General features: G+C 40.7%; 2 long non-coding RNA genes across 2 annotated transcripts; both read left to right on the forward strand.

Moving 5' to 3' along the window:
- Window positions 1-23,865: 23,865 nt before the first annotated feature.
- Window positions 23,866-63,120, forward strand: LOC132521752 (uncharacterized). Its single transcript, XR_009540951.1, has 3 exons — window positions 23,866-23,892; window positions 25,697-25,793; window positions 63,018-63,120. It is a non-coding gene; the product is annotated as an uncharacterized LOC132521752 (long non-coding RNA).
- A 39,299-nt stretch (window positions 63,121-102,419) lies between these two features.
- LOC132521753 (uncharacterized) lies at window positions 102,420-105,525 on the forward strand. The gene is made up of 3 exons (XR_009540952.1): window positions 102,420-102,595; window positions 103,136-103,224; window positions 105,403-105,525. It is a non-coding gene; the product is annotated as an uncharacterized LOC132521753 (long non-coding RNA).
- The last annotated feature ends 38,654 nt before the right edge of the window (window positions 105,526-144,179 follow it).

Genomic DNA, 144,179 nt, shown 5'->3' on the forward strand with positions numbered 1-144,179 from the left:
GAGCAGGGATGTGAGAGGGTGTTCAAGGATGTGAGAGGGACAGAAATGAGCCAAGATGTTTTCAGGAAATGACAGGAAGTGGGGACGTCAGGAGAATGGAAGAAGCACTGTCCAATTGTGGAAGGCCCAGTTTGCTACACGATTGGTTCTACATCTTACAAAGATATTGCTCTCGGCAATGTGGGTGAATGGAGAGACAAATAGTCCTGGGGGGAGATAACAATGGCCTGAATGGAGGCTGTAGCAGAGGGAATGGAAAGGAGGGGCTGGGTTTGAGACACTGTGGAGGTGGAATCAACAAGACAGAAAGACCTGTTGAGTTAGGGAGAGGTTGGAACACAAGACTCTCTTCAGAGTTCTCATTCTCTTTAACCTTTCTTTCCCCCATGACACTGTTCACTACTTCTTGAAGCTCTCTTCTGTTTTATTTAATGAGGGAGCACTACCTTGCTTCTTCTTCTGGTCATGAGCAAAAACTTAATAAATGACCTTTTGTAAGACATTCGGCTCTTCATTCCAACACTCATCTCTCTAAAAGATTAAGTGATTTATGTGACTCGGGTCAAGTTGGAGTTAAGTGGTAGATCTGAGACCCTAAGACTTATCTACCAGACTGAGTTCCATCCCCCGGGGAGGAGAAAAGGGGAAGAGGTTTGGTTGCAGGTGTGTACAGATGTAAGCCTAGAGAATTGAAATGTTCCTAGGACTCTCTTGGCTGGGGAACTTAATGCTTCATACTGGCAGGCAAAAACAGTTTAAAGTTCATTCCCAAGATAGTGAGTTTTAAATAGATATATGATTTGGAATAGTCGACATATAAATCTTCTTCCCAGGCTTCAGCATGAAGCTCAAGTTTGATCCAACAGACAGCAACGAGTCTTTAAGAGCTGTAATGGCCCATCATGTCAGAGGATATTTATGGGTTTACAGGGTCTTCAGATATCTGGATATTGTGCAAGCAAGATAAAAAACCCTCTGAATTTTTTTTCAGAAATAAATGAGTGCTTAGCTAGCTGTGTTTCTTAAATTAAATGACTCAGCCATTGTTCACTTGTAAAATACCCAAGGGTCCTTGTCTACATTTTGGAGGAATGTGCTGCTACATTTCTGTTGGAAGAAAAAAGCAGTTTGGGGGCTGTAGGAGATCACTAACTTCTATTTTTGTTTTTCACACTGCTAACTTAATAAGAAATATGTTGCTGTGTACAAGTTTTCATGACAGGCATTTCTTAGGTCATATCTCCAGTGACAAACAGGGGTGACAGGAACAAAACAGTCCTGTATTAAAAAAACTGATTTGGGACATAGGTCAATAATCTTAGGAACCATTTTGCTAGACTCTTAACTGATTGGATCTACAGGCTAATGTTTGTGCAAATGGAATTCCTGCGGTCAAATCATTGAGTTCTCCCATTCCTAGCAAGTAGTTGAAGAACTTTTTTTACTATTTCACAAGCCCTTTTCTTGGATAAGGAGAAAAATTAATGTTATTCTCTGTTTCTTTATGAAATTCTTGCCATGATATGGAATTAAAGTACTCCCTTTCATTCAATGTTTGAAACAAAACATTTTATAAATAAAGCTTTTCAATAAGTAGCTGGTACTAAAACAGTCAGCTCTGTCAGAGGACATTCAGACTCCCAAGGTCTTCTTTTTTTTGTTAACAGTGAACATCTTTATTTATTTATTTATTTTTATTGGGGTATAGTTGTTTTACAATGTTGTGTTATGTTAGTTTCTACTGTACAGCGAAGTCCCAGAGTCTTCTGTGTACCAGAAGCCAAGGCGCTTTGGCTTACTCAAAGCCAGGGACCAAAGTTTTCCTGATTTGTGTCAGGCAGGTAAATCTGGTCCCACGTGGATCATTTCTTTTTAAAAATGCTTTACCAATCTATACTTTTTGTGAGATCAATATTGAGGAAGGGCTGGATATAATGTTTCCCTCTTGGTTTGGGGTATTGAAATGGGAACATATCATACGATGACCCTGTCTGGAACAAAGTCAGAGGGCCTGAGGAAGACTGCTACAACCATCATCTCTGCTGTAGCCCTCCAGGAAATCTCCTAAATCCGCAGGAGGGAGGCAGAGTTCTCCAGTTTGTTGATGTGGGGACTTAGGGGATTGAAAAACATGCGGGAAAGAACAGGTACTTTCTACCTCTGCCAAAGTGACCTGTCTTGCCTTTGAGTCAAGTCCTCCTGGATTTGAAGGAGTTGTTGCTTTACTTATCAAAGAAAAACTGAGTTTTTCTGAAGAAGAGCAAACTCAACTTCTATTTATACATGATTTAAGTGACTATTCAGAGAACACTAAAAAGCCATATGTAATGAAGTCTCCCCTAGGAATTACATAGAATTCCAACCAGATATACAAGCACACATTTAAAGAAAAGTAGATGGCTGGACATTAGAGGCACTGGGGCAGCAGAGATGAAGATTTGGTTCCAAGGGGAGAAAGGAATCAATTTTAAAAGCTGAGTCCCAAGTCCTTTATAGTGGATCTTCAGGGAGACTCCAAAATCAACGTTAGGGACTAAACAGCTTTTCAGGTGTATGAAGCTATAAACATTTCCTTGGTTGTGAAAACATTTAATCTTCAGGCAAGGGGAGAAATTCATGTGTGTCTCCCCTTAAGATTTCTCTAATCCAGATCACTGGGTGAACACTTAGAGGAAGTGATAAAAAGTCTTCCTTGAGTTTTTCAACCTCTCGCTAGCGCTGTCGTCTGGTGCAAGACCACCAACTCCACCTGGGAGCCAAGGCTTAAGGGATTGGCAATGGATAGGTCTAAGGCGTTATCCTTTGGTTTTGGCCACGAGACTTACCTGGGTAAGCAATGCACACCAGCAAAGACCATTGAGCAGAGAAGGGGCATGACTGGAACTCTGTTCTAGAAAGATCATTCCTGCAGCACTATGGAGGAATGAATTAGAGCAGGAAGAGAATGATGGTAGGGAGCAGAGTCATAGCTTTTCATACCCTTCAAGTGAGAGATGATGAAAGTTTGAAGGAGGACAGAGGCAATTACATTGACCCACCTGTGACTACAGTTATTGCTGTCAAGAGAAACCATGGGCCTAACAAACCTCCACATGACCCCAGACCATGTCAGGCGTACCTTAATGGCCTCAGGCCTATGCCTACTTTCTCCCATGCAATCTTCCACACCTTCCTCAGACATGAGTGTACATGTCATAAGCATGCCTGCCTCTAATAGGTTTTAATGGGCATTTTTTACCATAAGAGACTTGTGGCAAATTTATGGTTTTGGCACAGGGCCATTTCCTCATCCTGCTCATAACTAAACCCAGAAGGATCTCCTTTGCCTCTATCATATTTAACTTCTGATCACAAAGACAGGCGAGGCAGGGATGGGCAAATGATGACAGCCCAATAAACGGCCTCTCTCTCTCAGGATGAGCAAGGTCAGGAGGGTACTCTAAAGCTGAGATCAGCGTGGACTCACAGACTAATAATAAACAAATGATTATTACAGCTTTGTACTGAGCAGTTGCTTTGTACCAGACTCTGGGTAGTTAGTATTCCTATTAAACAAAGAGAAAAACCAAGGCTCATGTAAAATTTAAGAAACCTTAAATACACATTAAACTTGTACATTGTTATATGTCAATTATATCTCAATAGTACTGGGACAAAAATACACAGTCTATGACACACACACCAAAAAAGAAAGCTTAAAATTTCATAGGTAGTAGGTGGCAGAGCATGGGATCAAATCCAAGTCTGTCTTATTCCTGAGCTCAAGCTCCATGACCTTGTGCCAAGAAGACACTGGCACCTCGCCATCGCCTGCACAGATGCTAATCTATTTCTGTACAACCCCATAGTGTAAGGTCAAACTAAACCAAACAGCAGGCATTTCTTCCAGTCTAATTCAATATAGGAAGAAGAGTCTGTCCCAAGTCATGAGAGACTCTCTTAGATTTAATCCAGTACTTGGAACCTTGTCCTTGGCAGAAGGACATTTATCAAAGGATCCAGACCAGATGAAACCTCAGACCCACTACAGCTTGGGTCCAATCTTTCCTATGAGAAAGGAACAGAATGTATCCAGCACCCACCATGTCCTTCCTTCCAGGGCTGGTCATTAGACTCATCTCAGTCACCTTGCAGGAACTTATTAGCATGGACTCAATTCATAAAACTTATAAACCAGTAGACAGTCTTGGCAGACTTACAAAAAGGCTCAGGTGAGGTTTTGTACCTGGGCACTGATGATTTGTAACCTCAATGAGCACTAGGTTGCCGTATCTGCCAAGGGAAGTGGGTCTATCAGCCAGGTCTCCAAGATCAAGCCTTCACCTGCCACTGTGAATTGTCAGCTAAAAAAGTCACTCGGTCCCAAATGGAGAAGCTGCTCCTGGCCATCACTTAAGAGTGCATTACAAAGAACCTCTAAAAAGTCTGATGGCATAGAAAAAGTAAACAGAAGATGAATATCCAACATTTATATACAAGCAATACATCATTAATGATCATTATGGAGAACTTGCTTAGTTCAAATGAGGTTCCAGAAGACTGGAAGCATTTCACTGTAGCACCAGTATTTGTAATAGCCACCCTGGGGAACAGCAGGCCCATCAACTTGACAGAACTAATATGCAAGGTAATGGAAATAAGCAGAGGTGAAACGGAGCCACACGGACACTGAATTATCTTGGGAGCCAAACTCCATGCAAATAGAGACTGCCCTGTTTATTAGCAGAGTGGAGAGGACATTCCTGAGACACCTTAGGTCACACTTGAACTTACCATTTGAAACTGGCACATCAAGTCACCCTGCTGCTTAAAAATCACAGCAAAGAACATTTTGGGGAAATCTGAGGACGGAGTTTGTCCATGGGGTTCGGGAAGAAGCATGCTGTTGGAGAAGAGGGTTGTCTCCCAAGAAACTCACTGTGCAGCATTTTCCAATTCACTTAACCTACCCTCTTATTACTTTCCTCAACTATAAAATGTGGATAGTATTGCCCAGCCTCCTGTCTTACAGTTTGTGCAAAACAAAATAGAAGAGCCTCTTTGAAAGTGCTTGGTAGTGTGTAAGACAGGAGAGGGAAATGCAAATGGCTCAGTGGATGACAGGAGGGCACAGCGGGGATTTCGCAAACAGGTGATACACGCCCCTGGAAAGGGCCCTTCAGCTCTTGCCTAGGGTTGCCTTGCAGGATGCAGTCCCCATGTCACAGTTCCTCCTATGTTAAAGCAAAGTTGGAAATACTTTTTGTGCATGTGAGAAATCTCCCAATTTTCAAATGCAGCAACTAAAACAAAAATTTCTAAAAGTCTATTCATGCAGACGGCATCCTATTCATGGGCTATTAGTTTGCAACCTCTCCCTAATGGATCATCTAGCATAAGAGCAACTGGGAATTTTATTAGTTGATAATAATAGCTAACATTTACAGAATACTTACTAAGCACTAGGTACTCTTCTAAAAATTATATGAAGTAGTCCCAAGAAGCCCACAAGACAGGTAATTTCATAATCCCCATTTTACACACGTGGAAACTGGGTGAGATTATCACTGGCTAAAGTTATCTGAATTTTATGGAAGCTTTGATTTTTTTTTAATTCAGCAGTGTGTAATGTAGAATTCCCCTGCTCTCAACTTTTCTTAACAAAACCCTTCTCTGTGATTGTTCCTAGGAAATATTTTCTTAAAGCATGATTAATTGTATATATTGCCTATAAATAAAGACAGAGAATTTGTCCACATTTCCTCTTATACTTTTCTTTAGCTTACCCTGACTTGTGGAGTTAGTAAACAAAATAAAACTAACAATTCATTTTTATTTTGTCAAACAATAATCAATATTGAGGCTGCAAAGAAAAAAGAGCTTTATTTGGGGGTCTTAAGAACTGCAATTCAGAAGACACAGATTCAGGTAAAACTGAAAGAGTATTCTGGGAAAGAGAAAAAGTCTTTAACAAGGTTGTTAAAGTTGCCAGGCGAGAATTGTGATTGACTCTGATGTAGGTTGGGAGATACTTGTCCTTTAAGGAATCACAAGTTATTTTAGGGTAAGGGTTTGATAAGTAGATAGGCTGTCACGTTATTTTAGGGTAAGGATCCAATAGGTATCTTGAGTAGGACAATGAGTGATCAAAACGTCAGATTTTGTGCACGCTGAGACGTGCAGAAGTCCCACTTCCTCGATGGCCACCCGGCTCCATGTTAGAGAGCTCTCTTAGCAACATCGACTTGATTGTGATTGTCCTTTCAGTTTACCTGGGCAAGTGGCCAGGGGAGGCAGTGTTTAGCCTGACTTAGCTACTAGAGCTGAACATGGAGTGGAAGAGGTGAGCTGCACAGTGTCCGTCTTGTGTCAACTTGCAACACAAGGGCACTGAGTCCAGAGGTGGCACAACAATGTTTCATCTTCTTGTTATTGTGAATTAAAGACTCCAGCATAAGTCCTTCATCTGGAAAATAATATCTCGAGGGGGTCTTCAAGTTCAAGAAAGGTATTTCCAAGAAGATGTAGGAATAGAGAGGACGCGGACTGCAGAGGAGAGGTCTCTGTTTCTGTGTGAGCAGTCAAGGGGTCAGGTGGGTATCGGAATGATGCCACTCCCTCATCCGGTCTCCTACTGCCTTGGTCGGCCTTTGTCAATATCTTCACTGATTAGCATGACTGCCAGAGAGTACATGGAAGAACACTTGAAAAGCAATGTTCCTTGTGGGACAATTAGTAGAAAATGATCATTTGTTGTGATTGTTTGCAAAGGGCTAACGGTGAAAGACATTTCCTGATGACCTAAAATCCCGAAGTATGCAGGAGCCGATTGTTTTTCAGTCTGAGTTGGTATTCCTCCCCTCCTAGCACTCCCATTTTCCATACTTCAGTTTTCTCGGCCCAGCCATTGCCAGCATTCTCTTGCAGCACGGGCGTGAAGGACTCCCAGATTGTAGAAGGCTGTTAGAAAGATAAGGAGCTGGCCAAGGAAGGTCACAGTGAAGGGAAGTAAGAAATGGAATCTTACCAAGGGTCAGTGGGTGGCACTCGGAAGATTCCGGTGCACATGAGTGATGGACTTGGGCAAAAGAGAAGACCAAGTGGGCAGCACAGACGCAGAGGAGCCTCAGCTCTGTCCGTGGGGCTCCGGGCCTGCACCCCTCCTCTTCCCGTCCGTCACAGGCTGAGTGCTTCCCCAAGGAACGGGGGAATTAGAACAGGATGTGTGTAACCCCCAAGGGAATCTGATACAAAAGCAAAACAAAAAAGAAACTTCCTTTCATGTGCCCTTCACCAAAAGGGCATTCATTCTGAGAGGCAGAGAGAGTTCTTTTAAAATGGCGTTTCCTTGGCCTGTGAGAGGGAACTAGTCAGTGAATTCTCAGAAGCAACGATAAAGGTAGTCTGGGGATTATGACAACTTGTAGGTATCCTTGATATTAATCATGAAAGGAAATATCAACCATTAGAACCTTCCCAAGAATAGGTTATACTGGGACAGAGGGCAGAACACTACAAATTTTTTTTTAAAGGAGCCACACGCCTCCCCCTGCACCACCACCAAAATGCAGCCTGTGCAACACATTCAACTGTGTCTGCATTTACAGAGCTTTGGTACATGCCTAGGACTGTGCTAGGTGTTTCTTTGTATAGCCATTAAGAGAAGACTTTTTTCATTAAGCAAAGACATCACACTGGGGATGGAGCTAGTGGGGTCAGGAGTGGTTTTCATGCTCCTCAAGCTTAAAGGGCAATTTATGTCCCGGTCCTTGATTTGAGGAGGGAGAACTGTCTTCTGCACATTCCACAAGTGGGCATCTCAGAAGGTCAGGGCATCACGGGTATGGAAGAAGTCATGGAGCTTTCAGACAACCTGCAGCCCACTGCAGGCCCAAACCTAATGCTCTGTGGAGAACTAGACCCCGTTAATCTGGGGGACTGCTTTGCAAGTGCCAAGTTTCCTGCAACTTGCGATGATTTGGAATGAGGAGTAGAGGCAGGCCCAGAGCAAAATGAGCTGAGCCGGGAAAGGGGAAAATAGATTCAGAATGTAAAAGCAGGGTTCTTTGATGGGCTGAGGAACTGACACATGGAAAAGGTAATGCGTTATTGACAAACATGTATGCTGGCTGCAAAAATAATTAACACAAGCAGAAAAGAAATAGGAATGAAATGGAGCAGAAAGACTTTGAAAGATTGTGAAGTGGCCGCTGAAATTGCCAAGCTGATGTCAGAGAGATGATTAAAATTTTCCAATAGAACAGGTGACTAGGTAGTAGGAAAGTGGGCTGTAAACCGAGAGAGAGTGGATCGTTCTGTGAATCTACACTGAGGTACTAATCAGCATTTCATGTGAAACTTTTCAGTGCACATTTTAGCAGATGGAGGAAGGTCTTAAAAGCTGATAGTTAAACCGAGTCTGGCTGCCTTTCTGTTCCATAATAACCGTCCTTGGAATGGGTACTTGCTCCTGTGAGCACTGCAGGACCACTTCTTCGAATAGAATTCCAGACATATAGATATGCTCACAAAGGCAAGATATCTGCAAAACTCCAGGACCAAGGGAGAGGAAGGGGAAGCCATGAGAGGTTTCAGTCTTCCTAAGTAAAGGTGCCTGGATGAACAGGCTCTAAACAGGTAAGCTGAAGGCTCAGTAATCAGAACTCAAAATGAAGATCGAGTAGCAACAAGGAGAGATTCATCTGCAGGCCAGACTACATGCGTGCACGCAGGCACGCACATACACATTCTTGTAGAAACTGTATTGCTGCCATAACAAAAACGATTAGATGGTGGATTGTGGGTATGTTAAAAGGGAATAATTGTTCATGATCAGAATGACTTTTTCGCTCATTCAACAGAAAAAGACTCTTATTTTTTATTTGTTGGCAAAGCCAAATTAGAAAAAATATATATCTTTATGACCATAGGAGACAAATGAGTGATACCAAATACCACTTAAAATGCTATTAATCTACAGTGATATAAAATTACCATCTCAGCACAAAGAAAGCCTATATAATCTGAATTTTTCTAGCATCATAAAAACGAATGAGAAGCGAAATTGAGAGTAAGTAGGCTTTTGAGATGCCATTAAGAGTTACATGCATTGTTAACAAATGTGGCTAGACAGACTGGTGATTTACCTTGAGAAACAAATCTATAGAGACACAGAAAACTTCCAGATGAGACCAACTCACTGCCCTTCTCGTTGGTTGATGACACCTTTGAGGGTGTTATTCTCCTTTTTTAGATATTTAAGTGTGGCTGACTAGCCATTGACTTCAGGGATTATTTCCCTCTGTTTTCATTTGCTCATTTTCTGCACATTTCAGAAGCCAGAAGTAGTTTGGGGTGGGGTGAGGGTGTGGCAAGGAAGGGAATACAGGTCAGGGGTTTCTGCCTCTGTCACCTTAAAAAAATTGAATGCCAGCATCAAATACCATTTACATTCATTCAGAACCTTTTATTCTCTCCTCTTCCTCAATGTCACCCATTTCCTGCAAGCACAAAACCTTTCCACTTGCATCACCTTCATCTGCATGTTGAGACTGCAGGTCCTATGGTCTCTAAGGACCTTCTAACAGCATTGCCAATAACCCTGTGAGACAGTCTGGAGTTGTCCTCACTTTGGTTTCCTTCCTAACAGCCAACAGTTAGCCTCAGGAGTCATCTCCCCCTTTCTCCTGCCTTTATACCCACATGTACAATGATAGCTATGGCCCAATTCTTACCACATCCAACAACTACTGGGTAAGTTGCCATATAATTATTATTGTCGACGAGCCAGCTTCTAGCATAGTTTCTGATTTACTCTCCCACATCCACCACTTTCCTCTATTTATCCCAAAGGATTCCCATTCCTTGGATAAGGCTCCTTAGTGATAAGGAGCCCTGCAACATCAGATGGAGAGGGAGTCCAATGTAATTCTGTTCCTCACCACCTGCATGTCCTCTACCCCACTATGCCATCCTCCAAGTCTTTTTTTCTCTTATGTGCCTTCCGATGCTTTTCTATAGCACCCCAAAGAAAGCCTCATTTCCGTCTCCTCTCTACACCTCTGATTCATTTCTCCTTGTCTACAGAGTTATTATTTGTAAGAATAGCTAAAAATTGTTGAGCTCTTACTGTGAGCCAGGCAATGGACTTTGCATTTTATTTGGATTATCTCGTTTATTCTTCATTATGGTTTTATGAGGAAAGTACTACTATTTTCATGTCCACTTTATAGAGTGGAGAACTGAGGCTTTTAGATGAAATAACTTGCCCAAGTTTACAGAGCTAGGAAACAACAGCAGCAGGCATGGGACCACGCATTCCTGTTGTGTCTGTTGTGCTGGAAGGCCTTGCACTGTGAAGCCGGGGGCGACTCACTGACTGCTGGTGCAGCAGCGCAGGACAGAGATGCTGACATCTTGCCTCCAGTCCACTAAGTCCCAACCAACCTCCCTGGCAGAGCACCTAGTGATGGCTGCCATGGAAATGACCTTTCTCCGCACCTGCTCAGGCGACTTCCAACTGCGAGGTGGGGGGAAGGGGCTCCCTGCAACCTTGTCTGATTCTAGTCTGATCCCTTCTTCAGCTAACCTGCCTCAGGACAGGGGACACACCAAGGAGCGTTAGGCAGCAAGCAGCCACCTGTGGTCCAACTTGCCCTTGGAGAAACAACATTGAAACAGACTTAACATACTTCCTAACAAGACCTGCCTTTTCTTTCACACTTTTCTCTCACAGCCTCCTAGAAATGTACAACTATCCACATCATCCCCCTTGATGCAACCCTTGCCTGCAACTTATTAACTGGACTGCTTATCAAGAACTGATGAAAAATCTGAATACAGTAAAAATTGAATCCAGACACAAGAGAGATTCCCTGCAAATTCTTTCCTGTCATCTGTTCCTGCCCTTTGCTTAAATAGGCTATATTCTTAAATGCATTACTTTTATTTCCCCAAATGAAATTTTCAAAATCAACTGAAGTATTTGAAAGTGAATAAAACATCATGTATTATTGCTATCATCATGATCAGTTCTGCATTTGATGTAACGAGCTAAATATCAGATTGGTTTTAGCCCCAGCTCAGCTGTTGAACTTCAAAATTTAGGATGTTTCCCCCCTGTAAACCTCAATTGCCACCACCAACCCCGCCACCTATCAGAAGGGTTTTGAAGAGCAAAGGTTACTAGATTCTGATTTTTTTTTTCAAGTATTACAATCCTGATTTTAAAACAACTTCACTGATGATGTGCTCAGAAATTCTTGAAATTTATATAGGGCTTTAGAAGCTAAAGTTTTTCTATATGTCTTACAATTTTTCCACCAACTTAATTGTGTCACTGGCATAGTCTTCCTTAATAGAATTCAGCACCTAAAACCATGCTAGCCTGGAGATTTAGCACCACTGCTTTTGTGTTTTCAAGGCCATTGTTCTCTCACCACTTTTCATTTGAAGTACAATTACCTGGGCATCCAGTGTCACCATGTGCTTTCCCTACATCATAGTAAGTAGGAACGGGACAGAGATGGCTAACTGAGGAAGCAGGGGGGACCAGGGAAGAGCACATCTGGGCATTTGGGGGTGGCGTGTTAGAACCCGTGGCTTAGGAGGAGGGGGCTGAGTGGATGAAAGGAATCAGCAGGTCTGAAGCAAGTGATGGTGGAGGGAAGACAGGAGCCCGACAACACTCTCGCGGTTTGCCTGTCCCCAGAGAACAGGATCTGGTCTCTCCTCTCCGCCAGCTGGGCCTACTGAGTTTCTCCTTTTGGTTCTCTTTCTTCCCCTGGTAATCAGTTCCCTGCCTCACTCTCTCCTGCTGTGGCTGCACTAAGTCTCTCCTGCTCTTTTCCTTTCTCCCAGACCTTGCCTTCGGCTGTGCCAGTGGTGTCCTTTTGTCCCTGCTGCTGGCTCCAGGGCCCCAAGCATTCCTGTTGCCAAAATCTACTGGCTTTGGGGGCTGTGACTGCACTTTTTTGTTGAGGAGGGACCAGGAGGTTTGTGTGTCTCTAGTGGGCTGGAGCTTAAAATGTGAACTCCTGGGCTACCTTCTAGGTGCTGCTCCCCATTTACTACACATGCAAACGATGTGGTTAGTGCCCTGGGTCACTAGGTCGCCCTTTAGCATAGACAGTATATGCAACAGAGGGTTTACCTTGTAATAGTGCCCTGGAAAGTTGATCTGGACACATTGGTTTGTGGAGCAGATGGGAAGGAGTCGAGTGTGAGCCCTGCACGAACCTTGTGGATCCTGGGCACCTTCCATGCCCAGCCTCAGCTCCAGGCTTGGGCCTTGCCACTCAATTAGAAGCTACAGGACAGGAAGGAATGAATGAATGAATGGGTGAAGGGTTGAATAATGCTATCTGGAAACAAAGAAAGACTGGAACGTGGAAGTCAAGGGATCGTACAGGCAGTGAAGGGCACTAGTTTCTGGGCCCCTGCAGCTCATGCCCAGCACTCAGGGAAGCCACACTGCCAGTGGCAGCTCTGAGGAGCTAGGACACTGCACAGAAGGCAGAGAAGCATATAAACAGGCTGCACTGCTCCACGGCTTAAGATTAATATTCCTACTTAATACTGGTTCTAGGGTATGAATTTTTAGACTATAATTCTTTAAAATTTATTATAGTTTTAAACTTAATTGGGTGAAAATATTTCTTGGTGGAGGAGGGGATGCAATTACCCAATTATCAAAGCTAGAATGAATCCTAGGAGGGGCACTAAAACTACCTTTAAGTACTGAGAGGATTTTATTACAGCAACTCTTAAAACAATAATGAATGTACGTGTTCCTCAGTATTTTTTGTTTTTACAATAGAAAAGGAACGCACAATTTTCAAACAGAAAACAGATTTGCATTTGTGGAGAAGAAATAAGAAAGGGCTATGGGCCAGTGAATTCTCCTTGCAAACCCTCACCACCTAAAATTGTTTTTTCTTTGACGTTAAGGAAAAGGGGGTGGGGTGTGGAGGGGAACTCTAGTGCGGTGACAGACAATGAAATGGAGATGTGGGAACTAGCATTAAAAATACGCTGGCATTTTCCCAAACAGGGAGTGCTGACAAGTATAATCCTATTACTAAAATCACATCAGCAATGAGATAAATGAAATAAAAACAGGATCCCCTGAGACCAGAGTGGCTACTTGTCCACAAAATCTTAGTGCGTTGTATCAATCTGTCCCCACAAAAATAGTATGTAGTTGAAAACAATGTTAAGGAGGATTTTAAAACACATCATTGAGATTACAGCACCTTTTAAAATAAACAGCGCTGAATACCAACACAGGTAAAATGTCATTGTGAGATGGGGATCTGATATTCGACGGCATGCTTTATGGCTTTCCAGCGTGTGATAAAATCTGTTCACCAGATGTACTATTTGTCTTCTGTGTAGCATACTTGAGCATCCTGTAGGCCTGAGGCCCATTTATTTCATGTAATTGCCTTTCCTGTGCACACCTTAGGGCACCCTAATTCTCCATTATATTTCAGGCACTGTACAGGGTACCACCTGGTAGTTTAAAACTCATTCCGTTTTATTGCACTACCACAGTGGCTGTATTCAGCCATACTGCAGGCTTTCAGGTGGGGAAGGACTTCTTACTACCAGCTATTTATTTGTGCCTGAAATAAAGTCGCCTTGAACTATCAACATGCAGGATTCACACGTTGATCATCACTGGTCCATACAAGCTTGACAGAAGTTCCCGGGCAACCTGCAGACTCAAAGCAGTTTTGAACTGCTTCACGCACAGCTGTTAACTTATGGAATTGGGATTCTAAATTCTTCGCCTACTTCTGCACGTAATCATATCTTTTTAGTATCTCATTTGTATTACTTCAGTTCAGATGAGCACAAAAATAAATGTATTCCATCACATCTGGAAAAGTACCTCAGAGAAATCGCTTAATATACAAAGCTGCACACCTCATTACGAGGTTCGTCACTCATTTCCAACCCAGCCTTACCTCTGTTCCTCATCAACGTGGCTTTTGTTTCACTGTTGTTTTCATTAAATTGTTAAATCATTTTTCAAGGGAATTTGCAAGATTTTGAAAAGGCGAGTTTGGAAATAATATACTTGGCAGAAGGAAAATAAATCTCAGGACCTCGAAGCTTTTCTGCAGCGGATCCCGGATGAGAGCGCCTTCCCCCAACTTGTGCACAAATTAGATAGGAAGTAACTCCGCTCTCCTGAGAATTCATCTCCCCCTCCACATCAACCCTCACACGGATGCGCCCACACAGCTGGGCAAGCCACTTTAACAAAGGGTCCCTGATATGCAAATAACACACACCCAGCTGCACGTTTCCAAATGAGTCATTGTTCACCTGCTGGTTCCTGCCTCACCAAATCCCTCTTGCTGCCTATGCTCTATATTCCCCCTTCTCTCCCTTCCCTCCCAGTCCAACAGCCAAGGTCTGTCGGCTTCTGGAATGGCAATGAAAAGGCTGCAGCAAGAGCAGGCCAGGCGGGGCGGTAGGGCAAAGTGAGTGATGAGTTGGCTTACCAGCCACTGCTGCCTCTTGACGTGTGTTATCTCGGCATTGCCCAGGGAGATTACCAGTCTTTGGCCAGAGACACAGAAAGACTTCCAGTGTACAATCTGCTAGCTGGCACCAGTGACCTGTGTAAATCAACAAACCAGTCAGGAGATGCTGCTGTTACCACAGGCACCTTGGCCCTTCCTTCTGGTGTTGGGTGACCACGGCTCAACCAGAGTTGGGGATGGAAGGATATTTAAGGTGGAAAAGGGCTGGCTAGAGACCCTTTTGCAGCAGATTCTTTACATGTTTTGCATTCGTGGCAATGACAAATGTAGCTAAATGCACCTGGTTGTAGCTGTCTGCTGCGATCTAAAGCCTGTTTGAGTGAAAAGAATAACTCCCTCTGTTATTTATTGTTGGAAGCAGAGTTTACTTTGCTGTCTTTAACCTCAGCAGAAATCAGCAATGCCAGCTTGAGAGCAAACTGATGAGTTCTACGCAACGGAGCAAAGAGTCGTTGGCTGGAGTCTTGTAAATCAGCAGAAGACCAGTGACCGAATAGATTCGTATTTATTTTCCTGGAGTTACCCCCTTCTTTGACTCTCAGGTAATCTCATTCTATAAAAATGTTAATGCTGGTCCGAATATGAAGGGTGATTTTCCCCCCACAGCTCTGTCAAACATATCTTCCCAATAATTAAATGTGCATCCTTGGGCTCTAAGAGCAGTCTTGTTGAACAAAGCAACCGCAAATCCAACTAACCTTTGAAGAATGAGGGTGTCAGAGTATAAGCAGATGTTTTAATTTGCACAATGCTGAGAATTTTTGGATGCCAAATGTTCCTGAAATAGTTATTGTATCTCAACAGAGGAAGAAAGACACACTCGGAAATAACCTACAAACCTCTCAGTTACAGCGACACTTTCTCATTCAGCAGAAGTGATATCGGAAGTGTTATTAAGAAAGCTATATATTAATCAGCATCTAACAAGAAAGTAAGATAACTTTATAATTATAAAACAAGAGGGCATAGCAAAATTTTATATGCACACACACATACACACAGTCTCTATAAAGTCCATAGCCAGGTTAAAAACAGATTTAAAAGAAAACACTCATGCTATCCCTTGTGTATGCATTAAAGATTTCTAAAATGATTTAGGGGATGTATGCTATTTTTTAAAAAAGGAGGATACATACACTAGCCATGAAATTATAGCATCATGTTGTCTGGCTAGTTGAACTTGCATTGCTTTGGGGAAATGTTAGCACACGTTTTTCACAAGTGGATGAGTGCAGGAAAGATTTATATTACACATAAGGAAAAATGTCCTGACTTTCAGAAGAGTTGTGAGAAGTCCAAATAGTTTACCCAAGAAGGCTGTGGAATTTACCTCCTGGAGATTTTTAGCAGCAGACAAGAGACCCATATGTTTGGGTTTATTTCAGACTAGTTTGAAATGAATAGAATGGGCTCATCAAGAGTTTCCCAGTCTTTCTCATTTTGTCACATGCCTAGGAACAGCCTAAAGTCCAGCTGCCATCCACCAAGCCAGGCCTCTATACAGCCTTCCTCTGAAGCCATCTTCCGTCAGGTCCTAGTCATCGCTTACTAGACCCTCCTGATAGAAAAGGTTAAGCTAAGGAATTCTCATGTGGTGTTGGTGGGTTGGGGAAGGGGGGACTGTAAATTGGTGCAGTCTCCATGGTGGATAGTTTTTCAAAATCCACCAAAATTAAAGTGTATATCTCTCTGTTCCTACAATTACATTTCCAGGACTTTATCTTACAGATCTAGTCACATGTTTCAAAAGGACCTAAGAATTAGTGATTTACTGCAGCAGTGTTTGTAATAGCAAATAATGGGGAACAACTTAAATTTCCATCCAAAGAAGACTGATTAGGGCTTCCCTGGTGGCGCAGTGGTTGAGAGTCCACCTGCCGATGCAGGGAACACGGGTTCGTGCCCCGGTCCGGGAGGATCCCACATGCCGCGGAGTGGCTGGGCCCGTGAGCCATGGCCACTGAGCCTGCGCGTCTGGAGCCTGTGCTCCGCAACGGGAGAGGCCACACAGTGAGAGGCCCGCGTACTGCAAAAAAAAAAAAAAAAAAGAAGACGACTGATTAAATGAGTTAAGGCACATATGTGTTAAAAGAAAGAGGCAGCTCTATACGTCCCTGTAAAAAGGATCTCAAAGATACTAATAAATGAAAAGATTAGAATATCATGTATAATATGCTCCTGTTGGTTTTAAGAAGTAGAAAAGAGACTTTTCACAGTATAAAAAATAACTCTTGAACTATTATACCTTTTGGATTTGCACTGTATACTTACTAAATTAAATAAACCAAAATAAATGACTAGGGAAATAAGAAAACCTTTTTTCCAAGCTAAAATCCCCCAAATAAAGTAGGAGATTTATTCTGTGTCATTTCTGTTCTCCCTCCATCTTTGTCAGGAAGCCCCTAGTATAAGGTGGCATCCAGTGAGGACAGGCCTGTTTGACTCTGTTTTCTCTTCTCCTTCCTGCAGCTTTAAATTTCAGAAGAGAGAAAAGAGGAAGAAAGTGGCAGAGCCTGGTGAGAGGACACTAGAGAACATGTCCTTGCTTCACAATTTGGTTGCCATATAAACGTGAATTGAGTAGAGCTTCCTGAGGTTGCACAGAGGGCTAAACTTCTGCTAGGACCATGGGAAAAGCCTAGAGGGGCCAATGGCCAAGGGATGACCACTTCCATAGAGGAAACACTCTGACCAGGCCCCACTAGGCACAAGGTGAGTGTTCAGCCCAACCATTGGGGTTCCCTTTATTAAGGTCTGTGTCAATAAAGCCCGGTAGAAATGTAACTCAGCAACATTAATTCTGGAAAGTCTCAGCTAGAACTCTCTGAAAATTATTTGAAAACACAGTTGTGGAATCACTTGAAGGAAGAATCAAGCATCTGTACTTAACACTACAATTGAGTGCAGCAGTTGGAATATGGTAGTTAGCAGGTATGGGCCTACCTCTGAGAGATGAGAGATGAAAGTGTGCAACCATTCTAGGCTGTTTCATCATAAGGGATATATATCTACCTTACTGAATTAATACGAGGGCTCTTTGTTATAATCTAATCAAGAGTCTGCCACAGTGCTGAGCACAGAGACTGGATCAAAAGACCATGGCCAGTGGGTTCTCTGCCAAAATACTTGCCACCTAAGCCACTCTGACTCTTTCCCAGCTGGTTCCTACATGGATGAGGCAGAGACCCTCTAGTGGGGTCACGAGAGAGACCCTCATCCCATTGCGGACACTAGGCTGGTAAGTTAGCGATACTTCTCAACCAAATCTAAAAAGTCAAGACACCAGTCCACAAAAGACCAGAATCACTGTGCAGGCAACTGTTTAACGTGGTAGAGATAATATTTCTCCGCCTAAAAATATCGTACTTAAAAGAAAGGAGGGCTTCCCTGGTGGCGCAGTGGTTGAGAGTCCGCCTGCCGATGCAGGGAACACGGGTTCGTGCCCCGGTCCGGGAGGATCCCACATGCCATGGAGCGGCTGGGCCCGTGAGCCATGGCTGCTGAGCTTGCGGGTCTGGAGCCTGTGCTCCACAACGGGAGAGGCCACAACAGTGAGAGGCCCGCGTACCGCAAAAAAAAAAAAAGGAGACCTCAGTTCCAGGCTCCTACTCTTGAGGGTTTTATTTAAAGTATACCCCATCTTTACTTGCAGCTGAGAGGCTGAAGATTAAAAATTAGCCACTGTACAGTAGCTGAGCAGTAACAATTTTTCATAAAGGTTTTTACTACACATTTGGGATTATAATTTCAATATTATGCAAATGCATTTTATGGATCTGTAATACGGAATGTGTACTGGCGTTAATGTGCATTAGTGGGTGAGCACAGAAAGGCTCCAAATGAGCCATTTTGGTGTCTGCTTTCAATGTGTATTATGAACAATAAGTAAAATGTTCTGGTTTAGAACAAATAATATAAAATCTGAATTCCTCTTGATATTCATCAGTGATGAACAGCCCTACGCAACTCCCAAGGAATTCTTCCATTGGACACAATTAAAAACTGGCTCTTAACCAATATATTCCTGTTTATGGCTTCTCTTCTTGGATGCGATGTGAAAGTAAAACAGATACATTTAATAGGGAAAGGGGTAGTTTCCCCCTGTTGATCAGAATCAGGCATTAATCAGATGCATGCATTAGGAAGGGCGTGACCCCTTACTTGTCAAGGTAGTGGCCCAGGCTACTTCTGTTTTCAGAGGTTCTAAGTATTACGAAGTGAAGAAACATCTAAACAGGGTTACAAAGCTTGTGACGTATATTTTCAATTAATAAACAGATTTCATGCCTTTACCACAAAATATTTCAGACAAGATAACTGTTGTTCTAAACGTATTTAAATAACATGTAAATAATATTCCTTAATAGTTGTTGCAAGCCTTGTGATCCAACATGGGGACCCAGGTTGAATTTTGTCTGACATGTGTTTTCTTTAACTCTGTCAGTGTGTCTTTGTGGGTGGTTACAGATTAGAAAAGACGTTCAAAGACTAACTGAAGGCTCTTCCTGAATGCAGAGGCCTGAGCCAAACTGCTCTCCAGGCTTCTCTGAGATAAAACTTAAAAAATGTTTCTTTCCTTTTTAATTTCTTTAATATTTCCACATTCTAATCTTGCATGATGGCAAAGAAAGCAAGACTAAGCAATGTCACATGTACTGAAGGTGGTAGCTGAGTATATTCAACAAGTAATGCAAAATTTCTATTTGCATTGATTTATTTAGGACCTTGGGGTCTATTGATCTTTTTTCTTCCACGTGTGTTTAACACCTGCCTCCTTCTCTGGCAGTCTGGAGGAAGGCAAGGTTGCACTGTCTAACAATTATAGGCTGGGCATTCAGTTGAGTAAGAGTAATGTAAAAATCTTCTCTATCAAACAGGCATCCTTAACTTAATGTATTTCAAAATGCCACAGATTCCATGACTTATCTTCAAAATGGTAATAAAAATATCCATGCATTGAGTTCTTACTGTGTTAAGTGTTTTATGTGCATTGTCTCAATTAAGTCACAAAGTAATCTCCCAAAGTAGGTTTTACAATCCCTATGAAATGGCTGAAGAATCTGGGGTTTAAAAAGATTAGGTAATTTGTACAGTCACACAGCTCTGTAGGCCTGTCTAATTTTTCAACCCAAATTCTTGATCACTGTATAGCCCTGGGTCTACTATTAATATGGTGGCCAGTAGTCTTGGCTTCCTTTACCATGTAAATTACAGCAGTGGTGTTTGGTCCTTCAATCTGACACGGACACTACAATTAATATTAAAGTCTGATTCAATTTCAACCGGTCATTACATCACTGTTGTCTACCTTGCTGCAGTTGCTAACTGCTTTCCATTTCCCCCTGACATTTCTCCATTCTAGATAAAAGTCTGTGGAAGGAAAGATGGATACAGCAAGAAGGTCTATCCAAGAACTTAGTAAATAGGTGCTGAACAAATAATTCAGATTTTTAAGTTCTCCCATCAAATTCAACAAAAAGTCTTTGACTACCTGCAGAGTGTAAGCTATGATTTCTGTTCCTGAGTCGTTAAAATTTCAAAAATCCCAAATGAAAGCTTATTGGTAGTAGGGCAGCCCTTCCAAGTATTAATTTACAATCAGTTTTGAAAGGAGCTGAGTATATTGTGTCCAAATTTGAAGATGAGCTATGGGCTCTATGCCAATAAGCAGATAAGGCTCCTACCCCAACAGGTAAAATATGAGATGCTGAATAGTAAAGCCTGAAGTACAGTAGAGCAGGCCTGAGCAAACAAGTAGCACATCCTCTTGAAATATTCCCAGCACCATTTGCTGAGCCTTTTCTGGGCACTAGCCCTCTCTTAATCGTCACAGCACACTGTAATGTAAATAATATTGTCTTCATTTTGCAGATGAGGAAATTGAGGCTCAGGTAAAGTAAACCATCTAGCATCACATTGTTAATAAGTTGTTGAATGAGGATTTAATTCCTGGTCTGCTTGATTTCAGAGAACATGAGAGAGAAACAAAGAGAAGATAATGATTTTTTATTTTTAATAGTCACTATCCTCTTTTTTTATTGTGGTATAAGATACATAACATAAAATTTACCATTTTAACCAGTTTTGAGTATGCAATTCAGTGGCATCAAATACTTCACAATGTTGTACAACCATCATCACTATCTATTTCCAGAACTTTCTCATCATGACAAACAGAAACTCTGTACCCATTAAACAACCTGAACTGGGTTTTAAAGGAGGAGTGGGAAAGAAAATGTAGTGGGTCAGAATGGCATTGCAGACACAGGGGACACACAGAGTGTTATGTGTGTAGGAACTACAAGCAGCTGATTGCTGATTTTTGTTTTAAATAGACCCCCTTCTCCAGTGCTGTGTGGAGGTTGGATTTGAAGAAGAGAAAGCTGGGAGCAAGAAACCAGTAGAGCTGTTGCCGTGGTACAGGTGAGCTACGATGGCGTAAACCTGGTGGTGTTAGTAGCCATGAAGAGAGGGTAGAATCAATCAACTCATACAAATAACATCAATCTTTAGTGACTGACTGAATAGATGGGATGGAGGAGGAGGATTTTTAATAGTCACATAATGATTTTTAAAGAATGAATCTCACTATTCTGAAACCCTGTAGCAAGTTTTGCCTTTACTGTGGTCCTTATCAAATTCTGCTTTGTTGTTTCTGATCTTCTTATATCACCCTTACTTAATTATAAGCTACTCTATTTGGGAGAGGGGAGCACGTGCAGACCATTTGTTACATCCTTCACAGGCCTTGTTAAGTGCCTGAGGCAAAGTAGATATTCAATAGGTATTTCATTTATTCCTCATATATTTACCGCGTGTGTACTCTGTGGCCAAGTCCAGTAAAGAGGACAAGCCATGCCCTCCAGGAGCTTCCAGCCCAGTGGAGAAGGTGGTTAAAGAAGCAAGGCTCTCACCTGCGTGTGGATGTGCTCTAATAGGGGAAGCAGGGGCAGACGTCTAGCTGGAGGGCTCAGCAGAGGTTTCCCAGAGATGTCATCTGAACCCACTCCTGGAGCGTAAGAGCCAGGCAGAGTAGGGAGGACATCACAAGCAGAGGGAACACACAGGGATGTACAAAGGCCCCCCCAGTCAGAGATAAGCTGTGGATGGCCTGTTCCAAGAATTCCAAGTCATCTGGAGCTTACTGTTCACATGTAGGGTGAGGGGGCTGCTGTGGGAGGGGAAGGCAGGGGCAGAGGGGGACCAGCAGGAGGGGTGGTGTAGAGGTTCAAGGGACCAAGTGCCCCACGCTAAAGCGCTTGTCCTTTGTCCTGGCCATTCCGGGGATGGTTTTTAACAGGGGAGAGGGAGGATCTTGCCTTCAGGAGAAGAGAAGGCCATCTTGTATGTAATTTGGAAGGACACACATATTTTATCGTTGTTCTTAGAGCCCCCCACATCTGTTTTCTCTCTTCATTAATCTGTGGGAGCCACCTGGACTAAAATACTGAAGGAATCTTCATTTGGAATATCCTTGTGTTTAGGCATCAGAGTTTAGTGCTCAGAGATTTAATTAGAGCTGCATTGAGGCACTTTTTATCTTAACAATCTCTCTGTAGGCAGAGGCAACAGAATAACAGGAATCAATATAAACAACCTAAGTGGAATACCTCGGAAAGAAAGAAATATTATTTTTGCTGATGCACAAGTTTTATTCTGAAAAATCATGAAGGTCTCCATTAGGAAATCATTCTTCCTTGGCATTGTGTTGCATGCTCAACAAATAGAAGGTAAATATGCTAAAATTCGTGTCTTTTTCATGAAAATAGCACATAACTATAAAGCTCTTTGTTTTCACCCAACTGCTGAAAACATTTGTGTAGGCAATTTCAGTAAACATTTGGAGAATTGGAAGTGCTCTCTCCTACACATGTGGTTCTTTATGAAGAGGTAATTTTTATCTATGTTCTACTCAATTGAATATTTATAAGTCTGTTTGGCCTCAAAGGTGCCTGATCTCCCCCCAAAATACAATCGCCCTGTACAGCTAAAGTGAGATTTATTCAGTTACCCTTTAAGAACTTTGTGAGTTATTTTCATTTTCTCCCCATGAATTTATTCCCAGTACAATCCTAAATTTGTCTAATTTGCTGTGTTATTGCAATTAGTCAACTCTCCCTTAGTTACACAAATAATAGCCTTATAAGTTTGAGGCTGTAAATCACTCATCCATTAAAAATGCCATTTCCTTGTACTGCAAATTCGATTCATTTAGAAGAGAAAAAACCATGGCATGGAACAGAATTATGCAATGTCATGGACACATTAACATTTGGATCAAAATTTTACATTGTGTCAGCCAGTAAACAGTATAAATGGTCCAGATTTGCAATAAATAATTGTCTATTAATACTCTGGCATGCTGTAGCAAATTACAGTCGCACTTCAGTAAACACAGCTGTAGGTAGGCTCCAGGGCTGAGGGAAGCAAGTGCCACAATTGGTTTGAGTGGAAAGAGCCTGTCTTTCAGGGATGCAGGGCCACATTTCTCCAGCAACTAGGAGCATGGCTGTGGGTTAAAGGCCCCTTTTTGTAAACGCAGGAGGAAGACCCACTGGGCCCTTACTGTAGCTGGAACATGGGACACCGGGACGCAGCCCCTTGCCGTAAAACCTACAGGAAGCGTAGATGCTGAACTCAACAAGGGCATCCCTCATGTTTTCTAAAGGTGAAAGGGATGGCAGCACATTTTATTAACTAGAAAACTCTTCCTGGTGCACGGGACCGACCTGGAGGGGAAATAGGCTTATGGCTGAAACAGCCACAATATTGGGTGTTGATTATGGAGCCACTAAAGGACCGCCCCGAAGCCAGGCTCTCCCGAGAGTCTGCCTTATGTGTAGCCAGATTTAGGCCCTCCTTCCATCTCTCCCCTCCAGAATCTTCCTCATTAGCCAATTGAAGAAACTAAAATTAATACTATTTTCATTGTTTGGCTTAAGGCTTTTAAGCCCTGACAAAATGCAAACAAGGTGTCAGGAATGGCTGGTAAATAGATACATTCACATTCATTAACATCTTGGCCTGCAGCAGATTATCAAGTAACCAAAATCAGGGTACTGAGTAGGATGAGCTGGAACTCAGGACAAGTAACCTTTCCTATGGGTGAGGGGAGAATGAAGTGTTGCCCAGAAGACATCATGAGGGCACAGGGCGTGACAGGGCGCAGGGAGCACACAGAAGGGATCAGGGAAAGATTCAGAAAAGTGGCTAACATTTGTATAGTTTATCTGTGAAAGTACTGCCACTACTATTATCATCCCCATTTCCCAGATGAGAAAACAGAGACCCAGAGATGTTACAGAACCTGCTCATCAAGAGTATCCAGCCAGTGTGACAATTTATACGGAAGAATCAGGTATCTCCAAAAGCTAATTTATATTAGTCCATAATTTAGCCCAAGGCTTTCTAGGAATAATAGAATTTACTGATCTTAAGGCCATGTAGTTCAATTAATTGAAATTGTGTCCCTTAGCAAATACCAAAGTTTTATGGAATTCTCTGTAATACAGATTCTAGGGACTTCCCTGGCGGTCCAGTGGTTAAGACTTCGCCTTCCAATGAAGCAGGTATGGGTTCGATCCCTGGTCGGGGAGCTAAGATCCCACATGCCTCAGGGTCCAAAAACCAAAACAGAAAACAGAAGCAATAGTGTAACAAATTCAATAAAGACTTTAAAAATGGTCCACATCAAAAAAAATCTTAAAAAAAAATAGATTCTAGATTCAATTCAAAACGTTAAATTTATTTTTTTCTACTACTATCCTACTCAGTGTCACTCAGCTCATAAAGAAAAAAATGTTCTCTATTTGCCTCCAAATTTAGTATTCATTTTCTCTACATCTGTACATTTAAAATACATAGAAAAGTTAAAGCAGCTTTATAAGTCATATTTTAACAAAAGTGTCGATATCTTAAAAAGCTGGCCATCTAGAGATATATGATTTTTCTTGATTGAATTGGATACTATTTTCATCAAAATTATAAGAAAAATTTATTGAGCACTTATTAAGTATAGGGTATTGTCCCGGATTTTAGATGATTGCCTAATTTTGCTTTTAATGTCTTCTGAAAGCGGAGCTTAATTTGGAGTTATTTCTCGAGAATGGGGAGCAGCTGTGACTGATTTATTTAAATACTTTAGAACACTTGAAAATTGTTTTTCTAATTCACCAGAGAATTATTAAATCCTTGTGATTGTATACCCTCTTGAGCAGTATTAGTTTCTCTCTCATGTTTGGACAATTGCTGTGGTCTCATAGCTGTGACTTTGCCAACTATAGCTACTTATTCTTGAGTACCACTGGGCTAATCCCCATAAAGGTCATTTTTATGACATCATTCTCCTACTCAAAACTTTCAGTGGTTCCTCACATTCTTCCAAACAAACTCTCAAGCTTGCATTCAAGGACTCTGTCATTTGGGTACTGCCTACTGTTCAGTACACATTTCCTATTGCTTCCTTTTGCAAACCCTCTGTGGCTGCCACATCCTCTGACCCCCAGGATGCTGCACCCTCCATCCAGCATCTTCCATTCCATCAGCCTCCAGCGTCTCTACCATTCTCTCCAGACCCCCTCCCATGCACTCCCCACATCTTCTTTGAAATCTTTTTTTGATTATCTAAGCTCCTTTCCTCTCTAAAATCCACAATTTAACATTTACCACAGAAGTTGAAAAGTTTTAGAATGGGCAGGGACATGACTGGGGTCATTTATTATCCTTTTACGCAGCTCCTCTCAATCTTGATTCAGTGAAATTGTACTGGATTAAGGATGAGAAGACCTGACTCTACCATCTTCTCCACAGCTGACCTTGGGCCAGCCATATGAGCTCTGTGAGACTCAGTTACCACATCTGTAAAATGGAGATACCTTGCCTACCTGCTCCACAAGTTTGTTTTGAACATCAAATGTGATCATTCATAAGAAAGTGATTCATAAATTCTAAAGCACTAAGTGCTGTTACCATGTCAGATGTCCTTGTACACAGCACAGCCCTCCTGTCTCCCCCACCCCATCCATGCAGTGCTAAAGAACATGGTAGTAGGATGGAGCCAATGAGGACTTAGCAAATACTCTAAAAAAGATGTTCCACAATTCAAGGGTATATCTCTCTGTATTTAAGAGAATTTGACAGATTGTTCATTGTATCCCCCTCAGATGGCTTTCTGGGTTGTGGAAATTTCTGCCACCTCCTGCTACCATATTGGAACTGGCAGGATTTCTGGAATTATCAGGTTCCACCCGGTGCTTAGAGGTACGACCTAAATCTTTAGCTGTCTTTCTCCCATAGAAAATGGTAAACAAATCCTTGTTGGCAAAATGAAGGAATATTTCTTTCTTTTTTTTTTTTTTTGCCTCTCACTGTTGTGGCCTCTCCTGTTGCGGAGCACAGGCTCCGGACACACGCGCAGGCTCAGCGCCATGGATCACGGGCCCAGCCGCTCTGCGGCATATGGGATCTTCCCGGACCAGGGAATGAACCCATGTCCCCTGCATCGGCAGGCGGACTCAACCACTGCGCCACCAGGGAAGCCCGAATATTTATTTCTTATCTTTCAATGAGAATATAATAAATTTTGGTTATTTATATTTACACTTACAAGCACATCTGCTCATGTTATTTCAACCACATTCCTCAAATACACCTTTCTTCAGTGCTAACTGCTCCAAACATCTAAATATCAGCATAGGTACAGAAACCGTTGACTGTTAATACTTTTCACATTTCCTTGCTGAATGTATGCTTTAGAGAAACTTAAGATGATCTGTCTGATCGAGAGGCCCCTTGGTCCTCGAAATGTTCTCAGCTTTTAGCGTTGAAACAACAATAATGATTTGCGTCATTTGTGCACTACACACCAATGACACGAGCTAATTGTGTATCTACTATGAAATAATGTCTATTATTACATGCATAACTACACATTAACTCCATTGGAAACACTGGTAATTACACAGTATGTTACATTAATGCACCTGTGTTATCATCTGATTGCCATATCGTTAATTCAAGTGACCTCTATAAATCTGTTTCCACCATCATTTCCTCATTCTGGGCCTCTTTACAGCACTTTACAGACTGTTAGGAAAACAATCAATTAATCACTTGAACTGCACAGTTAAAACTATTTTTAGAAAAGAGGATCTGAAGTGTGATCTATTGCATTTTTTGTCTGTTTTTCATCACTTCTCCTTTGCTTGATATATGCAAACAACTTTAGATAGAGCTACATTCCATTTCCTTTTGTGTGAAATTAGAACTATTTTCACTTTGGAGAGAATCGCAGCAAGTTTTTGATTAAAAAAAATTTTTAACCTGTCTGGTTCACAAACAGAATCACAGCCTAGACAGGTCTAAGTTCACGCTAAAAAATGTCGATCAAATGTTCACACCAACACATTTAACAAAGGCAAGTTCACGTTTGCTGCTAAAACCTGAGTTGACTCCCAGTCAATTTGCATATCTATCTGGTTACACCAAACTGGACTTTTCTACTATCAATATGGTCCGCACCATCCCCTGTCCTTACAAGTCCCTCATTCAACTGCAAAGCGACTCCAGCCCAAAAGATGAAAACCCCATCAGCATTTTCATAGTTAACGACAGGGCTACAAAACAGAAAGTAACAGCAGGAATCTGAAGCCAGTGCTTTTATTGGACTAACGAACGATATAAATAAAATGGTCCCTGACTGAGCTTCAGAGAATCACTGTCTCTTTATCAGGCCATAGAAAACAGATCCAGGAGGGCAATAAATACGGCACATAACAGAGTGGAATTAAATGATTAGGCCTGAATTAACACCCTTTTTCTGAGCCTCACTTAGTGTTCCATGGCCCCAATGAAACACTGCAATTCACAAACGCTCAAGGCCCATTTAATTTTTATTTCAAGCTAGTTCAGAAGAAGGGATTACCTATAACTCCCCCCATTCCACTGTATAACTCTTGAAGTAACAACACTGATCCTGTCTAGATAACTGTGAGGAAAATAGGCTGTGCCAAAGGACTCACAGATTCTATCCAGAATCTGGCGTCTAAGAAGTCACATTAATTAAAAGGGCCCAAATCCCTGCCCTGTGAAAGTGACAAGGCTGCCCTCGATGGGAAATTAATGAATTAATTAAATCAACTTGATTGGTTCCCATGGTACTGAGAACATAACTCAGCAAATGTTGGTCCACATTTTTTACTTTTTGAAGTGTGACTTTACTATGACAAAGATCCTAAGTCCTAACTGCAAAATGGAATTTAATATCGCCTTGGAGGATAATACATGGTGGCCCCATTCCCCATTATGCTATATGCAATATAAGGTGAGTTAAACTTAAACCGTATTAGAAGGAAATTAATATTGTTCTACCCTTTTCCATTTATACAACGACTCTAGACGTTAGAGGACTTCACTATACCAGTGAAGTACTTAGAAATTTCAGATGAAATATGCAGCCAGATGAAACTGAGGCATAAAATCCACTTTGAATACCTGTGACGTGAAATGATGTATGAGATGGAGGGATATTTATAAGGCAAGGTAGTTGAGAGTCAAATGGTAAGGGGGCTTGCAGTTTTGAGCAACTACTAGATGCTTAGTTTTGGGCTGTTTGCTCATTTAATCCTCACAACGTCCTGTAAAGTAGTTATGATCATTTCCATTTTACAAATAAGGAAACTCAGGCTCAAGGAGTAGTGTATATCTGCCCAAGTTCACACAGAAAGTGTGACATTCAAATTCAGTTCTAGCTGACTCTGAAGCTATACCTTTCCATCAATACTATGGTATCCCTTGCTTAAGAGTGTTAGCGTCACTAGAGCTTTGACTTAGAATTTTCTAGAATAACCAAAGAAGCCAGCCATCATGTAGAAGAGGAGTGAGATTGATTCAATATAGTACCAAGAGGTAGAGAAAGAACCAAAGGGTTTTGGCTCTCTGTGAGAACATTTTTTATAAAGTCCCAGGAGATCCAGACATTTAACCAATTGAGGAACTCCCCTGGAAAGTAGATGAACCAGACTATCCAAGTTTGCTTCGGGTTGTGAGTTATGGCCTGAGTGGAGTCCAGAATTTATCTGTTATTGTCACCTCAAGAAGCATCATGAGCCCTGACTGGAATAGAGCAGGAGGATCCTTCCACATTCTCAAGAATATGGAGCCTGACCATACCCAAGGTTTCCCTAACAGCTCATTATAGCACGTAGTTGTGTACATGACAGTTCGGGAGGGACGCCTATTAGATCAAACCTTCTCTCCCTTGTTACTTTGGACAACAAAATTACTGTAATCCTAACTCAAGTGTATGCTTGAGTACCTTCAGTGAAACATACAGTGACACACACATAAGTTTCTCATGGACTGGCACAGGCATTGAAGACTACATTGTGGAGAAGTTACAATAACGATTTTTTTTCTTTAAAGATAGGGCTTCCCTGGTGGCGCAGTGGTTGAGAGTCCGCCTGCCGATGCAGGGGACACGGGTTCATGCCCCGGTCCGGAAGGATCCCACATGCCGCGGAGCGTCTGGGCCCGTGAGCCATGGCCGCTGAGCCTGCGCGTCCGGAGCCTGTGCTCCGCAACGGGAGAGGCCACAGCAGTGAGAGGCCCGCATACCACAAAAAAAGAAATATTCACTTCAGCTTAAGAATGTCGAACTGTGTCTATCTGTTAAATTATGATTAGACATTTAATAGGCAGAAAAGCATCTAATTGCATGTTCTATGCAGTATCCTTATACATTATTAGTACCCAATAAATTAATTAAAATGCTTTTGACAATTGATGTTACATGGTAATAATTATATCTATTCCTTTATGAGTGATGAATCCCTTGAAATTTTGTTCTGAGAAAAGATCTTTGTTCACTAAAAAGAGATACTAATATGATTTCAGTGAGTTTACTGATTTTTCATTCCTTGGCCAGCGGTTCCTAAGAAGCAAAGGTCTAGATTATAATTGCTCACATCTGAGTCTCAGCTTTAGCGATTGTTCTTGGCTATGGTTTTTAAAAATAACAAGACCCCTGATATCTTCTGGCCTAGACTTAGACACAATCCCAGGCTTTCCTTTGACCTTCACTTTTCAGTAGTAATTTAAGTGAAGTGAAATCTGTCTCCACTGTGTCAGCAATAAGAGCCAAACTACATCTTTGAACTTAAATCCATGATGCTAAACTACAAAGCTACTTCTAGAAGTAGCTGCCTGACCATCTTGGTTTCTTCAAGGTCTAAACCCTTTCATTTGAGTTTGACAATATATTTTTATTTTGAGCTAGATTGTTGTTGTTTTTTTTTTAAAGAAAATGTTGGGGGTAGGAGTTTATTAATTAATTTATTTTTGCTGTGTTGGGTCTTCGTTTCTGTGCGAGGGCTTTCTCTAGTTGTGGCAAGCGGGGCCCACTCTTCATCACGGTGCGCGGGCCTCTTACTATCGCGGCCTCTCTTGTTGCGGAGCACAGGCTCCAGATGCGCAGGCTCAGTAGTTGTGGCTCACGGGCCCAGTCGCTCCGCGGCATGCGGGATCCTCCCAGACCAGGGCTCGAACCCGTGTCCCCTGCATTAGCAGGCAGATTCTCAACCGCTGCACCACCAGGGAAGCCCTTGAGCTAGATTTTGAAGAAGCAAAACTGTCCAGGAAATTATTTTGTCAGATCTTCTACTTTTCTGATTTGACATTACAGAAGCTATCTTCTTGGGTGAATATAGAAATTCTCTGCACCCCAGGCCAAGTCTCAGCTCAAAGTTCCTCTTTATTATATGGGACTTACTGTTATTGTGATTTGAAACCATTCTGTTCACCTATAGTATTTATTTACCTGTTTATTATCCATCTCCTTTCTCTGATATGTCTGTTCCAGAAGAGACGAGGCAGTGCTTGTCTTTTTCGCCACAGTCCTCTAGGCCTAGAATACTTCCTGGAACATAGTAGAAGCCCAATAAATTGTTTACTGACCAGATGAATTGCTATAAATAGAAAAGGTCACAGTCGATATCACTAAAGCATTTAGGTCTCAATACCATTTTTCCCTTCCCCAAATAAAAACTTTACACTTTTCTAATTTCCTACAATAAAAATTTCACTAGCTAAGTCCTTAGCAATATTAATTCCTCACTTCTGTCACTGTCTTTCTCAGGGCCCGAGGCTGAGCCAAACATGACTGAGGTTTTCAAAAGATATATTTTTAATACAATGTTAAAATATACTCACTAGGGGAAGGCTCATAAAATTCAGCTTCAGCCACAAACTGGACTATGGGCTGCCAAGTGTTGCATAAATAAATCATCAAGTCATTTTGGCATCCTGTGGGCCAGAAGGAATATCTCTCTCAGTAGATTTAAAGAGACATGATTCTGAAAGAAACAGGAGCAAAGTGAGTGATTAAACGTGTCCTCTCATATTATTCTTCTAGAGTTTGGACAGGTTCCTTGAAGTGGTAATTGTCCATTTTACCAAGGGCAGATTCTCTTTTATCTCTTTAATTGAAATCCCTTGTGGAGTTGAAAGAACCCATTCCAATATGCACAGCAAATGCCCCCATCCACTTTGCAACTATTGGTACACTTGAAAGAGGAAAATGCAACCCAGCAGTCGGAAGAGCAGGTTACAAGGACAGTTTGTGGCCATGTACGTGTAGCATGGATTCAGATAAGTCAAAGGCCAAGCAAAAGAAATCATGGACGACAGTGGAAAGTGGTCTGTGCTATGAAGGAATCTGGGGTGGATGCACTGCTTGATGGGTAGATTCTGCATCAGTCGCCCAGGGAGGGTGTCCAGACTAGAGCTCACCTATGCTTATTCCACACACACACGTACACACACAAACACTGCGACCGTCTGCTTCCCTGGTCAAGTCTCCCTGGCTTATCCAATCCAGCTTGCTCAACTGCTGAATGCAGTGGCCTTTGGAAACTTACCAGAATGAAGAACACAATAAAAACGATGTGATGTATCCCATTTCCTGTGGATTCAGAAGCCAGGCCGGGAATCTGAATCCTTTCCATGACCTCAAAAAAAAAAAAAAAAAAAAAAGGAAAAGCAACTCTGAGGTTTGCAGAAAACTCTTTTTCAACACTGTTTATAAAAAGAGACTATGTAACCATCAGGGCCAGTGGGGGCAGAACTGCAGCATCTCTTTTCAGAACAGTTGATTAAAACATGGTACCACTGATGTACGAATGTACAAACTCCAACTCATCCGGAGTAACGCCTCAAGATCTGATGTATGCGGTACCTGTGGGAACACACATTCAGACACAGAAACATCAGGCAGGTCCACTTGTACCCCCAGATCTGAATGCGTACACATACGCAGACCCGTGCACACACACACATATGCAGCGATCCCCTTCTTGACAAACATCCCTTTTTTGCTGCCTTGTCTTACATGTAACCATGGCCCAAAATTAAAAATTGTGCTTTGTATTTACTAAAATCCAGGCCAGTTCAGTTTTTACTCTCAGGAAGAAATTTCTTACCTGGCTGCTATCTGTATCTGTCTTAGTCAGTAGCTGATAGGCCCTCCTTGGGTTATTAACCAGTTAGTTTCTCCCAAAAAGGAGACGATTCGCTTCTAACATTACTCAGGGTGTCAAGACATGCAGGTACCAGATCCTCTCATCCTAGTTTATCTTTCATTTAATCTCTAGATTTCTCAGCTCCAGCTGTCAGCTGGCTTCCACTTAATAGCACATTTTTATCTGTTGTTATTGGTGATGGTGGGTTTTTTTTGGGGGGGGGGGTCAGTAACAACTCAATCACCAATATAATGATGACAGAGTTGACAAATTCTGCATTAATGGATTTCCTTCCTGCACCTAGGCTCCAAGCTGCCAAAAGCCAGAAATGGTAAAATAGATTCCAGGCAGTTACAGGTTAAGGATCATTTGCATAAATTAGCAAATTTTGCAAATGAATTCATCTAGTGAGAAGTAAGACACGGGACACTGCATTTTAATAATTGACATTCCACATGAAATGCCTTGTTCTTGAGGAGGAAATTGAGCTCCAGGTTGCTATTAGAACCAGCGGAGCAGCACAAGTGGAAAGAAATGCCATCCCCCATTACGTGAGTTACTGCTCTTGCATAACAACTACCCGCCTTCTGGTGGACTTCTTTTAATAAAAGTACTAGTGCGTGCTCACCGAGAGGGAGAATCGCGAGGAATCTACTCATCAGCAGCATCGAACAGGAAATGAAAATAAAGAGTTCTCTAGGATGCGGCCAGTAACTCTTTACATTCTCTTTCCAAAGTCATCTTTCATTTTCCATTGGGTTTGTCAGCCGGTCACCCCACCCCCTTCCTTTCCAGGTTTATGAAACACTCAGGAGATTATTTAAAACATACAGAGTGTGGGTAAATATTTTTAATTATCCAATTTGGAGGTTGTCTCTCATCCTGTTGCTTAAATTACAAATAAAGATAAGTGGGCTGTGTTGCTGCCTCCTTCTGGCCTAATTTGTTTAAGAACACGCCACGTCGCAGATATTGGTGGGAATGCCAAATTAACGCCTTTCCTAAGGTGTTAGCCAGCCAGTCAAAGTCAGGGTATCCAGAATGTCGGAAGTACAAACTGCTCACATGTACAGTCCAAGAGCTGGGAACAAGTCTACCCTTAATAGTGTTTCCTGGCATAATTTATAATTAACATAAAGTGAATTAAATCACTCACTCGATAGACTTTTTTCCAAGTTCATGTAGAGTAAGCGTGTCATATCGATTAATTCTCAGTGAACTGCAGCAGCCAATAAAATTTCTCCCAGACACTGATAATAATCCAAGATATTGATGGAAGAGGTATCATCATTAATATGGGTATAAGCCTCAAATCATGTACAGAGAACAGGCAGACACAGTTCCTTCCTTGGAAAAGGAACACGATTATTGCTAGCTGCCTATTGTTCTTTCCAATTTGTTAAGCTTTCTGTCTGTTCTCACTTTTCACACTGATAGCCTTTTAATTTTGCCTGCACAACTAAATTCCCCTAGTGGAGCTGTCTGTTTTCACAGGATATCTAATCTGAAAAAGTTAATACACATGAACAAATTAAACGGATTCAAATAGAAAGGACGGATTATATTGACCATATAATTGAGATATTTTCAGTGGCCTTTTTACATGTTCAAAACCACAAATAATTGATATATTAAAAAATTAATGCAACCAGATCTTCTGTCTGTATAATTCAAACAGGCATCTTAACTGATATTTGGGGGGAGGTTTTTTTTTTTTTCTGAATTAACCAGTTGATTTTGGTACTATGTAGGCAAAGCTCCAAAGCCCTACATGTCTTTGTTGATAATATGTGACTATAAAAGAAAGGAACCGACGGCCATTTGATTTATCACTTCTGAGCTTGTGTTAAATGACACGTCACTGATTCACCAAGCTTTTCCTAAACAATAACACCTGTTAGCCATAAATGTTTATGATTTTATATGCATCTTTCTTTCACCTAGGGAATACTAGTTGCTCTCGGGTTAAATAAGTTTGATAGTTTGAGAGGACAATCTTTTGTCTGTGTCTTCCTCGGCATGCTCATGGCAATATCGAATGAGGGAATCCTGACAAGCCTGTTGGCTTGTGAGATGAGCTGCCGTGGCTCTTCTCCCAATAAAGGGTGTGTTCAGACTTGGCTTATGTATAGACCAATAAAGAGAAATTTCCACTGTTCTCTTCAGCAGGCTGAGGATAAATAGCTCTTCCGTTTCTAACATTTAATGTTCACAGACACAAAAACAACTGCTCTGAATATTAAGCCAACATTTGTATTTTTTTTTCCTATGAAGGGGAGAAATCCTTGACTATGAAACAATGGAGGGTCCAGATATAATCTTTCCCATTTTAGAACTGTTTTATTGCATTTTGTTTTCCTTAACAAAGAGGCACTCTAGCCTTAATCTGGTTACTGGATGAAGCATCAACTCACGTGCTTCAACAATTTTCTCTGCAACCTGAGAGCTTAGGACTCCACGGAATGAAATCTCATTCCTGAAGGCAGTGCAGCCATAGCACCGAATGCCCTCTGACAAGGCTGTTACTGCTGGGTTGAGTGCAGCAAATGCTTTCTGTTTTCACATTCTAGAGCAAGGAATAGCATAAATTATCCCTAACTCTTGATTCTGTGATGAAGTAGCCGTCTGGTCTGATAGTACAGTGACAGTGATATAGGAGTGAACACTCTATGCTTGGTCTACTGCACAGAAAAGGACAATAGGACATATTTTAAAATGTCAGGATCCATCAGAACCATATTCAGGAAAGTTCTCATTTGTGAAAATAGATAGTATTGAAGATACATTATGATGCAAATCTAATCATGGCTGCTGGGCTGCTGAATTAAATTAAGGACAAATCTGAATGTCTCCAATTAAAAATGTGTTACTCCTTTTCCTGCCGTGTTTGCCATCTCTGTAAAAAGATGCTTTATTATACTTCTTTCAGGAGGTTGTGTCACAAAGGCTGTTGACCTACCTACTCCTCTCCTTTCATACGTGTATGTGGAACTCTTAGGCTGTAGATGTAGGATGAGTTTAACTATTTCCAGTCAGTTATTAGTGAAAATTGTGTTCACCACTATATGTGTGTTAAGATATATGCATCACTGGTATGGGGGCTATTGAGAAATCACAAGTGTGTGACCACAAGGTGTGTCAACAGACTAGTAAGAGGTATATTTTTCTGATAGCCCCCCTTTGAATTTATTCATCATCCATTCAGTCACTCAGTATTAAATGAGTACTTTTCATATACCAATCACTGAATTTGGGGTGTCTGTGAAGTTTGGGGGAGGAGAACAATAATTTATTTTGATAGTCCTAGTGTGGTTGATGAACATTACATTAGTATGAGTGATTTGCAGCTACACAGTGATCACCTAGGAATGCCCAGAGGCAGTGTCTGTATCATTGCTATAAGAAGACAGTCAGATGATGCCATCCATTAGCAGAGAGGCTGCCTAAAATCATAATAAGGCCACAGACACCCCAAAATGCACCACCAGACGTGGACCTGCCCACCAGAAAGACAAGATCCAACCTCATCCACCAGAACACAGGCACCAGTCCCCTCCACCAGGAAGCCTACACAACCCACTGAACCAACCTTAGCCACTGGGGACAGACACTAAAAACAATGAGAATTACGAACCTGCAGCCTGCGAAAAGGAGACCCCAAACACAGTAAGTTAAGCAAAATGAGAAGACAAAGAAACACACAACAGATGAAGGAGCAAGGCAAAAACCCACCAGACCTAACAAATGAAGAGGAAATAGGCAGTCTACCTGAAAAAGAATTGAGAATAATGACAGTAAAGATGATCCAAAATCTTGGAAATAGAATGGAGAGAATACAAGAAATGTTTAACAAGGACCTAGAAGAACTAAAGAGCAAACAAACAGTGATGAACAACACAATAAATGAAATTAAAAATTCTCTAGAAGGGATCAATAGCAGAATAACTGAGGCAGAAGAACAGATAAGTGACCTGGAAGATAAAATAGTGGAAATAACTACTGCAGAGCAGAATAAAGAAAAAAGAATGAAGAGAATTGAGGGCAGTCTCAGAGACCTCTGGAACAACATTAAACGCACCAACATTCGAATTATAGGGGTCCCAGAAGAAGAAGAGAAAAAGAAAGGGACTGAGAAAATATTTGAAGAGATTATAGTTGAAAACTTCCCTAATATGGGAAAGGAAACAGTTAATCAAGTCCAGAAAGCACAGAGAGTCACAAACAGGATAAATCCAAGGAGAAACACACCAAGACACATATTAATCAAGCTATCAAAAATTTAATACAAAGAAAAAATATTAAAAGCTGCAAGGGAAAAACAACAAATAACACACAAGGGAATCCCCATAAGGTTAACAGCTGATCTTTCAACAGAAACTCTGCAAGCCAGAAGAGACTGGCAGGACATATTTAAAGTGATTAAGGAGAAAAACCTACAACCAAGATTACTTTACCCAGCAAGGATCTCATTCAGATTTGATGGAGAAATTAAAACCTTTACAGACAAGCAAAAGCTAAGAGAATTCAGCACCACCAACCCAGCTTTACAACAAATGCTAAAGGAAATACTCTAGGCAGGGAACACAAGAGAAGGAAAAGACCTACAGTAACAAACCCAAAACAATTAAGAAAATGGTAATAGGAACATACATATTGATAATTACCTTAAATGTAAGTGGATTAAATGTGCCAACCAAAAGACGTAGACTGGCTGAATGGATACAAAAACAAGACCCATATATATGCTGTCTACAAGAGGCCCACCTCAGACCTAGGGACACATACAGACTGAAAGTGAGGGGATGGAAAAAGATATTCCATGCAAATGGAAATCAAAAGAAAGCTGGAGTAGCAATTCTCATATCAGACAAAATAGACTTTAAAACAAAGACTATTACAAGAGGCAAAGAAGGACACTACATAATGATAAAGGGATCAATCCAAGAAGAAGAGATAACAATTGTAAATATTTATGCACCCAACACAGAAGCACCCCAATAGAGAAGGCAAATGCTAACAGCCATGAAAGGGGAAATCAACAGTAACACAATAATAGTAGGGGATTTTAACACCCCACTTTCACCAATGGTCAGATCAACCAAAATGAAAAAAAATAAGGAAACACAAGCTTTAAATAATACATTAAACAAGATGGACTTAATTGATATTTATAGGACATTCCATCCAAAAACAACAGAATACACATTTTTCTCAAGTGCTCATGGAACATTCTTCAGGATACATCATATCTTGGGTCACAAATCAAGCCTTGGTAAATTTAAGAAAATTGAAATCATATCAAGTATCTTTTCCGACCACCATGCTATGAGACTAGATATCAATTACAGGAAAAGATCTGTAAAAAATACAAATACATGGAAGCTAAACAATACACTACTAAATAACCAAGAGATCACTGAAGAAATCAAAGAGGAAATCAAAAACTACCTAGAAACAAATGACAATGAAAACATGATGACCCAAAACCTATGGGATGCAGCAAAAGCAGTTCTAAGAGGGAAGTTTGTAGCAATACAATCCTACCTTAAGAAACAAGAAACATCTCAATTAAACAACCTAACTTTACACCTAAAGCAATTAGAGAAAGAAGAACAAAAAAACCCCGAAGTTAGCAGAAGGAAAGAAATCATAAAGATCAGAGCAGAAATAAATGAAAAAATAAAAATGAAGGAAACAATAGCAAAGATCAATAAAACTAAAAGCTGGTTCTTTGAGAAGATAAAGAAAATTGATAAACCATTAGCCAGACTCATCAAGGAAAAAAGGAAGAGGACTCAAATCAATAGAATTAGAAATGAAAAAGGAGAAGTAACAACTGACACTGCAGAAATACAAAGGATCATGAGAGATTACTACAAGCAACTATATGCCAATAAAATGTACAGCCTGGAAGAAATGGATAAATTCTTAGAAATGCATAACCTTCCAAGACTGAACCAGGAAGAAATAAGAAATATAAACAGACCAATCACAAGCACTGAAATTGAAACTGTGATTAAAAATCTTCCAACAAACAAAAGCCCAGGAACAGATGGCTTCACAGGTGAATTCTATCAAACATTTAGAGAAGAGCTAACTCCTATCCTCCTCAAACTCTTCCAGAATATAGCAGAGGGAGGAACACTGCCAAACTCATTCTATGAGGCCACCATCACCCTGATACCAAAACCAGGCAAAGATGTCACAAAGAAAGAAAACTACAGGCCAATATCACTGATTAACATAGATGCAAAAATCCTCAACAAAATATTAGCAAACAGAATCCAACAGCACATTAAAAGGATCATACCCCATGATCAAGAGGGGTTTATCCCAGGAATGCAAGGATTCTTCAATATATGCAAATCAATCAATGTGATACACCATATTAACAAATTGAAGGAGAAAAACCATATGATCATCTCAATAGATGCAGAGAAAGCTTTCAACAAAATTCAACACACATTTATGATAAAAACTCTCCAGAAAGTAGGCATAGAGGGAACTTTCCTCAACATAATAAAGGCCATATATGACAAACCCACAGCCAACATCGTCCTCAATGGTGAAAAACTGAAAGCATTCCCACTAAGATCAGGAACACGACAAGGTTGCCCACTCTCACCACTGTTATTCAACATAGTTTTGGAAGTTTTAGCCAAAGCAATCAGAGAAGAAGAAGGAATTCAAATCGGAAAAGAAGTAAAGCTGTCACTGTTTGCAGATGCCATGATACTATACATAGAGAATCCTAAAGATGCTACCAGAAAACTATTAGAGCTAAGCAATGAAATTGGTAAAGTAGCAGGATACAAAATTAATGCACAGAAACCTCTTGTATTCCTATACACTAGTGATGAAAAATCTGAAAGTGAAATTAAGAAAAGACTCCCATTTACCATTGCAACAAAAAGAATAAAATACCTAGGAATAAACCTACCTAAAGATACAAAAGACCTGTATGCAGAAAATTATAAGACACTGATGAAAGAAATTAAAGATGATACAAATAGATGGAGAGATATTCCATGTTCTTGGATTGGAAGAATCAACATTGTGAAAATGACTATACTACCCAAAGCAATCTACAGATTCAATCCTTATCAAACTACCACTGGCATTTTTCACAGAACTAGAACAAAAAATTTAATAATTTGTATGGAAACAAAAACGACCCCAAGGGCTTCCCTGGTGGCTCAGTGGTTGAGAGTCCGCCTGCCGATGCAGGGGACACGGGTTCGTGACCTGGTCCAGGAAGATCCCACATGCCGCGGAGCGGCTGGGCCCGTGAGCCACGGCCGCTGAGCCTGCGCATCCGGAGCCTGTGCTCCGCAACGGGAGAGGCCACAACAGTGAGAGGCCCGCGTACCGCAAAAAAACAAAAACAAACAAACAAAAAAAATCTACAAACAATAAATGCTGGAGAGGGTGTGGAGAAAAGGGAACCCTCTTGCACTGTTGGTGGGAATGTAAATTGATACAGCCACTATGGAGAACAGTATGGAGGTTCCTTAAAAAACTAAAAATAGAACTACCATATGACCCAGCAATCCCACTACTGGGCATATACCCTGAGAAAACCATAATTCAAAGAGTCATGTACCAAAATGTTCATTGCAGCTCTATTTACAACAGCCAGGACATGGAAGCAACCTAAGTGTCCATCAACAGTGAATGGATAAAGAAGATGTGGCACATATATACAATGGAATATTACTCAGCCATAAAAAGAAATGAAATTGAGTTATTTGTAATGAGGTGGATGGACCTAGAGTCTGTCATACAGAGTGAAATAAGTCAGAAGGAGAAAAACAAATACTGTATGCTAACACATATATATGGACTCTAAAAAAAAAAAATGGTCATGAAGAACCTAGGGGCAAGACGGGAATAGAGACACAGACCTATTAGAGAATGGACTTGAGGATGCGGGGAGAGGGAAGGGTAAGCTATGACAAAGTGAGAGAGAGGCATGGACATATATACACTACCAACCGTAAAATAGATAGCTAGTGGGAAGCAGCCGCATAGCAAGGGAAATCAGCTCAGTGCTTTGTGCCCACCTAGAGGGGTGGGATAGGGAGGGTGGGAGGGAGGGAGACGCAAGAGGGAAGAGATATGGGGACATATGTATATGTATAACTGATTCACTTTGTTATAAAGCAGAAACTAACACACCATTGTAAAGCAATTATACTCCAATAAAGATGTTTAAAAAAAATTGATCCTTTATTATCTCAATTCTAATAGATACACTGTTTCTGTGTGGGGCCCAGATATTGGGAAATAGTCAGTGCTTTTCTTTTTGAAGGAGTAAGGAATTCACATATTTAGTAGTTATTGAGTGCCTGTTCTATGCCACAAATAGCTCAAATTCACCATGCACAGAACAGCCCCATTGCCTCCTCCACACTCAGCCTTCTCTTGCTCCCTCCCAGGGAATATGGCTCCATTATCACCATCTCCCAAGCCTGAAACCTGGAAGTCATCACCATTCACTTACAACTCTCTACCCAACTATCAGTAGCTCACCAAGTACTGTAGAGCCTATCGCCAAGTATTTGATCACTTTCCTCACCACTGCCATAATTCCCAAATCATCATCTCTGGACTGCAATTGCTTCCCAGGTGAGGTCTCTAAGATGAAAATCTAATAATGTATTGTCCTGAAATGAATCCCACGATGACTCTACATTGCTTCTGGAAGCAAATCTAAGATCTGGCCACTGTCCATTTCCCCAGCCTCATCTCCCACTCCTCCTACCCCCTGAAGTATCATTACAGCCAGGCTCAACCACTTGCACGCTGCCTTTGTCTTCCAGAGTATAGCCTTCCACTGGGGGGTCTTCCCATTTCCTTTATTCCAATCTCCATCTAAATTAACAAGATTTTCTGCTTCCTTTCTAAAAGTTGTCTCAAAGGTAAACCAGGCCCTTGTCTAGGAGCATTGCTCCCCAGGCCTTAGTCTGGTTGTTGTCCTTCCTCCCCACACGAGGGATTATCTCTTGATAGTCTCACCCACTTCGAGAAGAGAATTCTGCTGCCTCCCTGAGCAAAATGCCTCTCAACCCTGGATTCCCTTTGGAAGGGAGAGGTTTGCTTCTTCTTCAGAATATTCCTAGAATCTTATGCTTGGCACCATGAAAAGCCTCTTACTCAAGTGAAACCCTACTTCCTGCCTCCATGTGGTGTGTCTTTGACCTTTATCACCCAAACAGTAAAACAATATCTTTACCAAAAAGTAATCTTAATATTCATACAACAAGAATAACTTATAAGAAATGAGGGAGAAGGAATTATCTTATGAGTTATATTCTGCTTTTATATGTCTAATCATAAGCATGGATGTTATATATACATTTAAATATGTCCCATTAAACAGGAGCTTTTAAAAAAAAATAATAACATTGAAAGAGGCTGTATTTTCACAGAATCAGATGGAATAAGTTTGCAGCACTCCCTCAGAATGCTGAAAACTCCCTGAATCAGGCAGGTGCTGTTCACTGAATATCCATGTGTTCCCATCCTGTGTGATTGTATCTGGGCAATGGGCCATGAACAAGAGGCACTCCTGGGCTGAAGCATTCAGGAATCAGTGTGCAATGCTCTGACTCTCTTTTCTCCTGCCATTATACAAAGAAGGGCATGTACTGAGATGGAGGATCCATATGATACAAACAGCCTGGGTCTCTGTGTCACAGCATGGAGGGCAGCTCCCCTGAAGAGTTAGCTGACTAACATTAGGACTTAGCAGGAATAAGAAATAAACCGTTATTGTGTTAAGTAACTGGGACTCCAGGGTTATATTTTTACCACATCAGAGCCCATGCTATCTTGACATAAACATTTCATTATCTCAGATTCCAACATACACAGAATACTGAAGGATATTTAAAATTGATGGAGGTATTGATGTAGGGAATCATACCAATTAATGTCAGTTTTTATAAAGATTCAGTTCATCTTATCTGAATATACTGGAGACAAGGAGAATATCAATAAGTAGCCTGAAAGCGTTCAATGCTGGCATATTATTTAAGTTCATATGAACTTTTATCACTGAAAGTCTAGACAGGTTAAGAAGTTGGACTCACACCAAAAACACATGCACTGCAGCAAATCATTTTGAAGACTCAATAGAAGCTTTAAATATAGGTTATGTAAAATGAAACCTTTTATATCTAAATTTGATTAAAGCCCAGCAGTTCAAAGAAGATTTAGGGCACAATTTGTCTGATGGAACTACTTGAGGCACAAATCTATTCAGATTTGGAAAATACATTCTATATTGAAGAGACTGTTTTCCTTTCTATGGTGGATATATAATCCACATTCAGCCACTCATCATCCAATTCTTGGTCTTTGGAAAGATGTTGAACTTGAATATCTTCTCTTTGCTGCCCACTTATTAATTACTAATGGTTTACCTGCCTCCTGCACATCAGCCTTAAAATAGTAGTCAAAGCAAGACAGCAACCTGGTAAGTTTTATAGTTTTGTTTCAGTTCTGCCAAACATAATGTTAACAGTAAGGGTTACTGGTTGACTATATAGATCATTAAAAAAATATTTTAATGATCTGGGCTTGAGCAGCACTGCATCCTGCTGAACCAGAGGAGGTTGCTGCAAGTTTTATCTCCATGAAATTAAATTAATGTACTGGTCGAATGAAATTATTTCATACTGTAAATTCTTTTTGAATGCTAAAGTGAGGAAATTCTATCTGAGGAGTAGAGAAACAAGTTTAGCAGGATAGGGACCCCCAACATTCACGATGATAACGTAAAGATTTTTCTCCTGGAGTCTTTTTCCACTGCAGTCAAGCAATCGTTTGCATTTGTGTGGCTGGTGGTTGGCAGATCCCATCTAGAGAGAGTTCTCGAGGGTCTACAAACTGTGTAACAAACATTGTAGTACTGGGGAAAATAGCTCACTCTGATGTTAAAGGGAACGTTTCCCTATGTGGGAGACTAAATCCCGAAGTCTTTATTGACCAAGTCAGACGATGCTGCAAGCTGTTCAAGTATATTTTTCATAAAGAGAGTTGCTACAAAGAGATAGCACATTTCTTTGTGCTGTTTTTGTGCTGTCCTCTGAGGCTATCTTATCTAACTTTGTTGACTTTTGTGGGCTTCATGGTAGTGTTTGCAAATCCAAGAGAGGATGCAAAGTCACACAGTCACCAAACCCAGAGCAGGCAGTGTCTATTTCAACTCCGTTATTCCTCATATGTGATTACCAGGGATGCCCAGCCCAAGAGTCAGGTGTTGGATCACAGAGGGTCACCTACAAAGTGGCATCTTTGCTGCATCCTAGAGACCTGAGTTTTACCCCTGCTACTGCAGAACACTCTCAGCTCTGACTGGTCAGTGCACACCACGGCTTCCAGAATCCAGGAAGTCAGCCAGTCTGTCTTTTTTTTTCTTTCTCCATTCATTTACCTACTTAATTTATTTATCCGTGGCTGCGTTGGGTCCTCGCCGCCTCGTGCGGGCTCCCTCTAGCTGCGGCAAGCGGGGGACCACTCCTCGCTGCAATGCGCGGGCCTCTCACCGCGGTGGCCTCTCCCGCCGCGGAGCACGGGCTCCAGGCGTGCGGGCTTCATCAGCTGTGGCTCGCGGGCTCTAGAGCGCAGCCTCAGTAGTTGTGGCTCACGGGCCTAGCTGCTTCGCGGCACGCGGGATCCTCCCGGACCAGGGCTCGAACCCGTGTCCCCTGCACTGGCAGGCGGACTCCCAACCACTGCGCCACCAGGGAAGCCCCCGGGAAGCCCCCGGGAAGCCCCCAGTCAGTCTGTCTTTGAGCTTGGGTTGATAACAGCGCTCACTTTATTCACACCCCATAGAGACTGTTGGCAGTAAGAAGCTGACAGGCAGTATAGCTCTTGCCTCTAGAGCTTAAAGAGCAGGATTTAGAGACCCTTTCTGAGCAAACTTGCTGTGTGAATCTGTATGACTAACTCTTGGCTCAGTCCCTCCAAGAAGAAAAGAGATGCACCCAGGGATCTGCCTGGTAGCATAACTGTGTTAGTCACCTTTGGATGCCCGTCTTTCCATAGCTCACCTTGGGGAGAACGGTGGAGTGGAGGCCATAGGAACTGTAGGTGAGTCTTAGGTACGGTTCTCTGAGAAAGAGACTCAGAGACAGCAACTTACATGGAGAGGACTCATTGGTCAGAGCTCAAGAGCCACACCTGTAAGAGAGTAAGGGAAGGAGGACTGTGCAGAAGGGGAAGTTGTGCTGTGATGAGGTTGCAACAGGAGTCTCAGATGAGCCTTTAGGGAGGTCTGGAGCTAGGATGGCCTGATTCAGACACGCCCCCAAATTGAGGCAAGGATGCTGGGCTTTGTACCCACTTATAGTCCAGGCACTAGATGTGGGTTGTCTCCAAGGAAGACAGGTAACTTTGGGTAGGGCAGCTTCCTTTGGTCGGGGCAATTCCTGAGGAGAGTCTCAACCATGAGCTGCCAGCAGACAGCCCTCCTGGCAGCTGCAGGAAATGACACCATGATCCAAAAGGAGGAAATTTATTTTACTGAAGTATAGTTGATTGACAATAAATTTATTTTATTGAAGTATAGTTGATTGACAATGTTGTATTAATTTCTACTGTACAGCAAAGTGATTCAGTTATACATATGTATACATTCTTTTTCATATTCTTTTCTATTATGGTTTGTCATAGGATATTGAATATAGTTCTCTGTGCTATACAGTAGGACCTTGTTGTTTATCCATTCTCTATGTAATAGTTTACAACTGCTAATCCCAAACTCCCAATCCATCCCTCCCCCACTCCCCATCCCCCGTGGCAACCATAAATCTATTCTCTATGTCTGTGAGTCTGTTTCTGTTTCGTAGATAGGTTCATTTGTGTCACATTTTAGGTTCCACATATAAGTGATATCATATGGTATTTGTCTTTCTCTTTCTGATTTACTTCACTTAGTATGATAATCTCTAGGTCCATCCATGTTGCTGCAAATGGCATTATTTCATTCTTTTTTACGGCTGAGTAGTATTCCATTGTATATACCTACCACATCTTTTTTATCTATTCATCTGTTGATGGACTTTTAGGTTGTTCCCATGTCTTGGCTATTGTGAATAGTGCTGCAATGAACATTGGGGTGCATGTATCTTTTCAAATTATAGTTTTCTCTGGATATATGCCCAGGAATGGAATTACAGGATCATATGGCAACTCTATTTTTAGTTTTTTGAGGAACCTCCATAGTGGCTGTACCAATTTACATTCTAAAGGGCTAATTATTAAGTAAGCAGTAAGACCATACTTTATTAGAGAGGTAAGTGAAGTGACTCTATGATTTTGCTTACATGACCTAGTAATTATCAAGCCATCTATGGTCCACCCACTAAAATTGCTCCAGCTTGGAGTGGAACCCTGAATTGGTTATCTTTCAGACCAAACTTGACCTTTAAGGTCTCTGTGGGAGGCATACTCACAGCCCATGATTATCAGGTCCCCAGCAACAACCTTAGATCTTGGGCTTTCAGAAGACTACCAGACTCAAATTTCCCTTGTAAAGAGACATTATAAGGATAGAGCCCATGGGAGCCCTTGCCATTAATAGTTTCAACCTGAATGACTTCTCAAGGTCAATTCAGGTCTTATACTACATTTAAAAAAATGCATATACTTGTACATCATCAGAAATTCAGAAAATACAGAATGACAAAAATGAAGAATTAAAATTACCTCTAATCCCACCACTGCTTACATAGTAGTATATATTGATCGTTCTAGTTTTTTTTTTTTTCCTGCAAGTCCTATTTTTAAAAAGTAATTTTACTGTGGAGACAGACAGCTCTGGATTCAAATCCTGGTTCCACCACTTACTCATGGTGTGACCTCCAGTAATTTACCATTGATTTTTTTGTTCATGTATAAAATGGGAATAATTACACTCATGGAATTTTGTTAGGCTTTAAAATGAGGTGATATCTGAAAACCATCTAATTCCACAGACTGGTGCAAAACAAACGTTCAATAAATGTTACATACTTTACTTCCCCACCCAAGTGGCTAAATTGGAAAAACCACATAGAACCCAACTTCAAGAACTGAGTTATGATCTGAGAAGAACCTCCTTAAAAAGATCTCAAGATTCATTGCTTAAATTAATTCCAAACTTTTTCAAGCTATTAAGAGGCAATGCACAATTTGATTCAGATATGTAACGTGAGGCTATGTAATTAAACATACATATCCTGAAATTAATTTTACATTCGCTTTTATAATACGGTACACTTATATAGAATAACACATGGCTCTTGATTAAACAGCAGACTGCCGTTCAATCAAACAGCTCAAGATAGACCATAAAATGAGAAAATGCAGCATCAGCACCAAAATATGGTTATGGGATTTTAATATTCACATCCACACTCTTACCTAGGTAACATAAAAATAAATGTTTCAGACAGAAAATGTTAAGAAAATATTAAGAATTAGGTATATCACATTCGTGCTTAAACACTATTGGCTCATCTAGATTTATTGTAAGTAAGACGAGAAATTTGGAGATTTGTCTTTCAAAGTGGAGTTAATTAGGACCAATATAATTTTGGTTTAAAATTTTCAATTATGGAAGTAAAAAACCTTTAAGGTCATTTGAGTTTATTATTTTCTATATTTCTTAGTTTATTTTCAAAATAAAATCTACTGAACTATGCACATATTATGATGGAAATATTTTGTAAATCTCAGCTCTACATAATCCAAACGCTTGCACAGTTATGGGAGGAGGGAAGGGATACGTCCAATCTGCAGATGATTCTCCAAAATCTTGTTTCACTCTTTAATGTGATTTGCTCCCCTTCTACAAATCTTTATCTGAGCAGTAAGAAAGACAGTAAAACTGGCCATTTGAATTTCATTTTACTCCCCGTCCTATGTTGGAAGGCTTCTGAGGTAGGGAAAACCTGTGCTCTACTCACACTCAGGTGCCCCCTGTTCCTTACACAAAACTTCTTTTCCCTCAATCTGATCCTGCTCAAAGAAGACCTAGCTAAACTACCTCAGCGTTTTCAATGTAAGCTTTTTGTTGAAGTATGCCATGTTGCGAGATAACGCTCTGGGGGGGGTCTCACGTTTCTGCCTATCTTATGAGTAGAGAGGCACCAATAACTTTTGTTCTCGACTATCTTTGCAAGGATGATTATGAAGAGAACAGCCTTGGAAGATAGTGTCTCCCTCCCAAGCGGAGGACAGGCTTGTGTACTATCTACTATAATGAAGATATTGTCTCCCTCCTTGCCAAACGTGGGGCAGGTTTGCTTGTATTCCATACTGTATGAAAGATTTGGGTTCCCTAAGCTTGGGGTTCCTCAGCTGACACAAACCCTTTGTGTGTGCAGCATCCATCTGAGCCTCCCCTGGGCAACTTGGAGCCGGAGGAACAAGGGAAACCAGGGCAAACACAAAGCTCATGCTGCTGGCCGGGCTGTGAGCCGTCAATTCCTTTGTCTCTGACCCAGGGATATCAGGTCTCCCGCCAGCAGCCACGAAACCGTGGCAGGCTTGCAACGAGGACAGATCTCAGACCCTTCACAGTTCTTGACATATGGTACATTAAAATGGTGCCCAGATCCTAAGTGTACAGATGGGTACATTTTTATGAAGTGAACACATTCACCTAAATAAAACCCAAGAAACAATGTAACCAGAATCTCAGAATTGGGCTTCTCTGGTGGCGCAGTGGTTGAGAGTCCGCCTGCCGATGCAGGGGACGCGGGTTCGTGCCCCGGTCTGGGAAGATCCCACATGCCGCGGAGCGGCTGGGCCCGTGAGCCATGGCCGCTGAGCCTGTGCGTCTGGAGCCTGTGCTCCGCAACGGGAGAGGCCACAACAGTAAGAGGCCCACGTACCGCAAAAAAAAAAAAAAAAAAAAGTCTCAGAATTCCCCTCCTGCTTCCCTACCAGTCACAACCCCAACACAGGTAACCTCTACCCTGACTTCTAACACCAGAGGTTAGTTCTGCCTTTCTTGAACTTTAGACAAATGGAATCAGACAGTGTGTATTCTCCTGTGTGGCTTATTCTGCTCAATATTATGTTGGTGAAATTTATTCATGTTGTTGCATATAGTTTCTTCATTGTCATTACTGAATGGTATTCTGTCACGTGAATATACCACGTTTCCTGAATTCCGTATCTTTTTCTGAACTCCCGCAATCCTTTATTAGTACCTTTCCTGTTCAACTCACCACTTTTTACCCTGTATTTTAGTTACTAAAGTATATATTTATTATTGCCTGTCCTAGACTATTCACTCCTTGTAGACTTAAGCCTCAAGAGAACCTGAGCACTGTATTCATTCATTCATTCATTCATTCAAGTATTCTAGAAACATTCATAGAGAGCCACTATGTCTGCAGTACGTTAGAGGTCAGCATTGTCCTCATTCACGTATCGAATACTAGAAAATATTTGGTGAATGTTTGAGTGGGAAATAGCAGGAAGCAAAGCTAAAAAAGTCCACAAGGAAGTGGCTGAGGAAATTTACCAAATAGAAAATGTGTCTTGACTAGAGCTGATTGTATTGCATGAGGAATGAGACGAGTTTTTACCAAAGATTCAAGGACTTGTATGGCAAACTGCCTAGTAAAATCTTCACATGATTATCCTGTGGGCATCTTAATGAAAGAAAACTTGTGATTTACACGTCCCCAAATTTGTTTGTCCACAAATCTTTTCCATCTCATTAAAATGCACCACAATCCATTCAGTTGCTCAAGCAAAATATATTAGCATCATTTTCTCTGTCTTTTATTCCGAACATCCAGTGAATTAATAAGCCCTGTGGACTCCATCTCTAAAGTGCATTCCAAATCTGGACTTGTGTCCATCTCTGCTACTGTTTAGTCCTGATCATTTCCCTACTTCTTGTCTGCTCAAGCCACAAAAAACCACAGTCATCCTTTGGAAACATAAGTCAGGTCATATTACATCCTTGCTTAAAACCCTCTGATAGTATCTCATTGCTCTTAGAACAAAATGCAAACTCTTTACTCCAGTTTTAGAAGTACATTCTTAAATGTGACTTTATCTTGTCCTCATCTGCTCAGTTCCAGCCACCTGGCCTTTTGTTCACCAAGCTTGCCTTGCCTTATGGACTTTGCTGAGGTGAGTTTAAAGGAAATAGGTAACACGTGCACATTGATGATTTAGGGTCTTTCTATGACAAAAGAGTGAGACCATACCGGACTTAGCAGTGACTTAGCAAGTTCCTCTGCTTTTATAGTTTCTTTTCCTTCTGTAGGCTCCAAGAATGCATGCAGTAATAACACAATGAGCCTGAGAACCATTCCCAAATTTAAAGGTGCTTGAGAACATACTAGAGTATACAAGAAAATTAAATAGCTGGTTTTCCCCAGGACCTTCATTGTCATGTTTGAGCTGCATTCACAGGTATTATTCATAGCATGTCTAGCACCATGATGACCTTTCAGATCTTATTAGCTTTGTTGAGGTTGGTAGAATTACATTTACATTGATTTCTAAAGGGCGGTGTATTTGAGAGCATGCTTGGATGGTGTTTACCAAGTGGGGCTGACGGGGTAAACATAGATAAAGAATTAAGAATGCTCCAGAGCCAGCCAGATGATAAAGGCAAATCTTATTTAAGAATAATTGGATTTATGTTACCCATAAATCTGAATTGTATCTGGGAAATTCTCCTTTATATCCAATCAGTGTATGGATGGGGTTAGAATAGGAATAACATCTAATCTCTCAAGATCACTGCTTGACCGTGGAGAATATTTCCTATTTTGTTTCCAGCACAGAAAACTGAGAAATTCCAGTGTGTGACCATAGTGCAGCCTCTGCTCAACTCATGATGGATGTCCAACACGTATTAAATGATGTCACTTGGACAGAAGTCTCTGACAATGTGGGAAGACAACCCATTAATGTTCATTATTATAGGATTTTCATCTGAACATGTGTCATCTTGACTTAGTCAAAAGATTTTACTTGGTTGGACATTCGGATTGGTGATGATATGTGTGATACACTCTTAGGTCTGAGCAGTTTCTGAATTACACGTGGCCAGACAACCTCTCTACAGGAGGCTGATGGACCAGTGGCTAAGGGTCCAAGTGTTGGAGACAAATATACCTGGGTTTGAATCTTGGCTCCATTCCTTACTGGCCATAGGCTTTTGGGTAAATTATTTAACTTTGCTGCATTTCAGAGTTCCACCTGTAAAATGAGAATTAATGATAATGTCTACTTTTCAGAGGCCTTGTGAGGATTCTGTGAGGGGAGGCATGTAGAGAGGTGAAAGGGTTGTGAGTGCTGCCTCTTCCCACCCCACTGCCAGCTTGACTGACTGATGTAGAGTTTCTTGTTTCTGAGTGTTGCCAGCCCACCTGAACCTCCACCATTAGCATCAACAGGTGGGGACTTGCCCAGCATCCATGCTGGCCCAGTGGGCAAGTTTGAGGTCAGGTCCCAGCCAGTCTCACCTCAGCTGTGTCTCTGAGAGCAGCTGGCCCTTCCCTGCCTTTCTCCTCTGTGCCTCTTTCCTCCCCTCTCTCCTCCTCCTGCATCAGTAGTGGGTTGCTAGGAAAAGGACCTGCAGTCCAGAGACATGTTTAGGTGAAGTAATATCTCAACTGTACAGTAAACAATTGTAGTGGTCCCCTATTCCTGGCTCTGTTTTTTTTTTTTTCTGAAAAAATGCAGACCTCACTTTATTTAAGAAGGCTCTCTGAATATTTTTACGGTTATACCAAATACAGAGACAAATAAAACCCAACACTGTAACTTGTCACACCACATGAAACAGGAATTGGGTAGAACTTGTGCATCTCAGAACCCAACAGCCAACTTGGGAGAAGCTGATATCTTTGCAACCTTGCATTCAATGCATTTATATAGATAATAACATTATTATACAACTTCTTACTGTTACTCTTTGAGTCATCACAGGCCTTACAACCTTTCATTTTTATTAAAATTCCAATTTTCCCTTTCACCTATTCTATTTTATAAGATGAGATAGGTGAGTGGAATGCAGTGGAAATCACTTCTCATTTCTCATTTTTTCTCCATACTTAACTCTCAATCTGTTCTTACTGTGATTATACTTCCAAAGTGAATTATTTGTCAAACTCAATCAGCATTTCCTTTCTAATTGCCTGACTCAGTAGAGATGTTGTAACTTAAGTGACAGGTATAGCCTGGAGTGTTAATTCTTGGCAAAGCATGGCCCAGTGGTCACTGTACAAAAAGTGGGTGAATCCTTCAGAGCCTTGGAAACCCAGAGTCCAGTTTCGAGTCTGAGACTCCAAGTCATAATGCAGCTTTGAAGGTCCAGCCTTCTGCATCTCTGAAAGTGAAAATTAAAGCCTTAACTTCTCTTTAGAAGTTTAATAATGAACTTCCTCAGCCTCTCTTACTATATAAAACTCTGACGTAATATATTCCAGGTAGGTCACATGTAAATCTGTGGGCCACAAATGGACAAATACCCTAAACCCTCTTCACCTGGCCCTGTTTTTCCTCCTACTGCTCTGATCTCTTATATGTCTGTTTCTCTTCACCTCCTTCCAGCAGCCTCTGGTTTCACCTCCTTTCATTGCATGTTCTCCCATCATTTGCAGAAGCCCAGTGCCACAACTCAAATGTACAAGGCTCTCAATCAGAAATATTATTAACGACTGGTACTGACCAGTCAGAAGGGTCTGTGGCAGAGGTAGCTCTGGGGCAGAATCCAGAGACCCCTGCAGGCCAGGAGTCAATCCTTCAGTTGTTGGACTCTGAGGGGAAATCCTGGAGGGGCCCCCGGGAAGGGACAGAGCAACCAGGTGGCAGCCTGGCAATGGCCCACTCAGGGGGTTTGCGCAATGGCTATTTACACAGAAATACTTTAGCTGTTAGGCTGTACCTGTGTGTACCATTTAAATATCAGCCCTGATCCCAGCCGTCTCCATTTTCAAAACAAGTTACCATTTAATTTTTCTTCTTTCCCTTTTTCTCCCCTTCTCTTCTCATCTTTTGTCCATCCTTTCAACTGATAAATGTCAAATAACACACACACACACACACACACAGGGCAAAATACCCACTCCCTCCTGCAAAGAAGTCAGGTGGAGCCCGGGCTCAGGAGATTTGAGGAGAGTCTGTTCATTTCCTAGGGCTGCTGTAGCAAAGTACTGCAACGGCTCCCAGTTCTGGAGGCTGGAAGTCTGAGATCAAAGTGTTGGCAGGGCCACGTGCCCTCTGAAACCTGTAGGGAAGGGATCTTCCAGCTTCCGACAGTCCCAGACGTTCCTTGGCTCGGGCAGCATAGTCTCTGCCCCCATCTTCACATAGTGCTCTCCCTGTGTCTTTTCCCACATCTTCACTCTGTATCTGTCTGTTGCCAAATTTCTCCATGTTATGAGGGCACTGGTCTTACTGTGTTAGGGCGCACCCTAATGACCTCATCGTAAGTCGCTTAAATCTGCAAAGGCCCTATTCCCAAATAAGGTGACATTTCTCAGATTGAGGGTTAGAACTTCAACGTCTTTTTTGAGGGGATGTAATTCAACCCATACCAGGGCTTCTTCCCCACTAGGTAGTCCCTGGGTACAAAATTCATGAGATTCTCTGTCCTTGTGCCAACACCTCAATTTAAAAACTAAGAGCCTTCACTCTCTACTCAGACATAAACCATGCTGGGCTAAGGACGTTTGCTCAATTTCTGAGAGCAACAATGCTCACCAAGCTTCAATAACTTCAGAGATCTCTACGAGCAACCTACCCACTTTACAGATAAGGAAGCTGAGAGCCAGATGCATGATTTACCTGAGACTTCAGAGCTTGAAGAGTCACAGCCAAAAGTAGAACCCACGTCTCTACTCTCCTTTCACTATTCCAAGTAATATGAGGTAAGGTGTTGGTTTAACAAACATTGCATCTACCTTACTTGGAGGGCTGCTTTAATCTTCACCTTACCTTGTCTGTGTAAGGTAAGCTTAGACATAGCTTCTAAGATAATCCCCGAGGAAATATTTCTCGGAGACATCAGTGCATCCAATGGGTCTCTAAGAGCAATAATGAGAATCAGTGGGTAAGGCATTCTAACAATCCCCAAATGTGTTTTTAACACTGTTATTGTTATTTTAACATTGAATACACTTAACCAGGAAATCCAAACTTCTTTCTGAAGCATTCCAACTGTTGTGTTTATACCCAGTTGCCATACAACATTTGCTCCTACTGTGTTTTAGTTGGCAAGCGCTGGAGGAAGGGTTTCAGGAGCCAAGTAGCCTCAGATAGGGAATCTTTCCAATCCCCGGGGATCTGGCATAGCCCCAGAATCAATAGTCACAGGGACAGACGCCAACACTCATCTCATCCAGTGCTTTAGCTAACCTTGGACCAGTCCCCTGTTTAGACGCTGAAACTGAATAGGAAAAACCAGCTGAAAAAATAGAGCCCTGAAAATGTTATAGATAAATAAGTAAAAGCTGCACTTTTTTCCATTAGGGAAAAAAGGGGAATACTGCAGAGGATATATGAAATGTTCACTCCCTCCCTCCAAAAATCTCAAATACAGCCATGTTGCCAATCTCCTGAATTAAAAATGGATAAACATGGCAATGTTTTACTATCATTACATATTTTCCAGACACAGGGTATTTCCGACTTTCATTATACAATTTGGAGACTGTGAAATGAAAATATACATGATTTAAATGGCAGTGTATAAATCTGACATCTTTCTCTATAAGACATATCATTTATTTATCCAGCAAACTTCGAGCACCTACTATTACATACCAGCAGTGTGCTGGTATGAATGAATCTGGGCCCCAGAAGTGCTTAGAGACTGTCAAGGAAGATGTCCACCAACTACAGTTCGCTGTGTCACTTGCTATAATGAAAGTATACGGACAGAGCTGTAGGGGTATATATGAATGATTAATTCTGCCTCAGAAGGAGAAGTGGAAGATGGGGGGTACACGCTGAGAAAAGGTTTGGTCTAATTGGTGTTTTAGAGAGACGACCACAGCAGCAGTGCAGAGTCAGGCAGACAGCACATTCTGTGCACCTACTCTACACCCTGGCATTTTGCGTGAATATTTTTAAATTCCTGCAGCTGTGTCTTTCTCCGAAGATAGATGGGTATGCGGAGATTCTTTGTGACCGTTCTAACATAGCCTGCCGTGAAGAGGGTAGAGCTCTGAGGGGCAAGCTTCATTTGTCTGCAGATAGACCTGGTGCAGGGTGAGCTGCAGCAGTTCTGATGATGTAATACCCCGTCCAGGGAAAGGGTGCATTTGTTCACTTTTCTGACCAAGCACCACGTTACAGCCTCTAACTGAGGATGTACCAGGAACTGTAGTTGTCCTAGAGGTGTGGGTATGGGGTGGGTAGAGGAGAGGTGAGGAGGAAAAGAAGGGGGCAGGGAGGAGAGCAGGATCAGAGAAGGGGGGGCTGCAGGAGGGGAACTCCTCTGGCTTCATTTGGATATTGCTCTCCTGGACTCCAAATGGAAAATCGAACTGAACCCCCATGATTAAAAAGTGCAATACACGGCTTCCCTGGTGGCTCAGTGGTTGAGAATCTGCCTGCCAATGCAGGGGACACAGGTTTGCGCCCTGGTCTGGGAGGATCCCACATGCCGCGGAGCAACTAGGCCCGTGAGCCACACCTACTGAGCCTGCGCGTCTAGAGCCTGTGCTCCGCAAAAAGAGAGGCCGCGACAGTGAGAGGCCCGCTCACCGCGATGAAGAGTGGCCCCCGCTTGCCACAACTAGAGAAAGCCCTCGCACAGAAACGAAGACCCAACACAGCCAAAAAATAAAATAAATAAATAAATAAATTTTAAAAAGAATAAGGAGACAAGAAAAATCAATATAAAATATTAAAAAATAAATGCAATACATGCTAAGAAAGTCTAAAGTTATTTATACCAGGCATTAAAGTGTTTTGCATGAGACTATAGTATGACAGAGACAACCTAAGAATTATGTCTTTCATTAAAATGTTTGCAACTCAGTGTGCTGTGATCTAACTACAGCAGTTTTCCTGTCTTGGTGCCTTTTTTTTATTTTAAACAGGGCCTTACAAACCAAGGAATGCAAATGCATCAGGAACACTCAGCCTCAGGGTTTTAACTTATTGTCACGTCTTCCTAATCACTTCCTTTCAGCACTTTACCTGCTTGTGCCAGGTGAAAGGTGAATAGTTATACCGCCATTGCCCCTCAACCCCATGTCTCCTAAACCCAGCTATAAAGTAAACTGTCATTTCTTTCTTCATTATTCAAAGTTAGCATTCGCTAGTTCAAAGCCCATTGGAGATTATGCATCAAGAATGATCTACATTAAGGTTGGGATTAAAGGAAAATCAGTTACATGAAAGAAAGGTGTTTTTGCCACAAATCTTGTGTGTGCATGTCAAGAAGTATATTCATTGCCTAATTTGAAAAGAAACCAGGACAACTCGCAGAGATATATACCTGCATCTGGCCAGTCCTTCCATAAAGACAATTTCTGTTTGAAGTTTGCCTGTGAAGTTAGAGGAAAAACATCTTTCCCTGGTGAGCACATGTAGCTTATTCAAAAAATAAATAAATAAACCAATAATGCCAGGTGTAATTCTGATTTCAGGCACTCATGAAGAATACAATCAAAAGTTGATTCATCCTAGACATGTTTAGACAGGGCAAGAAAACTAGGTTTACAAGTAAGGCTGAGAGATTTCGGTTGGCTCTAAGGAGAGGTTGGATGAACTTTCAAAATCCCTTCCAACCCAGTGATTGAATAAGTTTATCAGTTATTGCCTAACTATATTCGTGATCTTGCAGGCTTGTGTGGAGCAACCATTTGCTGATTTGATACAAATCTTTGTGATGCCCGATGTGAATCAAGGGACCCACAATGGGCTGGGCACTAAATCAGGTGCTTTTCACAAATCGTTCCATTTACTCCTCAAATCAGTCCCTCGATTCAGATATTACAAATTTCTACTATGTATCATCCTCTGCAGCATTATTTATCACATACTTTACACTATTATTAAACTGGACAGCTGAGGTCTCAGATCTGATGCAATACTGAATTTGAAAGTACGGTGATTATGTTCTGTGGAACGTCTAGAACACTATGAAAGTTCACAGTGCATAGAAAACAACAAAAATTAATAATGCCTGTATTTTTGCTGGACCAGTTTTGCAACATATAGAGAGAACATACTGTGAAATCAAATGTCTGATGTGAATTTACCAAGGTGCTGGTACACTGGAGCGATTCTGACTGCAGAGGCTAAGTGCCTTCTGGTCTCTGTGATGTTCCTAATTCCACCCTGGCTCCTGCCACGTCTGGCATTAGGGATGGGTTTGATAAATGTGTGTGGAACTAAGCTTAGGCACCATAACCGCTCTTCCAGGCCCCTCCTAAAGTGCCCTGAGTCCTCTCGTTTCCAAATATTATGGTGGGAAGGTCAGAGGGGTGAGACCTTTCCATGTGTTTCTGGCATCCTCTCTGATCAAGGCTTGATAAGCAAGGGTGTTATCTGAGGCCTCCAAAGCAGATGCTCAGAGTCTATTTCTACTTTTAACTCAAAGGCAGATTTTGCTGAAGGACTTTAGGGGTCTGGCTAGGGGCTCTGTGATCTGTAGACTTTGAGTAGAAGCACTCTTCTCCGGTAACCTGGGGAGGGTGCAGAATATTTCAGTGGGGAAAACATACCTCTGTCTCATAGTTTTGCACCCAGCTTAGCCATTTTATCACTTCCATCTGTCTTTGCTCTTTTATAACAAAAACATCAAAGTGGACTTGGCAAGGATCATCCCCCAAATGTGCTTTCATTGTCTAGGTTAGTGAACCTCTGTCCAGTCAATAAAGAAGAACATTTTACTGTGGTTAATGTCACTTGCTTCATGGAAAGCACTAACTTAGCAACTGTACCTAACTCTGACTAAATCTAATTGCTTTATAATTAATGAGAAAATGAGCATTTGTTGAGTCCCTTAACTTGAGCCAGGCGATGTATTTATTACTACCCTGTTTTGAATTATCTATCTTACGGGTGAGGAAACTGAGGCTCAGAAAGATTGAACAATCTGCTCACAGTCATGGAGTGAAAGTGGAGTTAGTGACTGAGTTAGGATTTTCACTCAGATCCATTGTGAGAAGTGAGCCCAACTCTTTCTACTAGACTCTAAGATCTTTATTACATCAACACAGACACAGAAGTACGGGATCCTAACTCTGCCTCTGTATCCTGACATGGTATGAGTTACTCAGGGCTGTCACTCTGTTCTAAGGAGGACACATGAAGCACTGCCCAGGGTCAATAGCCACCTCTGTGAATACAAACACCGCAGGATGGCTGCTGGGTGTGCTCGAGGTTTGGATAGAGACCTGTGGCCAACTCAGCATCCCTGAAGAGCCTGGATGGTTGTTACCACAGTGTTTCTGAGCAACACAACGCCAGGGGGAAGCCTTTGAGGCTCTGGATGGACAGAGCTTTGTTGATGCAACTGAGAGAGTACTGGGGTGCTGGGGTACTGGGGTGCTGGCGAGCATTGGACAGCAGTAGCGCCAACGTGCGACCACACTTTGCAAATAAAATGATTCCTGTTTTTGTCAATGAGTTCTTCCTTAAACACCTAAAATTTATACAAAAGTATAGATGAAAAGCACCAGGCTGAGCATGACTTTATCCACTGCGCACAGTACCCTCTTTAAATGAAGGGAAGTAACTATATCATTCAAACGATCTCACACGTTTGTAAACAACCCACTCTCTTCCTTGTGGAACCAAGTTAATGAGAGAAACGAACAGAATCAGCACGCTTTTCCATTCTGTTGGCACATTTTTAATCAGCTTGGGTGAGGAGGTGTCTGTTTCTCAGTTTGGTTAAAAATACTGTATGGTTAAAAATCTAGAGCTGAATTACTTATCACTTGATTGACAGAAGAGTGCTTAGGTATTACTTATTTCCCATGGAGAACCCATAAGATAGTGCAGCAGCCTTGACTCTGTTTTCAGACATGAAGAAGAAGCTACAGCACAGAGAGGTCAACCATCTGCTTCAAAGTACACAGCAGGTGATGAATTCTAACACATGCTCTGAGTTTCGAGCCAGAGCCACTTTGCTTAAATAGCCAATAGAATGTCAGTAGGCAGAGATGTAAAAATGATAGGGTAGCAGTACAAAAGCTTTTCTGAGATATCATGCCTATTCTCAGATGAATTCTTGAAATCACAGTTTGGAGCAAAACATAAAATCTAACAAATCTGTGCTATACAAACTTCTTAATTTGCACTTATTTAACAGCATCTTGATGAAGGGTTTTGCCTGTGAAAAAGATTTCAATTTGGTAGCTACAGATATTTTTCTTTTCTTTCAGTGTGAACATTTACTAAACATCTTTCTATATGGCCTCTACTTAATTTCTGCTCACAGCCTGTAAGAAATGGAACTGAATTCAGGAGGTTAAGTGGCTTGGCTAAAGCCTTAGGGTCGGTAAGTGGTAGAACCAGTATTGGGGACTCAAGCGTGTGCTCTTGCCAAAACCCTGCCTGGAACCTGCTCAGTTAGGCTTTCTAGAAGGGCCCTCTACTCATACGAATTGGATAGGACATGGAGACCATAAAGAAGACCCAAGCCAGACGCTCAAAGAACCCCTCACAGGCCCAAGGTTGACTCACAATAAAATGGTAAAGTATGTTTTGGATGGTTTCACTGATAGTGTGGCCTTCCCCACCTCTAGGGTCATTTGGACTTCATAACTATCACCAGCAGCCTTGGAATCTCATTCTTGCCCTGTTTTTGATCCAGATATTTTCTAACTCTCTCCATCCTCAAAATCTTCCCCTTCAAAAATATCTACAGCTACCAATAGATGAATAACTAGTGAATCAGATTATCCAAGACTGTTTTTGACACTGACCCCGTAGAGACACTCTTATCCATAGACATCACTGTGGAAATTTCAGACACATCAGCAGATGAGTGGAGAAATCTTACAGGAGGATTGAGGATCTTATAGTAACCCAACAACCACTCCACCTTCCTGGACTGGATGTGGCTGGCCCTAGACCAGCTACAAGTGTGTGTCATGTCCTTGTCTCAGACTCAGGAAAAGCTAGATCAGGGAGTAGTTTGGATGATACATTTTTGTTTATAAATAATGGAAACTGATAATCTAGCCTAAGGAAAAAAAGTACTTTAAGTATTAATATACGGAGGCAAGAACTCAAGGAGAACTAAGAAAAAGTTGAACAATCAAGTTTCAGAAAGAAGGAGAACAGGGACTCCTGGGTATGCAGGAGTAGGATTTCAAAATCTTTTTCTTGCTGTTAATGTGACTCGGTTCGCAATTCCCAGACTGACTCTCAGCCCAAAGTTTTGAAAGAAGGAGCCGGACTGATCCAGTCTGAGTCAGGTGATCACTTTGATCCACTCTGCTCTAGCCTGTGAGGCAGGGTCATGAGGTCCAAACACAGTGTGGGGAGGGGAAGAGAGAGTTTTCAAAGAAAGATACCTAGTAGGAGGCAGCTAGTGACCACCCTTGAGTCAACTCTCTTCATTTTACACAAGTGGAAGCAGGGGCCCAGAAAGGTGACGCGACTGCCTCAAGGCCAAGTAGCTAGTAGTGGAAGAGCGGGACTAAGATACAGCCCCACCCTCCCGCCAGCTCCTGGGACAGGGCTCTTTGATCCGTCCTGCTGCTTTTGTTCCTTGCATGTTTTATGGCCTCAATCGGTCTTCCCCCACCTGTCCTTCCCACTGCCCACACAGCAGTCTTCCAAAAGCCCGAATCTGATCATGACATTGCCCTGCTAAGTGGCCATCTATCACCTCTAGTCCAAACTCCTTAGCACTGCAGGCAAAGCCCTTTTAATCCCACCTCGCAGAGTGTACAAGTCTGCTCAGGCTGCCATAACAAAATACCACAGACTGGGTAGCTTAAGCTACAGAAATTAATTTTCTCACAATTCTGAAGGTTGGGACGTCCAAGATCAAGGTGATGGTAAGGTTGGTTTCATTCTGAGGCCTCTCCTCTTGGCTAGTAGGTGGTTGCCATCTCACCGTGGGCTCACAAGACCTCTGCTTTGTGTGCTCATGGAGAGAGACCTCTGGTGTTTCTTCATCTTCTTATAAGGACACCAGCCCTATTGGATGAGAGCCCCATCTTTAAGACCTCATTTCACTTTAATTACCTACATAAAATCCCTGTCTCCAAATACAGTCACAGTAGGTGTAGGGGTGTCAACCCATGAAAGTTGGGGGAACACAGTTCAGTGCATAACATGGAGCTTTTCCCATTCTGCAACATGGTCACTCCCTTCCCCATCTCCCTTACATTTGGCCACTGGGCCTACCTCAGCCCAACCCCATAAGCCTTGCTTTTTCAGATTCCCTCCCCTTGGAATGTACTCTATTCTTTATTCTCTGCTTGTACTTCAAGTCCCAACTCAATGGCTGTAACACCATGAAGTTTTAGGCATGGACATCTTTTGAGTTAGACACCCCCCCCCACTCTGTGCACTTCTTTAGCGCTGTCGTGCCTGTGTGTCACTGGGTGTGTCCTATGTATGGGCTGCATGTATATATCATTGCCTTTGCCACATTCTATTTTAATAAATTTGTGTATGTGTTGGTCTTTTAAGTAGACTGTGAATTCCTGGAGGGTGGGAACTATCTTATTGCTTTTAATCTTCTCTCTCTCCTGTCTACCCAGTATTTGGCACATGGTAGATACTCAATAAGTATTGGTTGAATAAATAGGCAGCATGATTATAGAAAGGAAAGACTACCTACCATATTCTTTGCCTCCGTTTCATCACCATCTCTTTCAGGAAAAACATCTCATGAACGATGGAGAGATATATGTGCAACAAAAATTGAAGGAGAAAGAAAGCAGAGAGTAGAAATTCGAACATTTTTCTAAAGTGATAAGGAAAGCAGAATTTTGCTTATTCACTAATGACAATGGGGACACCGACCTCAGATTATGAGGTTTTGCACACTGGGTCCCTGGTGCATAAACAAGGGAAGAATTAATCATGCTTTTTCATGTTGCTCTCTAATACTGCTACCAGGTTATGTGGAAATTGCAGTGGGAAACCCCATGAAACACCCCGATAGGCAGATGAGAAACAAACATGATAAAATACATGAGTACCACACCGTAAGACTCACTTTTTCATTCATTTTGACAAGGATAATGTAGTTTTAATTACTAATGATAATATGTATCGCTTCCTAGTAAATGTCTTGTGGTGTATTTTGTAAACCTTTCATCGTAGAAAAGCACAGTCCTCCCAAATTTGTTCATTAAACTTTTGTTAGAAACTAAGAGGTTATTGGCTGTCAGGGGAAAATGAGCAAGTTTATGAATTGGCAAAGAGGCATTAATAGCCTTCTCCTATAGCAGTTGTGTACTATGAAAATTAGAGAGCAAGAGGCAGTGGTCTTTTAAAATATTTTTATTTAATTGGCATTATAATTTCAAAATTAATAAATTGAAGAAAGGCCATATTCAATTCTGTCTCAAAATGACTGAATAGTTGATTAAAACCTAATTTCATTTTCAAGGTCAAAGAAGTGGTATATAAAATGTGTTTGCAGACAAGGTAGCAGAGGTAGACAATTGTTTTACTTTGTTTATGTTTTACACAATTCAGTGTTCCTATCAATGTGTGTTTGTCCTTGTAACAAATCACACACAATTATCAATAAGAATTCAAAGAATACAGCTAAGGTGTGAAATTATACAAATCATGCCACTGCAAAGAAAAGGCCCCAGAGGTGAACTGTATATTGAATTTTTCGAAGGAAAATTATGTGTTTGTGAGTGTGTGTCACTTGATGAAATGATTGTCATGAAAAATTACATCTTATCTTGAAAGAAATGAGTAAGAATGAGAAAAATCACCATAAATTCTCTCTGCATAAGGAATTGTACCTTTTTACAAAAGAATTCTTCTCTAAGTCTCTAACCATAGTATATGCTACATGTCAATCACACATATCTTCACATATGGGGTAATATAAATACGTACTTTTATCTGCACTACATTCTTTGGACCTAGTTCACACTCATGTCAAAGGGAAATAAAGAACTTTGGTATCATCTAATTCTGTTTCTCAAAGCATAGCCCATGGACTGCCTATGTTAGAATCCCCTGGGATACTTGTTGAAAATACTTCTCGGGTTCTAATCAAGACCTGCTGAATCAGAATCTCAAAGGTAAATCTTATGATGAGGCATATTAGGGAACCACTTGTCTAGATAATTCAGGCAAGACTTATTTCCAAACCATCCAATTGGTTTCAATACATTGGTAACAAAGAGTGAAGCCCGGCAGATTCAAAGATGGTGGAAAGGCTTTTGTGACTTAGAGAAAATCTTCAATTGCAGAATGCTTTTCAAAAAAATGGAGTTTTATATTTTTAAGTGTTGTCTATACTATAAATGAAGACATAAATGAGTACTAATAGATTAAATGAGGAGCATTCATGAAAAAGTTATTATTCGCAGCCTGTCCTATATATTAGTGCCTCCTAAACATAAAGCTTTTCTAATATTCAAGACTTGGTTACCGGATGCAGTGGTGAAAATGTCATGAAGAAATTCATCGTTTCTGAGTCCCTGTTTGTAAAAGCTATACTTTTCTTAGACTACATTCTCTACTTGAGAGGAAGATCCAGGAATTGATAAAATAAGAAATTTCAAACCTTTTGCTAAATAAGTCTTACATAGACATTGTCTGAATTAGAGGAAGAGCTCAAGTTAATGGAACATGAATTGACATTTGAGTGAAAGAGTTCTGTAGAGTATCTTGACCATGGAGTGTGGGACATCTTGGCAACAAACAACAAAATGATGAAATCCATCATTTCACCTCTGGATTGCTCAAAAGAATATAAATGTAAATTTCAATATAAATATAACCTCAATATGACATGCTTTGCTCTAATGTTCTTCAGGGTTAAGCTTGGATTCCTGGATTTTATGACTTTTAAGAAATGTACCTGGATCCCTCAACACTGCTCTTGGATCACTGGAAGGGTCCCAGATCTCAGTCTCTGGGATAATCTTTAACAAAGCTGTGAAATGGGTAAATTTTCCGTTCTTGCCACTATAACCCACAACTTTCTCTGCTGTAGCCTCTGTTTTTGGAACAGGTAATATATAAGGCACTGGTTAAGTCCATACTGCTTGCATCCAGAAAGAGGTTTTGTTTGAATCATGGCTTTGTCACTTACTAGTTTTGTGCCCTTGGGAAATGCACTTAACCTCTCTGTACCTAATGAGGTATCTGTCTTATCTACCATGCTATCTGTGTTGCCTATCATGCCAGACTAAATGGAATAAAGCATGTTACACATGTAGCAAGACACCTGGTACACAGTGAGCATTCACTGTGGCCTATTTGCCTACCATCTCACCCCCATCCCACTTCCCAGTGGTCTCTGAGCAAACTTAGCTCCGAAGGGTTCCTGCTGCAGGTGTTCCCCAGGCCTTGATCAAGGGCTATTCTAGCTACTCTGCCCTTGACAGTTAAGTGGTTAGGATTGGGTCCATGTATCCTCCTTCCCACGGCATTTGCATTTAAAGGGAGCATTAGACAGGACTCATTTGATTGCAAGTGGCAGCAACCTAACTTGAATTAGCTAAGGAAAGGGGGCATTTATTGGCTTCTGTGCAGGGATGTAGCTAAGGACGATTGCCTCTCATCTCTATTTCTCTCTACCAATTGGTCTCATCTCCTCCCTCTGCCTATAGGCTTCCTCACTGCACAAAAACCATGGTCACTGGCACCTACAGGCTCATATCCTCATTTCCAGAGAGGAAGGGGCTCTTATCTCTCAGCTCCAAATAGAAGTCCTGGGGAAGGACTCAGGAGGGTCCAGTTGGGCCCCCTGTTCACCCTTCAACCAGTTGTGATGGCCAGAGCTTAGCGAGGGCTCGATCCCTCTGAACTGGACTACATGGTGACAGCAGGGGCAAGAGAGGTGGACCTCCAGAAGAATGGATGGAGGTAGCACAGGCACGACTTTGGGGAGAAGTCTTGTAAGGTAAGCAGAGATGTTCTGTCTCTTTTCTTGAAGTGGAGGAATGAATTACTAATGACAATTTCAAATAGCAACTGCTGCTCTATAGAAAATGGAGATGCATGACGTGAAGACCTAGAGCCCTCCAAATACATGTCTTGTTGCAACAGGACTTTTTTATTTGGTCACCAAACTGTTACCTAAACGAGTAGAAAACCGAGATCTTACAGATAAAGCCGCCTGATTCCGTTTTGAAATGTGCCCACTTGCATGGCTGTTTGCTACATGTTTTAAAAGCATTGATGAGCTATCTGTGCCTGAGCAGGAGTCCCTGAATGACTGATGTAGTGCAGTGGTTCTCAAAGTGGGGCTCCAGGCCAGCATTGCCAGGGAACTCTCTAGCAATATAAATTCTTGGGTCCCACTCCAGACTTAATGGATCAGAAATTCTAGGGATGGAGCCCAGGAATCTGCATTTTAACAAGCCCTCCAGATGACTCTGATGTACCATGTCAAAGTTCGAGAAGCAACGGTGTAGAGTATGCCATGGTAGCTGGCCCAGATTCCCCCCTTCAGGACAGCAGTACTTCAGAACTCATTCCCTCAAACTCTGGGGGTTTGGCAGCTGCGAGCTCTTAGCTGAGTCCTTCTCCTGAAGAGAGTCACCTTCTCCAAGGTCAAACTTCCTTTCTGGGTATTCTGTATTCCTGATTGGTCTATGGAGGTAAGGAGGGGGCATCCAAAGTCTTGACCCCCTTTCCTTAACTTGGGACACCTTTGAAGGTCCATCCCAGTCCAGAGCTCCCCATGGAAACCACTGAGGACTTTGGCATGACTATGTCGCTGCTCAGCCCCTCCCTCCACCCGAGCCTGATGATCTTGCTGCTTCACAGCACAGCCCAATAAACTTCCTGCATGCAAATCACCATTTCCAAGTCTGTTTCCAGGACAACCAAACTAAGACACCTGGCTCCTCCAGATAAGAGTTAGGACCACCCACAGCCACTCCCATAAGAGAGAGGGCGGCATAGCCACCTTTCTGGAATAGCCCAAGGCAACAGGATGCCCTTTCGGTCCCTCTCAGATGAAAAGATCTGTACTTCTTCCAGTGCAGTTTCCAGGGGACCCTACTGGGAATATTCTGTTCAGGCCCTTTCTATGCCAACACTATGTGCTAATCCCTGTGCTGGTGGTGAGAAATTATAACCCATGACCATTCACTCCCCTCTTAGGTTAGAACCTCCCCTTCTTCTCCACCAGGGATCCAAAGCATCAAAAGGCTCTCTTGTATTTTTCCCACTCACCATGTTTGCATCCTTATGTAAAAGCCAACTCATTTAGAGGAAAAAGGATCTGCTTTTAATGTCATGTCTGCACTGAAAATTATCTTCATTGCTACCAGGATGGGTACCCTCCTGAAAACTTGGCCACCTAGCCTGCTTGGGCATAAGACCTGCCCTGGGCCGTGTAGCAGAACTTTCCTCACTCATCCTCTGAGATCGCAGGGACAGGAAGCAATCCAAATCCTCCACGTGCAAAGCTGTGGCATTCACAACTCCCCACCATCTGGCCTGACCCATATCTCCACCTTCATTCTCATCCACACACACTTTCACCCAGCAACACTCAGCCGCTCATCACTCCCTAATACCAGCAGGGCTTTTCGTCTATGAGCCTTTGTCCAGCTTGACCGTACACGGCTTCTCTCGTCTCCTAAATGACAAGTTCCTTGAGGCCTGGGGTCATGTCTTGGACAACTTCATAGCCCCCATAAGGCCTGGTACAAGTGCTTTCACATAATGCAGAGAGGATCCAAAATATTTGGTATATTGCTGTCACCATTACAGAGAAATACTAGCCTGTTGTTACTTCTGAGACATTTTTATAAACACAGTCCTGTCCTCCAAAAGAAACATGAGCATTAAAATAAATAAAAACAATATTCCTAACAATCTGTGCCCAGGGTGACCATGTGTAGTGCTTTGCCCCCTAGAACAGTCCTGATTTACTCCTGCTGTCTGCTTATAATTATTAATACTAGTGTCCCAGATTGGATGATAAATTTTATGGTCACCCTACTTATGCAACTCAAACCATTAGCTGAAGTGTGCTCTGCTTACCTGTTTTTAGGAAAATAGCACAATAAGAATTTTAAAAACAGCGTGTGCCTTGCACATATTTTTACCTGCATGTTCTCACACACTTCTCTTCCTGTACACACATTTCAAATGAATTTTTACTCAGGGCCAGTGCGCAGAGTTTTTCCACACCAGGGTTTTGAGGGACGCTCTCCAACAGATGGACACTGGTACAAGCCAGGTCAGAGCCTCCGTTTAGGGTCCAGGGACTGGTCTCCTTTTTGCCAATGACAGAATGTGGAGGCCATTTGAGGGTCCCTGGTTTCTCTCATTCAACTTAACCAAAGCTAATGGTTTCTGCTGGAGGTCAGATATATCCCCCGCAAGGCTTTTCAGTAAGATTACTTAAGATTAGCATGGGAGGATTGAGGGGATTGTGACTGGTTTCTCTGCTCTCAAGATGCAAACAGCTTCTGCTAACAGAAAATGTCCCCATTTCTGCTAACAGAAATGGTGAGTGGGACCTTAATGTATTCTTTTTTATATTTGCTTCAGTTAATCATCACGTAATTAGATAATAATAAATAACTCATAAATACACGTTTCATCTAATCCTCGCGATAGCCCTATTAGATGCTATTGCAATTACTATTTTATGCATTTTCATATTTATAGCTAATATTAATAATAGCTCCCATTTGTTAGTGTTTACTATGTATCAGGCACTGCAGAAGCAATTTATAGATATTAGCCTGTTTCATCCTTGCCACACTAGCTGAATAGAGGTCTATTGTTTACTACCCTCCATGTCCCCTCAAATACAAAAGAGGACCTTGTCTTGTTCACAGCTGTATCCCCTGTAAACACACCGAGAGTTGTGTTTGGCACAAAGCAGGTTCTCAGTAAATACTTTTTGAATGAATGAATAAATGAATGAGTGAATGAATGAATGAATCAACAAACCTGTGAGGAAAGTGTTCTTATCTGCGTTTTGCAGATGAGAAAACCAAGGCTTGAAAAGGGCAAGGAATTTGCCAAGATCTTGTAGATCACAAATTAGGGACTGTGAGATCGCAACTTCTTAAACATGACAATATATCCCCTCCCCCATTTTCCTGATCAGAAAGTTAAGTGACCTGCTCAGGACCAGCTAAGCACTAAATTATTAGAACTCAGACCCTGGAACTCTGACTCCAAACAGCACTACTTTCTCCTTGTCATGATGGTGGGTGGGGTCAACCCCATGGACTGAGCACGTACAGCCATGCATACAGTGTTCTTTGCCGGGGAGAAGGGTGGGCAGTTGCCTCAAGTAAAATACAAATCCTTCTGGCAGGAGGAAGCTTGATCATAATCTCCTGACTTACCTCTGGGCATTAGTGTTTAGCCAACTGAGAATGAATTAGTGACCAGAATTTATTATCTAGGCTAGGGTAATGCCTGCAATTTAGACAAACTGTAAAATTTCGGTGATTTAAGATAATAGCTTCTTATTTCTTAATCATGTGATATATAAGACAGGCGTCTTGGTGAGTGGACATCCTTAGTCCAGTGGAACTTCAGTGACCCAGACTCCTTCCATATTGTGGCTCTAGCATCCTAAAAGCTCAAGTCCTCTGATTTCAGTTGAAGAAAGCTTCTTAAACACTCTGGCCAAGAATAGACATGCCTACTGCAAACAGATCATTGGTAAGAACTAGTCCATGGCTCTGCCCAGGTGCAAGTGGGGCTGGGAAATGTAGACACCGGGCAGTCATTTCTCAGGGCACTGTGAAAGGGGGAGAACAAATATTTGGTGGTGGCTAGACATCACAGCCATTATGAGAAAAGGGGCCAGGGAAGAGATGGGAGACAGGATTCTGGGCTGCCATTTAGAGAAGGGTGGGAATTAAAAGGAAGCAGTGGGAAGAGGGCAGCAAATGCCAACTCTGCCAGCCTTAGAGTCTTTTGTAGGCTTTTCCTCTTCGGTAGTGATGGAGGTGAAGCAAACTTGTCTTTGCTGCCAGTTTGATGTACACTTGGAGAAGAGCTTGCAACCTCTCATCTTAATTATTATCAAGCCTCCACACTCAAAAGTACTACCCAACAGATTTGCAGTTTCCATGCAGCCCACCCTTGCCTTCTCCATTTGAGTTGTAAATTATGAATCATGCAAAAATTGGACAATATCATAAAAGCCACAAGATGTATTGAGTGCTGTAGCTTTCAGTTATCTTAGTTCATTAAACAGAAAAATAGGTGCACTTTTTTTCTTTATAGGAAAACGTTATCAAGTAATGTCACGTAATATTTCAAAATAGAATTTGTCTTTATCAACCAAGTAGTGAATAATAAGGAAACACTGAATGTACTTTTTTTTTTTTTTTTTTGGTACGCGGGCCTCTCACTGTTGTGGCTTCTCCCGTTGCGGAGCACAGGCTCTGAACGCGCAGGCTCAGCAGCCATGGCTCACGAGCCCAGCCGCTCCGCGGCATGTGGGATCTTCCCGGACCGGGGAACGAACCCGTGTCCCCTGCATCGGCAGGTGGACTCTGAACCACTGCGCCACCAGGGAAGTCCTGAATGTTCTTTTTAAGAAATTATTTGAAATTAATTTCAATCCCTTCTGATGGTTCAGGAAAAGAGAAATCTAGGCTTTGGTAGGTTTCTTAATTGTAGATTGCTATAGTAATTTTAAAACAACAAATAATAATAAAGTAATGATTTTATCATGCTGCCAGTGGGCTTGACAGCAAACAGTATATTTTGAAAAAATAAATTTGCCACAGCAATATATGCCAATGACTAGACTCTCGACATCACTTTCAGATTAGAAAGCTTCATAGGATCATATTCATGTATTTTAGAAAGTTATTTACTCTGATAGAGATAAAAATATTAAAAGTATAATTATTCACGGTCTTTATCATCTCCTGCCTCCCAAGGAGGATCCTCTTGTACCAGGAGTAATGGATATGGTGGGATGATAGGTAGAGATGCAGACCTGGAGAAACTGAGAGGCTTACTGGCTCTGCATATGTGTGAACATGAAGCTTTCCACAGAAAACCAAAAGAGCAGAGAGTGGGGAGAAGGTGAGAGGTTCTTAGCCAGTTAGGGAAGAACTGAGAACTTTTCAGAAGCTGAACTGAGCTGCTACTAAGAGGAAGGGACTGTGGGCAGATAATTCATGTCAAGAGGAATATTCAGAAGTCTCACTTGGTGCTATCATAACCATGGTTGCTGGAGAGGACCCCTCCTGAACTCCACCTACAGGAGGCCTTAGCTTTGGAGAACGGAGCCTAGCAGATTGAGATAGTGATAGTAACAGCTGATGCTTACATAAACACACTTCCTATTTGCCAAATAACAAGCTCAGCTCATGAACTACATTAACTCTTTTGCCGGCCTCTCACTGCCGTGGCCTCTCCCGTTGCGGAGCACAGCCTCCGGACGCGCAGGCTCAGCGGCCATGGCTCGCTGGCCCAGCTGCTGCACGGCATGTGGGATCTTCCCTGACCGGGGCACGAACCCGTGTCCCCTGCTCTGGCAGGCGGACTCTCAACCACTGCGCCACCAGGGAAGCCCTACATTAACTCTTTTAATCCTTACAACTTTATGAGGTAACACTATTATTAATCCTCTTTAACAGATGAGAAAACTGAGGCACAGAAAGGATACACCAGCTAGTAAGCAGTATAGTTGGGACTCAGGCCCAGGCCGTCCAGCTCCAGGGTCTGTGGGCTGGACGGCTATACTCTATCACCTCTCAGGCACTTGAAAAGTCAATCTAGTCAACACATAAGCCTTATGTCATAGGCACAAAGATCTCAACTAAACTGAGTCAAGCTGCACCCTTTCACACACACTACTCCATGTGTGAACACCCCTGTAAGAGAACGGCATATAATTGTAAGTGCCAAAATGCCAAGCTGTTCACATGCTCACGATATTGAGTTCATTATTTGCTAAATTTTAAGAAATAAGATTAAGGTGGGGGGGGAGTTCCTCATGGTCCAGTGGTTAGGACTCTGTGCTTTCACTGCCAAGGGCCCGGGTTCAATCCCTGGTCAGGGAGCTAAGATCCCACAAGCCACACAGCATGGCCAAAAAAAAACAGAAACAAAGAAAAAAAATTAAGAAAATGAAGGTACAAGGAATCACTCTTTTTCCAGATCTTACTTGTCTCTGGCCTATTTTCTATGATTACATGCATTTGATAATAACTAAGTAATATTGCAAAAGATCTCTGCAGCATTTAGACAGGCTCTTCACTTTAAGGGCTTCATTTTGACTGGCAATGAAATGAATTCATAGGAAACCACAGACTCTCATTTGTCCAGTTCTTGGTCTCTGCAGGTCTTTTTTTTTTTAAAGTTAACTTTATCCCCCAGCCCTGCTGGGTCTACATCGAGACAAATATCAGGGAGACGGGTACATTCCATAGATGGTCTGGGATACTTATTGAAGTTAAGACCACAGACTCCTATACTCAATCTGGAATTTGATCATTCTTAAGTTGATTCTAGAGCAAAGTCATTCTCCCAGAGTTCATAATGAAATAAGATAAAGAACGTAGAACCAAAATGATAAATGGGTATCTGGGGAGCCAAATGAAGGGGTGAATTACTCCAATCAAAAGAGATTGGGGGCTTCCCTGCTGGCGCAGTGGTTGAGAGTCTGCCTGCCAATGCAGGGGACACGGATTCGAGCCCTGGTCTGGGAGGATCCCACATGCCGCGGAGCAACTAGGCCCGTGAGCCACAACTACTGAGCCTGCGCGTCTGGAGCCTGTGCTCCGCAACAAGAGAGGCCGCGATAGTGAGAGGCCCATGCACCGCGATGAAGAGCGGCCCCCGCTTGCCACAACTAGAGAAAGCCCTCGCACAGAAATGAAGACCCAACACAGCAAAAATAAATAAATTAATTAATAAACTCCTACCCCCAACATCTTCAAAAAAAAAAAGAGAGATTGGGGTGCTCTGGGAAATACTAATTTAACTGATGATGAGCTCTGGATAAATTGGAGGATAAATTGACATTAGAATCAAAGTAATCCTTTGCTCTCTTCCAGGTTGAGTCCGTGACTATAAAATGGCCTGCATGTCTTAGATTTATTTTTTTCATATCATGTATCATCACCAAGAAGTAAACTGCAGTTTATTCACTAGATAAACTCCATGAGTGGTCATGACCTCCAGGATGTGTCTTTCATGGATTTAGATAGGGACGAGGACTCTACCCTTGCCTTCTTCCAAAAGTAAGAAGAGGACAGAATTCTACCTTTCACAGTTCGAGAGACAGTGATGCTTTGTTCTGCAGAACTAAGTTGGAAAATTAGGTTTCATCAAGGGGTATCCATTAGGCTATCTTCTTTGGGTTGACAGTAAATGTTGTGGACCCAGTCACACTGGCAGTGAGTTTACCAATGAGATGTCAGCTTAAGGACTGATCTTTAGTCCTGAGGGCAAAGAGGCTTAGATGACCAGTAGCAGCAAATAGCTGCAATTTGGTCCATCTGCTCCAGAGTCAGGGCTGCTGCTTCTACCTAATGATAAATTGCATGGATCATGTAGGTTACAGAACTCCTATCACTTTCAAAGAAAAGACATTATGTTTTGACATTGCCAATTTCTAGAAGTGTCACAAAGTGCTACGAGGAATGGCTCATTTAATTTCAGTTTATAAGTTAAACAAAACAGAAAACCAAGATCATAAATCTAAAATGTTCCAAATATTTAAACTTGGAATATGTCAACTTCATAGAATTGGGGACAAAATTTATGCTACCAAAACTTCACACCAAGACCACCTTCAGAATAAAAGGTTAAGAAGCTCAGAGTTAGAAAGTTTGTCCTGCTTGCAAATGAGGAAGAAAGAATTCTCTCTCCCTCTCTCTCTCTCTCTCTCCCTATGGTAGGAGTACAATTATAGGAGGTAATTTTTCATTATTTTAGCTTATTTTGTCCTACTGAGGCTTTAAACTTCACTTTCAGCTCTTCATTTGCCATTAATATCTTCTTTTCAAAAAGCCAGAAATAAATTTAACCTTTTGAGACTAGCAAGCTCCTCAGGCCTTTCGGATGGTAAGCCAGGAGGAGCCCCCAGAAACAGTGCTCTGGGCATCTTCGACTATTTTTACGAGGTGGGTCGCACATCTGTGCAACCATATGCAGCCAGGGGTCTCACCTCTGGGCTCCCCTCACGGCAGCCTCGTGGAGCTTCATTTGTCTTAGGAGGGGAAGTGGTGGCGTGGAGCCTGCCCAATTCTGGACCTGCGATTCCAAGGTGGAGAGAGTCCAAGGTTGTTGCTCAGTCCATTAAGCAATCCTTTTTAGCTGAAGGGGTTCATCTATCAATCTCATTTTCAGCCAGTAATCTGCTTATTTAGAGGTTTAATTACATTTTCAGGTCACCTGAGCACTTCTCCTAGATCTTTAATAAAATGATTCCTTATTTTATTTATCCCACGGTTTATTTTACATGGGCTGTCCAGTGCTGGGATGGAATGGGGGGGGCAATTACTTATAAAAAGATAAGTGAGATTTCCACCTTCAGAGTGTCCAGAGTTAACGCAGGAATTATTTGGGTGTCGGGGCACCACGATGATCGCAGATTGATCTAAAACTGCATGTAGCAGCCACCATTCCTGAAACAGAAAGTCAAATACTGATTTCCCAGGGCTTTTATGACCCATTTAACAACAGGCATTTTGGATTGGTTATTTCTTAGGGCTGGAGAGAATTTTCCAGCCATCCTCCTTTTGAGTATCCTCTTAATTATCTTCTCTGAGAGATGGGTAAAAATTGATGCTCAGCCCTAGCCCTGAATACACACACACACACACACACACACACACACACACACACACATGCCATAAAGGAGGCTGACACAACTTGTGGTATCTAACATTAAGTTAGCTTGGATTAAGGGTATTTCGATATTTTCTTACAGAAACTACCAAATTGGGTGAGAGGGAGGTCCCATTGGGTATGTCTGCTAAAAAATTCTCCCTAATTGACATCAAGCCAGTTAATTTCTTTGTAATAAAGTGTTGAGTGATTCCAGGGCCAGCCAGACCAGCCAAGGCAGGTCCATACAGAGACCTCTACCCTGTTTGGCTCTCAGAATGGAACATCTAATGTTTTGCCAAATTTTCAAAAATGCTGGGGGAGTAGGAACAGCGTTTTTAATATTTTTCTCTTTGGGCTACTAATTATGTAGCAAAGGGTATAAAGAGGGCTTTACAAATCATTATTTCCATTACGAAGGTGTTAGAACCAGTTCCACCGAGAGCTCTCCTCCTATTTGCGCAGCTGCTATTCTCATGGGAGGCGGCCGCTGTGATGCCGCTGGAAGCGGGGCTTCTGTTCTGTTTCCCCAGCACTTGGAAGAAAAACAAAACAGGCCTAATAAAAAACACACACGGGAAATGCTTTATTATTTCATCATCCTCACCTACTGCGCTCTGGCACTGCTCTGTGATTAGGAAGGACTTCTCCCTCTTGGAGGCTCCCTCTGCGAGGGGAGGCCGAGCAGGGTGGTGGGAGCCTGACACTCTGTCATTTCCTGTCAGATCGTTTTGGAGGAATTTGCTCTTATTTCCTCCTGGCCACATCCCCATGACTCCACCCCTCCCTCCCCAGCTCAGCGTTGGCCACACGCCCCACATTCAAGTTGTATTACTTGCTCAGTGTTTTGAGGGGGTCGGAGGGGGCTGGAAACTCTGGACACCAAACACAAGCTGTTGTAACCTCCAAAAGCTGAGAAATGGGTCAAAACCACTGCGTGGATCCTAACCTCCCAAGAGGGTCGAGGTACCCCCTTTGCTGAACAACCAGTGGGTTCTGGGTGGAGGGGTGTCAGGGTGCTGAAGTGAGTCCGAATATTAATTCAAACTGTAATCTTCCCATGTGCATTTTCTTGACTTTCCACCAGAAAGGAGTCAGAAAGCAGACATTCCCCAAATCTCATTGGACCATTAGTAAGTGAATAACTCCTTTCATTAAAAAAAAAAGTCTCCATTTCTTTATTCCACACAGAGTGCAACCTGGATATAATAGACAATGCATTTATTCACAGGGAACTCAGCACCCTACCCCCAACAAATAATCCAGGCATGGTCAAGCAGGTGTGGCTACCCAGGAAACTGGAATGCTTTAGCTCAGACCTCGATGGGGCCACTAATGCCTGTCTGTAGTAAAGCATCAGTAACAGCTCTTTCCTATGGCAACTTGGAAAAGGTATCATGTCTTCTGCACAGAAGATGCTTAATAATTATTTGGTAGATTTTCAATAAATATCTGATGAATTGAGTTGGGACTATATATCAGAGGCTATATGCCCAGTTTTATGGCACTGAAAACCACAAGGTACCTTCAGGCTGTGCCCCCATATATTGCCACTCTCTTGGGGGCCAACACCACATACTAACATCACTAAGTAGTAAGAGACTTATGGGCAACTCTTCCTCGATGCAATTTCCACCAGACTGGCTTATATAATGGGTAGCTGTTTTCCAATATCTGTCAAACTAGTTAGTGACATGAGTAATACAGTACTGTACTTAAATATTTAATTCAGTGCATGGTATCTTCTCAATGAATATCTGCTAAATAGATCAATGAATAAGTGTGATGTTGGTATAAGTACCAAATGAGTTGGGGGGGGGGTTGCTTTATGGTGAGAATTGGTCTGTGTGGGTAGATCTGCCTAAATGTATGGTAGTTCTGCCTAAATTTAATTCCCAATGAAAATGTAGAAATGAATCATGAAAAGTAACTTGTCAAATGGAAAATTTTAGAGATGAGAACAAAATGATCCTTAAAGCAGAAGTGGGTCAATATGCCTGCCACCAATAGATGACAGGAAAAGTTCTGTCTGCCGTGTCTGTACTTTGTTTTGAGGCATTTGGTAATCATTAATGGAACATTATTAATCCCTTACAGTTGAGAACCACAAAAGCACTGAGAATCTTAAAGATACTAAGTGTATGATTACGACAGAAACAATAAACGTTTTTTAAAGCCAAAGGGCTAACACAATGTGAAAGTGCTGAGAAAAAACAAACATTGCTCATAGATAGGGAATGAAACTTTGACAGGAAGGGTAATTCAGAAGGACAAAGTAGTTTTCCAACTTGTGGAGAGATATGTGCCTAGGTGGTAGATGGGTGTTGCCAAGAGATGGATGAAACAGGAGACATGTTTGTCTGGTCTATTATAGTGATTTTCAACCCTCACTGCATATTTGAATCACCCAAAGAGCTTTTATAAAATACAGATTCCAGGGCCACATCCAGATCAATTAAATCAGAAGCTCTTGTGGTACAGGCATCAGGAATTTTTAAAGCTCCCACATCATCCCAATGTGTAGTCCAGGCGGGCCATAGCAAAGGGGCTCAGGTTTTAACATCAGAATCACCTGAAGGGCTTATAAAGTGATGGTTTGCTGGGCCCAATCCCCCCGGGGTTCCTGGTTCACCAGGTGTGGGGCGAAGACTAAGAATGTGTGGTTCTAACAAGTTTCCAGTTGATGCTGATGCTGCTGTTTAGGAGCCACACTTTGAGAACCACTAGCCTACAGGCTCAACCTCAACATTTAGATGTTATTAACCTGATATTAATTCAGGAGAAACCTAATGGTTCGTTCCTGACTTTTTGGTGATAATGCACCAGAGAAAATGTTTTTTACCATCTATGGTCGGTTCTTTACTTTCAAGGGTCATGTGACTCTACACATGATGAAACTAAGTGCTGGGGCAGAGGGTGAGATGCTGCAGTTGTTTCCTATACAGTTGGGTAGATCATCAAGAAATATGATCACCTCAGTACAGATAAAATTGGTCTGTTTTAGAAGAAGACACCAGATAAAAACATATATATCATGTTCATTGCAGCAGTATTCACAATAGCCAGGACATGGAAGCAACCTAAGTGTCCATCGACAGATGAACGGATAAAGATGACGTGGCACATATAGACAATGGAATATTACTCAGCCATAAAAAGAAATGAAATTGAGTTGTTTGTAGTGAGGTGGATGGACCTAGAGTCTGTCATACAGAGTGAAGTAAGTCAGAAAAAGAAAAACAAATACTGTATACTAACACATATATATGGAATCTAAAAAAAAAAAAAAAAAGGTCCTGAAGAACCTAGGGGCCGGACAGGAATAAAAACGCAGATGTAGAGAATGGACCTGAGGACCTGGGGAGGGGGAAGGGTAAGCTGGGACAAAGTGAGAGAGTGGCATGGACATATATACACTACCAAATGTAAAATAGCTAGTGGGAAGCAGCCACATAGCACAGGGAGATCAGCTCGGTGCTTTGTGACCACCTAGAGGGGTGGGATAGGGAGGGTGGGAGGGAGATGCAAGAGGGAGGGGATATGGGAATATATGTATATGTATAGCTGATTCACTTTGTTATACAGCAGAAACTAACACACAGTTGTAAAGCAATTATACTCCAGTAAAGGTGTTAAAAAAAAAAAAACATATATCAGCATGGAGAAGAGAATGGCTGGGTTTAAACCATGTCAGAAGTTCATCTTGGGACTGCAAGTTCATACCCTTCCTTCACTGGGTATTACCAACAAATGAACTTACAAGCACACATTTGGAACTTCTATGTTAACCAATGTAATTTTGCCGTATTTGTAACACTAAAATTGTCATACGTAGTATGGAATGAACACCATTCAAAGTTACTTGAAAGAAAATAAAACGTTAAGAATTTGGCTTGGAAGAGTCAGGAAGTAAAAAAAAAGACTGACTTAATTACCATACCAATTACTATTAATTCCTAGCCAATAATTGTTCCAAGGAAGAGCCCGGGTTTCACTTCCCCCCTCATCTCTCTATGGCCACATGCCCATCTTCTCACTGCATCAGTCACAGACACAGCTCAGGGAACCATCACAGGCTGACAAGAGTAACCATCTGCAGTGCTCCAGTGGGTGTGGCCACAATCCCTTCTTCCCTAACCCTTTCCATTCACTTCTAGTCATCTTTGAGTTCTCCAACAGAGTTACATAGGCTACCATTTCTAAAGCTCTCCGTTAAGAAATGCAATCATGTTTTCAAGTCTTCTCTTTTAAAAGACACTTTTTTTAAGGACTAGTGAAAATAGTGTAGTAGCCAGCCAGACTGAAGGGAACTTGTAAGCCCATTCATGACTTACTGAGATTTTGGGGTGTCCATGGGCAACTCTCTTGTGGCATTACATCCAATGCAGCTCTATCTATTCTTCCAATCTTTCCATTAAAATTGGATCATGTGATACGTATGTTTTTTATTTTCAATGATAAATGGTGGGCATACAGAATTTAACTTGTTCTTCAAGAACCTGTGATACGTACAATCTTTGGATTCATCCTGTATTTTGAATGCGAGTTGGCTTTCATGTGGAAACCTGTCAAGTAAGCCATAAAGCATTAAAACTCCAATTGAAGATAAAATGATGGGGTTGTGGCTGCTTGATGGAGGGAAGATTGGACCATATGTGTGAGTGAGGAACACAAAGGAAAAATATGCATTTTTATGGTTAAAAATTATAGCATATTTTCAGGATATGTACTCAAATATGTTTGATCTGATTAATCAAATCAGAATGTTTAGAAATAAGACATTCTGACTAATATTCCAATTAACTGAGTATTGATCAAAATTTGGGGGTGGGGTGGGAGGAGAAATCCTTATTTGAAATTTTTTGAGAGAGGAAAAAATATACTCATCAAATTTCTCATCTTAGAGGTTCATAAAATAAAATTATTCTTTTAAAATTGTAAAACTTTATGTTTGTGTTAATTAAGGTCTACTAAATGTGGAGATCAGTTTCGTTGTTACTTATTTAGTTGGCTTTTCAGTGTCAGATTAACCTAATAATTACCAAATAATGACTTCATTTGGGGGGCATTACAAAGATGAACAGGAAAGGTTACAACCACTTTAGTTATATAGGAAAGGTGCATGGATCCTTTTTATTGTTTAAACACGCTTTATTGTTTAACATGTTTAATGTAAAAAATATCCTGTTGGTGTCAGTTTTTGCTTGAACACATTTTTCTTTTAAGAGTGTCTTTTTCAGTAAAGCTGTGGGAGATTTTTCTTCCTGGTATTTAAAGTAAGATAAAGTTAAGCTAAGTTCTTTCCCTGACTATCCCCTTCCCCCTCCAAAGCGTTAATAACCGCAATCCTAAGATTTATGGTGAGTGAAAAAGAAAAATAAGTAAATTATCTGACTGAGGAGTCATTCTTCCTCTCTCTGACCATACAGACTATTTTAAATGCTGCTAGCAGCAGTCTAATTAAAATAATTTCTGTCATAAGTCTGTGAAATATGCAGCCACAGCCCAGCTCAATGTTCTCGAGCAAGAATGACAAATCTCTGCTTAATTGGTACTTAATATGGTAGTGAAGGATTAGTAATTCTCCAGGATAAAAGGAGATAACAAATAGAAATCTCTTGCTTGGGGCAGAGAGTCTTGGAAGATGAACAGACCAAATGGTGCTTACCCCCAAACTGTTCCTATCAAGGGTTGTTATTTTGGCCATCATTTATGAAATAACAGATAATTAATGCACATTTTATGGCTAACTCTAAGTCCTAATTAAATACAACTATGTACAAAGAATGTGAACAGCCTGACTTACAAAGACCAAAATAAATACTGGCAGAATTATAGTGACCGCTGCAGGCTCATTATCTTATCTTGAGGATAAGCACCTTGGCAGGGGCATAAGCTGCTTCTGAGGTACAGCCATTAAGCTGAGATTCATAGTGCATTTTAGAAAAACTGGGAAACACAGAAAAGTAGAAAGAGGAAAACCATTCATAGTCTCATTGCTAATAAGTAGGGTAAGAAGTTGGGAGCACTGCTAGTAAGTTGGAGTATTTCCTTCTTGTTTTGTTTTTCCCAGTGCATACTTATTATGATTTACTCCTTCTACAAATTGTTGCAGGACATTTTGTGCTTTGCTTTTTTCACTTAATATTAAATGGAGACATTTACATATGCTTTTATGAATACTTAGAATCAATATCGCTTTTAATGTTTGCACAGTATTCTGTCAAGTAGATAATAGTAGCTATTATCTATCTTGTGCTGACCATGTATGTGCCAGATGCTATTTTAAGGGCTTTATATGTATAAAGTCATTAAATCAACAATAGCCCTATGAGTTAAGTCCTTTCATCATCTGCATTTTGTAGATGTGGATACTGATGCACAGAAATACTGTGTTAATTGGTACAAGGCTACATAAAGTGGTTAGTAGAGGCAGGATTTGAACGAGGGCAATCTGACAACAAAAACTATGTTTTTAATCACTCCACTGTACCATCCCTTGACGCACTACCTCGAATTAACCCAGACAGTGCTCTAGATCAGAGTGTGTAAACTTTCTCTGTAGAGGGTCAAACATTCTAGATTTTGTGGGCTGCATACAGTTTTTTGTGGTATATTCTTCTTCTTCCTCTTTATTTAAATGACATTTTAAAAATGTAAAAGCCATTCTTAACTTACTGGCCATACAAATACAGGCCATGGGGCAGATTTGGCCCATAAGCCAACTCCAACTCTAGATTAAAAGTGAGTTAAACTTAAGTTTGTATGAGTAGCAATTAAGGTAATTAATTTTAAAAAGTTTTTGACATTGGATAAACCAAATAATTGATTTGATTGAATGAATGATTCTCAGTTCAATTCGCAATATTAATATTATAAATAGACTACGTATGCATTTGTGTGTATATTCATTTATAACTGCAACTGAAATGACTGAAATATTTAAGTTTTCATCAACACTGAAAATTTTGAGTCATTGTGACAAGAAGTCAACTCAAGGCCAAAATGAATTTATTCTTGGTAAATCTCACAAGGTTAATAGGAAGTCACAAGCTGCAATTAAATCGTCAATTCATCACTGTTGATGGGCCACATAAAGTTATGGTGTGTTCTGTTCATCTCTTTATGGTAGCAGTTCTCAAAGAGTGCTCCTGAAACCAGCAGCAGTGGCATCATCTGGCATTGTCTTGTTAGAAATGCAAATTCTTGGACCTCATCCCAGAAATACTGAATCAAAAACTCTGCAGGTGGAGCATATTCAAGTTTGAGGACCACTGTTCTAGGGAAATCCAGTTGCAAACAGATTATTTTTGAGAATAAAGCTCTGTTTATATGTGTATGTCCATGTGCACAAACAAAAACAAAAAAATTATTTGTGAACTAAAAATACCCCACGTTATGATACTGTATTATGATACATTATGGAAACACCATGTAGACAAGCCACCAAAATCAGAATGAGCAAATTTTAGGGTTGCATATGTATCTTATGCAGACATATGAATGAATCTATGTTCTCATGCCTATCTTGTCATATGACACTCTATTGATTTTGTCATAGCTATTTCCCAGGTCATTACCTAAGCATGCCATTCTTTAAAACATTAGGGGATTTAAGACTTATATGTCTGAAAACTTCCTTTTAAATTGAACGTCCTCAATTATTGACACTACACCTGAAAATTTAATTGACAAGTTTACTGTGATAAAATGTGTCATTTAAAAATGTCACTGTCAAGATTTAGGTTATGGGTAAGATGGAGAAAATAGACTCCTCCCTACTCTCTCTCTGAATGCAGCTATAAAACCTGGACAGAATGTGTGGAGTAGTTATCTGAGGATGCTGAAAAGTAAATAATAAATAGCAAATTGGAGAAGAAGACCAAACCTCAAAGTACCACTGAACTGCTGTGAGTTTACCATTAGTTTTTCCCTGTTGCATGGTCCTGGAGGCAGGCATAGCTGCAAAAGTACATGGCAGAGCCTACATTTCTGACTGAGGGCCTCAAAAGAGCAGGTCCCAGGAAGCCAGAAAGCACTAGGGAGTTTGTGGAAAAGGAGGAGTTCATGATTGCAGCCAAGTAAAGTTATTTATTGACTCCAAGACACTAAGAGTTGCACATAAATGGATCTCATCCTAATCAGCATATACAAGACTTTGAAAAGTGAATAGATAGACTCCTATCCAGGTCTCAGACTTACCACTGGCTGATGCACACATGAGACAGATCTAAATAGTATTGGGCCTTCAAAACTGAAATGTGATGGGGACCATAATCCAGAAAAAGCAAGTTGGAACTTGCAACCTGAACATAATTCGGCTAATTGCCTGCTGAAAAAAAAACCCAATATTTTCTATAGGTTTTAAACAAGACCCAGTCTCATAATATAATATTCAAAATTTTCAGGATGTAATCTAAAATTACTTACCATAGGAAGAACCAGGAAAATTCCATTCCCATGGGAAAAAACAGTCAACAAATGTCAAAATAACACATTCACATTACCTAATAGAATTTAAAGCAGGCATTATTTAAATGTTTAAACAAGCAATGACAAACTCTCTTAAAGCAATTAGAAAAATAGAAAGTCTCAGAAGAAAAACAGAAAATTTAAAAAAGAACCCAATGAAAATTTTAGCACTAAAAATACAGCAACTGAAATAAAAAACTCACTGGATGGGCTCAATAGCAGAATGGACATGACAAAGGAAAGAGTCCGTGAATGTAAATTTGGTCAATAGAAATTATGCAAACCCAACAACAAAGAGAAAATAAGATTGAAAAAATTAACAGAGACATAGGTATCAGTGGGAAAATAATAAAAGGCTTAATATTTATGCCAATTGAATCTCAGAAGAAGAGGCTAAATAGCGTGGTACTAAAAACAGCAACAACATAAAATAGATAACTAATGAGGACCTACTGTATAGCACAGGGAACACTACTCAATACTCTGTAATGGCCTATGTGGGAAAAGAATCTAAAAAAGAGTGGATACATGTATACGTATAACAGATTCACCCTTGCTATATAGCACAAACTAACACAACATTGTAAATCAACTGTACTCCAATAAAAATTATTTAAAAAATTAAAAACTAAAAATAAAAACAACAACAAGAATTGCAGAAATAATGACTGAAAACTTCCCAAAGTTGGTGAAAGATATAAACCTAAAGATTCAAGAAGCTCAGTGAAAAAAATAAAAACACAGTGAATTCCCCAAAGGACAAACTAAGAGATCCATCATTATCAAACTGCTGAAAACTCAAAGCAAAGAAAAAATCTTGAAAGTAAACAGAGAAAGACAGCATATTATCTATAGGAGAATAAGGATTCTAATTACAGCAGCTTTCTCATCAAAAGTCATGGAGACAAGTGGGAAGTGGAACAATAGTTTTCAAGTGCTGAAAGAAAAGAACTATCAACACAGAATTCTGTGTCTAGAGAAAATATCCTTTAGGATGAAGGTGAAATAAACATTCTTAGATGAAGGTAAACTAAGATAATTTATTGCTAAAGGACGTTTTTCAGAAAGAAGGGAAATGATATTAGAAGGAAACTTGCAACATCAAGAATGAGATACAACAGAAATGATGCATATCTGGGTGAATATAATAGACTATTCTCCTCCTGAGTTCTTTAAAAAACGTTTGATGATGGGGCTTCCCTGCTGGCGCAGTGGTTGAGAGTCTGCCTGCTGATGCAGGGGACACAGGTTTGTGCCCCGGTCCAGGAAGATCCCACATGCCACGGAGTGGCTGGGCCTGTGAGCCATGGGGCCACTGATCCTGCGCGTCTGGAGCCTGTGTTCCGCAATGGGAGAGGCCACAACAATGAGAGGCTTTCGTACCACAAAAAAAAAAAACAACAAAAAAACATTTGATGGTTGAAAGGAAAACTTATAGCATTGTCTGATAGACTTTTCAATGTGTGTAGATGTAATATATGACAACTATAACATCTAGGGGGGGAATATAAAAGGATCAATATGGTGGTAAGTTTTCTACTTTCCACTTGAAATGGTAAAGTATTGAGTCCAAGAAGATTATGAAAAGTTAAGTGTATATACTGCAATCCTTAGAGTAACCACTAAAAACCTATACAAAGAGATATAGTTAAAAACACAATAAATTAAGATGGGATACTAAAAAATGGTTCAAATAATCCAAAAGAAAACAGGAAAGGGGAAACAGATGAATTAAAAACAGATAATAGGGACTTCCCTGGTGGTCCAGTGGTTGAGACTTTGCCTTCCAATGCAGGGGGTGCAGGTTCAATCCCTGGTCAGGGAGCTAGGATCCCACATGGCTTGCGGCCAAAGGGCCAAAACATAAAACAGAAGCAATATTGTGACAAATTCAATAAAGACTTTAAAAATGGTCCACATCAAAAAAATCTTTTTTAAAAAACCCCCAAACCAAAAAAAGATAATAAAAAATAAAATGATAGACCTAAATCTAAATATATCAATAATTACATTAAATATAAATGGTCTACACACATCATTCAAAAAACAGAGATTATCAGAATGAAGTTTTAAAAACTTCATGTCCCTCCACTATATGCTTTCTACAAGAAACTCACTTCACACATAATGATAGAGGTAGATTAAAAGTAAAAGGATATGCCACATATAAATAATAAATGGAAAAAGCAAAATAATAAATGGAAAAAGATATGCCACAAAAACATGAATTAAAATGACTCTTCCATCTGCTTTTCCTGGGAAAATATCTGCCATTCAAGAACTCTGACACTACAATATGAAGTAAACTCATTCACTTAAGTGAAATGTTTTCAGTGATCATCAGCCCTGCTTAAGCTGTTTCTTATTTTCAAGTGGGCTAAATACAAGCTTAATTAGGAGCTAATGAATCTTTCTTCTGTCATTTCAAAGGGAGCCTTACACTTTCATGGATTTTTTTGTGTAGTGAGAAACACCGCAAAATACAAAGATTGATTTTAATTCTAAGGCAAAATCAACCTGAATATTCACATATAAACATTCAAATGAGAGAAACACATAGCCCTCAGACTTACATGTGGCTCTAAGTGTTTATTGAATACTCATAAATACATCAGATTTGTACATGAGCTCCCAGATAGACATGCATATGCAGGCAGGTCACAGCTCCTTGGAAAACCACCCATGTTCTCTTCCTCAGCTATGGTATGTAACACATATGGTTCCTGTCAGTAGCACTCATTTAGAGAGATAAAAATCCTCCAACAGCTAAGTTCAGCCTCTCTCCAGTGGCCCTTTCCTTTGATTTCCAAGATATCAAGTGGCTATTCACTAAACCCTATAATTACCAACCTCACCCAGTCCCACCTCTAATAGAAAAGGAAAGAAATGGCCTGTTTAAAAAACTTTGTTCCAATACATTGCATAATTAACATATCTTAATTCTTTCTGGTAGTAGCCTTCTTGTTAACTTTTTGAAGAAAGAAAAGACAATTGAAAGATACATGTGCTGATTAACTGCATATAAAAATTTGAAAAATAACCTAGGGGCATATAGCATAATTTTTATTGTTAATATACAGTATTAAATGTATTCGGTAGCTTTGTAATAAACAATAGTCACAGCATGGGGAAGTTTCTTTCTTGAAAACTTTTGAAGATATGAAGCTAACATTGTTTTCTTCAAAGCTGGCTTGAATTCAACTTGAAACATTGTTTTCCTTCTTTTTTGTTCTTCCTGTCCTTAACTTTTCTTCTGCAATGTGAAAATACAAGGCAGATGTCTTCATCTCACTGGAATGCTTTTAACCTTAATGAAGGGTTGTAATAAATCAGTACTTTTCAACCTGCTTTCTATCATCAACACATACATACTTTTTGAGATATTAGTCTCCACAGAGATAATTAGAAATAATTAGGACAAGTTAGAACTTAGAGTTATTAGTTTGTTAATGGACATATCATTGCTATTTGTTAACTACCTTTAATACGCAGAAAGTTATTGTGTTCATATGTCTAGAAATCGTAGTTACTGGACAAGATCTTTTCTAAGTCATCAATAATTTATTTTTGTGTTAGAATGTGTGTGGAATATGTATGCATATTTATGTGCACACACAGATACACATACTTTAAAGGATTATTAAAGTATTATTGGGTGATTTTTTGAAAGTTACATGTGTAGATTATATCAATTTACAAATAAACTAGGAAATAAAGAGCATTTTGACTTTAAGATTTTCATAATTAATATAAAATTAGAATTTGCCTTTTCTTGGCCAGATAAGGTATTGCATTATTTCACATTTTCTATTTTTTATTTACTCAGGAGTCACAGTTGTCAATTTCTTCAATAAAAAAAATTCAGTACTCTGAACTCCTCTCATTAATACACAGAAGAAAAATAACCTGCAAAGCTGCAGCCCAAAAAGAGGGAGGTAGTATAAATAACCTCATAAAATGTGACATCTTGGTGACCTATTTTAAACGGATGAAATTTGGCGATAGCAAAACAAATCGTTACTTTCCAAGATCACATGAATTAAGATGCAGCTAGGATTACTGCTAAAACCCTCAGCTAACAATGACTGAATGTGAAAATGTGATAGATTTGAATTGCTTCCCAGTGTACTAAGCTAGGATAAATTTATCTGATGGTGACATCCATAAGAAAATTTTATAAGGCAGACTAACTACCTATCTTGATTCTCAAATGTTTAAAAAGCTGTTCTGACTTCCAATGAATCAAACCTACTCATTCACCTTTCAAGAGGCCATAAAGTTTCATGCCTGAAATTCTGGATCAGAAATCATGAGATTTAGGTTATGGGCTTCCTTCTCTACATAGAAGAAGTAGGCCACCCCAATTCTGTGGAATCCTTCTACCACTTTATGTTTCCCTCTCACCTGGGTGACCAGGTTATAAAAGCTTTTTTTGTATATTTGAGTCCACAGGGTGATGAAGTCTGAAGACTCAGCTTCCAATGTCAGCTCCGCCACTTGGGTGACATTAAGAAAATCACTTGCCTTGCCAAATCTCAGTTGTGTCATTTATAAAATAGGGCTAAGGGTATTCTGAGGATGTGTGTGAAATTGCTGTGAACAGAACAGCAAAGTGATATTCAGCCTTCCGGGCAAGCTGTAGATGCTGTTGGTGGCTTGATCTTTATTGACCTGCCTGACCTTTAGCATTGCTAACTGCTCTTTCCCTTTCCAATTCCTTTACAACACAGCATACATTCTGGTCATAATTCCAGGCAGAACTGTACGGGATCTCAAAACTGATCAGTTTGAGAAACAGGGGTCCAGAGAGGAAGCCAAGATCCCTCAAGAAATCAGGATTTGAATCTAAGTCTTTAAACCACTGGTACAGCTCTCTTCCCTCTCTCTTTTATTCACTAATTCAGTCATTCCACAAACATTTATTGAGCACGTATTTTGTGCTGGGTACAGGGCTACCCTAATCTCTCTTTCAAATAATGGTCTGTAAAAGCATTAGAACATCTTTCAATGCTGCTGTCTATGGCTGAGTTAAGATTCTGGTTATAATTTAATCATTATTAAATAATTATTAAATCATAGTACTTTTCTGTTGCTGTTATTGTTGTCACTGTTACTATTGCTAAGGAAGCCTTCTTTTAAGCGTGTACTTAGAAAGAGATCTAAGGTAGAGCTCAGATTAAAGCAGGTCTGCTCTGGGTGAATCAAGAGTAACCCTGACCCACACCTCCCAGGATACTTCAGCCAAACTCCTGGAGCTTTAATGGTGTCAGAGTCTGAGAACCATGGCTTTGCATAATTCTCTTTCTTGGGCTTGACTTAATTAGAGGTTTCATCTCAAGACAGAGTATGGAAGCATTTACTATTATTTCAAGAAGCCAGAGAAGCTTAGTTCAGTCAAAGAAGGTTAAAGTGCTTTCTTTCCATCATTCCTTGAGATATAGCAAATGAGAACTTTGAATTTCCTTGTTTGGGAAGATGCTTCCTTTGGGTATCCATATGTTACTTTGGCTCTCACTGGCTACCGTTCTCAAACACACAGGTCTGTTACCTATTCTAAGTCACTGCTTCCTCTTCCTGCTTCTCAGACCAAAATAAATGATTTGGCTCTTTAGAAAAAAAACAACTTCTAACTCCAAATGAGTGAGGTTGTTCATTAACCTGGTTACAGTCTGTAATACTATGCTGGTGATATTAACAAACTCATCCTCAGAGTGTATTTTGCAGCTCCAAAGTCTTCTTTTCTCTCTCCCAGGAGCATGGGTGGTGGGTTTGACGTTCTGATGAAGTTCTCCCATCACTATAAATACACCATCAGTGAAGACTATTGAGTTGGGAACACATCAGGGCTAATTATGGTGAACAAGTCAAAATACTAAAAATACATATTAATAGATCTTCTTACGGAATCTGAAACAGCTGTATTTGTCTAGATTAAGAAGAGGTATATGACATGCAATAAATGGACTATTTTGAACTAAGGGGTTTTGGCAAAAGGTTACATTTAAAACACAGGATAATTCAGTGGCACCAATTTATTTTATGAAGAATAAATGTAATAGAAGAAAACCTTGCTTTGAATAATTGAGTTTGGAACGCCCAATCCAATTTTTGCACATTTACAGTCAATCCATGGGCTAAATGGCTTTCAGTTGTCTCTAGGATTAATGTGTGACATCTCCAGTTTACATATGCCTTGGACTAAGCCCATTTCTGTCAACCACTTTGAAGGCATATAGCCAACGTTTAGGTTCACGTTTGGGTTATGAAATGTATTTTGCTGTAACTCTATCTGTTTGCTAGATGTTTTATTATCAGAGCTCCACTTTCTTCTTTGTGGTCAGTGGACCGCATCAGCTTCAACTGACTTAATCCCCAAGATTTTTCACACTAAATAACTTGTTTTGCTTGTTCACAAGAAGAAAAGAAAGGAAAACAGTATTTCTGCTCCATGTGAGTCTACAGGTAAATTACATAGAATTAAAGCAGTTGGCCCTATGGTTTATTATGCAGACATAATTGGATAAAGAGGGCTGGTGCTATTAACCAACACTATTTTTATCCAAAATAAATTCATCTTATTTGAATAAGTGATTTTTTACTATATTTCAGATAGATTCCTACGAGTTTATATTTCCCTATTTTGTTCATGTACAATATATTTGGGAAAGAAAAAATGATCATTCCAAGTGTTTTCTAAAAATAAAAAGCTGGGATTTGATTTTTTCAAATCTCCGCTTAAAGATGAAGTGGTCCTTTAAGAGTTGAGGGCAGGTATCATCCTTCTAGGAGTCCAACTCAATTTATAAAGAATTTCTCTGTGTCGGGCTTCCCTGGTGGTGCAGTGGTTGAGAGTCCGCCTGCCAATGCAGGGGACATGGGTTCGTGCCCCGGGCCGGGAAGATCCCACGTGCCGCGGAGCGGCTGGGCCCGTGAGCCATGGCCGCTGAGCCTGCGCGTCCGGAGCCTGTGCTCCGCAACGGGAGAGGCCACAGCAGTGAGAGGCCCGCGTACCGCAAAAAAAAAAAAAAAAAAAAAAAAAAAAAGAATTTCTCTGTGGTTTTAAGGACCACAGTCATTCTAGCTTACTAGAGCAAGCCACTGTTGACCACAGATGAGGAGCAGAATCTTGCTAAGGGGGAACCCCAAGCCACCATGGAAAGGACACACTGAGCAGGGCAGAACTAAGAAACAACCCAACAGAATTTTTTATTTGTTAGTATCCTTTCACACCCTCTAATATAGTGTTCCAAATCCTACTTGCTACGGAAGATGAATAAAAATAAGGAGCATCATTTTTCCCCCCTCTATCATAAGTCTGTCCATGGAAAGCACTGTATCCTAAAGACTCAGGACTAGGATAGTGTGTTTGCTTCTTTCCTCACCCTGCTCCCCTGCCATTTCTCTCTCCTTTGCAACAACCTTACCAAAGTGCAATAGAGCAAATATGAAGCCTGAGATAGAGATGGAAATGAATGGACAGGTGACTGACCAACAACTGTCTCAGCTCATCCATTGTCCACTGACATACGGACAAAGAGGGGACTTGTTTTGCTGGTTAAAAAGAAAGAAAGAGAGAAAGAAAGAAAGAAAGAAAGAAGAAAGAAAGAAAGAAAGAAAGAAAGAAAGAAAGAAAGAAAGAAAGAAAGAAAGAAAGAAAGAAAGAAAGAAAGAAGGAAGGAAGGAAGGAAGGAAGGAAGGGAGGAAGGAAGGAAGAAAGCTCACCAAAGCTACACAAAAGAAAGATCAGAAATGCCATATTGTGTGACTGTAAATTGATTCCTTTCAGGAGGAGCAATTGAGCAGTGTTATTTCCCAAATACTTGGTGTCAAGAAGTCCAGTTATAGGAATTTATCCTAAGAAAAATAATCATAAATATATATACACCAAGAGTTAGCTACAAGTGTGTTCATTGCAGCATTATTTATAATGGTATAAAACTAGAAACAATTTCAATTTCCAGCATAATGTTTTGGTTAATATATGATACAATCACCATTAAAAATGATGCTATCAAAGAATATTTAATAAGATGGAAAGATTCTGTGATATATTATGTGACAAGAAAAGATTACATTAAAAAGTGTGTGTGTGTGTGTGTGTGTGTGTAAAATAAATATTGGAAGAATCTATACTAAAATGTTAACAGCATATATCTCTGTACTGTGATATTCTGGGTTATTCATATATTTCTAGATGCTCTACAATAAATATGAATTGCTTTAAATAAAAATAAAATATTTTTTAAATATTGGAAAAAGAGAAGCATCCTGAAGGAGATGAAATGGCTTTGTAGAAATTGAATGAATGATTAATTATTTAGAAATCTGCATTTTAAGTGCAATCCAAGATAAAACATGATTTCTTTGTAGAAAGGCTTAATTGTTTCCTTAGAAAAACTGTCTTCAACTTGGCAATTTAGTAGCCTATCCATTCACATGTTTTACTTTTATTATTTTCTTCCCCGGAAACAAAGTTCAGATTTATAGCACCTGCTGTTGCTTTTAATGTAGTAGTCGCACCTAATTTCTATAGCACAGTGAAATTCCACCACTCTCCATTCCTCATTTTGCCTTCAGCAACAAGCAGTCTGGGAGACATAAAACCAAGATATTTTCCAAGGGCAGGTAGCAGACACTTTCACTAAATATGTAATACCAAAACCACTCTAAGCGAGAAGGGCATTTGCTAAAAAGGTTGCAAGTAAGCACCAGATAATTTTAAGCTGCTCAGATCCGGCAACTTTTGATGTTGGAAATAAGCCCCTAAGTCAAAGAGGTCTTTGAAAAGTGTCATGAACCATCCTCCACAAAGAACCACAAAATGTCCATCTGGAAAAGATGTGAATTTGACCTTTGAATAAACAGCATGAGATAAAAAAGAAGAATACAGGATTTTGTTTTCTCTTGCTAAAACTTGACAGGCATTGTAAAAAGATGTTTCAAGAAGGCATGGGCTATGGGACGCCCACCCAAATACTAGCTATGTGAGCTTAGAAAGGCTTTTGATCTCTCCATGCCTCAGTTTCCTCAGCTGTTCAAGGGATACTAAAGTATGCTAATCTCATAGGGTTAAGATAAAAGTGAAATAAAACACTTTCTGTACTTTGCATATGTTTGACAAATGACAAGCAAAATATAAATGCTACTGGGTTTTTTTTTTCAGTTATTTTATTTTATAATTTTCATTTAGTTCAGTCCCATAACCAATAAAAGGACTCATCTTCTTATGACTTCCAAGAACTGAAAAAAATTCTTTGGAAATGTTTAGAAAACAGAGGCATATTCCAAAAGTCGATTTCAGATTCATAGATATGGACCCAACTGATTTTTGGCTGCAGTCCATAGCTTCCATTCATAATTGCAATTCATAACTTCTCAACTGCTCTTTGCTTCAAATTACATTCCTACATAGCTCTCTATCCTGGAATGCATATATATGATACAAACAACTGACTGCCTCTGTAGTGTGGGATAATGTGGGGCAGTCATACATAGTGCTTAAAAAAACTGTCCTTTAAAACAGAAAAGGGCTTGTGTGTTTCCCTGTTTTTTTGAACCTAGTCAATTAGCATTGATTTCTCCATTTCCTGCTAATCTCACTGGGGTCATAGGGATGTACAAATCATTAACAATTCTGAAAATACTTTCTATGGGGCAGAGAAATCCTACTTAATCTTAATCACTATGCCCACCTTTCCTAATACTTCATCAAATCACCATCACCTAAAGGAACAATTAACATCTTAGGAGGTCCTGAATTCTACTCCACTTGAGCACAGTATAGGTTGCTACCAATTTTGGTGTGCAAACTGAATCACACACTTTGTTAACCGTCTTTGCTGAGAATCAAAGTAGCTGTGATCTTGACATTATACCCATCACTCGTATTTGAACATGTAAATCCAGGCCAAGACCACTAGACTCCAAATACTATTATTAGCATACATTATAATATCAAAGAGAATAGGCCAAATAACACAATAAATTGATTCTATTTTTGAAGATGAAAAAAGTAAAAGGCAATTTACCACAAACAAAACTAGTCTCTGCAAAACATTAATGGGCCCATCAATTAACTAATTGTCCAAGTATTACAGACACTCAGGCACATAAGCTCCATTGAAATAATTCCAATTTTCTTCATTAAAAAAAATGCTCCCATGACACACTTTATTAAGAAAACACGTCCACTGCAAAGGCTCTAAAGAAAGAAATGATATCAGACTTTTTAAATTAATTAATATATATTTGGGTTATATTTTAAGAATGAGACATGTATGTTCATATAGCATAAAACAGATAATTCTGAAACGAAAATCCTTACTGACCACATGAATGCATAGAATTATCTACTACTGTTGTCAAAACCTAATGGTGGAATTGAGGCAAAGGACCAAGGTCTGAGAGGTTCAAAGAAGGTCTTAGAATTAGGCTCCATGAGGACAGGCATGTTTGTGTTTTCTTTTCTGCTGGGTACAGAGTAAATATTCAACACTTGTTGGATGGATGGATGAATGAAGAAAAATTAGACGATAATACCATAAACACCCTGTATATTACTTACAGTTGTGTGGTTGTGTAAGTGTGAGTGCATTATTCTAACAACTGCAGGTGTACACGGGCACCTGAGTAACTAGGTAAGCAAAACTCTTTGCCAAGTGGTGTCCCAACAAGCCTCGTTCCTGTCAAGCACAATCACTTAGCAAGAGAAAGTGGAGGAATTACGTATTCCCTGGCTTTGCTTCTTCTGGTGCTTAGGATATCTTGGCCACTACCTAGGAATTACATAAAAAGTAAAATCCTGATGCTTCAGTTAGCAATGAATTTGTCAACAGGAAAAAAAAATATTTACTGTTTATGTAAATTACAAAATTGGACCAAGGCCTTGAAAAGGTTAAAGTTTTGGTGTAAATGGCAAGTGTCTAAACAATTCTACATTCTTGAGTGTACTTGAGAAAGAACTTTTGTGAGATGTTTCTAATCATAGCATTAAAAAGGGAATGAAAGTATTCTAGTACAGTATCACTATAAAGCCCAAGTATTTGGGGGTACTTTTTTTTTTTTTTGCGGTACGCGGGCCTCTCACTGTTGCAGCCTCTCCCGTTGCGGAGCACAGGCTCCAGACGCGCAGGCTCAGCGGCCATGGCTCACGGGCCCAGCCGCTCCGCGGCATGTGGGATCTTCCCAGACCGGGGCACGAACCCGCGTCCCCTGCATCGGCAGGCGGACTCTCAACCACTGCGCCACCAGGGAAGCCCTGGGGGTGCTTTTTTGAAAGCTTTTGACAAGGCAGTCTCTATTCCTGAGATACATAAAAATATATATGTAAATATGTAGAATGTCAGACTTCCTTGTGGCGCAGTGGTTGAGAATCCGCCCGCCAATGCAGGGGACAGGGATTCGAGCCCTGGTCCGGGAAGATCCCCCATGCCGCGGAGCAACTAAGCCCATGCACCACAACTACTGAGCCTGCGCTCTAGAGCCTGCAAGCCACAACTGTTGAGCCCACATGCCACAACTACTGAAGCCCACGTGCCTAGAGCCCATGCTCCACAACAAGAGAAGCCACCCCAACGAGAAGCCTGCACGCAGCAACAAAGACCCAACACAGCCAAAAAATAAATTAATTAATTTATAAAAATATGTAAAATGTTAACCATCAGTCTTATCATTGTTGTGGTATATTCTTTTTTTTTTTTTTTTACTTTTTCAATCTTTTACTTTTATTTTCCTTTACACTATTGCTGTAAACATATTTAAACTTGATACATGTTGAATACATCTTATTACTTGTTCTTTGTATTACTAGTGTTACTGTGGTATATTCTTGATGGCTCTGTTACTTCCTGGTATTTAAAAAGAGTATGACTGTGAATAAGCTGGTGATATGGTTTCGTTTGTTCTTTGTGGCCTTGTGTCATTATTTGATACATAAATCAAAAATAGGACTTTGGTCTTCATACTAGATTGCATGCGCTATTACAGAACTAAAAAGGACACACCAGATTTTCAGAATCTGTATTATAGCAAACGTCATAATTCCACTCCAGGCACGGTTTATTTTTGTTTGTTTGTTTGATGTGTTATTTTGGTTTGACTGTGTTGTTTTTTGTTTCTGGCTACAATGCTCTTATTATATAAACTATTTTAAAAATATTATAAAATAGATTTTATAGACGATCTCCATTAAAATAGTTCACCAGCCATCACTGGAATCAAGGCTTAATATTTTGAAGGTTTTCTATTTTAATTCTTTGATACAATGATTTTCAAGCGTTTGCTACATGCCCTTCACGATGCTAGGCCCTGTTAAAGATGCAAAAGAAATACATTATATAACTTACATCAGATGAAATAATTAAAGAGCATTGTAAGACCCAGAGTCAAGTGCTAAAATGTGTACTGTGAGCTGTGCATGGGAAATCAGAAGGATCAGGGGTGTGTGGAGGACCAGGTGGGTAATGATAGAGGGAGCTAGAGCTAAGAGGAGCCTGAAAAAGGAGGAGAGAGGAGAGTATTCAGGGCACAGAACTGTACATGCAAAAAGGTGGAAGTGGGAAAATCAAACAAAATAAATTGAGGTATAATTTTCTTTTTGGAAATTCCAAAATGATCTATTAGCTAACCTTTATTGAATATTTATTAAGGACCAGCCTGACTTGACTTATATCATTTTATTTAAACCTTAAAAAAATGACATAAGATACTATTATTATCCCCATTTGCCAGATTAGGAATCTGAGATTTGAGTGCAAGTCACACAGCTCATAAGTAGTGAAATCAGAAGTGAACCCTTGCAATGCAGCCCCTAAACCATATTTTTTACATTATATTGATTCACAGTGTTCTAAATGCGATAATACAGGTAAGGGAGATAGAAAGGCTTAGCCTAATGTTGATTATACGAGCTTCTCTGTGGGCAAACTGTCTAGAGGTTGGAAACAGTATTTCCAGGACTGTGAAATACTCTAGGTCCTGAAGACAACCTTTAACTGAATTCCTCATTTTATAAAATGTGCACATGTTTACCAATGTTATAGCTGTGATATCTCTTCGATCATAGAATCTGCTGTTATCGTGGAGTTGAAGGAAGGCATTCCAACTCTACACAAAAGTCAGCCAAAGAAGTCGAACCCTGGGCAAGTCACTTAACCTTTCCTGATTTCAGTTTCCTCATCTTAAATGAGGGGGAAGCAGTTGGTGATCTCTAGGGTCCATTTTAAAATTCTGCAAGCATTTTATAAATGTCACTAACAATTTCAGACAAACTTTAGAATTCCAGAAATGGAAATGTCAATTGAATAATGAGTAGCAGACGCCATGTGGAAGTTCTGTCATGATCGTTCTTAAAAAAATAAACCTTCAGCTGGCTCTGCCAGCACAAAAAAAAAAATAAAAAAAAAAAATAAATAAACCTTCTTTGTTTCATTAGTGACACAGGAAAGCAAGTACCCCAAAGACTTCCTTTAACAATTGGAAGTCTTTATCATAAGACAGATGCAAAAGAACTGAGGTGTATTGCATGAAAAATGGGAAATGTGTATTTAATATCAATTTTTTGTCATAAAAACACCGCAGCCTCATACCTTAATTAATCTAAATATTCAGGAGAATGAAATACATTTTACTGAAGAATGCTTGAGGCCAACGGTATCATTAGCTAATTGATCTCTTGCTAAGACAAGTGATGAATCAACTTAAAATATGTATTTCCCGACTGTTTATTTTGAAACAACACCATTTCCTAAGGAGAAACTTGCAAATGAAGCACTTCCTAATTTAACAGGAACATTCTGAAAATAAACCATTAAAGAACACTCAGTGAATTCCTAAGCATATCATACAATGATTTTAGTTTCCTAAGCCCCAGCGTTTTCATGTCCTGTGATAAAAGCGAGAAGTGAAAGGCTCATGTTTTTTTCATTTACTCTTTAGATTATCTTCGTGATTTAATCTTTGTCTGTTCATGATCATTCTTACAAAGTGAGCTTTTCTCCATGTATGTTTTCCAGAGAGCTTTTTAAACTTTTCATTTATTAAACTATAATTTACAAAGTAAACATACAGCCCGATGATTTTTTTTTGCATATTATATGCCATGTTAACCACTGCCCAGATTAGGATATAAAACATTTTCGTCACTTAGAGTGTTCCCTGTGCTCCCTTCTAGTCAATAACCCTCTTCCCACTGAAGTAGCTGGAATTCTAATTCGATTTCTATAGACTAGTTTTGCCTGTCCTTGAAATTCATATCAATGGAATCATACATTATGGACTCTTGTGTCTGGCTTCTTTCACTTAGTGTGACATTTTTAGATTCATCTTTGTTGTGTCAGTATCAGTAACTCATTCCTTTTTATTGCTGAATGCAGGGATATAAGACAGTTTATTTATCCATTCACCTGTTGATGGACATTTGGGTTGTCTGGGCTGTCATGAAGAAAGCTGTAATGCATTTCCTTGTGCAAGTCTTCTTGTGGACATGTGCACTTGTTTCTTCTGGGTGTACTCCCAGAAGTGGAATTGATTTGTTATAAGGTAGGTAGGTGTTTAAGTTTCTATGTATTTTTATGAACACTGTCTGAGAGTTAAACACCTATTGTCTAGGTGTACAGAGTTGAGATCTGCAGGTAAGAAAACAATGGGATTTCCGGGCACACTCTTTAATAACCTCCCAGATCCAGCATTCGGACAGCAGCTATATAGAAGCTCGAGCAACTTTTCAGCAGTTACCTGTTCACACAGAGAGGGTGGCTGCGCCTCTCCCATCCTTCATGGGTGCTGAGGAAGTCCTACCATCAGGGAGATTGTTCCCTGGAGATGATCAGATGATGGTTCAAAACTCAGATTTGGGGCTTCCCTGGTGGCGCAGTGGTTGAGAGTTCACCTGCCGATGCAGGGGACACGGGTTCGTGCCCCGGTCCGGGAAGATCCCACATGCCGCGGAGCGGCTGGGCCCGTGAGCCATGGCCGCTGAGCCTGCGCGTCCGCAGCCTGAGCTCCGCAACGGGAGAGGCCACAGCAGTGAGAGGCCCGCGTACCGCAAGAAAAAAAACGAAAAAAAATAACAACAAAAAACCCCTCAGATTTGCTAGCAGGAAATGCATCACAAAACAAATCCTAGCATGTGAGAATCCTGAGCAAGGCCAGCCTGACATCTCCTTTGCCCACTCAGGCTTCCGTGGAATTTGATAAGCCATCAGGTGTAAGACTTCCCTGTGTCCCTGAATCAAGTGCTAGGCTTCAGCCTCAGGAAGTCCAGTCATTTTAAAACCCCTCTCCCTCTGTTCAGATAATCATCTTTGCTCTGATTTATGGTGGCTGGCCTGCAGGTGTCGAAAAGGCGGTCTTGATTTAGCCAGAAAGCAATATTCCCAGAAAATATATTTCCATGGCTACCTCCCCCTCCCCCCACTACCCACCGTCAAAGCCAGCCAACTCCTCACTCCCTCCAGCTGTGAACCTGGAATGTGCCTTGGGTCATAGGTAGCAAACCCTTATAATTCTGCCCCCAAATCGGAAGGAAAATATATGCATAGGGATCAAGGAGAGTGTCTCCTTACACAAATCTTTTTTCTGATAAGAGGTGAACCATAGCCAGAAGCAGAGATTTATATATGCATTTTGACATAAATCTGCATCCGTAATTATGGGTCATAAGGATCTTTATAGGCTGCACTAAGTTGGTGAAGAAGAGTTACTGTTATTGACAAAGCATTGACCTGAACATTAGTGGAGGAAGAGCTAATCATTTTTTTCCCCCTGAGGAGTGAGACTTCTTTTCTAGCTGTGAATCCCTTCGAACCTGGGCCTCTGTTAAATATCTTTACATCTGAAAATAAACATAATGGAGTCTCCCAAACACGTCTTATACCTTCACATAATTATAGATGTATAAGAATTTCAAAGCACATTCTAGAAACTTTTCTAATCGTTTCCAAGGTAGTGATGAAGGTTTGCGAGGTGACCAAAGAGGTCCATCTAGATGTTGTGAAAGCAAGCTGTGTGTGAGGTATGCTCCCTCTGAGAAGGACCAAAGCCTATTTTTAGCCGGGCCCGCTGGGCTCCAAGCTCACCTCCACCGTTAGAGCTCGGGGCAGCCGACTGCTGTGTAGGCGGCCCAGAAAACGTACTCTTTAGAGCAATGGAAGGTTAAAGTGAGCTTTAAAGCACAGCCTTATCATACTTGCATGTCATTGCCCAGTCTGCCTAAAAATAGAATCTCATTACTTTAATTCTACAGCATTCTTAGGTGTGCCAAACTTTATTATTAATAGCAGCATTTTACATTTATGTAGCACTGTCTGCTTAAGGGAACTTCACAAATTATACACAGAAAACTTTCCTACCTTGATGTAACAAGCAACAACGGGTTAGGAGGGCAGGAGCTGGTGGTGAGCAGCGGCTCCCCTTCTCTCCCCAGACAGGAGGCAGAGGCAGTGGCGCCAGGTGGCTCTAAATGAAGCCGCTCTTTGAAGGTGAGCCATTTGTATTCTTTGAAAGTAGGCTGTGTTTTTCACCGATGATTTGCAAGGCCTTGGAGAGGATCGCAGTAACCTCAGGAATAACAGGCTGTGTGTATATCTAGTCAGGTCTTTTAGCCGGGTGTTGGAAACAACAAGGGCAACAAAAATGGACACCTTTCCCCAGACCCCAACCAATCAGGTGGTTCTGAAGAGGCTTTCTGTGGGCTCCCAAACCCAGCTATTTAGATTGGAAGGAGGACGGAACATTATCATCCCCATCTAGGCTTCTACCAGTTCCTCAGCAGTGGTGCAGGCAAGACTCTAGTTCAGCCATGTAGCTTAATAACCATGTGAGAGAGAGAGAGAGAGAGAGAGAGAGAGAGAGAGAGTGTGTGTGTGTGTGTGTGTGTGTGAGAGAGAGAGAGAGAGAGAGAGAGAGAGAGCGCTGTGTGGTAGCAATAGGTACTCAGACAGCCTGCCATTCAGTGACTCGAACCTAGGAATGGGATACTAACTTCTATACAGTTAGCGCATTTTAGTGTAAGCACATGTCATCTAAAGAAGCAGCCTAAGTCAAGACTTCCTCCACAACAAGTTTATGCTAGAGTTTGGTAAAACTCCATTCACACAGTGTACTGTCAATGGGAAAGCAATCTGACAACATATATCAAGATCCATAAAAATGCTCACTTTTTAAAACCCAGTCATCTGTCTTATTTCTGAGAATCCCTTCTGAGGAAATCATCTGCAATGTGGGCAGGGGGGGTGGTGGAGTATAAATGTAACTATATTAACCACAGGACTTTTTAAAGTATTTTAAAATTGACAACAACCTAAATATCTACCCACAGAGTTCTGGTTAAATTCATACTAGTATATCCAATCAGTGGACTATTAGTAACTCAATTCTGAGGATCCACTGGGAATTTTCAGAGGGATTCAGCAGTGGCTTTCACCGGGAGGAAGGTTTGAAAGAAGAAGCTTAATGGACTCTTTTTTCTTTTTTTTTTTTTTTTTTTGCGGTACGCGGGACTCTCACTGCTGTGGTCTCTCCCGCTACGGACCATAGGCTCCGGACGCGCAGGCTCAGTGGCCATGGCTCACGGGCCTAGCTGCTCCGCGGCATGATGGGATCCTCCCGGACCGGGGCACGAACCCGTGTCCCCTGCATCGGCAGGCAGACTCTCAACCACTGCGCCACCAGGGAAGCCCAATGGACTCTTTCTAATACAGCTTCCTTTTGAAACCGGTTATTTTCAAAATGGCCAGCCAATTCTGCTCTTCAAAGATGAGCATAATGGCTGGATGGCTCTTTGAGTGTAGCTGCCAAACGCCAGCAGCACAGGGATGATAACATCACGCTTTCTGATAAGTCTTTAGGATAGGCACAGTTTACTGAAGGCTGCAGGCTGTGCTTTAGTCAATTTACATGCATGATTTCATTTTATCCTCCCCCAAATCTCATGAGGTATCATTACCCCATCTTACAGACAAGAAAACTAAGTTCTAACGCAGTGCAACTGATCTGCCTGACTTCAAAGCCAGTCATGAAATCGTCCTAAGGATTAGATGACATCGTGCCTCAGGACATAGCGGCAGTTAGTTTTACAAACCACTATACAGCGTTGCCTCTAGGGGTGTTAATCCAATTTTTTAAATATAAAAATCAATTTTTGGTCTAAAACAGCAACTATTGATGTTATGTAGACAAGTTCCAGAAGAATCATTTGGCCAACACCTTTAGCCAGCATAGCCTTTTAGTAATTAAAACTCCTTTTCCATCTGTCACTTCTAGTGCCAGTTCCTCGCCAAGCTGGAGATAAGGGTGAGCAATGCTTTCGGTAAATGGAATTCTTTAGTATCGATCTTCACTGTGAGGAGAGCCTTCTGCAGTGATGGACCACCAGACTTCCTTGGGGAATCATGCTATCACACTTTAGAAATGAAGAAAAAGGGAAGGAGAAGGCTAAGAATATAGAAGAACATGAGTACATTTGCTATGAGAAAGTACTCCTAACAAATGGATCCATCAACACAGATGTATGAACAGTCATTTGATGAAATTACATGGGGCAGATATCGGTTTCCTTAGAGTAAGAGCGTTGTTCTTAAAAAGAGTCTTTTCACATAACATACGGAACTCTCCCTTGATGAACATAATGTGCATCTTTTATTACATTCAAAGCTTATTTTTAAAAAGCATGTTGAGCCAAGTCCCCTTTTCCTCCCTCACACCCAGTTCCTGCTCCATTGTACCTTCAGGCAGGACGACCGGATCAATCTGGCTTCCCATCAGGTGTTCAGATAGTCCCCAGTCAAGTTGTAGCCCAGAGAGAGGAGGGAGCAGCGGGTTGCCCTACGCTTCTGGAGGCATTCCCACTGAGCCAGTCTGCAGCCCTGAGTGAGCTGATCCTCTTGTCAAGACGAAAACCCAGGGTGAGGAAGCCCTTGCTTTGTTCCAGACAATCATAAAGGCTCCCTCTACTAAATAGAGTATGTGCTTATGCCTTTCTGTACCATTTTTCCACTTCTGCAAACTCCAGGATGGACTCTCTTTAGCTGAATTGGAAATAAGCATTCGTTTGCCTCTCCTCTCCATTTCTGCTATCTGTTTTAGAAGAGGTGTTTATGAAACAGGTAAAGTTCAGCTTCTTGGCCTCTCTTGCTTAGAATGTGAAAACTATGGAAGAAGGCCAACATTCTGAGGCCTGAGGAAAACTGCATCTCCAACCCGTGCATGGAAGAAGAACCACAGAATGAAAAGCGCAAGATCATTGCATCACCTCTCAGAAAGCTTGCTCTGAGCTGCTAGATGAGCTAGTTGTGTCTCTTCATGGATTTTTTTCTGTTTTTAGAAAATGAGACCAGACACTTTTTATTTTCCCCTCCGTTGGTGTCTTAGAGGTTGTTTAATCTCAAGTGAACTCAGTTCACATTTTCCTGGCAGTGTCAGCTATCAGCTCAAACCGTTTTACTCATTGCATCATCCTGTCAGTCAGCAAGCAGGGACCTAATTAGCTTTGCTTTAATGGCAATAGTTAAATTTACATTATTAATTTAAATATTACAGACTCTGTGGACTTGAGCACATAGCTGACATAAAGATGTAAAATGAATAATAAGGTGCCGAAAAACACCAGAGTCATTATTCCCATCATGTTCAAACTTCTAGCTATAATGGTATCAATTAAAACTCTAATCATAGCAAGAAGCCTTGCTGGTTCTCTTTTGTTATAAAAGCTGCATTTATATTTAAATGCTGGGCTGGAGTATTCAAGTTATACCTTGCAAAATAGAGTGATCACATGTGTCAAGAGACATAATTACAGTTTTAATTATATTTTTGATCTTTTAAAACACCCAAATGGTAAAATTGTAGTAAGTTCTTTAGCATCCCTTTCTGCATCACTGGCTTTTCCTAGTCCTGAAGTGCTGCAATCACTCTGCAGTGTCAAAACCTGTTTGGGTTGCAAGACAGATGGGACTTTCAAAATGAAATGTACCTATGACTGTTTGCTACTATATATATAAAATGTCTCATTTAGTCTCATCTGTGATTTTCCAAGAGGAAAATGTTTCCAGGAGCAATTTATCTCAGTCCTACAGGTTTGTATCACTGAATGACCATCTGAAAAAGAGGACCAGCATCTTTTCTTAAAGGGAAACTGCCTAAGTGTGTTACACGGAGATGTTTCAATGCAGTAGTTGAACTGCACGAAATCATTTTTAAATGAATGAAATGCAAAATATGAAATAACTGAAAATATGAACTTCAGATTTTTCATTTAGTGTATGAACCTTTCATCTGAGTTCATAGAATATTTCATACCGTTATCTGTGAGAACAAAACAACTGGTAGGAAAGATAAAATTAATAGACAAAGACATTTTTCATTTTTGCGCCAGATTGAGCTTTTTAGCCTCCCAGTTATCTAACCAGCTCTCTGCTGAGTAAACCAGCTTAGTGCTTCTTTGGCACTAACTCCCTCCCCTGATAAGGTAGCCCCCTCCTTTGTCAGGGCTGCAAGACCCTGGCAAAGACACCTCAATCCCCTGGCTCCGATCCCTCCTTTATGGCTATTATTATATCTTTGATTGAACATTCTAATGTGCCCTCTCAAATAAGTTCCTTGTGGTCAGGCTCTGTGTAGGATTATGCCGAGCACTTGGGAGGGGCTCAGTGATGTGACTGAGCCAGAAATGAGATAGCTATGGAGGAAGGTTGCAATGGTTCACCCACCGGGGTTAAAGTCACTTTTCCTTTGGATATGTAGAATGCATTATTCCAATTTTACAAGACTAACAATAACTTCATTATTTATTTGGATCAAAAAATCCGGTTTCAGGGCTTCCCTGGTGGCGCAGTGGTTGAGAGTCCGCCTGCCGATGCAGGGGACACAGGTTCGTGCCCCGGTCCGGGAAGATCCCACATGCCGCGGAGCGGCTGGGCCCCGTGAGCCATGGCCACTGAGCCTGCGCGTCCGGAGCCCGTGCTCCGCAATGGGAGAGGCCACAACAGTGAGAGGCCCGCATAACGCAAAAAAACAAAACAAACAAACAAACAAAAAATCTGGTTTCAACTATACACGGATCATTCATCAGTGTGGCGGCCGTGGTCTAGTCCTGCACTCTCTCCAAGGTTCAGCTTCCTGAGCAGCAAACAGGGGGTAAGAATAACCTCCCGGTGAGGATTACATAAATGCAATCTTTCTGGTAAAACAGGAGGTCTGAATAACAAAGCATGTAACACCACTCTGTCAACTGGAAATGGCAGATAGAAGTGTGAAGGATTATGGCTGCTAATAAATGCAATGCAACTGTGTTTGCCTGATGGCAAGGAATTAGGATTCAGTCTTCAAAGAGGACAGACTGTACTGGACGAACATCTAGAACTTTTTAAAAATGGGTTTGCAATCAATCCTATCTCAGGATGGTAGTTTAAGGTAGTAGTTAAGGGTATAGACTCTGAATTTGAATCCCTGGGTTCAAAGTTTAGAATAATAATGGAGTCTGCCTTTTAGGATCCTTGTGAGGATAATTTACAGAAAGTCCTTAGCCCAGTGCTTGGCCCTTGGTGAGCCTTCAGTAAGTGTTAGCTATTATCAAAGGATCAAATTGCATAAAATTTAAAACCAGCTCACCTGTATGTGCAGATATGCTTTACGTTGTTTATAAAGTAATTCCATGTATTTTCACCTTACCAAAAGATAAGAGCTCTCTCTTCAAAAGACTGGTACAAGCTGCCCACGGAGGCCCTAACTCAGCACCTTCTGAATGAATGGACGAAGAAGTCCAGGTTAGTATCCAGAACAGGAACTTCAAAATTAATGGACAGGATGTGTTGACAGGAGCCAGAAAAAATCTCTACCAGTGTCTACTGTTCCAGACCACTAAGGGCACCATCTTCAGCCGAGCAGAAACTTTGGGCCACACATCTGAAAAGTCCCATCTAATGAGAACAAGAGCAAACATTTAGTGATGGTTTTCAAGGTACCAAGTACCATGCTAGGAGGCTTACCTGCATTATCATACTTAGTCTTAATAACACTCTAACTTGCTTCTACTCTTATTCCCATTTTTGGAGGATGTCACTGAAACTCACAGAGGTAAAATTAATTTGACCAAAGTCAAACAGTGAACAGTGGTGGCACTAGGGCTCGATCTCAGATCACTGGGCTCCCAAGTATATGTTCCTGAAATTATATAATACCGCCCCTCCGGAAATGCTTAGGGATAGGGCACGTCAGATTTTGGAACTCCTGAGACCATGCTAAATTGACTAAAATTTTAAGATGCTCAAATTTCAAGACTTACCTGGAAGTAAGCCTCAACTAAAGTGAGTCTCCCAGTCGTTAACTCAGGGCCCATTTTGAGCCAAAGTCAGCCCCAAATCCTGTGAAACAAGCTTCCACAGAATTAAAAAGATGATACAGCCCGATGGGACAAAAGGCCTTCCTCTTTTCCTTGTCCTTGTCCTCTGCCATCTGCCATATTTTCAACGTGTTAAAACTCATGGGGCAGAGAATACTTAGCAAATTAATAGAAGAAAAGTCCTGACTTTCCTGGCTCATAAAAGGTTGATGCCTTCCAGCCATGCTACTGAAAAGAATGGGATTTATGCTGCACCTTTCTTCCCAGATGGAAAAGTGCTTTACAAATAATGGAACTAATGCAATTCATTGGTAGTGAGTAAATTTGTCACCGTGGATGTATTAACTCTCTAAGGCCAATTCAATCGGGGATTCAATAAATCAGCTCTTTCAGGGTATCTCATGATGCCCCACTGGTTAGAAAGAGTCCTAGATAAATAGTAATTTGATCCTTTGGATTCTTTAATCCTTGAAACATGCTTTTAGGAACGTGGAAAGGCTTAATGCCTCCCTTTTCCTGCTGGAGAAGCTGAGGAATCTGCACAGTAAGGGAGGAATCAGGAGATCTCAGGTCATGCTCAATTCTATGACCATTTCACCTCCGATTTCATGAATATCTTCTAGGCTTATTCCTGGGCCATGTTTTTCAAAGTGATCAGCAAAACTGTGCTTGAGAACATTTCCCTGACTCAGCCACAGGTATTGCTGTCATCTCAGGTGAAATTGAAACTACTTCCTTAAGTCTTCTACTCTCCTGAGCTTCTGTTTTCTTCTCATCCTTGGCTATTCCGAAGGGTTTCCTTCTTTGAAGGGGCACCGCCCCATGCATTATGTACTGGATGCTTCCTTCATACTAAGCTGAAGGTTGTTGTTTATTGAGGCAAAGTTGGCACCGAGAATGGAAACAAATGGGAAAAGGATATGTATTTGAATTCACATCGGATTATTTATGCCCATGGGTCCACGGCATGGAGCACGTATAAAGATTTTCTATTTATGTATGTATGTATGTATGTATGTATGTGAAGTCAAGGAGTCCTTCAAGAAATGAATAAATATAGCATAGGATTGGATTTTGGAAAAGAAAGAAACTTGTATTAGAGAGCAGCACTTGTCATCATGCTGCAATGTAGTTCTCTAAACAGAATTCCCTTGGAAAGGTAAAACTGACACATCTGGCCTCACTAAACTGTTCAGGTGGGTTAAACATTGACTGTGGGGAGAAAAACAAACCCTGAACTAGAGGGGAAGCCGTTCCTTATAACTCGATGGGTAATAAATCTGTAGCTGTGCCGTGCAGAAGTCCGTGTAATGCTCTTTAATTCCAGCGTATCTTATGTAGGATTTAAAATGTCTTGAGGGATTTGCTGGAAGCCTTGTTTTATTTTGTTTTAAACAAACATTGTTTTATTTTGTTCTAAATATGGGAAGTGGATCAGAATCGATAGGGTATTTTTTTTCACCTTAAATAAGAAGGCTCATTTTTAATATGACCACAATTTTGGCAACCATGTTTCTTTATTAGTTGTTAGTATTATAATTCACTGAGAATTTTATTCTCATGTTGTCACCATACATTGCTTAGTATTTCTGGGCTTTTTCAGATTCTTCCCTGTGAGTTATTTGTCTTCGTTGGAAATTTGATGGATGGCATCGTATGAAAAAAACTATTAAAATCCTCCAATGAAAAATGTACATATCTATTGTGAATTCTGCACTAAAGTGGTCTAGAAGCTTGTTACGAATACAGAGGTTTGGTTCATTTGCTTTTTTCTAACCCGCCTGTTTCCATATTGCAAAACATGCTAAAAGTACTGTTTGTCTTGATGTAGACTGTGTTATTTGTGAAGGGTCTGCATGGAGAAAGAAAACATAGGCCGCGTTGTTCGAAGAATCATTAAGGAGATATTATTTCAGATCATAATGTAATTAGACTCCTTTAGAGGGAAATATGAGTGTTCATGTTTTCAGCTTTTATACAGGAATGTAACTGTGGCTGATTAAGGGAAAAGTCAACTAATTTATAATGTCTAAATTTAATGTTACACCAGATAATATATCTGAAATTACAAAAACTAAAACAACTTCAGCTCTGGCTCAAAAGCAGTTCTTTAATCCAGGGTCTGGAATACACTGTTTATAGTAACCGAAATTCTAATTTTGTAGAATTAGATCTTAAAAGGAGTCAAAGGCAAAAGAAAATTCCCTACACATCTGCTGTGCTCAAAGTATCCACTTCAGAAGAGAACTTTTTTTTATCTCCAATTTATTTTGACAAAAATTCTCTTGGGCTTTTATTTCAAAAGATGAAAAATGAGCCATGGCAGTCAATGGTGTATGGTGACTATTTATCTGTTTACACGTATCCATGTGATTGCTAGAAAAAAACAGATTAGACTTTGAATGTGGTATGAAGAATGTATGTTCACAAGCCCATATTCCTCAGAGGAGAAATAGGTTAAAAACTCAAAACTAAGTTTTAGAAACCATGCATTTTATTTTGAGGAACAATAATTCAAGGCCTGTTTTTTTTAAGGTAAAATATATATGCTCAATCTTAAAGTAAACATATTCAGCAAGTCAGTTCATGGTTTACAGTTTTCCTAACCAAAAAAATCATGAAGCTAATTATTTAATAATGTCCATGTTATAATTTACATGACAGGTGACTATCTGAAAAATATCTATACATCTACTTTTGATTAATCAAAGAATATCATAAATGTACTAGAGAAACCTTTTATTTATTGATTTCTTTGGCAAATACCTTTCCAAAGTAAAGGGAGCCTTATAAAATTAATAATAGCCCTGAATCATTCTCCTTCTTAGTTCCCGATTTTCATAGATTGGGCTTTCTTTTAAGAGGGTATGCACCTGTAGGAAATTTTATACGGCAGGCAGCCTCCCTGCCATAATCAGAAACCAAATTCATTTTTGGAGGAAAGTAGGAAATACACAATGGCATACATGCCTCTTTTACGACCACATCTGCACAGCTCAGGGAAAAGTTCGCAGATAAGTCTGCTGATCACATTACAAGGCTGTTATGAGAAAATAAAGTTGCACCTTTGATGGGCTATTGCAGCTGAGTTAGAGGTCCCAGTCATTAGAAGTTTGGCATGTCACAGAGCGGAGCAGATTGGAGACCCAAAAATACTTTATGCAACTAGCTGAATTTTGGTCATTTCCATCAAATATCAGTGGACCCATTAGACAAAGATGAACAATACGTGTGCACGGGCACGCACACACACACACACCCCCTCAATACGCACTGGCAGTAAAGATGACTTTAGGTAATTTCTGACTTTCACCTCTGCGATACAGAGTCCATTGTGCTTGTACAGTGCCTTCAGGACACCAGCTGAGAACAAAGCTGCTTCCAGAAGTGGTAAGTGATTTCATTCTTAATGTCCAGGTGATTTGTGAAGCCCATTATCACATCACTAATATGGCAGCAGACATTTCCCAGCCAACCCCAGGTAGCTCCAGTGTTTGTGAAATGTGTGACTGGTAAAGGTAGACCTCAGAAACACTTTTAATTTTCTGCTAGTGTCACCAAATGCTAAACACAGCCCTAAAAGTCATCTTTTAAATTTCAAAAGAAGATGAAATTGAACGCCACATAAAAGATCACAGAAAATGTTTAAACAAAACAATTTGCAGGATTTAATTGAAGGGTTTTGGTGAAGTGTTTGTGTTCCAGATGTAATGTGTGGCACATTATCAGAGAAAACTTGGAATATGAGGAGGAAGGCCATTGATGTAAAACGTGAGTAATTCCAGTTCCCTGTCACACAGCACATGGAGGGAACAGGAATCATCCCCAACTGTCCATTGTCTCCTGAGGACATCTCCTAACACATCAGGGCCGCCTCGGTCGTCTCCGATTGGCATTGTGCCCCCTAAAATTAACGTAGTTGGTGGGCTTCCCTGGTGGCGCAGTGGTTGAGGGTCCGCCTGCCGATACAGGGGACACGGGTTCATGCCCCGGTCCGGGAAGATCCCACATGCCACGGAGCGGCTGGGCCCGTGAGCCATGGCCGCTGAGCCTGTGTGTCTGGAGCCTGTGCTCCGCAACGGGAGAGGCCACAACAGTGAGAGGCCCGCGTACTGCAAATAAATAAATAAATAAATAACGTAGTTGGTGAACAGGAGAAGCAGCTCCTAGACACACAAGTTACTAAAATACAGAGATAAATAGCCAGGCTGAAACCAGAATCTGCAATATGAGTCAAAATAACCACTGCTACCTAATTTTGAGAAGATATTGGAAAATGTTGCACACTTTCTTGTTTAATTTTTGGTCAACAATCCAAATCCTTATTAGCCAGAACTGTCATTTCTTTTCCGATAAAGAACCCACCTCAAATAAATGGAAATTTGTCATTTTCCAGATGGCAATGAACATCTCCCAGTAAGTCTGATTTTTTTAATGAGCTATGTTACTTTAAAAACAATTAAGAGTTGAATTCTAGGTAAAATTTTTAAAATCCAAAACGAATAAAGTAAAATCAATATCGATTATTAGGAGCAAAAGTGCTAATTGGGACTGTAAAACCTTTTAAGAACTAAGAGGAGAAAATTTCCAGTAAAACTACGATAAATTACTACTAAATAACCAGAATATTTGCATGGAATTTAATGTCAGTACATCAGCCTCCCTTTAATTTTTTTTAAAAAAGTAGTGTATTACTGGTTCAGAAAGACTATTCCAGTAATATTACAAGAGCAGTGTCACTTTGGCAAGTTACCTTTTCAACTTACATTTCATTATGTTCTAAAAACCTACTTTTTAAAGTTATAATGCTTTTCTTTTCTTTTCTTTTTTTTTTTTTGCGGTACATGGGCCTCTCACTGCTGTGGCCTATCCCGTTGCGGAGCACAGGCTCCGGACGCGCAGGCTCAGCGGCCATGGCTCACGGGCCCAGCCGCTCTGCGTCATGTGGGATCTTCCAGACGGGGGCACGAAGTCGTGTCCCCTGCATCGGCAGGCGGACTCTCAACCACTGCACCACCAGGGAAGCCCCATAAAGTTATAATGCTTTTAAGAATTCATTTTTAATTATCACTTGTTTTTTTTGGCCCTCAGGCCTTTCAGGGCTTAATGTGAACTGTTGTCACTCTAAAGTGAAAGCAAAACCATTTTGCTGAGAGACCACATTTTAATATCTAACACAACATTCTGACAACAGATATTCTTTTTTTTTTAAACATCTTTATTGGAGTATAATTGCTTTACAATGGTGTGTGAGTTTCTGCTGTATAACAAAGTGAATCAGCTATACATATACATACATCCCCATATCTCCTCCCTCTTGCGTCTCCCTCCCACCCTGCCTATCCCACCCCTCTAGGTGGTCACAAAGCACCGAGCTGATCTCTCTGTGCTATGCGGCTGCTTCCCACTAGCTATCTATTTTACATTTGGTAGTGTATATATGTCCATGCTACCCTCTCACTTTGTCCCAGCTTACCCTTCCCCCTCCCCATGTCCTCAAGTCCATTCTCTACGCCTGCGTCTTTATTCCTGTCCTGCCCCAAGGTTCTTCAGAACCATTTTTTTTTAGATTCCATATATATGTGTTAGCATACGGTATTTGTTTTTCTTTCTGACTTATTTCACTCTGTATGACAGACTCTAGGTCCATCCACCTCACTACAAATAACTCAATTTTGTTTCTTTTTATGGCTGAGTAATATTCCATTGTATATATGTGCCACATCTTCTTTATCCATTCATCTGTCAATGGACACTTAGGTTGCTTCCATGTCCTGGCTATTGTAAACAGAGCTGCAGTGAACATTGTGGTACATGACTCTTTTTGAATTATGGTTTTCTCAGGCTATATGCCCAGTAGTGGGATTGCTGGGTCGTATGGTAGTTCTATTTTTAGTTTTTTAAGGAACCACCATAGTGTTCTCCACAGTGGCTGCATCAATTTACACTTCCACCAACAGTGACAGCAGATATTCTTGATGACAAGTTTAAAAGAATAAAAAAAGGCTCTGTTCTTTACTGTGTTCTTATAAGATCTGACCCAACTTTTTAGTAAACTGTCTTAAATGGGCAAACTCTAGCAAGGTCCAAATACCCCATAAAACTGCTTTAATCAGGGTAGAGGCTGGTGGTGATTTCAGGTCAAAGAACCCCAACATTAAATCTGTATGCCAATATTTAAACACGTTTAAGAACTGTAAGAACTTTTCATTCCAGAACACTCTGAGGGTTCAATCAAGACTGCAATCCACTGTCTGGAGCAGCATTTAAATGCCCTGTAATATATTATTGTTTCCTTTAGAGGCAAGAAGAATTCTGGTTCTTCTCAACAGCTGCTTCTCTTTCACCCTCTCATTTAGTCCCATCTTTTCCATTTGAGCTATCTACTTCTTACCCTTTGGGGGAAAACAATCTATAACCAATACACATTTCTGACTTTCTAGCCATATTTGAGGTTTTATTCATTCACCCAAAGAAAACAAGAGGGAAATGGAGACATTTTAAACTGAGCAATAAACTGCTCCTCAGAATTTTTGTTGACTGGGTCCCTTTGCCCCATCTTATGGGTGATAGGGAGTGACAGTGTTGTTCAAGATTCCTGAAGGCACCCGGAAATATTGGGGGAAGTGCCCTGAGCTGACATCAAGCAGGTCTCACCTTCCCGATTGGTCCCTATTGGTGCTTGAAGAGTCCACCAAAACAACAGATTGAGCAAAGACTCATAAAAACCATACCTGGAATCTACTTCAAAGAATATCACTTCCAGTAGATCATTTTCCAAATGAGAAAACTGAGGCCCAGGAAAGTGAAGAGTTAACAGAGGATCCGGACTAGAGCTCTGCCCCCTGATTCCCATCCCACAGGTCTTGGGACACGTGACAGATTCTATGAGCACCTGAAGTTTTGCTGGTCGGTTACTTCTGAGGAATCTTTTGGTGGAAACTCTTTAAGTGGCCCTAAGGGTTTAGGCATTATGGGCAACGTGCAGCCACCCCGAGCTCCCAGGCAGAGTTTCTGAACATGCAAGGAGGCAAACCCCAATAATATAGGACTGATGCTTCAGACTTACCAGGGTCTGCACTTAATCTCCCAAGTCCCTCAGTCATATTGTCAGTACAGCTCATATAATTGTCAAATTTTCCACAATGAACATGTTATTACTTTTGTAACAAAAATATTATAAAAATCTTTTGACATCACTTTATAGTTTATGAAGACTTTTCATGTAGTTATTCATCATATCTTCAAAAAAACTGTGACATGGAATCAATGTCCCTATTTTACAGATGAGGAAACTGAGGCTCAGGGGGATAAAGTGATTTACCTAAAGATATTCAGCTGCTATGAGGTGGCAGAACACGAACCTGAAACCCAGGTCCTCTGATTCTAAATGCTTCTCCTGTTCCATCACAGTCCCCCAGGGTGTGAGCTTTCCAATGGCTTTCTTTATAAGTTTTCATGAGCATCTTGATAAACTCAGGTCTCTGGGAAGCCCAGATGTTTTTTCCAACTACCGCCAGGTTTCTAGTTCTCTTTTTCGTTTCTTCTTTTAATCTCTTTTGTATTTAATTTGGAGACGATAAGATCCTGAGGAACCTGATTGTGGCCTGGGGACACTCCAGGGTTGTGAGCTGGGAAACTCACACTCAGGGAATCTGAGGCAGGACTAAAAAGGCCCATGCACACTGTTGGGAACGCATCTTTTCAGGGACTTCAGGCATTTTATATGCACACTTTTTTTAAACCTTCCTGTAAATTAATTAGAACTCCATTTTACTGGAAGTATGTTTACTGAATAAAATGGTCCAAGAAAAGAAGTAAATAACACAATAACAACAACAACAAACCCCAAAGAATTTAGTGGTTTACTTACTACTAACTTAACGTTCATCATGGTGCAGGTAGCATCTCTCAGCTCATACAGGTAAAATGCTCTTCTCTGGGAGATGTCTTAGAATGCACAGCAATTTAAGATTAGGACTGATGTCTGAGCTCTTGGGACAAAAATGAAAGCTGGAGTGTCCAGGAACTTGAAGTGAGCTGCCATCTGTGGGGTTTTTTTTTTTTTTTTTTTGGCCTCTCATTCCTCAAAGAAGCCTTTCTGTCATCCACAGCCTTATCAAGGAAAGAGGGTTGCATAATAGGGCCAATTTGGGGGTCCTTAGTTGATTATCTGAGAGCATTGGCCATCACTATTGTTACTGACATTCAGCTAGATCAAGGTCATGGCTCCAACTAGGGAAAAAAAAAAAGACCCTCCGGCTGTGTGAATGGCTGCAATCTTGGCTGCCTGCAGTGAAGTTCTGGTGTAAAATTTTGTGATTCTATAGTTTTTCTGTTATATTTCTAGGAAGAATAGGGAAGGTACAGTATACATGCCTGTGTATGTGTATGCACACACACATACTCATTCATACATGTAACAGTAAACATTACTTGGATGTGGAATTCTGGCTTAGGGATCAACTCTGCCCCAGATTGTATAAAAATAATAGTAGCATAATCTTTTAAACCACTGTTTTCCTTCCTAGTTTATTTTTTATTTTCTTTATTAAGCTTTTTATGTACATTTTATTGTTTCCATTTTATTTTGTTCTTCTAATTATTCACACTTCTTAGCACATTTCTACTATAGTTTTCACTTCAGTCTAAGGACATATTTGGTAACTTCAGAGCTTTAAAATAGAATCCAACATGCTGAATTAATTTCTTCTTTATTCTAAGTGTCACTAAGAGGATAAATGTGAAAGCACTTTACAGATCATAAAACAGTACACAAATGCAAGATGATATGATCGTTAATTTAATTCAGTAACTGATTTTCTATATTCATTCATTAAACGAATATTTATTTAGTGTCCATTATGAAGCAGTACAATGTCAAGGGTTTGGTAGTGTCAGAGTTGCCTGAAGACTCCTATGATTTTGGTTTGGAATTGTGGACAGAAAATTATCCAGTGAGTAAGTTTCCTTTGAAATCATTCCTAAATGAAAAGGATAACATACAAAGCCTTTCAATTTTAAGTTTGCAAACAACTGAATTTAACTAAGTAAGACTTTGAATACACACTATTTAGTTCAAAGCAGGAGTAATTTCTTAGCCTCATGAACTATGAGAAATTTTACCTGGCAATCAAAGCCTGGGTCTATACAGTGCAAAGTAATGTAGCTATTTGTTAAGTGTTTACTTAATTTTATCACTGCAGAAAGCAAATTAGAAAAACTTATGCCCTTAAGGGTATTTTTCTTCTTTTCTTCTCTTCTTTTTATTTATTGTTGTTGTTAGTTGGTGGGTTATTTTGAGAGGAAGGCGATGCTGAATAATCATTTTGGTGAACTAACTGCATTGATCAACTGAATTGATTCCACGGGCTGGGCATACTTTAAATGTTCTTTGGTTTTTGATGCCCCTAAATTACATTAGATTCTGTTATTTGAACTCCATTGTCAGAATGATGTTTTATCTAATTTTATCCGATTGAACAACTTCTGCCTAACTTTATCAAAAACCAGGTTTAGAAGGCAGAGTGATAGTGAGCAGAGAGAGAATTGTTCTCCAATAAGCTTATATTCAGGACCAATAGACACATGTTCATGTCACAATTTTTGCTTGTGTTCTATATAATGTGCCTTTTGTGCCTCATGGCACAAAAAGGACATATATATATATAATAAGTTTTTTTCTTTTTTAATAACAGACTCTTGAAAAGGAGTTTCAAGCTCCTTGAGGGCAGCAAGCTTACTTTTTTCTCTCCAGCACATGGCCTGAGTCTGTCCATGTTTGTTAACTAAACAAATGAGTGAATGAACAAATGAATAAAGAAATGAACTACAAATGAGGGAAGCATGGCCTTCTAAACACAACCTAAAGAAAAATAATAATGCAGGATTTTCCTGTGTCTTGAAACACAGCACAGAGCTTGACCCATATTATGCTTTCAATGAATGTTTGGTGTGTGGTAAATTCCACTAGCAAATGTAGCAACCTTTTAAGCAAAAAAAGACCTAATCATCTAGTCACACACGTTCACTCAATTTAGATTAAGAACACTGAGGCTCTGAGAGTATCTAGTAAATTACAGTTTCCAGAGCATGGCCAGTGGTGTTATCTCCATCTTATATACTAGAAAACGGATCCAGAGAGTTTAAATGGTTTTTTTTTTCAGGATCATCTAGCTAGTTTGCATCAGAACACTAAATTACAGCCCAGGTACCTGATTCCTTGTAGAGAGTTTTTGGTGACACCTCAATATGCCAGCCTAGCTGTAAGCCTTTAGAAACTTTTGGGCACTGGATGGAAGGCGGAGCTTCTGGAAACATGGGGGCCATCCAGGATTCCACTCCTGCAATATGGAGTTGGGTGTTGAGTCAGAAGCTGGGTCTTTGCAAGCATTACTCTGAATTAGAACACTTGCATATATTTGTGAATCAATAAGTTATAATTCCAGCAGCACCCACCAAAACCAGTGAACAAGGCTCCAGCCGGTACGAAGAGACATTCAACCAGAATTTAAATACAGTTACCAAGCACACAGAAAGTTAATCTGAGCCAGGAGCAAAGCTGTGCTATGGTCATAAGCAGTGAGAGTTTCGTGATGATGCTCAGTGTACAGCAGTGTTTTCTCAGAGGGAGGGCCATGCAAATGTTTTCAGAGGCCTGCAGCAAAATGAGAGGACTTCTTTTTTTCTTTTTTTGCGGTACGCGGGCCTCTCACTGTTGTGGCCTCTCCCGTTGCGGAGCACAGGCTCCGGACGCGCAGGCTCAGCGGCCGTGGCTCACGGGCGCAGCCGCTCCACGGCATAGTGGGATCTTCCCGGACCGGGACACGAACCCGTGTGCCCTGCATCGGCAGGCGGACTCTCAACCACTTGTGCCACCAGGGAAGCCCAGAGGGGACTTCTTTTTAAGAGATGCAATGTGGGGACTCTTTCCTAAAATTAAATTTATTCAATTTGAAGGACTTCAATCTTAGATCATGGTCCTTTCATATTACAGTACTAAAGTTTCCCTTTTTATATGAAACAAAGATAAAAAGAGACTGGGTGTGTTCAATGTCTTTACTGGACTGGGGGTGGGAGGGAGTTGGCAATTCTCTGTTAGTCCTCAAATTATTTTTGGAAACCTTGCTAGTTCATGAAATGCCAAGGTAAGGTAACTAGTGGGCCACTTAGAACTTGGCTGTGAAAGTACATTGAACCTACAACCACACATCGCAGTGACTTTCACTTTCATGCAACAAAGGTGTTGACACCAGCCCATCCTCTGCTCGCGATGTCTACCACTTCCTCGGTATGACACTGACCATAGGTGAAGTTTTCACAGTGTGTTTCTAATTCATTCCCACACTGACCTGGGCTACATTTTAAACAAATTTTTCACTCCTAAATGCTTTGTTGGAGTCTCCTTTCTTGGAAAGACTTCAGAATCACTGGGTCCCCACATCCACATAGCATCCTGATGCACTGGGGTTAGGAGAAGCGGAAGCAGTACTTGTTTCAAATGACAGCAACGGCCTCAGCCAACTTCCCCATACACTGGCCTGTTTTTCATGATGGGATGCTAATTTCAAACCAGAGAGTCTATTCGGTCAAGAAATGAAAAACTCCTCATGTGACAGCAGGGCTGTTTAAGATCAGAGCGACACAGTCTACCCTGATCGCACACACATGGGGCTCTGAAGTCATTAAAGAAAAAATTACACCAATTCTGGGCACCCCAGCTGTCTGAGAGTTCAAAAGCTTAGATTGTCATGTGCTTTTTGCTATTATGCGTGTGGAGAAGATCTTTTCATCTTTTTTTTTTTTTTTCAGTTGGTCAGAGAAAATAGGTGGTGCTTTTCCGTAAACCAACTTGAACAAAAATTGGAAACAAGGTAACATCTGCCACAAATGAAAACTCTATGGTACTTGTTAACTGAAAACTCTCCCAGCAGTGATGGAAAAACCAGTCAGCTTCCCTATCTGGGGAAATGCCGTGAGGGTGGACAAATGATGACACCGAGCTTTGAGCCAATATTGAGCTAATCCAATGTAACATATTGTTATACAGCAAACTCAATGAGAACTCTGGTTAGCAGAGAAATTATGTAATGTCAGAGAGCTCCAGACTTGCTTAGCTACGTGTCTGAGAATGCTTGAATGGTCCTTCCAAACCAGATGAACAATTCACTGACTTAGTTTTCCCAATTTGGAACAGTAGTGAATGATAAAGACTTATTTCCCAAACCTTCCACTTTGATCTTCTATAAGCAACCTAAAAAAAACATAGAATTTAGAGGGGGAAAAATATCACATGTTCAAGAGAATGTAGAATACCCGGATACTGTAAATTCTGTTCCAGAGTCACTGGCGGACATCAGAACACATCTGTAGCATTAGAAGCTGCTGCCAGGCGATGAACACATAAGAAACGAACAAAGGGCTGGCGCCTCAGACATTTATAAGGATCCGTTCGTTCATTCATTCCGATGAACAAACCTAGGGAGGGGCGTGTTACCCGGATGTTGACATCAGATGGCATGATAAAAAGAGAGTTTTGGATTTGGAGGCAATGAAATTAGAATTCTGATCCAAAGTCTGTCATTATCTAGCAATAAGTCTTAGGCAAGTGATTTTGCCTCTTTGGGCCTTACGCAGTTTCATGATATGTAAAACAAAGATTAGACCAGACCGTCTCCAAGGTCCCAACTATCTCTAACATTTTCTAATTCAAGTCATTGATTGAGTATCAGGAGAGGATTGTTAAGGACTAGCATGGTTTTCAAGATAAATTTACATCATCACCCTCAGTGCGTAAGGATGAACTATGGTAGACCACAGCCCCAGAATTGGGGGAAGTGGACCAGAATGTCTAAATCCAGCCTTTGCCTTGAAGGGTCTGACTCCAGTTCAGGAGATAGGACACATGTATAAATTGCAACACAGGGCAACACATGCTAAGTGACAAAGTCCAGCACGGATACTATAGAGAATTCAAAGGAAGGAAGGCTTTGCCAAGGTTTGGGGCAGAAAGAATCATTTTCAAGGAAGAGGCAGAGCTTTAGCCTAATCTCTAAATGTAAGAAGCTAGATAAAATAACGTCTCAGGATCCTTGGAATTCTACGATTAGAATTAATTAACAACAATTAATGTTAGTAAATAAAGGGGACTTCCCTGGTGGCTCAGTGGTTAAGAATCCACCTGCCAATGCAGGGGACACGGGTTCGAGCCCTGGTCTGGGAAGATCCCACATGCCGTGGAGCAACTAAGCCCGTGTGCCACAACTACTGAGCCTGCGCTCCAGAGCCCGTGAACCACAACTACTGAGCCCGTGTGCCACAACTACTGAAGCCCATGTGCCTAGAGCCCGTGCTCCGCAGCAAGAGAAGCCACTGCAATGAGAAGCCCGTGCACTGCAACAGAGTAGCCCCCGCTCGCCGCAACTAGGAAAGCCCACGTGCAGCAACGAAGACCCAAAGCAGCCATAAATAAATAAATTCATTAAATAGTAAATAGAGGCTCTCTGATGGGTATAATATAGGCTTCTAATAGGTATAACTACTAGTAGCATGAAAATTAGTAAAATTTATGAAAGACTTGTTTTTCCAGGTCAGATATTTCATGATAGTTAATTACAAATTACTTTGGTTAATCATATCATACAAGCTAACGACCTTATATGTGACTAAATAACTAGCTAATTCTGGTTTAAGCAATTGTTTCAAAATAAATTGAACATGACTGTTGAAAGCACTTGCTGCCAAACTGCTAGGATTTCCACTAGGACACTTCCCGTAACTATCTCCATGGCACACAGGCAATTCTAAATAATTAAAACCATTATTTGGCAACTGTAAAGAATTCCTCTCTTGTCATACCACTGACCTTTTCATTTTTAAACTGGTGGACAGGGAGAAGACAGTCAACTTAACTGTTCTGCCTTCAACAAGCAGCTTTATTATGTTGGGCAATTCTGCTCAAAGCAAAAAGAAATAAGGACACAAATGCAAGCTTCCCCATGGCAAGTGGCGAAGAGATGAGTGTAGTGTATTTTTTTTTTGGTGTCCCCCAAACCTCACAGTGCCCTGGAGAGAAGAGGACTCCCACTGGCAAAATTCAGGGTGGAATCTAAAATATACCAAATTTAGAATCAGAAACAGACAAGAGGCTAATTTCACATAATCGGGCCATTCTGGGTTTGCACTGATAATGGTTGAAAGGGGGGAAATTTTAAAAATAAAAGGAAAGCAGAAGCAAAATAGGAAAATGCTTATTTAAAATTAATGTCACCCCTCATTTTCAATTAGTCTCTTGTGAACTTTACCTCACTCACACCCCTGCTTGTGTGTGCTGAAACCTGTAGACAGCCATAAAATCAGTTTACATAAAAGCACTAATTAACATAGACTGCTTGAGGATAAGAAACCAATCTTTTCATCTATTTTTCTTTTCTTTTCTTTTCTTTTTTTATAAATTTATTTATTTATGGCTGAGCTGGATCTTTGTTGCTGCACGCTGGCTTTCTCTAGTTGCAGCTAGCGGGGGCTACCCTTAGTTGTGGTGAGTGGGCTTCTCATTGCGGTGGCTTCTCTTGTAGCGGAGCACGGGCTCTAGGCCCGCGGGCTTCGGTAGTTGGGGCTCCCGGGCTCTGGAGCGCAGGCTCAGTAGTTGTGGTGCACGGGCTTAGTTGCTCTGCGGCATGTGGGATCTTCCCGGACCGGGGCTCGAGTCCGTGTCTCCTGCATTGGCAGGAGGATCCTTAACCACTGCGCCACCAGGTAAGCCCTTTTCATCTACTTTTAAATTCTTATTGTGAATCCTTAAAATATGCCTCATTTTAAAGCATCACTGACTCAATTTTAAAACATTGCCAGAACCTGTTTTGCTAATCTTCAAACTCGATAGTTCTACCCCAAACCTCAGCACACTCATCAACAATTTAATAGCAAATATCTCCAGTGACACCTCATATTACTAAGATTCTATTACTTTTTATATTACAAAAAATGTGCTAGTACACTCTAAAGTATTATAAATAGTTCAGACCAGGCAATGCTTGTAAAATATGTGAAAGTTTATTTTTTGCACTCAGTAATCTGGCATTTTTATCTTATGTATTTATAATCTATAATGTGCCTCCCATAATCAGTATAAAATGTGGATTACTAGTCAAATTCATAGTTTCTGGACATTTTCTTTCTGTTAATATGATTACTAAGGGTGATAAGTTGTATGGTTAATAACCCAATCCTTCCGCTAAATGCAAATTCTAAACATATCTTAAAATAATCGCATAGATGCCTAAAATCGGCCTCTTTAATTATATTTTTCTTAGACTGCTAAGCAATACTTTTTGGGATTGAGGGCATTGTGTTTATGCTTCTTGAGGATTTTTAGCTTGAGGTTTAAAGAAAGATATAAATCTGGTTACTTATTTAATAATTGTTGTAATACATTTCAAATGACATAAAAGAAGTATATATTCCCCTGTTAACCAGTAATACTTCATATCTTGACAGAGGTCTCTGTAAAATTGTTCAACTTTTGAAATGTTCAAGTTTTTAGACATTAGTATTAGTATAACTAGAAGTATATGGAAGTATATCAATCTGTAAATACAGAGATATTTCCACATAGAAGAGACTACAATGCTTGCATCTTTTCAGCAATTTCAGGTTAGCTCAATTTTTAAATTGATAATTGCTCATTTATTCTAAGACCTATTTATTTATTTGTAATAAGTGCCACTCACAATGCACACCAGTCTTTAATAAATGATTCATGTTCTTTATAAGAGATGAATTGCAAATTGCCACCTTGATCATAAAGTAAATCTACTACTGACATTTGCACCAAATGTGTACATGCTAGTAGCAGACACATGAATAATCTCCAACCTGCATCCCCAAGCTCTACAAAATGTCTCTAAGGGCCGCAGGGTGATACCCTTTTGGCCCAATCCCTTGACCCTCCTCCACCCTTCGCTGTTTCTCTAGTATATTCTATCCCTTTTAATTCTCTCTCCACATTAATACGATCTACTCTTGTTTAAACATTTACAATGAGCTATAACTGTCACAGGTTCCCTTCGGCAAACGTGCTGCCCTACTCCCTTACCATTTCTGTGGTATAACGGGGACCAGGCCCCAGAGCGGGACTGATTCCACGGCAGAGCCAGGATGGCGCTCGCGCTCTCTGATCCACTAATCAGGTACCCGGCAGTGACAAAGGTCAATACACCTTTTGGGAGTTGACAAGCAGAAGTCACCTTCTCTGTCAATCTCTTATTCAAACAATTTCTGAAAAACTCAGAACCGCTCCAAAAATACATTTGTGCCCCAGGTGTGGTAGTCAATACACCTAATGCCCAGATGCTTAGAATCACAGAGTTCAATCTCCTTCTTTTACAGACACAGAAAACAAGCCCCAGAGAGGTTAAAGGATTTTTCCAAAATATAACAGCTTAGCTGGAACGCTCCTGCCCTTCTCTATAGGCTTTTTATCTCATTATTCTTTTCAAATTTTTTGGATGAGCCTTAGCATTCAGCACCAACTTTATTGGTTTTCCAGCTATTAAGTAAACTAGACCACAAGTGACCATCGCAATGAGACGGCTGGGGCAGAGCGAGGAGCAGTGTGTCCAGCTTTGGCTTAGGAAGTCACCTTTAGGCTCTTGTTAATGAAAATATCTGCAGCCTGAATAAAACTTAATAATAAAATTCAAACTGTTCAACTTAAGGTTAGCCTCCTCATAGTGAAGGGCTCTAAATTCTGACTCCAAAATCAAGGAGGGATATATATATATCCCTGCTATCTATGTAATCTTGAGAACAAAGAATATTTTAAAATATTCTCAAGCTTCTGTACCTGGAGCTGATGTCAGTTGTGACAATAACTAGAACGCATGGGTTGGCTGTGTTGAGGACAGATTCGCGACATGACTAGAGGGTAATATTCTGCTGTCCTGGTCCTCAGTGTTCACCTTCCTTCCTCCTTCCCCTCTGGCCAAACAGGGGGCAGGAAAGCCATTTCCTCACACAAGTGACATCAGGAATGGTGGAACAAAGTCATGTAGCTCCTACAATGAAAGAGATTAGAACCTACTGTTCATGTCAGAGGATACTTATGAGCTCAGAGTCTTACTAATTATACCATGTATACACTTCTACATGAATGAACTGTGGTGTCAAAAACTTCCCTGGTGGTGCAGTGGTTGAGAGTCCGCCTGCTGATGCAGGGGACGCGGGTTCGTGCCCCGGTCCGGGAGGATCCCACATGCCGCAGAGCGGCTGGGCCCGTGAGCCATGGTCGCTGGGCCTGTGTGTCCGGAGCCCGTGCTCCGCGACGGGAGAGGCCACAGCAGTGAGAGGCCCGCGTACCACAAAAACAAAAAACAAAAAAACACAAAAAACCTGGGATGGCAGTATAACTGGACAACAAATCGTTCACCTTTAGATGCTTCTTCTTGACCCTGACGGCACCTCCCAATTACCTTGATTGGTGCCACCCCAAAGCCTCACATAGGTCTGCCCCTTCGCATTCCTTATGGCTGAACCAGTCAAATGTTAGACCTCGAACAGCCTGTGAAGAAGTTTCTCAGGAGCTAAGTGTCAATGTGAGAGATGGAAAAAGATAATGAACACATTTTGGAGATCAAAATGCGCTCGGCTTTCTGCCATTGGCCAATTTCCCCATTCATTAGTAGCCTTTGAGCTTTTTCACTTCTCTTCCTGTTGTTTTTCATTTTTCAGAAATGATATCACTTCTGACAAAAGAACTCAAAAAGCCAGTGGTCTGAAGGTTGTTTTAGGTTCTGAGGACATTGCTGTTGGTGTAACTCAGCTGCACGGGTGCTCTCACACCTGATCCTGGCTCACCAAGGGGAGATTCAAAGCCTACACTCTGTACAACAGCAGGCAAGGGCGCATACACTTTAGAAAGGCTTCATTATGAAGTATTCAAAACGAAGGTAAAGTCCCCAAATCCTAACTCTTCAGAAAATCCAAGTCCAGAGATCCAAGTTTTTGAGGTTCTGAAAAGATCTTAGAGACTATTTCATATTGCTTTATTTTAGGGATAAGGAAACTGATGAACAAAAGGGCAAGAATCATTAGCTCTCTGAGATTTTAAGAGACTAAAATAAGACAAAGAATTCGTTGGTGTCATTTTTTTTTAAAAAGTAACCTTTTGTCTGCATAGATCTTTTTATATAAACCTCTGGTTATTATATAAATATGAATGCTATAGATCTGTTCAGGAAAATAACCATACTAAGTTACAGAGAATATCTAATAATAATGACTTTTCTTAAATACTAATTTTTAGGGACCAGTGGCCCCCCAGAGAAGGCTTCTGTGCCCCTGCCAACTCCAGAGCAGGATGGAACCGGGAGGGCTGATGAGAGCAGAGAGTTGCCCTTGTCTTCTCTGACGGTACTTTCTGGAGGGAGCAGCAAAATCCTAGGAAATAAACAACCTGGGTTCTAGTCTTAGATCTGCCATTAAGCAGCTGTGTGGTCTTGGGCAAGATATCCAGTCTCTCTAGGTCTTGATTTTTCATCTGAAAATTAAAAGCTTAGAAATTCCTTAGCACTTCCTTCTAGCTCTGAAATGCCTTGAGTTCATTATGAGAGTGATCACATGGTGTCCGTGTGTGTGCTCAGGGCAGATGTGGGTCCAAACATTGCAACGAGCATAGAGTTAAGTGTACAGAAAAGGGTTAAAGATTTAAGCATGTTGGGAGTTGCAGCTGAATGAAGGAGGACCCTAGCTCTTCCATATTCCATACAGACATTTTATAGATAGGAGAGGTAGAGAGAAAGGAGTATGTTTTTTCCAGGGGAAATCAAGAGAAACCAGAGTATCTTTCTGACTCGAGAGTTCACGAAGATTGGAGAGAGGTGATGGGCAGGGTGAGGACTGCCCTGAAAGGAGACCAAATACATAACTTAAGTGGTATGCATGACTAGAAAGATCGGGCAATAAGGTCACACCTCTGTCCCTGCGACCAGCACTGTCTGCAATTTTCAAACTTCTTTTAGCTCTGGAACCCTGTTGGGGCAGCCACTGCTTAAAAAAGCAGTAATCCTTTCCTCCACTCCTGCTTCCTGGCCCTCTACACCAAATCTCAAGCAAGCATGAGCCCCAGATAGACAGGCTTCCTCTTCGGACCCAAAGTCCAAAGTTGAAGACTCCCATTCAGGTGTTAAATACAAATGGCTGAACCAACACTCAGCTGGTTATTTGAAGGTCTTGCCAGGGCCACAGCTACCTACACACAGATTAGACAACCAGCTTTGGAAAGGGAGCAGCCCTGATTTAGGTGCCAGGTAAATCAATGCTCCATTCCCACATTTCTACTTGCTGTGTCAACAGACCTAGCAGAGGATGGGAAATGAGATCCAATTCCAGTGAGGAGGAAGGATGAAGATGCAGCTCATCGTGCACTCCTAACTCATTCTTGAAAGACAAGCCTGAGCGAGCAGATTTCCGACCAGAGAAACCCAGCTGGACCACCTAGGCAGCAGTCAGGAGATGGCAGGGCTGTTTTGTGTATGTTTTTTGTTTGCTTGCTCAGTTTTTAATGGAAAAAATGTTGTATTTTTCTGTGCTTTCTGTGCTTTCAAAGTTTGTTAGCATTAAAAATCTATTCCTTTTGTTAGAAAAATAAACTATGAATATTTTAATAATAGCTCAAACATTGAATTTGATAACTACCACTCCTAAGAATATACACATTTCTTTTAAAACATGATATATAAAGTAATATGTATATGTGTGTGCATATATCTTTTAAGGGAACCAGGAGTTAGCATAGTACTTCAGAGAAATATTGTGAATATTGATTTTTTTCCCCTAGTGAGATATTACCTGGGAATCACAGCCAAGGTAGGACTCTTTAGACAGCTTTATCATTAACCTTTCTCTGTGTGTAAATTCACAGACAGCAGACTGTAAAATGTGCTTCCTGCATCACCAAAGGAAACCAAAATCTGGTACTAGCCCTTATTTTGAAAATGAATGGTTCGATCTTCTTTTTAAAGTACTCCAAAAGTTTTTGGGACAGCCCGTTCTGCAGTTCAGTCATACACACCGATCACAAAGTCTTTCTTGTGTCTAAAAACAGACTCTCTCCTGATGCTGTCAACTCAAACTCCTGTTCTTCTGCTCCATCCAGTGAGAGGGAGAAGGCTGGCTAGTGTTCTCCACAGCTCCACCTCACTGCCCAGAGGTTGTTAATTTTGTCTGCCTTCAGCCTTCTCTTCTCCAGGATAAATAACCCGCCTCCTTTCTTGTGTACATAGCCTCCAATCCCTGTCATCGTTGTCTTCTTTCTGTACGTGAATTCTATGCCATTTTCATACATACGTTTTAAGTTACAGACCTAAAGTGTAATGTTCAAACGAGAGCCTGACCTACAATGAATTTACACAAGGATTACTTCCTGGCTACAAATGATGCTTGTCTTAATACAGCTCAGGATAGTATTTCTTTCTTAATGCCATCACTAGGTTAATGACTCATGTATTTCTGGAATGCTGGATCTCCTCCAGCCAAGTTCATGTCAAAATACGCTCTCTATCTAGCCCTTTCTCCCACCACCAACTACTCCCCAAAGGCAGTCACTGTTAATAAATTTAGATTTTAGTTCTTCCAGCAGTTTCTACTTGAGCTCTAAATAAATAATATGTCTACATCTACCTGTTTTGATTTTTCAACCTTAGACACTCAGTAGCTATTGAGTTCTCTACATGAATGATGAAAAATTTCACTCATTCCTTCTCTATCTTCTCCCCAGTGTAGGTTAATTCATGATTTTTTAGTTCTTCAGTTGGGTAGATGTATAACTTATCCGTATGTATAACTTACAATTATCCCTCCACTTCCGGATCTAGCAGCTTTAGAAAATATTTATTGACCTTAGCACTCTCCGATAAGAAAGTTAACACAGCCCTCCACCTCCAGACTTCTGTCAGAGTATAGCTTTTAGACTGTCAAAGTTTATAATATTTATACTGTTTTATAAATATTATTATGAATTCTGATATTATTATCATAGAAATAGCATTTGTTGCAGACACCAGAAAACAAATTAACCCTATGTCACCAAAATCATGCTATTCAAAATAGAGTGTCCTAAGCATCACAGTTAAATGGATTCTCTAACCTTAAACTCCATCAAACCCTCAAAATCATGCCACAACTTAGTTTACTTCTTATTAGCATACTGGATTTTGAGGCAGTTCTATAAATACTATTACTGGTTACAAGCAGTGGAAGCTGATTAACTTAACAAATTTGTTGGAAGGATATAGGGTCACTTTCAAAACCAAAGAAAAAGCTAGAGATGAATCAACTACAGATTTTCAAGATATTAGACTATGAAACTAGAGACAGATCCTGCTCATTCCTGGGAAAGAGCCCCTGATCGGCCTACCTCGGATCACAAGCTAGGAGTAGGACACTTGATTGAGAGTCCCATCAGGTTGCATGCAATGGTGAAAGGTAGTTCTCAAAAAATAAAATCAAGTTGCTGTCACCAGAACAAGCTGGGTAGACTTAACAACAGCATTTATCACATATGATATACCGGTTGTCACATTTTAATTAATAAATTATTTGGGTAGTTATCTGTTTGACATTGTCCTTTCCCATCAGATTTCACAAGGAGAGGTTACATATATTATTTGTTCTCTTAATCTACATGCCTAGCACAGTATATGGCACATAGAAATACTTACTAAATATTTGTTGAATATTGTTAAAAAAAAAAAGTGCCAAGGGTTTCTGGGATAAACTGCATAGACTACCTGTATTCATTTACTTTGCTAACAAAATATTTTCAGATGGCTGAACTGCATATTAAAGAAGGGATTATTCTTTCTATTGGTATAACATCATGGAGGGATACGATTAAGTTTTCCATTGCAAGTATTGTATTTTAAAAGAAGAGTATCTCTCAAAACTTCTGGACAGTGGCAGGATCCCATGATCTTACACATTGCCCAAACAACTAATGGTTTACAATGACCTGATCCAAAGATCTGGTCGGCAATTTGAATGTTCAGTATTCATTCAGGATTTCATAGCCTGTGGATCTCTGCAGCCAGGATTCAACACAGCAATATTTAAGGCCTGATCTAATATCTCCCTTGTCAAGCTCCCCATTCTCCCAAGGAGTGAATCCTTTTCCCCACTCCTCTCCATGCCACTTTGCCCACTTGGTCACAAATTGAGGGAGAGTTATTTGTTTATGTACCTGCCTCTCCATCTAAACTATGAGTCCTATGAAAGAAGAAAGTCTGTCTGATTCACCTTTGTATCCCCAGTGCCTGGCAAATAGGAAGCATTTATTAAATGTTTATTGAATCTAAACAATCAGTCTAAGTAAAGTCTTTGACAAAGAAATATAATGAGTTCAAAGAAATACCAGACTCTAAAGGGAGAAGGTTTTATCATCTAAAATAATAAGATCATAAAAAGAAAAGACAGGAAGGAATGGAGGGAGGGAGAGAATGAAGGAGGGAAGAAGGGAGGAAAGGAAAGAAGGAAGGAAGGAAAGAAGGAAGGAAGGGAGGGAGGGAGGGAGGGAGGGAGGAAGGAGAATGTTAGTGCTCTAAGCTGTAGAGAAATTTTAAGTTATTTTTCAAATACACCCGTTCATGGATAGACCGTAAGGGCTTTAATATCTCTAAATCACATGATGACAAAAGAAACAATTAGGAATGCAGAAATGGTCCTCTCTAAAGTTTTCATTCTTACATATCAATCAAGGAGAATGCTAATTAGGAGGCTTCAGCAGGAGTCAATAATTCCTCATCAATATCAGAAATTTAGTTTCACTTTTCAAAGGGTGTTGGTGGCCACGCTTGCGAAATCAAGACTGTAATTCATCTCCAGACAATAACAATTATTACCGATTACTAAGAAATAAGTCAACAAAGATATTTTCCTGTTTACATTCTTATCAGACTGTATCAGAACCATCTGTTTTCAAGTTTGTTGTTGCTGGGTTTTTTTTTTTTTTTTATCCCAAGGGATAAATACTCCACATTGTTCTCAGACTATATGCATGCAAAACTGCCTCTTGCTGCACAGCTGCAACGTTCACTGAAACATTTGGGTAGGGAAAAAACACATATTCTTCTGAGAAAGAAAATGAAAAGAAGTAGATGATCTCACTGAATTTACTCTATCTTCAAACGAAGGATATGTTGGGGGTCTGTCCCATCTCTAATTACCATCTCCTCATTTGAATGGGTGACTATTGATTTTGCTAAAAGTATACAATGTGGAATTTTAGACACTAAAGTAACTCCAACCTAGAAAACACAGTAAAAAACTCCACTAATACAAGAAAGATTCTACAATTTTAAAACAAATAATATGCAACCTCTTTATGCCGTTGTTCATTAATGCCTACCTCCTGTGATAAAAGCAATAAGTTTCCCTCCTTTGAAGACAGTTATAATTGCTCTATTGCCAAGGAAGCAAGAGTGGAAGATTTAAATCGTGGTACTGACAGAGTTGCTGCATGGCTTTGGGCGAGCAATTAACCTTTGGTGTCTCAGTTACTTCATCTGTAAAATAGGGATAAGGGTTTTTGCACAGGTGTGATGCCTGGACTAATTAGTACAGTTATCATTATTGATGGGAAAATAGTGTTGGTCACTGATTTTGCATCTTATTTTCACACCAGGCAATCATTTTTATCTCCTCTACAGTGAATCATTTTTTAAGGAGTCTGTTAAAATGATAAATGATGACAATAGCCACATATTGGAGGCTGGCACAACACAGTTAAAATGGACCATGTCCACATAGGTGCATAGCCTTCATGAATTATCTTTTGATCATTTGTATTTATCACTTAGATGTTCTCTAAGCTTAGACTAAACATGTAAACTATGAAAATGAGGAAACTGTTCAAGGCCCACACTGAACTGGTAAACTGCACTGCAGCAAAAGGCTTTCCAGTTTATTGGTGGGTGACATTATAACAGTACTAGAGTAGTTTAGGCTTGAGCCATACAATTTAGGGTAATCAAAGTCAAGTAAAAGTATGCACTGAAGATAGTGCTTATATGACATCTAAAGCCCTCACTTCCATGTGCATATCTGCACTGCAAGAACTGCAGCTCTAATAGCCAGGGACCAGGACAGACCACGGAGGTACAGGAGATGCCAGCTTTGCCGGAGTGGGAGCATCGGTGCTGGGCACGGTAGGGCATCCTTACAGGAGAGCACAGGTGATGTCTCTCGAGTCAATGAGAGAGACAGAGGCGAGGACGACAGAAATGGGGACTCCCTGCGCATCTAGTACTCCTAAGTGCTCTTTCTGTTTCCTAAGTCAGGGTGAAATATCTGCTTTAAAAAAAGTTACCTTTACGTGTCGGCAAAAATGGCAATGAACCATAGAGGGAAACATAAAAGATGGAAGTGCTCCAAACGTCAGTACTCAACGCCGTAACCTCTGCATCCTTTTGTGTAGACACGTGATGTTCGCAGGTCCAAAACTTCTCCCCATGGCTTCTCATACTCGAGATTTTCTCCCAGCAGAGAATTCTCTTTTCTGGAACTGAGTTAATATCAAGCCTCAAATCTCTACTGTCTCCCAAGAAATTAGCCTCTTGCCAAGTCATTCGCACTAAGGACTCTGTCCCTTTCCTCCATACTTGCTTCAGAATTACAGGCAACAACTTCCGAATGGAAACATAGCTGTTGCCGTTTTCGTATTAACCTCACCGATCATACGAAACGTAAAAATTAGCATTTCTAGCAGGATTAAAACTGCTAACGCAACTTCTTTCTGTCCTACACCATTAAACTTGATTAGAAATCCCTTCACGATTAACATTCATCTCGCTGTACCGTGCTTGAAGGTTAATAATATCCACCATCTCCTGAGAGAGGGGGAGGGGAGGTATTTATTCAACGGAGGGAGGCCGCCAGGAGAGGCAATTTCCCCTTCCGTCCACTAGAGGGGGATCCGCGGGGGCCGGCCGGAGGATGGTAGAGACACCGAGACACACACAGCATCCCGCCCTGCTCGCCTGCACTTTAGCAGGTAAGATGAAGCAACATCAGTATTCATCGTTCTCTATTCCTCACCCTCGGTAGGTTTTAACTTCTCATAAAGCCCCTTCACAAATGCCGGACGGCCGTGTTAGCCTGGAGGGAAAAAAAGATCGACGTACCATCTTAAAACAATATCCAGTCTAATTCTTCTAAATCGACACTGCGTGAGATAAATACACAACCTGTAAGAACAGATCCTAAGTTTAAAACCTTCGTTTATTCTGTAGCAGCACGTGTGCGCTGCAGAAGTGGATACGGAATGAACGGTGCATGGACGTTCTAGGGAAAAGCACCTCCATTATATACAATGCATAAAGAAATGTACCTACCCCTTAGCACACCGGCTGTTTCTGCTTATGGGACTGAGTTATCCTTGAAATGCAGTAGGACATTTTGTAGTAAATATCCTACTTGACGGACTTTTTTAGACCTACCCACCTATGCAGGTTTGTATACTTAAGGAAGAAATAGACATTTTAGCAATGAAAGACAAACCTTATATTTTTCCCTCATCAAAATACATTGTGTTCTAAGAAAGAAGGGGTGGGGAATGAGCCTGTTTTGGGTGGACTCTACCTAGATGGTAAAGCAAAATATAATACCTTTCTCTATCTGTAATATTGTTCAGTGTAGCAGACTCTTTTGCTTGTTACAGTACAGTAAATGGGGTGTTTAATTTGGGATTCAATGTAGTCTAGTGTCAAGGTGCAGCAGTTTTATTACAGAAATACAATTTTATTGGAGGCTGAAGATTTAATTTCCATCTTACGTCGAGAGCCATAAACGGTGTGCCTCTATTACATTTTGCATAGCATTTGGTATGTGTAATTCCTGGTCTAATTTTAGAGTTTGAAAAGGTGGAAGAGTCACAATATGTAGATTCAGATTCTTCAACATTTCAGCCACAAGTGCCATTTTAAAATGAGTAATTTTCTGTTTCTTAGTCACATGTTTGAAATTATTTCTTCCCTCCCCTGATTGAATTCTGCACCACATCCTCTCCAGTCCTTCCTAATGAGGTAAGCCACAAAGTTACCCAAAGAACACCCTTGGGTTGGAGCAAATGCTTTCTTTGTTTAAATTTGTCTGCTGGTTGGTATTTTACTTAAAAGCAAGACGATCAGATGATCCGGATAGTTTGCCTTCTATTGTGCTTCATATCTGTCAGGGTCACATGTTAATGTCTGTTCTCATGGATGCATTTGGAATCAAATAATTTGTAAATGTATTGGGAGGATCGAATTTGAAAGAAATAAATGATGATAGCTAGAAAGCTATATCAACATTGAAATCCAAATTTGGGGAATTGTGTCATTATCCTTCCTTCAAATATATGTATTAACAGAAACACACACACACACACACACACACATACACAGAGTAGATGCTGCTCTTCCATTTGTTTGCTCTTTACAGCATTAATTCTCCTCATCAACAGTTCATACCTTCTCTTTACCACCAGGTGGAGCCATTTGTTTATGGACATCTGTCCATTTCCTTTTTCTCCAAGATGCTACCAGATAAATAGCTCCGGAGTTAACATATTGTGGCAAGCATGAAAATTTAACACCCACAGATAAAAAATAAAGCTTTCTCAGGCATTGGTATAACAAACCTTGCCGTAAGAGTCCTCTTGCTATTAGATTTAATAGATTTACGCACTTTCCTATTTACAATTTCTGCACACCAAACAGAGAAAATAATATTGTTGTGTGTGCCATAAACAGTGTTGCTGCAGGTCTATTTTATGTAGCACCATCGTTTTTATAAACTCAAATGTTTGGAAACTTCAGTCAAATGGCAAAAAAAATACTCTATGCTGTGAGCCTCTGTTTTCTTCAGTCTTAAAAATATACACCGCATAGAGAAGAAAATGTTCTTCTTCAGACAAAAGAGAGTGGTGATTCAGCCGTAGGCAGTAAGGGGCAATGTCAGATTCTTCTCTCGGTCAAATTTATCTCTCTTCGATTTGAGGTCCAGTGAAAGGTAAATCAAAATCTATCTTACCTTTGGTTCTATTTAGGAGCTAGTTCAAAATGAATACTAGTAGCAAAGTTCAATTATTACATTGTTCAATTATTTTAATATTTTTATTTTAAGAAATTAATCAAAGAGCTTCTCATGAACAAAAGGCAGTAAGATAAGAAAAATTTAGAAGCCTGATTTGCATGTGCAAATAACTGTGGAATGAGCTCACCTAAGCTCATTTGCCAATGACCTCAACCTTGATCTGGAAAGATCATTTATTCACAAGTAAAACATTCACATTCTCTATGCTAACACTGTCTTGGATCTTTCCTTAAGGTAGATTACGAACTGTGACGTTGGACAGTCTATTCATAACATCTGCATTTACCAACATCGTGGAGTTAGGTGTTTAACTGAAATATCATTTCTGTTGCATTCTTTATTTTAATCAGGATTTACTCTCTCTGTATCATATGTATCTAAAATATTCCTTGAGCATCTGCAAAGCAGTGTGTGGAGGAAGATCTGTGTGTAGGCTTTATTGAATCCGTCCCTGGGCCTGAGAAATCTGGCTTTTCTCTCCTATGCGAACTGGTTCTGGGAGCCGAGATGGGAGGCTGTCTGCAAAGAAGCCCTCATACAACAAAATGCTGGAACCACCATTTTGCTGTTCGCTCTCACACAATGAAATGGTGGCACAGAAAACAGTTAACACGTGCCCACGAGAGTCATCTTTGAAAGTATTCTACTCTCTGATCCAAATATCTAGCTGCTTTTTAAAATGTTGCTACTAAGGGGCTAAAGATTTTCATTTTCTTTAAGTGTGTAAAACTTGTGCGTGTGTGTGTGTGTGTGTGTGTGTGTAAAATGCTGGAAGCATCGGCTGTGTACATTCAACTGAAGGATGGAAAGAACTCGTCAAAAATGCACACTTATTTAGCAAACCTGAATAAAAGCCCAGCTCCTGAGAACTGCTTCTAACAGCTCACAAAAGCTGTACGGTGAATTTGGCCCTGACGCCTCCTTTCGTTTTAGCATTCACGGCGTGCAACTGAGAGTGAGGAAATTTAAGAGAGTTGGGGGTTTTTTCCCTTCTTTTTTAAAAAAAAAGTCCTGTAAAATTAAAAGCAGGCCCACATTTGACTCACCTGGGAGACCCCAGGCTCGCATTTTTTTATGGGAGGAAGAAAACAGAACAAAACAAGGACCCAGAATCCCTTCCTCTTTCACTTCTGTTCTTATTTTTAATCATTAAAAATGCTTCCTTGGCTGCGTTAAAGTGTGGAAATTCTCATTTTTCTGCAGTGTTTCAGACTCATATAGACTCCTTGGGGACGCGGTGAGGAGCTAACCAACTGCACATGGGAAATGAGGATTTTCATGGTTAGAAAAACTGCAGTGTTTGGTAATTTTCCACATGGAGTCAAAGTCACGAGTGACTTTTTTCTTTCAAACATAATGACTTGAGCACTTGGTGTAGAGTTGTAGGTTAGAATTTATTTGAACGCATCAAAATGTATTACAGAATTTAACTTGACTTCTTTTTATAAATATTTCCACTATTTTCAAGTGCATAATAAGTAGATTAAAATGGGACACCCTCTCTCTCCATAACCCCCCTCCTCCCTCCACAGAGAGAATTATAAAAAGCTACTGTCTATAAATAAACTATAGCCCTGGAGGACCCACCAACAGGTTATGTAATATGTGACATAGACCACCAGGGGCTGAACTGAAACCACTAATACTTTTTTCATAGGATCATTAGCTAGAGTGAAACAAGGTGCCCAAGTGAAAGGCTGAGGAAGCTGACCCCACTCGTTATATTTGTGTGCCTTTAATTATTTTTTGCATTGAAATTAAACACAAATATTCAGTTTTATCATTTAAACATATTGTCACCCAAATACAGCAGACTACTTTTCATATTTTTAATGATTCGTAATGTAGTATGTTGTGATTAATATTTACAGTTGGTTTTCAATAAATACTAAAACTCTTGTGAAAAATGCAATTTAAATTTAAGGCTAAGGAGACGTTATTAGTTAAATTTTTTTTCCCTGCTGTACTTTATGAGATAAAATCAATTGATTTGCTTTGAAATTTAGATCTTAAATTAAAATCTTCCTCCAACCAAGATGAGTAGGTCTGGGGCTCATGGAACCAGCTTGCATGTATTCTTGACCTTGTGCTGACAGTCACCAGGAAGGGTATGTTCCCTTTATAATAGCTGCTTTACAATTTTGGAGACGTTGCTAGACTTTTACATGCACTAATGTTAGTTGCCCCATGTACCTTACATAAAGCCAATTCAATAAATTTAGGATTGTGGTTGAGAAATAAATGTCATGTCAGTAACCCTCAACCAGATATCAGAAGAAAGAGTATGTGATTGTCTAGTCCAAAAATTAAGTTTCATGTTTTTAATTGGTGTCATAGCCTGTCCTAAGTCTATAGCGCTTAAATTAAAGGCAAACACATTAACCTGGAAAGGAAACATAATAACAACTCCTTTCATCCCCTGGCTCAAACGCTTTTATGCTCAACCCTAATTTTTGTTAAAAACACTTTCAGGCAAAGACAACAGGAAACAGTAAACATGGCAACACCATGAAAATAATTTTCTGATGCACTATTTCTCTCCATGTCCAAAGAGTGAGTTGTACAGGGTGCAGAGGAAACCGCTGTATCATTAAACCCAATGCCGACGAAAACAGCCACCCTTCCAGCAAAATGGATACCCCTCCTCATTTCATAAATCTTGTTTCCAACTAGACTAAAGCCAGGAATTGACTCTCGATCACATCAATGGCCTGAAACTGGTGTATCACTAGTACGTTCAAAGGGAATCAGGAGTAACCAGCAACAACTTCAGGGGCAGGGATGCAATTATAACTGACAGCCAGATGTCTGGCCAGGCTGCTCTAATACCCATCAAGGCTGCAAATGGTCTTGGGTCCTCTTCATCCAAACAGGGAATGATATATGGATAAACACCAATACCACAAATCATCAACACAAACCAAAACGATGCTGTGTCTGATCAAGATTTCAGATATCAAGAGTTGGCCAACTTCTCCCCTATCTTCCCCTCTCCCCCCGTTCCCGCCCCCTTTCCCAAACAAAAAGCTTGTTAGTGGTTGAGGGCCCCATGGGAAATGTTTTTACACCCAGTGCCAAATGCTAATCCTTCACTGAAGCCTTTAGTGTATTTAAATGTTTCAGTTATGGGGCCAAAAGGGATTCCAATAGAAATTACTTAGGGAATATGAAGATTTAATAATTTGGCTAATAATTTGGTTAATTTGGCTAAGGATTACCTTAAAAGAGCACATTACAATTCAAAGAGAATAGGAATTTATTTTAATTATCATTTAAGCAATAACCAGCATAAATTTGTGTTCCTTAAATTTATGTTTGGGATGGGAGAGGGGGGATATAAGTAAATTCTCTTAGTAGATTATATAACATTTCTTAACCTATCTAGATACAAATATTTCTTCATTTTCACAGACTCCATATTGTATTGTCTTGAAATACTTTTTTTTTAGAGCTAGATTTGACATGCATTTGTGATTCATAAGCTGCTACGGATGTCAAGCCATTCTAATCTGAATATGGATAAAGGATTCTGGGGAAAACTCAGTAAAATTGTCTTATTTTGTCAAAACGGTTTGAATTTTTAATTAAATTAATTAATTGAATTAAATTCATGGTATTAAGTATTTGCAAAAATAATAGAACCATATTCAGCATATTTATTATTTTAGTGAGTATCGGTGGATTTTTCAGTGCCATGAATGGTTTTGCATCTCTTAGAGTAAATGAAAGTTATGTCTTTTCAAGCAAACTCCTCTTTCATGAAATTTTTACAAGCGTGTTTAGACTTAATATTTCAAATACATTTCCCTTTTGTGACGTTCTTCTCTAGGGCTCCTGGGTCCATTTTGAGGTCTAAGCTTTCTCAATAAAAATGTCAAAGCCAGAGGTCTTTCAAAGTAGCTGCTGAGAACACCGAGGCCCTTTCTGCACTGCCAGTCTGACAGGGTCCTGGGTCTCCATCCCAGACAGGCTTCACGTGGACACACACAGCAGCTCTCCAAACAGAGAAGCATCTCATGCTATCGCCTTTCCCCGAAACATATAAAAAGAGCATTAGCAGCCTTGAAATCTATTTTTCTGATGAGGTACAAAGTCAGGCTGGGAAAGAATTGTGAATACCAAGAAGGCTGGAACTGTGTTTTGTCATATCAATAGCCCCAGTTCCAATACGTAGTGGGCATTTGATAACTGTTTGATCATTTATTGAACAAACATTCTTTCAGTGGTTATGCTATACCAGACAGGGGCTGTTTTGGAGATAAAGTAGTCTAGAAGACAGACAAGGTACCTACATTTTGGAATCTATAGTCTGTGTGAAAATATTTGTTAAAAAGTGGGATGGATGGATGGATGGTTGGATGGGTGGGCTAATGAGTCTAAAAGAAAAGTGTTTCTCAGATACAGGTCTGATATTCCTTTAGGATGAGACCCTTGGGCTGAGCTCATTGCAAAGAAATGTAAAGCCAGAGTCCCAGGTAAGACGGCTCAAGACAAACCCAGTGGCAGTAACTGGCTTTGGCATCAGCCTGAAAATGGGTGCTGCCACGGCAATCTGAGTTTCAGGTGATGGTGCAGCTGAAGTTAAGTGAGGTTGCCAGGATCTTAGAGCCTGTTCAAGATGACTATTAGACTGGTGTTCTTGGTAGAATCTGAAGAAGTGCTTCTGGTAATAGAGGAAAATACAGGCCTAATATTAAAAAAATTTTTTTTTTACCTTCAAAGTATGACTAAAAGACTAAAGGGTGGGATATCTCTGTTTGACTCTATTATTAAGAAGAGACCTCTTGTTTCCAGGTGTTCATGTAATACCCCTCCAGAAGATATGTCTTGCTGGTTTCAAACTATCTTTCACTCAGGCAGCTTTCTTGATCTCCTTGCTGTCTTTTTCAAAAAATCCTATTCCCATTTGCCTTGTATTCAGTTGCTTAGTAGTGCCATTCTACACCTTGTCTATATTCATGATGCAAAAAAGAACAGGAAGACTCAATGGAGGGGCTGGAGACGGTCAAGCCTGCTCTTTCCCAAGCAGCTGACTGAGGGCTTTGGGGCTGGAAGACGCATTGAGCTGGAAGCTGTGTCACAGGAGCTTCAGGTAAGGCTGGTTGGAACACTGAGTCAATCTAGCCAGGCCACTGCAGGGCTGGGGACAGGACATCAGAGAAGAAAATCCTGCGAACCTGGATGTTTTCCATAAAAGAACAAGTTAACTGAATTTTCCATTTCCAGCTGGTTGCTTTGCAGTATAATGAATAGGAATTTCTGAATGACTGAGTTGAAGGCCTAGGACCTGACCCCACAGAAACCCCTGTACCAAGTCACCCCTGTTTATCAACACTACTTACCAACCACCACCACCACCCTTCGCAAAAAAAGAGTCCTCACTGGATGTGATGTGATTCATTTCATACATTCACTCAACAAACATGTACTAAGAAGCTCTTCAGTGTCATTTGTTGAATAGATCTAGATAAGCAAGTTGGTAGGGGGGAAAAAGGCTGCCGAAGGAGGTATAAGGGTAAAAATGATTGAAATTGTAGCATTATGAATATAACCTTCAGCCTTGAGAGAGTCCAAGAGCTAAAGGAAGCAAGGCTGCTTTTCTCTGACGCCACGGGCTAGGAAGGAGTGTTTTTGGTAACTCAGCTGATGAAGATGATGAGCTGATGATGATAGTGACAGCAGGGGCGACCACCCACAAGGTGATTGCTGGCACTGCACTCAATTCCTTATATTCAGTTTGTTATTTAATTGCCATGCAAACCTGTTAAACAGGACTCGTTATTCCCATTTTACAGATGAAGAAACTGAGGCTCCAAGAGGTTAAGTAACACCTAGTAAATGGTAGAATTTACTACCATTCCAACTTCAGTCATCTGCCCCCAAAGCCCACAGGACTAGATGGCCTCTCTCCCATGGTCTAATGGCTTATATTTGAGCCCATTATATTTTCAAGTCAAAATCTAGATGATTTTCACTCACACATGTGAGAGTTGGGTGAATATTTTTGAAACCAGGTCTGGAATCCCATTAAGATGGTTTTTTAAATGCATATTTAAACGCAACACTCACAAGTGCAGTCCAAACGTTAGTTAATATTTGACGAGATCCAAATCTCATCCTTCATGTTCTCTTTTACATCAGACCTCTTCAAGAGGTGCTACAGAAGTCATGTTTCAGATCCAAAAGGTGTTGCTCTTGAGGGCATTATGCTGTGTGAAATAAGTCAGAGAAAGACGATAACTGTATGATCTCACTTATATGTGGAATCTATAAAACAGCAAACTCATGGACACAGAGAGCAGATTTGTGGCTACCAGAGGCAGGAGGTGGTAGGTGGGGAATTAGGTGAAGGTGGTCAAAAGGCACAAATCTGCAGTTCTAAGATCCATAAATTCTAGGGATGTAATGTGTAGCATGGTGACTATACTTAACAATACTGTATTGTATATTGGAAAGTAGCTAAGAGCATAGATCTTAAAAGTTCTTATCACAAGGGAAACAAACTGGAACTACATGAGGTGATGAATGTTAACAAATCTTACCGTGGTAATTGTTTTGCAATATGCAAATTTTGCAAACATGCAATTTGCATTATATTGTATATCTTAAACTCAGACAATGTTATATATCGATTCTACCTCAATAAAACCAGGGCTGGGGGGAGGTTGCCCTTTCCTCCCTGGACAGTACAGTATTGCCCGAAAGCTGCCGCTGTGGCAGTCCCGGAGCCCACATACGTGGTGATGCTTAGCAGGAATGTCCTCAGAGGCCGGGCCCGCTGGCAGGGAGGGAGGGAGAATGGAGGAGGAAAGGCAAAGCTAGAGAAGCACAGGGCGAAGGAGAGAGAGAAACCTGCTCTCCTGCCTTCCTTTCCAATCCCCGGAGCAGCACCATGGTCACCTCATAAACAGCCATTTGTCATCACCTCCCAGCTGGCTTCCCCCAACACAAGCCAGCTGTGTCCCAAGCCCCTCAGCAGAGAACTGCTCCCAGAAAGGAGCAAATGAGGTGTGATGAGGCAGAAGACCCAGAAGTCTTGGCTTGTCCTCTGAAACATCTGAGCTCAGGCAAGCCATGAGCCTCTCTGGGCCCCTCTCAGTTTCCTCCTCTGTGAAATGAAATAACGATCAGGTGCATTTCCCCAAATACCAAACAGCTAATGAGGTCATGTATTTTCAATAGCTTCACTGAGTTACTGGCATGTAATAAACTGCACGTATTTGAAAAATAATGCATTTGAAAGAGCACTTGTAAACCACAAAACTCTCATCTCTACCAGGCTCAGAATCTCCCAGTAGGGCCCTAATTTTTTAAGCCATTCTCTGTTGAGTTTTGAAGAGCCTTTGTAAGTGGGCTGCCCCTTCCCTGGCCAACCTCATTTCTCACCACTTCCTGGTGCAGACACTCTGATACAGTAAGACCAGCCTTCTTCATTAACATTCTTTCAAGGGGCTTTTCCCTGGAACACCAACAGTGAGCCCCAGGCTCCCACCACTCATGTCCCAGCCCCTTCGTTCTCCTGCACACAGTCAGCGCTTGAACACTGAGGCCGTACCCTCTGCCAAGCACTGTCCTAAGTGCTGCGGATGCTTCTGCGAGCAAGAAAGACCAGGTTCACTGGCCTCCGCAGCTCCCACCCCCGAGAGAGCTCTCCGAGGTCAACCTGCTGTTCTCCTGCCAGAGCCATCCTTCCCTAACCATGTCTCCCAGCTCCAGTTCCCTCTCCTAGAAAATCTCTTTCTATTCCTGTTAACTAATATCCTATCCCTCTTTTTTCCTATAGCACTTGTAGGCCGTTTTGTGTAACTTTATGTTGCAAAATTCTCACAGGTGTAAGCACCGTACAGGGATCTACTTTTGCCATATCTTCATAACCCAAAGTAGACATATGAAACGCTTACTGATTTCAACAGAGTCCATCAGAAAGGGAGGGCGTGTGTGAGAAACTTTCTGAGGGAACAGAACCCATCATTGCCCCTCCGTGTCACCTGCACCGTGGGCTGGTAGATCCTATTGGGAGGGTGGCACTAGCGAGGACAGACTGATTCACGGCTTGTCCAAAGCCAACGACAGGGGAAGCCATGCTCAAGGACACCTTCCTGCCGCCCCAGAAAGAAAGACTAATGTCTCCTAGCAACCAGATTCCAGCAGCTTCCTGTCCTCACAGCCTGCCGGGGCTCACTGCTTTGTTGCCTTGGGTTTTGCATTTTGGCATTGCTGATCGTTGCATTCATTCTCAATTCTGAAACTTTAGGAATAAGGTCTGATCTGCAGGCTAGCTGACTAGGTTAGAGCTGAGAACCATTTCGTTCACAACACGCTTTCAGCAGTCAAATAATTTTTAGGGAGCAGGATGTTTGCTCTTAGCTTAAAAAGGGAGGATACGTTTTTTAAGATTTTATTTATATCAGAGCAGTTGGTTTGAAAGATACATAAGAAGGAAAAAGTATACTTCTTTCCATCAAATAATCAAAAAGTACTCAAACCTTTTCAAAAAAGATGCACTATCATTCGGTTATAGCAATAAACTTTAACATGGCAAATTCACAGATGCAGAAAGGCAAGGAAAATTTGAAGAAAATGACTCAAGATTCTTAAAAGTTTTGATGGCTTAAAATTATATCTGCCAAATGGCTCGAGTATCATGAATTTTCTCTTTCCAGAGATTTCCAACTTCAGTTCTATTGTCCATAGTGCTACATTTTTATGTTAGTGAGGTTAAATTCAGCAGATGATGTTGCTTTTTTAGTTTTCCCTTGTTCTTATCAAATATTCAGCAAGACACAATACGGTACTCATCTATTTTTTTAAAAATGTATTCAGACTTCATAGTGAAGTGTTCAAAACCAACTCTAAATAGAGCCTTAATTCCCAAAACTCTATACATGTGAGTTAAGATACTGATTACTTTTCTCTTTCAAAAAGGAGAAGCCCGAGTTAGAAAGGTGAGTTGAATGCTCAGAGGACTGCCCAACCCAGAACTCCTGCCGGCACCGTCAGTGCTTGGTCTTGAGTACCCAGCAATGAATCCGGGCTTATGAGCCTGCAGCCTCTCTGTTCATGCAGGGAGGGAGCCTGGGCTCTGCAGAGTCATGAGCCCTTTGGAGAAACTCATTTCCTCTCACTTTCCCTCGCCTTCTCCCAGCAATAAAGTCACGAGTCAGAGATGAATTCTAACCATTCTGGTGGTGGTGGAATCTCACCAACCCAAGATTGAGCCGTTTCTTCTCAAGAAAAGTAGAGGGTTTACCAGGCAGCTGCTATCAGCTTTCATCTTTTCATCATCCACTTTTGAAATCTAGCTTTGGATGTAGTTTTACTAAGGGGGTGTTAAATATTCCCTAGAACATCTCTCTCTCATGAGCTCTTTGATGACCTCTTTTGGGGTTCTACACACATGTGTTTCAAGGGTGTAGAATTAGTCATGTGGTCAAAGCAGAACACTGCTGCACTCCCCTTTGCTTGCCATTAAGTAACCTTGTATGTGGATCAAGGCTTTCCTTATTGTCTCGGTTTGTTCTTTATTCCCTGAAATGGTCAGGACACCTGTCGACTGTCTCGGGAGAATGAATATCTTTAAAGCCCGTAAAGAACTTTTGATGAAAAGGAAAAAGTGCTCTGCCACCCACTTGTCTGAGCGCTGCTATTTTAGTCTTTAATTGCCCACCATGCAACTCCATTCACCTGTTGTTTTAATACTTCAGGTAAATTCAGCTTAATCATATTTTTCCAAAGGGGGAAAAAAGTAACCCTGACTTCTCCTCTGGCTCTTTTCAAACATCTGCTTGTAGCTGTGGAAGGAACTGAGGTAGGCAAGGCCCTGGGAAGCAGGCCTGTGTCTCACTCCCCTGAGCCCCGCAGGCATTCAAATCACTGCCTAAGACACAGATGATTCAAGACAAACGGGTCTGGGTCCCAGCCTTCATCGTTTCCATTTTCATGACGGTTTACACAATAATCATAAATGACCAAACTGATTAGGGGTTCTATAAAACCAAACAGATTGGGAGGCAGCGTGGAACAGTGGTTGACTAACTGCGTAAACTTTACATTCCCACAGACCTGGGTTAAGCTTCCAGATCTGTCATTTACTAGCTGTGTGACCTTGGGAAAGTCACTCAACTTCTCGGAGCTTCCTATTTCTTACCTGTAGAACAGGGATTATGATAACTACCTGTATGAAGGTCAGTGTGAGGATGAAGTGAAATCATGTATCAAAGAGTTTACCACAGTGCCTGTAAGTACTGTTTATTGACTAACAGATGATAATACAGGGTGCTTTGATATGTGTTCCTATATTAGATTATCTTATCAATTATCTGTTACTTCTATACAAAGCACTGTGCTGAGTATGGGGACCCCCTCCCAAAATTTGAACTCCCTCTTTCCTCAGAAACCTTATACCCCAATTGCTAATCAAGAGGCAATATAGAAACCCACAGAAAAAGGAAAAGCGCAGTTGAACACACTTTTTCCTGAGTGCTGTCCATTCTCAGTAGAGTCAAGTGCAGACATGAGGCTGACACTGCCTTAGTTACTGCCCCCCTGGGTCACACCTGCGCAACCAGGGCAGTCAATGAAATAACAGTCAACACTCATTCAACAAATATTCACTGACGTCTACTACATGCCAGGCGTGTGCTAGGTGATGGATACGTCAATCTTCCTGGGGCTTAAGTAGCATTCGGGGTTTGTTTTAAGCATTTCACATAAACTAACTCTTTTAACCCTTCAACAGAGCTAGGAAGGAGGTACTAGCATTAGTTCCATTTTACAGATGAAGAAACTAAGCACAGGGAGGTTAAATAACTTGTCCAAGGCCACACAGGGAATACGCAGCAGAATGAAATCAGACCCAAGCAAAGTGGTTCTAGGGTCTTGACCCCACGCCTTTCTGCTTTCTGACAGCATTTGGTCACATGAGGGGACCATTTCACGCCTCTGGCTTGGTTCGTTTACTCCTCTTTTCAAAGATGGATTCCCTAGGTGATAGGATTGAGGCTTTACTCTTTCCTTTCAGCTCTGAATACTTTAAAAGGGGCTGTACAATCCCTGTGGACACTAGTTAGGCCCTCCATTGACCAAGCCGTGTGTCATCAGTTATCATATTGAAGGCAATCTCCCGCTCTTTTGAAAAAGAATTACAAACACACTTTGATGCATTAAAAATACCTACTTTAGCAGAGGTTTACTTCATAATCTAATAAAACAGGTTTCTAACTTGAAGGCTTTTACAGCCTTTGAAGTATTATTTAAATTGTCCTAGACAGAAATTACTTATAAAATCAAACTGTCACTTTATAGCAGAATTAAAATTAATATGCTCTTCTTGATTCCTGCACTTGGGCATAAATGCCCTTGAGTACAATGCTCTGAAATTTGGAATGCTAAAATCTGAACCCTTTTCTCTGTCCAGTCTGTGTCTCTTGCGGTAAAAGGCAAAGAATACCAATCATCAATAACAACCAGGATGAAGGAAGAGTGTTTACTTCCAGCCTAAGGTCACTTTCTTTCCGAGTTCTTCAGCTACGTTAGAGAAATCATTTGAACAAAAGGAAAAACTGCCTCATATTTGCAAATGGAAAACACTGTAAAAAGAGAAAAATGGCTGCCCAAATAGTCTCAGGACAGAAATTTTTCTTAACGGTTGGGTGTTAGCCTTCAGATGCTCTTTTTAGAACCTAGACCATCCTGTACACACAGCAGACTATTAGACCAGGCACTAAGTTTTGCCCATGGTTAGCAAATGACATACAAAGAACAAAATTGCTCCCTTGAAGTTGAAATCAAAGAGCCTTCGTGAGTAGCCTTATACACATTGGAACCCAAGAGTACACACATGGGTGTGGTAGAGGCAATCCAGAGAGAGGGGCACGCTTCCCAGGGGTTGTTTTAAACAATGACAGACTCCAAAATCCAAACGTGACGTGTTGGAACATGAAACACACACGTACACACACACTTGCGAAAAATACTGCCAAAGTCCCTCGAAGCCAAAGTTTAGAAGAACACGTGCTCTGGATACAGCAACAGTAATTTCAAAATCACGCCATGTATGATTCCCTTCTTCATCTCTTTGATCACTTTGGCACACCACTTAGCAAATAACGGAGAAAGAGAAATATGAAGCTGGAGACAGAATATGTAATTATAAAGCAAAGCCACCCACCTTGCTTTTGGGGTCAGGAAGTACAATGGCCTTCTTTTGCAGCAAGAATGAATTTAACACCAGTGTGTTAAATGAACATATATATATTTAAAAGAAAAGAAAATGGTTCTTTAAAAAAAAGAAGTTGCAGTATTGTCCTCAGAGCAAGTCTTACCCAAAAAATCAACATAAAATAAAAGCAGCATACTGTGGTTCTTTGGTACAAGGCAGAAAGCAGAGTCCTCAAGGCACTATTCCCCTGTTTTGCGAAACAAAACAAAAAGCAACAGTAAAAGGTGCTGTTTGGCAGAAGGGGGAGTTCCTTCAAACACGTCGAGCCCACCTGGGGCTCTCCCAGTGCCTTCTCTCATTGTGGGCTGGAGAAGTCGCACCGATCAACACCAATGTCACCATCGGCTGCTTAAATGCCACAAAAGTACACTTAGAAATGAGAAGAAAGTGACACGGATATGCAGAGCCAGCTCCACTGCCACTAGAACAGCCTTAAATGCCCACACAAGGAGAATAAAAAGAAAAGCACATTTTGCAATAGAATAATTTTTTTTTTTAAATTGAGACCGCGGAAAGTCACATGACCCCGCATGTAGCCTCTTAGGCAAACAACCGAAATGGTAAAGACAGACGCGGGGGCTGCCTCCTTCCTCCCGCCGCCTCTCAGCCAGTCCTGCCCGTGTCCGCATTCTTCTGGGCGCATCTGTGGAGCTATTAAGTGGGATAATCCCTCTGGCCTTTGATACATTTCTGGACATGATTATTTCATTACTCGCAGTATATCAGTAGGATCATAATAAAAAGGACTTCTGACAACCTGCCAAGAGTTTTGTGGCCTTGTAAACACAAAAGTGCTCTAATAAAATTTTATTAAGTGTTAAAAAGTCATAAAAAGTGAAATAACATAAACTACAAAATTTACTGTCCTCAGCAAATGCTGAAAATATCGTCCACAGTAAAATTAAATTAGCATGTAATAGACGGACAAGCGGTGTGGAGTGGATTTAAAAGAGGATCCAGGGAAAATAACACTGTAACCCAATCTGGGTCACGGGGATTTAATTCGGATTCTTCTCCCTCAATGTGAATAAATG

This window comes from Lagenorhynchus albirostris, chromosome 6 (genome assembly GCF_949774975.1).
Source record: "Lagenorhynchus albirostris chromosome 6, mLagAlb1.1, whole genome shotgun sequence".
NCBI classification, from domain to species: domain Eukaryota; kingdom Metazoa; phylum Chordata; class Mammalia; order Artiodactyla; family Delphinidae; genus Lagenorhynchus; species Lagenorhynchus albirostris.